The 111,397-nt window shown below is 50.6% G+C and overlaps 3 protein-coding genes and 1 pseudogene across 4 annotated transcripts; all 4 read left to right on the top strand.

The window, feature by feature from the left end:
- Positions 1–34,650: 34,650 nt before the first annotated feature.
- On the top strand, positions 34,651–80,802 carry LZTS3 (leucine zipper tumor suppressor family member 3). Its single transcript, XM_054293310.1, has 4 exons — positions 34,651–34,829; positions 75,180–75,671; positions 77,193–78,023; positions 79,214–80,802. Exons 2-4 carry the CDS (start codon positions 75,219–75,221, stop codon positions 79,925–79,927), a joined length of 1,998 nt encoding a protein of 665 aa, XP_054149285.1. The 5' UTR covers positions 34,651–34,829; positions 75,180–75,218; the 3' UTR covers positions 79,928–80,802.
- Positions 80,803–90,118: 9,316 nt separating this feature from the next.
- On the top strand, positions 90,119–109,035 carry UBOX5 (U-box domain containing 5). 2 transcript variants are annotated; one of them, XM_054293254.1, is made up of 5 exons: positions 90,119–90,200; positions 100,071–100,167; positions 101,340–102,510; positions 105,784–105,945; positions 108,824–109,035. In XM_054293254.1, exons 2-5 carry the CDS (start codon positions 100,114–100,116, stop codon positions 109,033–109,035), a joined length of 1,599 nt encoding a protein of 532 aa, XP_054149229.1. In that variant the 5' UTR covers positions 90,119–90,200; positions 100,071–100,113. The 2 variants fall into 2 exon arrangements, with proteins under 2 accessions (XP_054149229.1, XP_054149227.1); XM_054293252.1 differs by lacking the exons at positions 105,784–105,945; positions 108,824–109,035 and adding an exon at positions 102,558–102,815 and having other exon boundaries at positions 101,340–102,527.
- On the top strand, positions 90,158–98,204 carry FASTKD5 (FAST kinase domains 5). The gene is made up of 2 exons (XM_054293251.1): positions 90,158–90,200; positions 95,554–98,204. The coding sequence occupies exon 2, from the start codon at positions 95,593–95,595 to the stop codon at positions 97,957–97,959; it is 2,367 nt and encodes a 788-aa protein (XP_054149226.1). The 5' UTR covers positions 90,158–90,200; positions 95,554–95,592; the 3' UTR covers positions 97,960–98,204.
- LOC128948561 (5S ribosomal RNA) lies at positions 90,389–90,497 on the top strand (annotated as a pseudogene).
- Positions 109,036–111,397: the final 2,362 nt, after the last annotated feature.

The following is a 111,397-nucleotide window of genomic DNA, read 5'->3' as shown; positions in this document are numbered from 1 at the left end:
CTGCAGCTCCAGCTCGTCCCACGCTCCCTGTGGTGCCTCCACACAGGCAGAGGAGGCTCCCAGCCACCCTCTGCCATCTGCACCCTGTGCTGCCACGTTTTCTCTCTGCTGCTGCTTCCATCAGGGCACTGAGGGTGGCATTAACTCCTTGAGAGTGTCTCAGGGGTCTCTGTGGTCATGATGACCCCGAGATGTGTTAGAGAGTCCTTTTGCCCAGCCTGGATGCCAAAGAAGGAGTCAGGATTCTTCTGTTCTGGTTTTCAAGGTTGTTTATTTGCTGTTATCTGTAACATTATTTTTCTGACCTGCTGAGATCTGTCCAGCAGGTCGGGTTTGGCACACTGACACCCTCTGGGCCGTGTTATCTTTTATACTAAAAACTACATGCACTTTATTTACAGTAATTTCCCAATACCTGTCACCTATGTTAGACAGTCTGTCTCTACTCTAAACCAATCCAAAAGTGCCACCATCACAGCAGAAGATGGAGGACAAGAAAAAGAAGAAGAAAGACAGGACATACCCAGATTCCTCCATCTTGCCTCTTGAACCCCCATTCTAAAACCTCCAAAATTCTACATTTCACCCTGTGATAAACTATTATTCTACTTATTTGTGGCTTGTGAATCCTCATATAAGGTTGGTAATTGTTTCCATGGGCTAAGATCAAAGGCACAGGTGTTTGTGACTCTGTGCCAAGGTCTCTGAGCCCCTGCCAGGGTCTGGAGTGCTCCAGGACAGCCAGAGCAATGTCCTGGGTTCTGACAGGGGGGCTCTTGCTGGAACAGCCACCTCTGAGCCACTCTCCATCCTGGGGCTGACCTCAGCAGATCTTCAGGGTCCTCCCAGGGAGGCCAGTCCAGCACTGGATGCGCCCAAATTTCCCAAAATACAACATGAGCATGATCCTGGTGTGTCCCAGCATTGGGGTGGCAGCAGGACCAGGGCACTGAGCTGGCACTGCTGGGGCACCTCCAGTGCTGGGGGTGGTTTTGGGGGCTCCAGAGGGGCTGGGGAAGGGTCTGGAGCACCAGGAGAGGCTGAGGGAGCTGGGAAGGGGCTCAGCCTGGAGAAAAGGGGATCAGGGGGGACCTTGTGGCTCTGCACAGCTCCTGACAGGAGGGGACAGCCAGGAACAGGGACAGGAGGAGAGGGAACGGCCTCAGGCTGGGCCAGGGGAGCTTTAGATTGGATATTTCAGAAAAATTCTTCACGGAAAGGGTTGAAGGGACTCCACCCAGGGCAACAGTGGAGTCCCCATCCCTTGAAGGATTTTAAAATTGTGTGGATGTGGCATCTGGGGACGTGGTCAGTGGTGACCTTGGCAGTGCTGGGTTCATGATTACACTGGATGATCTCAGAGGGCTTTTCCAACTTTAATGACTTTATGATTTGGGATCATGGCCATTAATTTGAATTGTTAATGTTGTTTTGGGGGACCCCGCACATTCAGGGTGACATTCTGCCAGCCTCCCGTGGCCCCGCTGGGTCCCAATGTCCCTGCCCGGGTGTGCGCTGAGCTCTGCCCGGGACATCTCCGGGATTCACCCGCGCTCCTCCTGCCCCCCTCGCCATCGCGGCTGCTCCAGGAGGTGGCAGCAGCAGCTCTCGCATCCCCCTCCTGCTCACGTTTCCATGGCAACGGCAGCCGAGCATCCCCCGGAGCATCCCCAGAGCTTGGAGGGGCGACCACAAAGCTGGGGACGTCTCACTATCTCTGTAAGGGCCTGAATGAGGGATGAGGGACTCCAGGGGCTCTCCAAAATGCAGTTTATTGTATCCAGGGTCATGGGTGACAGAGCTGTGCCCACAGCTGTCAGCTCCAGCTGCAGGCAGGCCTGGAGACCCTGAGTTTAGGTTCCAATGCATTCTATACTTTTTTCTTTTGGTTACATATGTATTATATAATTTTCTTTTGGTCACAATATGTTATATATTTTTCTTTTGCTCACAATGCATTCTATACTTTTCTTTGCCGAGCATCTTCATACAGTAGAACCAATCTCTACCTTAACTTTTATCTCTAGCCTATCATAACTACTGTAATTACCATATTCATGTTACTGTTCTCCAATCACTAAAAGTCAGTACATTACAGTTCAAGCTAGAAGTTGGTTTTCAGTTTTCTTGCAGTGGAAATTTCTGAGACCTTTTTTCTACTTGCCACATTTGCTGACTTGTTTGCCTGTGCTCTCTTTCTGCTTGGTAAAAACATCTTGTTGTTTGAGGTGGGTTTATCCTTTGTTCTAAGTTGTAAAAACCCCTTCTAACTAACAGACCCTTTGCCTCCTTGGTTATCCAGTGAGACTGGCTCAGCAATTCTTTTCTTCTATATCAAAACTTGCTTCCATCTCTATTCCTTCTTCAGACTCTACACTCAAAAATCTTTCTGCTAACCACACACATCTGTGAGACTTTCTTGTCAAACTTTCATCCTTCCCACCACATCTCAGCCCCTGTTCCAGCTTCCCAGGGCTCAGCAGGGCCGGGGGCTCTGCTTCTCACCCAGCATTGAGACATTGAGGTGACAACTGGGATATTGGGGTCAAATTAACCAAAATTGCCAAGTTTTACCTCTTTTAGCAAGATGGAAAAGCCACGGGAGGAATGACACCCCTCCTGGATGCACTGAAAAGGGCAGGATTGCCACAAAAGCTGAGCATCATCATCAGAGCAGGCCGGGAGCAGGGAATTCTTTGAGGGTTTATATTGTGTTTGTGGGGTTCCCAGACAAAGAAAGGAATGATGAATCTGACTCCATGTTCTCAGAAGGCTAATTTATTATTTTATGATACTATAATATATAAAGAATGCAATATTGAACTATACTAAAGAATACAGAAAGGATACACGCAGAAGGCTAAAAACATAATAATGAAAACGTGTGATTCTTTCCAGAGCCTTAACACAGCTTGGCCCTGACTGGCCAAAAGATAAAAACAATTCACATGAAAGCAATCAATCACCTGTCGCTTAAACAATCTCCAACCACATTCCAAAGCAGTAAAACACAGGAGAAGCAAATGATATAATATTGTTTTCCTTTTTCTCTGAGGCTTCTCAGCTTCCCAGGAGAGAAATCCTGGGCAAAGAGAGTTTTCCAGAAAATGTGATGGTGACAGGTTTAGATGCTGCTGCTGCTGGGCAGAGGCTCCAGAGGTTTTGGGGAGGGCTGTTCCCAATCTCCCAGCCTGGGGAAGCTGCTTAGCACAGGGATGTGATGCTGAGAGCTCATTAGTGTTTGTTAATGAGCCTCGAGAGCAGAGAGCACCCAGCAGGTTTGCACAGAGAGCTTTTGGCAATCAGATGTGACATTACACTGAGCTGTCACCAGGGATGTGTCCCTCCACCTGTGGCCAATGCCACTCCCAGCAGGGCAGGTGATGAGCTCTGGGATCCTGGGAGGTGGGGAGCTCTGGGATGCAGCTCAGGGCTGTGCTGGAGAGCTCCAGGGAAGGGTTTCCCATAGAATCACAGAATTTGGGTGGGAAAGAACCTTAAACTTCATCTTATCCAACCCCCTGCCATGGGCAAGGACACCTTCCACTATCCCAGGTTGCTCCCAGCCCCATCCAGCCTGGCCTTGGGCACTGCCAGGGATCCAGGGGCAGCCTCAGCTGCTCTGGGCACCCTGTGCCAGGGCTCCTCACCCTCACAGGGAAGAATTCCTGCCCAATCTCCCATCCATCCCTGCCCTCTGGCAGTGGGAACCCATTCCCACTTTCAGCATCCTTCCCTGGAGTTAGGACACAGCTCCAAGCGCTGCTCAAGGAGGACAAGGGCTGTTTTTGGAAGTGGTTGTTTCAAGGTCTCAAGTGCTCAGTTGAGTCAATAAATTCCTTTTGCCTGCTCAATCTGATGCTTTCATTCCTGGAAGTGTCCAAGACCAGGTTGGAGCAATCTGGAATAGTGGAAGGTGTTCCTGGAATGAAATGGGATTTAAGATCCCCTCCAACCCCACCCAAGCCCTGGGGGGATCACCCAGCTCCCCTGATTTGTCCTCCTGTTGTCTCAAGCTCTGGAGCTGGTTCATCCCCCAGCAGAGAGCAGGAACAGCACAGGCCCTGTCCGGGGGCTGCTTTCCAGCTGTTCCATCTTTCCCTCTGGCATTCAGCTCCAGCCAGAGGTGCTGACAGTGCTGGGGTCACCCTGCTGGGCCTGACACAGCACAAACAGACACTGCCCTGCTGCTGTTCCAGCCCTGCTGACCACAGAGGGACTGACACAGCAGAAACACAGAAAAACACAACACACATCATCATCATCAGCATCATCATCATCATCATCAAGCCTTTGGGATCCTGAGCAATCTGCACTTGTGCAGTTTCAGGTTTCTTCTCTAGAAGGACTCCACCTGTTTTTCTTGGGAACTTCCTGTGACCGTGTTCACGGGGGTTCTTGGATGAGGGAAGAGATGAGGATCTGACTCCATGTTTCAGAAGGCTGATTTATTATTTTATGAGATATATTATATTAAAACTATACTAAAAGAATAGAAGAAAAGGTTTCATCAGAAGGCTGGCTAAGAATAGAATAAGAAAGAATGATAACAAAGGTTATGTCTCAGACAGAGAGTCTGAGCCAGCTGGGCTGTGATTGGCCATTAATTAGAAACAACCACATGAGACCAATCACAGATGCACCTGTTGCATTTCACAGCAGCAGATAATCATTGTTTACATTTTGTTCCTGAGGCCTTTCAGCTTCTCAGGAGAAAAAATCCTAAGGAAAGGATTTTTCATAAAAAGATGTCTGCCACAATTTCCCTGGACAGATCCTGACTTATTTCAGAATTTGAGCAGCTCTGAAGGGCTGCAGCTTTCAGCAGCTCAGCTCTGGGTGAGCTGCACTGTCCCAGGCCATGTCCCCAAGGTCTGGGGAGCCAGGAGAGGAAGAGGATGGCACAGGGGCAGGTCAGGGAGCTCAGCTGAGCTGCCCAGCTCCACAGAACCCGCTCAAGGAGAGTGGGAAAGGCACAGGTCAGCTCTCCTGGGCTGCTGGAGAGATGCTGCATGTCTCTGTCTTCTTTTTCCCCTTGCTGATTTTCCCTGCTGTCATTATTTGCCTGACTGGCAGGAAGGATTCACACTGACTTAGCAGAAGTACATTCACATGCACACTCATCCCAGAGAGCTGCCACTCACCAGCATGCCAAGATATTTTGGGTAAATTGAAATGGAGTAGAATGAAGCCAGAATGCAAAGCAAACTGCTTGTGCAGACAGCACAAAGCACCAGGGATGTTTGCAAAGGACCTTGGTGTTCTCTGCTGGAAGGTTGATTATGCCAGGAAAATCATCCAGCCTGCTGCCCAAAGCAGCCTGAGCTTCACTTCTGATCTCTGAGGAGCTTCACTGTGGCATTCACTCTCTCTGGAAAAATCCCTTCACATAGGATTGTTCTCCTGGGAAGCTGAGAAGCCTCCGAGAAAAAGGAAAACAATTCTTATCTCATTTGCTTCTCCTGTGTTGTGCTGCTTTGGAATGTGGTTGGAGATTGTTTAAACAACAGGTGATTGTTTCATTGATTTCATGTGAGTTATTTTTGCTTTTTGGCCAACTGGGGCCAAGCTGTGTTGGGACTCTGGAGAGAGTCAGGAGTTTTCATTATTATCTTTTTAGCCTTCTGCCTTTATTCTTTGGTGTAGTTTAGTATTCTTTATATAGTATAGAACATAAAATAATAAATTAGCCTTCTGAGAACGTGGAGGCAGATTCATCATTCTCCTGTGTTGTGCTCATGTGGAATGTGTTTGGAGATTGTTCACCCAGAGGTCATTGTTCCATTGGATTCTGCTGTGAGTTGTTTTCACTCTTTGGCCAATCAGGGCCAACCTCTGGGAAGAGTCAGGAGTTTTCATTATTATCTTTTTAGCATTTAGTAAGAATCCTTTCTGTATTCTTTAGTGTAGTATAGTATTCTTTAATATAATGTAGAACATAAAATAATAAATCAGCCTTCTAAGAACATGGAGTCAGATTCATCATTTCCTCCTTCATCCTGGGGACCCAGCAAATGCCACAGCCCTGGACATCTCAGCCTGTGAATGTCACTCATTTCGTGTCCTATCATGACACGAGGCCATCCCCAGCTCTGCTGGCGTTTCCCAGAGGAGATTCCCACCCCAGAGCTGCCATTCCCTGGGGAATGCAGATCCCTGGCACTGCAGCATCCCCCCCTGCATCCCTGCATCGGTGACACCTGGCCTGGTTGCCAGGGGAACTCGCAGTGTCCCCGTGTCCCCTCCAGCCCTGGGTATCTGTGCCCTGGGCAGAGCTTTCCCTGCTCTCCTGGCACTGGAGCAGCCCCTGGGGCTGGGAATGGGCTCCCAGCTGGGGCTGATGCTGGAATTGGTGGCAGTGAGGGCAGCCTGGGGTCACTCTGCACCCCAGGAGTATTTCCCAGCTCCAGCTGCTGTTGGCCAAGCTGGAGGCAGCAATTCCAGGCTCTCCCAAATCCATTTTGTTCACATCTGCACATTTTGGGTGCTGGTGGGGAGATGAGTGAGCAGAGCTGGCCAAATATTGCCAGGAAGCCTCTCACTTGGAAAAAAAACCTGAAAACCATCAGCATCCACCCCATGAATCCATCCCCACTATCAGAACATTCAGGGATGTTTTTAATCAAGCTGCAGAGGGTGTTGACTCTGATTAATTTCAGGGTGGGGTTGATGCTGTTGAACAAAATCCCACAGAACCATGGGATGGTTTTGGTTGGAAAGAACCTTAAAGCTCATCCAGTCCTACCCCTGCCATGGGCAGGGACACCTTCCACTATCCCAGGTGGCTCCAAACCCTGTCCAGCCTGGCCTTGGGCACTTCCAGGGATCCAGGGGCAGCCACAGCTTCTTTGGGCACCCTGTGCCAGGGCTCATCACCCTCACAGGGAACAATTCCTTCCCAATGTCCCATCTAACCCTGCCCTCTGTCAGTTTATGTCCATTCCCTCTTGTCCTTGCCCATGTAAAAAGTTGTTCTCCTTCTTTCTCACAACCCAGAGGTTGAATCTCTGGAGGAGCCTTTTGGGATTATCAGGTGCTAAACTTTTGGGATCCATGTAGGTATTTTATCTTTGCAGCATCCCACAGCAGTAATTCCTTGTTTAGGTGTGCAGGTGATGGGGAGCAGGTGTCTGTTCTGTCTGATCTGTCCTACCCAAGTGTCACTTGATGGCTCATTTGTCCCCAGTTCTGTGTCCTGACAGAACAGCCAGCAAGGAATTGTCCACATCCTTTTCCCAGCCACCCTTAATGTTTTTAATTCATTTCAATCCCATTCAAATCCTTCTTGGTCACCCCTCCAATAAGAGCTATCACATCTCTGCACCTTCCCTCACTCCTCCACTGTGGCATTCACATTTTCTAAAAAATCCCTTCACCCAGGATTTTTCTCCTGGGAAGCTGAGAAACCTCAGAGAAAAAGGAAAACAATTCTTATCTCATTTGCTTCTCCTGTGTTGTGCTCATGTGGAATGTGTTTGGAGATTGTTTACCCACAGGTGATTGTTCCATTGGATTCTGCTGTGAGTTGTTTTCACTCTTTGGCCAATCAGGGCCAAGCTGTGTCAGGACTCTGGAAAGAGCCATAAGTTTTCATTATTATCTTTTTAGCATTCAGTAAGTATCCTTTATGTATTCTTTAGTATAGTATAGTATTCTTTAATATAATATAGTATCAAAAAATAATACATTAGCCTTCTGAGAACATGGAGTCAGATCCATCATTCCTCCCTGCCACGAGGGTCCCCACAAATATGAAATTCCACAAACCCTCCCCAAAAATTCCTAATGAGGGCTGATCAGGAGGAACCCAAAACCATCAGAGCATTCCTGGGGGGGCTGGAGGACCCCAGGGATCTCGTTGGCAGCCTCTGATCCCTTACATAACCACTGGCTCTGTTTGTTTTTCTTTCCCCACATTTATTTCATGCGCGCTCCTCCCATGCTCGCGGCTCCCGAAGCCGCTTAGGACGGCGCTAAACCCCGGCTCAGCCAGGGTCTGCTCTGCTCCTGCTGACTCACTGAGCACTTTCCTTGCAAGAAAAAGCCTCCCCCTTCCTCCCAGCACCCCGAAGGATGACACTGGCTCCACCACCCCCTTCTCCATGTGCTCACCCGCTACCTCTGGCACTGAAGGGTTTTATCCCCTCTTGTTTTACCAGATGCAGGATTTTCGTGGTTTCTCCCCTGTGTGGTGACTCTGATTTGGGACCAGCTGCCCATGAGATGCTCAGGTGGCCTCTTCAAAGGGTTGGCAAGGTCTTGGTCATCCTCAGAAACACCAGCCTGCCAAATCTCCCCCCAAAAATAAATCCCAAACTTGCAGAGGCAGCCCAGGCTGGGTGTGGGGATGGGTGTGCAGGAGGCACTGAAGTCCTGTACAAGGTCCTGGATGTTTTTCTGACTTAGTTTCACCTTGCCAGGGGATTTTTCATAAAACACAACGTGTCCTGCTCTTGCTTTATGCAACATTGTCCTCCAGAACCTCTGTTGTGTTATTTGTGTGCAAACACACTCAGCAGATGGACACACACACACATTTTCTGTGAAATCCCACCTGCTAAACCCCCCTTGCTAAGACAGATCAGGAGTTTTGGGGCTTCACTGAAACCTCTTTGCTCTGCAGGGTGACTGTGTAGAAGCCCTGGTCTATCCAGGTCTTTCTTATCCATGCCTGTGTCTTTTTTGGAAAGTAAACGAGTTTTTGTGGGCCCTGGAACAAAAGCTTTGTATCTTCTCCAGAAGAGTCTGACCAGTTTGCTGCTGGGAGAATCATGGAATCTGCTGAGCTGGAAGGGACCCACAAAGATCATCAGTCCAGCTCCTGGCCCTGCACAGGACAATCCCAAAAATCAAACCCTGTGCCTGAGAGAATTGTCCAAATGTCTCTTGAGCACAGGCACAGCCAGGAGCTGGGACTGGGGCAGGACATTTTTACAGCCTTCCCAAATTCTGCAGCTCTTCCAGTCCAGTTTCAAACTCTTCCTCCCCGAGACCAGTCCCAGAGTGGTGGCTCCAAGGGCTCAGCCCGAGGCAGCTTTTCCCTTTGTGATGCTAAACATCCAGGAAGGGATAATCAAATTATATCCACACGATTACATGGAGAGCACCCCAGAGGGATTTGTCCTTTGTCCCTTCAGGAGGGACACTGGATCTCAGAGAGGCCCAACACCCTCGGGACATTGAACAGGGAGATGGGAGGGCTGATTTGGCCACCTTGGGGTGCCTTTTTTAACCACTCCTGGACCTGCTCATCTGTTTTACAAAGAGAGCACCCCAGAGAAATTTGTCCTTTCTCTCTTCAGGAAAGCCACTGGAGCCACTGGATCTTTCAGAGAGGCTAAGCACCCTCAAGACATTGAACACAGAGATGGGAGAGATGATTTGGCCACCTTGGGCCACCTTTTTTGAGCACTCCTGGACTGTGACGGTGTTCTCAGGGGTCTTAGGATGAGGGAAGAGACGAGGATCTGACTCCATGTTTCAGAAGGCTTGATTTATTATTTTATTATATATATTATATTAAAACTATACTAAAAGAATAGAAGAAAGGATTTCATCAGAAAGCTAGCTAAGAGGAGAAAAAGAATGGAATGATAACAAAAGCTTGTGTCTTGGACAGAGAATCCGAGCCAGCTGACTGTGACTGGCCATTAATTAGAAACAACCACATGAAACCAATCACAGATGCACCTGTTGCATTTCACAGCAGCAGATAACCATTGTTTACATTTTGTTCCTGAGGCCTTTCAGCTTCTCAGGAGGAAAAAATCCTAAGGAAAGGATTTTTCAGAAAATATCACGGCTACACTGGACCTGCTCACCTCCTTCCCACCACGACAGTGCTGCCTCTCCCAGCTCCTTCACCTCTCTGCGGAGTTTTTGGGGTGCTGCCCCCCACCCTGAGCACTCTGCGGTGTCCCTCCACATCCCCTTTCCGTGGCACAGCCTGGGGGGAGCAGCCGCTTCCCGGCTGGAGCAGCACTGCCGGGGTTACGCAATCCTGGGATGAATCAGCAGCACATCTGGGCTCCTGCCGAGTCGGCACCGTCACATTTTCCCCTCCATCCCGGCCCCACAGAGCTCTTAAGCCCCGGGAAGGCGGCGATCCAGGCCAGGCTGCCTGGCTGCGAACAGGGAGGGAGGCAGGGAGAGGAAGCCGGGCTGGCTTTGCCTTGCAGGGGAAATGTTAAACGCTGCCATCAAATAACTGGGTCATGTCCCTGAGTCTGCCTGAGCTGGGGTGAGAAATCAGGGCTGTGCTCTCACTCTGCTCTGAGCTTCCCTGGGCCCTGCACTTGGCTCCCCTCGTCCTGCTCCAGGCTTTGGGGCACAGGGATGCTCCTGAGGCCTGGGGTTTTAGGGTTGGGATTATTTTTTTTTATTATTATTATTGTTGTTATTATTATTATTATTATTATTATTATTATTATTATTATTATTATTATTATTATACTATTATCACTATTGTTATTATTTATTATTATCTATTATTATGTTTATTATATTTGTGATATTTATTATTACACTTATTATTATATTGTTATTATTGTTATAATTAAATTTATTTTATCTTATATTATATTATATTATATTATATTATATTATATTATATTATATTATAATGTTTATTATACTTGTTCTTATATTTATTCTTATATTGTTATTATTACTTCTTTTTTGGTTTTTTTATTATTGACCTGGTCAATCCCAGGGGCAAGCTCGGGGTGAGCAGAAGGAGCTGGGAGGATGAGGATGGATAAAGAGAGGCTTGGGATGGAGAAGGAGAGGGTTGGACTTAGCTCCCCTCATCCTGCTCCTGGCTTTGAAACAGAGGGATGCTCCTGAGGCTTGGGTTTTTAGGGCTGGGATTTATTGTTATTGTTGTTATTGTTATTATTAAATATTTGTTATTTTATTTTATTATTGTTGTTGTTGTTGTTGTTATTGACCTGGTCAATCCCAGGGCAGCCAGCGGCAAGTTCAGGGTGAGCAGAAGGAACTGGGAGGATGAGGATGGATGAGGAGAGGTTAGGGGTGGAGAAATAGAGGCTGGATATGGAGAAAAAGAGGATGGGAATGGAGAAAGAAAGGATGGGGATGGAGTAAAAGAGGATGGGAGTGTATAAAGGAAGATGGGAATGGGGAAAGGGAAGCTGGGGATGGAGAAATAGAGGCTGGATATGGAGAAAAAGAGGATGAAAAGGATGGGAATGGGGAAATGGAGAATTGGATGGAGAGGGGGAGGCTGGGGATGAATAAAGGAGACTGGAGGTGAAGAAAGGGAAGATGGGGATGGAGAAATAGAGACTGGGTATGGAGAAAAAGAGGATGGAAGTGGATAAAGGAAGATGGGAATGGGGAAAGGGAAAATGGGGATGGAAAAGTAGAGGCTGGGTATGGAGAAACAGAGGATGGGAGAGAATGGGAGTGGGGAAAGGGAGGATGGAGATGGAGAAATAGAGGCTGGGTATGGTGATTTCTCCCTCAGCAAGCCCCTGGAGCCTTTTCCCCAGCCCATTTACCCCTCCCTCAAGCTGGGGGGCTGGATGGGGGCACCGGGCGCTGCTGGGGCCTCTCCCGGGGGCTGTGGCTGCAGGAGGGGCAGCGGGGCTGCCGTGTCCCGGCTCACACAGCCGAGTGTCACTGTGCATCATTGTCACCCAGCACGGCTCGGATTGCCATGGGCGGGAGGGATGCGGGAGGAGCATCCCTGCCCCCAGCCCCAAATTCCCGCCTTTCCCGGGATGCGGGGAGGAAAGGAGGCAGGAATGGAGAGGGAAGGGTGTCACAGCTGGAGTGAAGCGCCAGGGAGTTGTTTGGTGAGTGGTTTTCCTCCTGGGGGTGTGATTTCTACTCCTGCCCACTCGTTTCCCTTCTGGAAGAAGTGGGAGATATCAGGTGCAAAATCACGAGGTGTTGGCGAGCAGGGAGAAGGAGGGTGTGCATCACACATTGCCGTGGTACAGACAGCCCCTTCCACAAAAAAGCCTAAAAAAAACCCCAAAAACAAACAAACAAAAAACAATAACAAAAACCACAAAAAACAAACAAACAAAAAAAAAACCACCAAAAATAAGAACAAAACCAAAAGAAACTACAAAAAGAAACCCCCCAAAAAATCCACAAAACAAATCAAAAAACAAAAAACCCCAAAAAAACCTAAAAAGACCCAAACAAGCAAAAAATAAAAACAAAAAAAACCCACCAAAAAAAACCAAATCCCCCTCCAAAAAGTCAAACAAAAAAACCCACCAAAAGAAAAAAAAAATTTAAAAAAAACACACAAACAAAAACCACACACAAAAAAAATCACCAAAAAAACCAACAACAACAAAAAAAAAAAAAAAAAAAACAAAAAAAACCCAAAAAAACAAAAAAAAAACACTTTTCAGAGGAAAACCAGGAATCTGGTGAGATGTGTCTGCAAATGGAGAACTGGTTCCTTCAGGCTGTGCATCCCAGAGGTGCCAGTCTGGTCCTTCCTTCTGCTGGGAGGCATCGAGGAGCCCAAACTGGGCCCTTGGACCTTTCCCAGCAGGATTTGGCCTCTGTGAATCATTGCCCCTGGGCTGCCTCATTCACCCAGGAACAGCAGTGGGTGATGGAGAGAAGGGGACACCAGGGACACCTCTGTGCTCCCATTTGATCTCATTATCAATCAATAATCAAAGGTTGATCCAGCTCAGCCACCAGCATCCTCCTCTCCCTCCAACCAGAGAAAGGAGGAGAATTTCTCCAGTGTCTCGGTTGGGGAAGACAGGAGTCTGCTAAGGAAGGCAGGAGCCTCCCCTGAAATGGAGAATGTAAACCCTCCCCACCCCTCTGAATTGCTATAAATTTTAAATTAAGGGGCTCTCAGGCAAAAATATGGGAGCAGGAAATAACAGTTCTTCAATAGGGAAAGGAAAAAAATAAAGGATAAAATAAACAATGCAGTACACTAAAACAACACTGACAGAGTCAGAACCCAACCTGACACCCTGTGGGTCAGGGTGTTGGTGGCAGTCCCATTGGAATTGTGGCTCAGCCCTCCTGCAGTGTCAGGGGTGGTTCTGCTGGAGCAGGGATCCAGTAGAAAGGTGTATTCTTCCTCTGAAGATCCAGTGGAAGAAGAGACAGCTGCTGTTCCTCTGGGGAATCCAGTGGAGAAAGCCGTGCTGGTGTCTCAAAACCTCTGGATTATATCTGGGTAGCAATGCTTGGCTCCTCCCTCTGGGCTCACATCTCCCAATGGGATGCTGTAGTTCTTATCAGCCATGCAGTGACATTCAATAGCTGTTATCAGCAATGTCCCCTCCCGAGGGAGGTGTGAATGTGGTCACTCAAAGAGAGAGATAAGGCAAACTGCCCACTTGACAAAGGTAATCTGCCATACAGATGGCAATTGAAAACATCTTGCATTGCAATCTTCAACATCCAGCTAACTCAGGTCACGGGCCTGCCCTGATTTTTCCCTGCCATTTCCAGATGATTGTCTTTGAAGTGTTACAATTTAGAGGGCAAAAAGGCAGCAGAGCCCTGATGCAGAGGGCAGGGAGTTTGAGCTTGGTCTCATTAACCAGCAAACCACAACGAGCCGCAATGCTTCTGTCACCGTTTGCTGGAACGAATCCAACACTCAGCTCCCCAATTATCCAATTACTGCTAATTCCCATCAATAATGCAATTATGGTGGGTGCACACAGGCCTCTGAGCATCTCCTGTGCTCAGGAGTCAGCACAGCAAATGACCAGCTGTGGTGGTACCAGTTGTGGTTTTTTCTGGGTCTGGATTGAAGGTACTTGAGAGAGTAGTTTGTGTTTGGACTCAGGTGTTTATTATTTCTTATCAGTAAAACGGTCAGCCCCTTCCACAAAAAAAATAAATAAACAAAAAAACTAACAAAAAATCCCATCATCTCACAACCATGAGTTGGGTGCTTTTCATTAGAAGGCACAAAATGGCCAACAATCTCTTGTTCCAAGGTATTTTAAGACTAAACTATACAAATAAGAACTGACACCTGGATTATTTCCCCTTTTAACCCAATAGCTGATCCCACAGAGCCCACAATGAGGACTTTTCTGTCCAATTACAAAATGCCACCCAAACCCATGAAGAAGGAGGAAGAAGCAGCATGAAGAAGAAACCCAGGATGACACCCTGTGCCCTCCATCTTGCTTCCATCCACAACACACTAAAAATCCCAAAACCTCAATTTCTCACCAAGTGATACACCTGCACTACTCTCCATAATCTATTTCACACTTTTGTGGATTCCAGTCTATCTTGATGTCTGGGAAACTTTCTCCATGACTGGGGGTCAGAGTCAGTGCTGCCCTGGGGGTCAGGGCACCCCAGAGCAGACAGAGAAATATTTGACTCCAAGTTCTCAGAAGGCTAATTTATTATTTTATGATACTATATTATATTAAATAATACTAAACTAAACTATACTAAAGAATACAGAAAGGATACAGACTGAATGCTAAAAAGGTAATAATGAAAACTCCTGACTCTCTCCAGAGTCCCAACACAGCTTGGCCCTGATTGGCCACAGAGTGAAAACAACTCACAGCAGAATCCAATGAAACAATCACCTGTGGGTAAACAATCTCCAAACATTCCACATGAGCACAACACAGGAGAAGTAAATTAGATGAGAATTGTTTTCCTTTTCTCTGAGGCCTCTCACTGCCTTTCAGCTTCCCAGAGGAAAACCCTGGGGGAAGAAATCCCGTTTAGGGAATGTGAATGCCACAGCAATGCTCATCTGACCACTGGGCAATGTGCTGTTTCAGCTAAAATCAGCTGAAAAGGGCTAAAAAAAGCTCCAGGACAAGCCTTCCAGGACCTTAGCCCTTGTCTTGCTTAGCTGGATAAGGAGCATGACCTAAAGGCAGTGGCCACCCCTTGTTTTTGGGCTCCCAGGGGCCAAAGGCAGTTCTGTGCTGTGTTATCCCTGAGTATTCTCTCGTGTCTGCCCTGAAAAGGGGAGATTTAGATGGGAATAAATGGGAATAAATTCTTCTCTGTGAGGGTGGGAAGGGCCTGGGTTGCTCAGAAGAAGATCCTGGATCCCTGGAAGTGCCCAAGACCAGGTTGGACAGGGCTGGGAGCAACCTGGGATAGTGGGAGGTGTCCCTGCACATGGCAGGTGGCGGGATGGGAGTTAAGATCCTTTCCAACAAAAACCACTCCTGCATCCTCCTGCAGCACCCCTGGGTCCACCCCAGCCTCCATGCTCTCCCTCCAGCTCTTGGAGGCCACTTGACCTCCACTTTCCTCTTGGCCCCAGAAGGATTCAGACAACAAAACATCAAAATTCACTGTGTTCCTACAGGATTTTCCTAAAACCCCAAACATTAAGGGGCATTTAGCATCCTTTAAATGCTAAACAACAATGTTCTGGTTTTCTTCCTTTTTCATCTTCCTTTGAATATTATTCCTTTCATTCCCTTCACCAGATTTTTTGCACAGTGGGGTAAATTCCCATTTCCAGGCATCACTTCTTATAAGAGCCTCAGGCTGCTGGTCCAGAGGATGGCCAGAGCAGGGAGGTTTGTCCCTGAGCTGGCTTGGAGGAGGATAAAACACTGCTGCAGTGTGAGGTAATGGCAAGGAGGGATGGTTTTTTTTGAGCTTGTCAGTAGGAAGCATATGGCTGCCACTGAGCTCCCAGGCTTATTTAGGATTTAGTGACTGTTTGATCTATTTTAATCCAGATGTTCAGCTCATCACATAATGAGATCCCACCACCAGAGGAGCTGTGATGCCTCCCAGACAACCCAGTGCCCAAAGTGCACTGGGGAGAAGGAGCAGCCCCACCAAGGCTGAGCATCCCAGGGGAGCTCAGGGTTCCCACTGGGGTGACACCAACACTCCAGTTTTGGGAGTCCAGACACTGCTCATGTCCTTTTGGCAGCCCACCTAAGCAGTTTCTAGAATCTGAAACTTTTATCTTCAAGCATTTGGACATTTTGAAGGGTTTCACCAAAGATGGGAGGTGTTTCCCTCCAGGCTCCTTCTCCCTGGGCCTTGAGCCTCCTACCCAGACATAGGCACCATTTCTTCTCACATTTTGGTCTCTCCTCACCTGAATTCTGGTGTTTGTGCTCATGGAATGTGTCAGATCCCACTGCAGCCTGTGGATATGATGGGAGTCCAGGCTGGAGTCAGCTGCCTGCTCAGAATCACAGAATTCACAGAATGACCAGGTTGGGAGAGAACTTCAAGACCATCCAGTCCAACCGAGCCCCAACAGCTCAACTCACCTCTGGCACCCAGTGCCACATCCAGGCTTTGTTAAACGCACCCAGGGATGGGGACTGCACCACTTCCCTGGGCAGCCATTCCAGAACTTTATCACCTTTCTGTGAAAAACTTTTCCCTTATATCCAACCTGTATTTCCCCTGGTGCAGCTCGAGGCTGTGTGCTCTGGGTGTGTCAGTGCTGCTGGAGAAAGGGCCCAGCTCCAGCTGAGCACAGGCACCTTTCAGGAGCTGTGCAGAGTGATGGGGGCACCCCTGAGTCTCATTTTCTCCAGGCTGAGCACCCCCAGCTCCCTCAGTGGCTTCTCACAGGGTTTGTGTTCCCAGCCCCTCTCCAGGGGTTCCTTACCTTCCTCCATCACCACCAGAGAAACCTCCCTGATTGCTTTCCAGCAGAAATTATGGCTGGTTTGGAGCACTAAATTTCTCTGATTTGAAGCTGGCTCCCACTGTGGGCTCCCCAGAAGGTGACAAAACCACATCTCATCCCAAATCCCCTCTGCTGTCAGCTCTGCAGGATTTACACTGAGATTTAAAATTTCATCAAGATTAAAAAAGGCTTTTCCCAGGTGCAACACTGACCCTGGCCAGGTCTGAGGCTGGGGCAGGGACCTGGAGCAGGGTGGGTCAGGATGTGGGTGGCCTGGGACAGGAGCTGTGTGGGTTTTTGGCCAAGGAGGATGGAGGTGATGAATGTGTCCTGCCTGCAGCTTCCTGCCCTGCTCCCTCCTCTCCTGATTCATGTCCAGCTCTCCTTGGGAGGACAAACTGTACAGAAACATCCTCTGGGAGTGCCAGCACTCGGCATGCAGCCCTCCATCAGCTGCAAAAAGAGCACCTGGCAGCTCTCCATGTCGGACACTGCGCCTTTCCCTGGGAGACCTGAACAGGGAAGCACACAGGGGACTCAGTGTGGAGACAAAAAAAAGGCTGGAAGCACCTCAGCTGTGCAATTCCCATCCCTGGAAGTGCTCAAGGTCAGGCTGGACAGAGCTTGGAGCAACCTGGGACTATGGAAGCTGTCCCTGCCCATGACAGGGGGTGGAATGAGATGAACTTCAGGGTCGTTTCCACCCCAAACCAGTCTGGGATTCTGAGATTTGGGGATTCTGGGAATCCATGATGTCCCCAGACCCCTGGAGGGCCATGCCAGGCTGCCCTTTGCTGCAGGGAAGCAGTTTTGGTCTTTCAGGATGTCCCACACTGGTGCAGGACAGCGCTGGCTTCCCCCAGGGAGATCTGAACAGGGAAGCACAACAGGGGAGGAGGAGACTCCAGGGGACTCAGTGTGGGGACAAAAAAAGCTGAAAATGCCTCAGCTGTGCAATTCCCATCCCTGGAAATGTCCAAGGCCTGGCTGGACAGGTTTGGAGCAACCTGGGATGATGGAGGGTGTCCCTGCTCATGGCAGGGGGTGGAATGGGATGAACTTCAAGATTGTTTCCAACCCAAACCAGTCTGGGATTCTGGGAATCCATGATGTCCCCAGACCCCTGGAGGGTCCCTTTGCTGCAGGGAAGCAGTTTGGGTCCTTCAGGATGTCCCACATTGGTGCAGGACAGCGCTGGCTTCCCCCAGGGGTGATGCCCCAGGACCAGACCTGGCTTTGGAGGTGGAGGAGCTGCATCTCCAGCTGTGTTTGGTACATCACAGAATCATGGAGCTGGAAGGATCATCCAGGCCAGCTCCTGGCCCTGCACAGACACTCCAACAACCCCACCCTGTCCCTGGGAGTGGTGTCCAAACCCTCCTGGAGCTCTGGCAGCCTCAGGCTGTGCCCACTCCCTGGGGGAAGAACCTTTCCCTGATATCCAGCCTTCCAAATAACCACCCCAAAGGATTTCAGGGATCCTGCCTGGCTGTGATCACAGTTTCCCCACAATTTTCCCACCCACACAGTAACTGAGCTCTCCATGAATCTTCCCGAGCAGAGGCCACTTAAAAGGTAAAAAAACCCTCTGAATAACTTGACATTTAATTAAAGAGATGTGAGTGGTTTCATGGGGGATGCAGAGTGCACAGCACCAAGCCAGGAGATGCCCTTAAAGGAGCCTGGGCTTGGGAGCAGGGGGAGGAGGATGGGAAACCCATTTCAATCAAGATGCTGAGGCATGAAAGCCCTCCTGGCCTCACTCCTCTGTGCACTAATGACCCTGCATTCCCCTCCTCCATCCCAGGTGGCTGCTGGGAGGTTATGGCACAGCACATCCTTGTGAGAGAGGCAGGAGGGGAGGGATGGTCCCTCCCTGAGGTACTGCATGGGCTGTAAGGTCCCTTCCAAGCCAGACAAGTCTGAGATTCTGGGGTTGAGTCCCTGCTGGAGGAGCAACTTTGCTCTTTGGTGGAGTGGATATAGGAATGACCATCCAGAATGTGGGGTTTGCAACAGGGCTTGTGTTTTCAGGGTAAACACCACAAATTTGGGGTTTTTTTTCCTTTTTGTCACCTCCTGCAGGTAAACTCAGAGTAGGAAAAGCACCTCTACCCTTATTGAGAAGGAAAGGTTATAGGAAGCTGTTCCTTTAATGTATTTCCAAGGATTTCTTGCTGGATTCAAAAGAGCCCCGTGGGGTGAGGCTGGCAGGTCCTTCAGCATCCTCCCTCCAGCTCCTGGGTGTCACATTCACATTTTCTGGAAAAATCCCTTTGCCCAGGATTTTTCTCCTGGGAAGCTGAGAAGCCTCAGAGAAAAGGAAAACAATTCTTATCTCATTTGCTTCTCCTGTGTTGTGCTCATGTGGAATGTGTTTGGAGCTTGTTTACCCACAGGTGATTGTTCCATTGGATTCTGCTGTGAGTTGTTTTCACTCTTTGGCTAGTCAGGGCCAAACTGTGTTGGGACTCTGGAGAGAGTCAGTAGTTTTCATTATTATCTTTTTAGCCTTCTGTCTGTATCCTTTCTGTATTCTTTAGTATGGTTTAGTTTAGTATTCTTTAATATAATATATTATCATAAAATAATAAATTAGCCTTCTGAGAACATGGAGTCAGATTCGTTATTCCTCCCTGCCATGGGGCACCCCACAATACAATACCTGAACTATGAGGACGAAGGAGGAGCAGGTCCCAGAGACACAAAAACACAGCCCTGGAGCTGCCTGATCCCTCTGACAGCAGTACTCCCTGCTTCTGCACACATCTGGGATGGGTTTTGCAGGTGCCAGGTGAGTGCCTGGGGCAAGAAATGGCCACTTTCTTCTGAGCTGTGTCAGGATTACCTTGTCCAGGGGAGGCTGATGTGCTCAGGTGGGCTTCTGCTCTGGTCCTGCTGCAGCCCATCTGGCCCTGCTGTTCATTCCTGGTGGTGTTAATTCCTTCCTCACATCTCATCTTGCTTCCCAAGGCCAGCTTGGACAGGGTTTGGAGCAAATATCTGGTATAAGGGTGATGCCTCAGGTTTTGGCTTTTCTATTTTTCACATTCTGAGCTGCTTTAGTGTGTGGGTTTGTGTTTCATATGAGGGGATGGTGAGCTCTGTGCACAGAGCAGGGAGACAAAACAATTCCTGCTCCAGCTGGGGACCAAGGACAGATGATCCAAATCTCAGCCCAAGAGCACAAACAATGTGGGCTGGAGAGAGAAAAACAAGCAGGATGGGACCACATGGGCTAAAGCTGGAAGTGGACAATTAACTCCAAGATGCAAATGGAGCAGAACTGATCAAAGTGTGAGACCGAATGACTGGGTGTCCATTTTTGTGACCATTTTGGCTCATCTTGGGTTTATTTTGTGATCATTTTAGGTTCATCTTGGGTTCATTTTGGGACCATTTTGGGTTCATTTTATGACCATTTTGGGTTCATCTTGGGTCCATTTTGTGATCATTTTGGTTCATCTTGGGTGCAGCCCTGGCTGGGCTCTTGTGCTGCCCAAGGTGCATCCATTGAGGCCTCCTAATAAATCCCTGCTTTATTCTTTAGCTCTGTCCAGCCTCTGCTCTAGGTCAGCCTTCTCAAGGCATCAGGGAATGTTCCCTTCCCATGGCAGAACCTGAAATCCTTTAGACTCACCAATCCATTATTCTGAGCTGATTCCCCCCTGTTCCAATGCAAACGGATGGGGTTCACCCCAAAACACAAACCCTGAGATCCCAAAAGCTCCGAGCACTGTGTCCCCATCTCTGTCCCCATCCATGGCACCCCCAGGTACACCCAGCATGATTTTCCCGTGCCCTCCCTCCCTCCTGCCGGGTGTTAATGAGCCGGGAATTGCCCTTGGCTGCAGGAGGAATTTCCACCTTAATGACTGCGGACAGAGCAGTCCTGGAGCAGGGCTTGGTTAATGGAGAGGGAAGGAGATGGATTATCCTGTGCTGGGAGGTGTCTGGAGGGATGAGGAGTGGAAAGGGAATGGCTTCAATGCCCGGATCACCATTAATGCCAAGGATCATTGGTGTTCCAGGCTGCACCTGGCTCAGGAGGGTGAGAATCTGCACAGCTCCGTCCTCTCCAGAGCCCTTCAGCACAGCCTTTCCCAGGAGAGGCTCGGGGCTTATGTGGATCTCTGGGCACCTTTTAAATCTTGGATAATCCTTTAAAGGACTCAGGAATTGCTGGTGTTCCCCACAAGTGCCAGGTGCACCCGGCTCAGGAGGGTGGGAATCTGCCCAGCTCCATCCTCTCCAGAGCATCCCTCCCTCCAGCACAGCCTTTCCCAGGAGAGGCTCGGGGCTTATGTGGATCTCTGGGCACATTCTAAACCTTTAAATCTTGCACTTTAATCCTTTAAAGAACTCAGGAATTGCTGGTGCTCCCCACCAGTGCCAGGTGCACCCCTGGAAGAAAAGAGGACGATCTTGGGTTTGTCTCTGCTCTGGCCCTAGGGTCAGATGAGGTGACTCTGGAGGTGGCATCCTGCTGGATCAGGCCCTCCCCGAGCTCCAGCAGGATTCAGCAGAGCTCCTGCCAGGCTTTTAATAGTGGACTCCTTCCCCCAGCCGCCCCCGAGCGTGGCACGTGCAGATCAGCAGCTCAAAGCCTGCTGTGGGCTGCCAGCCCACGGCTCTTTCTCTAAATAAACCTTCCCCTCCCTGCCTGGCTCTCCATCTCCCTGCAACGGGATGGGTTTTATTCCCTGGGCTCTGCATCAGGCCTCTGGAGCTTCCTCAGCCCCAGCCTGGCTCCCCTGCAAGGAACCTGCAGCTCCTGGCTGCCCCTGGAGCTCTCCTGCTCCAGCAGAGTCATCTCCAGCCTCCTCCTCCTCCTCCTCCTCACTGCCAGGGAAATGCAGGACACACCGTGCCCTGCAAAATGCTGCAAGCTGAGAAAACTCTTGGATCAGGCAGAAATGTTGCCATGGGCTCTGATAAAGTGGGAAATGCCCCCAAGGCTGGGAGTTACCAGCACGGGGCTGCTCCCAAAGTCTCTTTTGTAGTGGCTGGATCCCCCCACAGCCCCCCAAAATCCAGGGCATGGAGAGTGTGAGCAGCCAGAGGATGCTGGGGGGCCTCACTGGACTGGCACTGAGGGAATTTTCTGCCTGACCCCAGCTCCAGAATGAGCTCTGTCATGCTTGGCTTGACCTGCTGGCCGAACCATAATTACGTGGGGAATGCTTTATTTTGTTTTTCAGCAGTGTAAAAACAAGGGAAGGGGGGGAGGAGGGAGAGGGACGGTGCCAGGCCGTGTCCTCTCCCCTCCTCACGTGTCCCTCACCGTGCTCAGGCCACGCAGAGCACTTGGGACCTGGTGGAGCATCAGGGAGGGCTTTAAGGAGGGGTTGCTGCTGGCCTGGCCTGGATTTTGGGTGGGTCCCTGGTGCCCTGCAGGGACCAGGCTGTGCTCCTCCACCCCAGAACCATCTGGGGCTGTTTCCTTGAGGGGGCACAATCTGATCCCCCCACTCTGGTCCCCCTGCTGTGTGTTTCTTACAGTTCCTTGTGCCAAAATTGTGCATTCCATGGGTTCACAGGGCAGGCTGAGCACAAAAGAGCCCCTTGATCTGTGTTCCTTGCATCCTTTGGTCTTCTCCTAGTATTCTTCTTTATGCAAGAAGCTTCAGAAATTTGCATTTTCCTGTGTCCTTTGTACCATAGCAGAAGTTTCTTAGGTAAAAAAGTTAAAATTCACATAATTCTAGAAGCTGAGCTTGAAATGCTTAATTCCCATTGCTAACTGCAGTGAACTCCAAAAATCTCTATTTCACAATGGTTCATTTTGGGAAGGGACAGCAGAGCAGAGCCACCTTTGCCTCCCTGCCTTAACCCAAGGCTGGCAGCAGCAGTGCCCCATCCCAGCCTGGCTGCTGAGGCTCTGCCAGGCAGGGCTGGGTCAGGGACTGAGATAACCCAGCCTCTGTGTCCTGGATTGCCAAGAAAATTGTATTATATTTTATATTCTGTTTTTATTTGTATTCTGGCATCTGTATGGCAGCTGTCTTCTGTTCATGGGGCAGTTTTCCTTATCTCTTCCACACCCAATCCTCCCTCCAGGGAGATATCTGCTGATAACAGCTATTGAATGTCACTGCATGGCTGATAAGAACTACAGCATCCCACTGGGAGATGTGAGCCCAGGGGGAGGAGCCAAGCATTGCTACCTGGGTATAATCTAGAGATCCTGGGACACCAGCACAGTTTCTCCACTGGATTTCCCAGAGGAACAACAGCTGTCTCTTTCTTCCACTGGATCTTCAGTTTGTTATAGATGGATAATGAGATGATTGGCTCTGGCAGTTAAGGGATGAATGTTGTGTGAACATTAAGGAAAGCTTTAGTGATGTATGTTTATGTTATTGTGGTTTAGATGCCCTCTGTTCTCCCCACAGTTCCCTTTCCCCCTGTACTGTTGCCATCACACACACTGGGCTGTCCAGGACAGGTACAAAGAAGCTGCACAGGTGTCCCTGGCATGGGGCAGTGGGAATGGAAAAGCTTGGGGGTGCTCAGGGGGTGAGGCAGGGCCAACACCTGACCCCCAATCCAGTTACAGGAAAGCAGTTTGCACTGATAAATGGCACAGAAGAGCTGAATGACAAACTTTGGGAGGGGTCAGGGCTGGCTGATGCAACCCCAGGGGTATAAAAGACTGAGCATCCACCTTGAAGGTGAACTGGCTGTATGATATCTACAAGGGCAGTTCCCAGCACTGCGAATTTTTCCTTATGTAGTTCTTTATTGTATTTTTGTTAAGGTTTAATAAACCTTTTTCAATTTTCAAAATGAGCAGTTGTTTCTCACAAGAGGAAGGCTACACCCTTCTACAGGATCCCTGCTCCAGCAAACCCCACCTGACATTGCAGGAGGGCTGCAGCCACATTTCCAATGGCACTGCCACCAACACCCTGACCCACAGTGTGTCAGGTTGGGTTCTGACTCTGTCAGTGTTGTTTTAGTGTACTGCATTGTTTATTTTATCTTTTTATTTTCTTCCCTATTAAAGAACTGTTATTTCCTGTTCCCATAGTTTTTTGCCTGAGAGCCTCTTAATTTAAAATTTACAGTAATTTGCAGGGAAGCAGGTTTATATTTCCTATTTCAGGGGAGGCTCCTGCCTTCCTTAGCACACACCTGGCTTTCCAAACCAAGACACCTTGCTAAGAAAATTCCTGCACAAACATTGCTCTAAGCCCATTTTGGCTCAAGCCAAACTTGTCCCCAGCATTTCCCAGAGGAGAAAGACAGAGAAATACCAACAACAGCTCTCCCAGGAGCCCTTTGCTCAGGATTTCTGGCCCAGCTGGGGACGTCAGGAGTTATTTATGGGCTGTGTCTTTTTTAACCTGCTGTGATCAATAGGAGTGACCCATCACACAATCCAATACCAGAGCAGCACTGAGAGCAGGACAGAAAAGATTTTCCTCTCTGTGGTCACAATGTCACACACCCAGCTGTCCTTCAAGGAGGGGGAGAAGCAGCCATTCCCTCCAAGATGAGAAGGAAAGCTGGGATTATTCTCCTTTTATTCCCATGGGTTTCCAACAAGTCATCTTTAAGTGCTTCAATAGACTTCCAGATCCCATCCTTATCACCTGGTAAAAATAATCCTGTGGGAAGATAACAGTGGACCCAGCAAGCCTGTGTTGAAGTGGGAGAAGCTGGAGCACATCTGTGCTGCTGGAGCCCTGGATTTACCCTGCCATGGCTCTGGGCATCCCTGACCTCCAGCTCTTCCTTGCATCTGCAAATTCCTTCCGTCCAGTAGCAGCAGGAGTTGGTAATTTGGGGAGTTATCCTCATTTTTCCTGCTCAAGAGGTGTAGACAACCTGGATCTTGGGAAAGGGGAGTCCTGGGGGCAGGGTGTTGCTCTTGGTCTGTATTTGAGGCTAAAAGAGACCTCCCAAGAGTGGGATCATGGAGCAGGAGGAGCCAGCATTGGGCAGCTCTCAGAGGAGCTGCTCCCAAGAGAGGGTCCGGTTCTCCAAAAAAGGGTCAGGTTCCCCAAAAAGGGCCCTCACCAAGCACTCACAGCTCTGCTGGTCCCCAGCCTGGGTCTCACTGGGGTTCACCTGTGCTGGGACAGGACAGGACATTGCTCCTTCCCTGATGAGATGAGCCTCAGAGCAGAGCTGAGACACTCTCTGGCCACCATCCAGCCATGATGTCTGAACTTGACAGGCTGTATCCCTCCTGAAACACCGGGAGTTATCTCTGAGTGCTTGAAAGCCAAAACCTCCTCTCTCATTGCCTCAAGAGCTGCAGGAACGGCATCAGCAACACCTTCACGTGCCCAGCCACATTCCTTGGCTCAAGCTCTTCCATCCCAGTGCCTCATTCCCTCTGGTTTTACCAAGATTCTAGAGGTTTCTCCCCCATGGCTTTCTGCCCTTATTTCCTGACATCCACAGGTGTTTCTGTTGCCATCATGACCTGGGTTTCAGGAAACCTCCTGGTGGTTTTGTTCTGCACCAAGCTCCAGACTGTGAAGAATTTATCACCCAAATATGTGAGGGAGGCAAATGTCAGGCACAGGGAGCTGATGGATGGAACAGGGAAATGGAATGAAGCAGGATTTTGGCCAGAAAAGATCTTTAGCACATGGTTAGAGCTTGGAATAAAATCTTACCAGGACCCTTCTGATGGGGACACTGAGGTCCCCAAATGAGGGGACAATCACTGCAAACCACTCCCCAGACAGAAAATGCTCGCCATGGGTAAAAACTTTCTTCTCCCTGCTTGGGTACCTGATTGAAACCCCACAGGAGGAATCTGCATTCCAAAGCTCCATCACACCCCTGAATTTTCTCCAAAATCGGTAAAATCAGGAGCCAAGTTACAACCTCGTATTTCTCACCCCCCTTTCCATGGTATCATCCTTGCAAGGACAGAATCCCTTCCTCTTTCCTGCAGTGGGGATGCACAGGCTCCTGCTCCCATCCCAGATGGCATCCCCAGGAGCAATGGCTCCGGATGGACATGTCACAACAAAACCTCCTTTCTATTTATACACTGCTTGTGACCTTCAGCTGTTGCTGCCCAGCTCTGGACGCAGCACAAACAGATTTTCAAACATCCTGGGGTTTGTTTCTGAGAGGTGCAGAGGTTCCTTGTGTTTTCCAAGGGGTCATGGAGTGCAAGGGATCCAAACCTTTCCAGAAAGTGGCTAATAGGCTGGGTTTTTTCTGTCTGTATCATCATTTCTGGGGTTAAACTTAGTATTTAAAAACACAGATGGGCTCAGTTTAAAGACTGGGAGAGGATCCAATTGTAAGTTGTCCAGCTGGTAAAACACCCTCACTGCTAAAAAAACGGGTGAACTTGGAAATTGAGGCAGCTCCATCTCCCCATCCCTGCCTCTCTCCCTGTGCCTTTTCCCAGCTCCTCTGGCAGTGCCATGAACCCCCCAAAAGTTCTTCACAGCACAAGTGGGGTCAGTCCTTGAGCCACTCACCCTTTCCCCCCTGTTGCACAAACCCATCTGACCTCTCTGCATCTCTGGCCACGAGTCAGCTTTCTCTCTTTCATTAAAAATGTGGCATTTCCCTGAGCTTCTCCCAGTTTTACTTTGTTCCCTCAGAAGCACAGGCACAGGAGGGGATGCAGGAGTGACCTTTGGTGGGATGTAAGGCTCTTGTGATGGTGCATCAGCCTCTTGGTTGGCTTCATTCACAAGGTGTATCCTACACAATTCTGCATAAATTCATCCCATTAATGGGAGGGGAACATCTTCTCTGGGCTCCAAGCCCAGCTCCTCTCCTTGGGCAGGAGAATGTGTCAGCCCAAGCTCTGACTTTGTGGTGTCCCAGCATCAGGAGGTGCCTTTGCACCAAGGGATGTCCTCAGCTGCAGGTTTACGGTGGTTTTTTTGGGAGATGCAGGATGGGAATGAGGCAGGAGAACGAGACTTTCTAAGTCAGCAATTGAAGCCTTGTAGCTCCAGGTATATGGAGAAAGTGCTGCTCGGAGAGGAATTAAAATAAAATTTAAAAAAAAATTTAATAAAATAAAAATTAAAATGAATACAATAAAATTTATATAAATTATAAAATTAATATAAAATTAAATTAAATTAATATTGAAGTATAAAATTGATATAAAAATAAAATAAAGTAAATAAAATAAAATTGATATAAAGCAAGTTGTGGGTGTGGTTTGGGGAGGGGAAAACACAGATGTGGAAGGATCTGGGTGGTTATTGCATGTTCAATAAGGAGCAGTTGGAGTCAGGAAAGAAATCACAGTTTTATAGAGAGTAAGGGAGAATATCTGAATGTGAAATGAGTTTTGGGGGCTCACAGGGAAGGATTGGCTTTCCCTGCTTCAGGGGTGCTGTTTCCACTAAAAAATGAAGCATTTTTTTCCCTCAAAGCCTGCTTGGCTCCCCTTGCCTGGCTCCATTCTGGGGGGAGAATTGCCCAGAAGGATGGGACACAGTGGGCACTGAGCAAACCAACCCCTGGGGATGGGACAAGGGACCAGGGCTGCTCCAGCCCAGGGCTCTCACAAAGGAGGGACCCCTCCTTTGCCTTCAGCAGAGAGAAAAGCACTGGAGAGAGTGGTTTGGATCCCTCTAGAGCCCTGCTGACTTTCAAAAGAGCTCAGATATTGATTTCTGGGGCTGTGCTTCTCCCTGGAGGACTGGAAAAAGCCCAAGGCGGTTGCCTAGGATGCCTGTAAACGGTGACTCTGAGAACAGCCTTGTTCTACAAGGACCTTTCCTGGTGGAATTTGAGGCCAAGGTCATTCCCCTAGGCTGCTCTCCAGCAAGCAGGCTGTGCAGATTCCCAAAAAAAAAGGTAGAAATCAGGATAAAGATGTTGGAATTATTTGTTGCAGTGTATTTTAGAGTGCTTTCAAAGTTTGAATCATCTTTGCAACTTGAAATCAGTTTGGATTTATCAGAGTTTATCTAAAAATTGGCGGAAATTAAAACCCAGAACTTTATAAAATCTGAAAGTGTTTGAGCAATGTTAGTAGAAATGAGTGACAATTGGCACACAGATGTTGCAGAGAAACAGGGTAAAGATTAGGTTTTGGACCAAAATGTTGATGGACCAAAGGTCCAAATGGACCAAAATGTTTGGACCAGAGGCCCCGAAGCCTTTCTGTGGCAAAGAGGCAGAGATTTCCATCTTGCTGAAGTAGCTGATCTGGAGAGCCCAGAGCCTACACTAAGAAGAGCTGGAAGATGTTCTTCAGCCACTCAGATGTGTGGGGAGAGGTGCTAAAATGACCCCAGAAATCCTCTCTGCAGGGGGGTCCACATGGAAACTGTCTGTGGCTCTCTGGCACGAGTGTGGATATGGGCACAGGGTGCTGAGGTGGCCCAAACTCCACCTCAAATAGATGGAAACACTTGTCCTAGACTTGTCCTAGACCCACAGAATTATTCAGGTTGGAAAAGAGCTCCCAGATCAAGCCCTGACTGCCACCACTCCCACAGAGACACAGCCCCACATCTCATTTTTTGAACACTTCCAGGCATGGCAACTCCACCACTTCCTGAGGAGTCTGTTCCAATGATTAACCTCTCTTTCAGTGAGGAGATTTTTTCCTAATATCCAACAAAAACCTCAACTCAGTGAGGTTTTGAGCTCAGCCTCAAAACATGCAGTATTATCTCCAGCAAGGATCTCCACCATAGGTGATGCCAATGGAGACCCCATTCTATGTCTGCCTCCTCCTTGTAGGTGCCTCAGATATTCTGGGACACCTACAGAGCTCTTGGACACCCCTTGGAAAACTAAACCCAGCTCAGATCAACACAGACAAGGATCTGGGACTGCTGCTCACCTGGCACTGGTGTGGACACCAAGGTGTGGTCAAAACGTCCTTGAGGAGTGACAGCCCCAGGAGTAGCAGTCTGCACCCAGGAGTGTCCAGCACTGCAGCCTGAAAATCAGGGGGCTTGGTTTGGAAAGACACTAAGGAAGTGCTAAGGAAGGCAGGAGCCTTCCCTGAAATGGAAAATGCAAACACTCTCCTTCTGAATTGTTATAAATTTGAAATTAAGGGGGGATCAGTCAAAGAGATGGGAGCAGGAATAACAGTTCTTTATTAGGGAAGAAAATAAAAATAAAATTAACGATGTAATAAATCAAAACAACACTGCCAGAGTCAGACCATGCCCTGCCCCCTGTGTGTCAGGGTGGTGTCCCAGCCCCATCCCATGGGGGCTCAGCCCTCCTGCAGTGCCAGCTGTGGCTCTGCTGCAGCAGGGATCCTGCACAAGGGGGGAGTTTTCCTCTGCAGCTCCAGGGCTGCTGCAGATGGGCCTGGGCTCCCTCTGGCAATGCAGGGCAGCAGAAAGCTGCTCCTCTGGCAATGCAGTGGGCAAAGGCTGCTGGGGTGTCCCAAACCTCAGATTGGATCCAGGTAGGAATGCTTGGCTCCTCCCCTGGGCGGAGCATCTCCCCATGGGATGATGGAATTGGATCAGCCATGCAGGGACACTCACTGGCCATGGACAGAAGATAATTAATAATTAATGGCCCATGAACAGCAGAGATCTCCTGGAGGGAGGATTGGTTGTGGAAGAGATAAAGAAAACTGCCCCGTGAACAGAAGATAACTGCTCCACCTCTGACAGATGGGGATAGAACACACACATTGCCTTGCAATCTGGGACATCAGGGAATCAGAGTCACAGCTGGAAGGGACCTTAAAGACCATCTAGTTCCAACCTGGGGCTTTCCACCTTCCACCATCCCAGGTTGCTCCAAGCCCTGTCCAACCTGGCCTTGGGCATTTCCAGTGATCCAGGGGCAGCCACAGCTTCTCTGAGCACCCTGTGCCAGGGCCTCACCACCCTCACAGGGAAGGATTCCTTCCTGAAGGAGCAGCCCTCAGTGCCCAATCTTTGCTATCTTTAAAAACAATCAGCTCCCACTGACTCCAGCATGATCCCAAGGATGCCCTGCAGCCTCCAGGGCTGCACACCCCTTGGAACGCACTCCCAAAGAAAAGGTTCCTTGCTCTTTCCCCACTAAACATGAACCCACAGAGGTGTAAAAGCTGCCAAACCCGAGCTGTGCCTGCAGCCTGGCATGATGGATGGCAGGGCTCAGCTGGGAGCTGTTTAATTTGGGTGAAAGACACTGTGTGGGAAGCAGCCCTGCCTGAGCTCCAAGGTGTGTAGGAGCCAGCTCGGTTTCATCTCAGCTGATTCTAGCAGCAGAGCGTCGCTTTGGAGAAAAGCAAAATGCCAGGAGCTGTGGAGGGGGATGGAGGTCAGGACAAATCTCCCCATTCACTTTTGCAGGGATGAGAGAGCAGCAGTGAAGCTTTCAATGGGAGTTTTTCCATGAAAGGACTGTGAGAGATCTGGTGTGGTGCTGAAAGAGGAGATAACCTGCAGCCTGCCTGCCTTGGCCAGCTCACCAGGCTCATAGCCCTGCACCCTCACCTGGAGGAAGCCCTGAGGTTATTCCCAGCAAAGCCAGCAGTGTCCCCTGAGCATAAAATCACAGTTTGGTTTGAGTTGCAGAAGTCTTTTATAGGTTATTTAATCCCACTGCTGCCATGGGCTGGGACACCTTCCACCAGCCCAGGTGGCTGCAAGACCCATCCAGCCTGGCCTTGGGCACTTCCAGGGATCCAGGGGCAGCCAGAGCTACTCTGGGCACCAGAACAAGTTGTTGTTCAACACCAACCCACAAAAACCTGCCAGGGCCTTCCCACCCTCACAGGGAACAATTCCTTCCCAATATCCCATCCAACCCTGCCCTCTGGCAGTGGGAAGTCAGTCCCCTTGTTCTGTCACTCCCTTGCCCAAAGCCCATCTCCAACATCAGTTCTTCAAATTCCTTTGGAGAAGAAGAATTAAAGAGAACTTTACAGAACCCCATAACCCATAGATCTCTCCTTCTTTGCATGACTCCCCAAACATCTCAATTTCTGGTCCTTCTCCTCAAAATCCAGCAAAGCCATCAATATCCCCAAGAAAGACCTCCTGCTTCTCCCCAATACTTGGAGAGACCTCCTTGCTCCTGAGCATGTTCAGCCTGCCATGATGAGACAGCCCTTGGCACTGGTATTTCTGAGCACCCCCAAACCATCTGCTCTCCTTTCATCCCTCTTCTGGGTCCCTGTGAGGAGGAGGAGGCTCCAGCTGAGAGAAAGGGACAGGCCGCCCACTTGTGCTGAGTAACCATTGCCAAATTGGATGCCAGCACACACACACACACACACACACACACACATATTTCCACCAAGGCTGCTCTGAACAATGGTCCCTTGATGATTTGCTGTCTCAAACTCTTCTGCTTTTGGCCGTGCTCCATGGGGAACAGGCAGTTCAGCACTGCCCTTCACATCCATTGTGCCACGGGCAAGGAACAGGACACAGTGATCCCTGCCCTGGGAATTTGCAAGATGAAGGCTGGCACGTGGGCAAGGGCAGAGCTGGGTCCTCATCAGTGAAGGGGGAAAAATTCCTCCTCCTTCTCATCACCACTGGGCCTTCACTGCCCATTTGGAAAGCCTGGACACAACCCCAGCCCCACTTTGTAATCATCTTCCCAGATTTCCTTCAAACATTGCTGTAGTGTCTACAAACCCATGGGAAGAAGTTAGGGAATGCCCAGCCAAGGTTGGGCAGCCCATTTTTCCAAGGGTGTGACAGAGTAGTGACACCCTGAGTGGCACCAGAGTCACATCCTGATGATGTCCTACCTGGAAGGTGAGCACCAGTGATGGAGGAAGCACTGGGAGATGTGTGAACCCAGGAAATGGGGTGAACTGAGCAAAGTCCTGCTTGCACAAGGTGAGAACGAGTTCATGGTTCAGGGAGTGCAGAGATCAGAGCAGAGGGAAAAAGGACTTTTTGTTTCTGAGGTTCTCAGAAGCCAAATGTTTGATCTGATTATTATTTGTGATACTCAGAGGTCTTTGCCCAGCCCTGGATTCTCTGCCCTGCTGGTTCCTGCTTGCCTGGAGAGATCCTTCCAGAAGAGACCCCATCCATCCGCACGCAGCGATCCCGGCTTTTGCACCGTCTACAAATAGTTGGTGCATGCTGAAAAGAGCAGATCTGAAGCCACAGTTGGCAAATTGCACCAACAAGCATATTCCCAGCGAGGCATTGTTCCAGTTTGTATATGTCTGAAAAGAACTGTTCAGGCATATGTTAAAGTTGGCACCTTCTCCCGAGGACTCGCTGCAAGCTGACGGCTGGAGCATGATCACCACAGCAAGGCACACAAAACACTCAGCAAATAAGGGAAAACAGAGTCCACTCAGGGTTTGAGCAGGGCCAGGACGAGGATGAGGAGTGGGGGCAGAGTGCTGTCCCCTGGGGAGAGAGCTCATCCCACCCTGCCATAGGGAATCTGCAATGAATGGAGGGGGATTGGTGTTGAGGGGGAGAGTGAAAATCCTGCAGCAAATAAGGGAAAACAAAGTCCAAATTTGGAGTTTTAGAAGGGCCAGGGTGAAGATGAGGATGAGGATGCTGTCCTCTGGGGAGAGAACTCATCCCAGCCTGCCATAGGGAATCTGCTTTCTGCAATGAATGGAGGAGGATTGGTGTTGAGGGGGAGAGTGAAAATCCTGCACACAAAACACTCAGCAAATAAGGGAAAACGAAGTCCAAATTTGAGGTTTTAGAAGGGCCAGGATGAGGACGAGGAGTGGGGGCAGAGTGATGTCCCCTGGGGAGAGGGCTCATCCCAACCCACCACAGGGAATCTGCAAGCACTTGGAGGGATTGGAGTAAAGGAGGAGAGTGAAAATCCTGCACATAAAACACTCAGCAAATAAGGGAAAACAAAGTCCACTCAGGATCTGAGTAGGGCCAGGATGAAGATGAGGATGAGGATGTGGAGTGAGGGCAGAGTGCTGTCCCCTGGGGAGGGAGCTCATCCCACCCTGCCACAGGGAATCTGCAATGAATGGATGAATGGAGGGGGATTGCTGTAGAAGAGGAGAGTGAAAATCCTGCGCACAAAACACTCAGCAAATAAGGGAAAACAAAGTCCAGTTGGGATTTTAGCAGGGCCAGTAGGAGGATGAAGATGAGGAGAGGGGTCAGAGAGTTCATCCCAGCCTGCCATAGGGAATCTGCATCTGCAAGCACTTGGAGGAGTTGGAGTAAAGGAGGAGAGTGAAAATCCTGCACATAAAACACTCAGAAAATACGGGAAAACAGAGTCCACTTGGGATTTTAGCAAGGTTGGGATGAGGATGAGGATGAGGATGAGGATGAGGATGAGGATGAGGATGAGGAGAGGGGGCAGAGAGCTCATCCCAGCCTGCCACAGGGAATCTGCATCCATGGACAGCTGCAGCTGGGGACAGGGTTCTGGGCTGGCCTGGTGGAGCTGTAACACCATCAGAGCATCTCCTCTTTGCAGGGCTGGGTTAACTTTTGGACTCAGTGATCTTAGGGGCCTTTTCCAACCGAAATGATTCTGTGATTCTGATTCTCAGCTGCAAAACTGGACCTGCCCAACCTAGGAATGACCCATTTGGGTTGGGAGACTCATGCAGGCTCCCTCAGGGTGTCCAGGAGCACTGGAGTGCCCCTTTCAGAGGGCAGCTGGGGCTCATCTCCCATCAGGTTGGTGCTCAGTCCTGGAGGTGTGTGCTGGGGTGACAACTGGAGCAGGGCTCATCTGAAGCAGCACAAAAACCTCCATGAGCTTCCTGTAGGACACCTCCTACCCTTGCATGGTCCCCAAAAGAAGCAGCACTGCCAGGCTCAGAGCAGGTCAGACTGCCCAGGAAGGCCAGGACAGACCCCCCCCCAGGTTGTCCATGCAGGATTTGAATTGCTCCACAGCTTGGCAGTGCTGGTGGGAAGCAGCAGAGTCCCACCCACAGCAGAGGTGGCTTTGCCCAGCCTGTCTAATCCTGGTCCTCAGAGGCTGTAAGCAAATCAGGGAGCCTCAGCTGCCCTTTCCATCCCAGCAGGATCACACACAGCCCCTGGAGCTCTGTCAGCAACAACCTGTGCAGGGAGATTCTCACAGCCTGAGGTTCTGGGGGAGCAGCCGAGGGCCTGGCCAGCACCATTAGCAGCAATAATTAATTACCTGCTCTGCTGTTTCACTGGAAAGCTGCAGAATTCAGTAGCAGCAATTCCTGCCTCTTTCCTCCCTCCTGGAGGAGGGATGAGCAGATGAGCAGGAGGGGTGCCACCTCCAACTATCCATGGAAAGGCTGAGGGGAGAGCAGAGTGTGCTGCAGGACCTGAACTGGGAGCACTGTGCCACCAACCCCTACATGGGCAGCACCATGAGCTTTCCCTTTCCCTTTCCCTTTCCCTTTCCCTTTCCCTTTCCCTTTCCCTTTCATTTTTCCTTTTTCCTTTTTCCTTTCCCTTTCCCTTTCCTTTTCCCTTTCCCTTTCCCTTTTGGACCTCTCATTTCTCCTTGGAGAAGACAATCAGTGCAGTGTCACAGTCAGGAGCTGCCCTGCCTTCAGCCCTTGCCCATTTGGATGTCCCTTTCTCAGCTCATCCCTGTCAGAGGGAATTTGGGGAGTTTGTCCCCATCCCCTGCCAGCTCAGATCCTTGGATTCTCCGTAGGATGGGAGAAGTTGTTTCCTCCCCCACACTGACCTTACATCCCCATCAGGGGTTCAGGCTGTGCCCCCTCCACCCCAAAGGGAAATGGGGAGGAAACAGGGACCAGAATGGGATTTTCATGGTGGATCCAGGCAGGCAGAGTTGGCTCCCACCCCGGGGCTGCCCGAGCTCCTCCAAGCCCAGCCAGACCCCCCCCTGCCCCACTGCCGGGCTCTATTCGGGGGCTCTTTTTTGGGGGGCATAAAGCAGGGGACAGAACCAAGGCACCCGCACACCCCAAACATCCCGGAGCCCTGCTGGGGGGACAGCGACAATGCGAGGGAGGTGCGAGCATCACCCCAGGCGGGTCGGCGGGGACAGAGCCCTGTCCTGGGGGGTGGCGAGGCAAGAGTTAAAGGGAAGGCGAGCAGATCCTCCTCCATCCTGCCGGTGCTCGCTGTTAGGCTGCTGCTGTGACAGGGGGTGGGGTCGGGGCTGGCCGCCGTTTGCCGCAAGAAGGGGGGGGAAACGTGGCTGCGAGTGAATGTGAGTGTGTGTGTGTGTGTGTGTGAGTGCGAGTGTTGGTGACACAGGACAAAATGAGATAATGAGACCCCTCGGACGGGAGCGGCCGCCCGGCTGCCACCAGCCCTGATCGCGGCCCCATCGCTGCTGCCCGGCATCCCCGCCAAGAGTAAGGCTGGGAAGCGACTGGGAGCAACTGGGAGAGGGGGGAGGTGGGATGGGGATGGGGATGGGGATGATGATGAAGGGGGGGTCTCCCGGGGGTGGGGTGCACGGAGGGAGAGGTTTGATCTGATTATTATTTGGGGACCTGATGCTGGAGCTTGGCGCGCCCGAACCACCCACCCAGATGTGATTTGGGGAGGGGGGAGGGGAGGAGGATTTTGGGGAGGGGGTGGGGTGGAGGATGGGCTGGCAGCGCCGATTTCGGGTGTGACGGAGGGGAGGGAGCCGTGTTTGTGCCTAAAGTCGCAGCTGCCTGGATTTGGCCCCGCGGGGCCATCGGGATGTGACAGCACCCAAAAATAGAGTGCGAGGCGGGGAGGAGCGGCGAGGGGAGGGGGGGCAGACTCGTGTGCCAGTGCCAGGGCCGGGTTATTCCCCTTCGTCACCTCTCCCTCGCCTTCCCTCATTTATTTCTTTGGTGTCGGGGAGGGGAGCGCTGCCTAGGGCTGGGGGTTGGACCGGAGGCACGCAGGGCTCGCTGGCGGCCGGGTGATTAACGTGCAGTTGCTGGGAATTATGTCATTGCCTCGGTGCTGGGTGGCCCTCGCCCAGCAGCGGCGGTGGGGAGGGACGGAGGGAGGGAGCACGTCATGGCAGGGGGGTCCCCGCCTGAGGCTTCACCCCGGCTCGGCGGGCACGCAGCGTTCCTCCCCATTCCCGCTTGGGACATCCCCTCAGGAGGCTGGGCAGGGATGGAACAGCGGCCCCCAGGCCAGGGGTGCACGCCCACCCCGCTGCTCCTGGGGGTCCCGGGCTCCATCCCCGCGTTGTGGCCGCTTCCCATGGCTCATCCTGCCCGGAGCAGGCGGAGGTGAAGGTGGGCAGCCCCTCTGCCGCCTCCCACCCCGGGAGACCGCGGGGCTGGAGCTGCTGCAGTGCAGCACAGAGCCCCATCCGCGCCCCTGGGTGTGCCCGGGGCGAGCAGGGACCCTCTTTGCCACCCCGTCCCCTCCTCGGAGCAGAGGAGAGAGCCTGGGGACCTGTGGCTGCCAGCGGCCCCCCGGGCCAGATTGGTCCTCTGCTTCAGAGGAGGGTGTTGGGCTGCTGAGTGCTCCTCACGCTCCTGGGCATTCCCTGAGTACCCCCTGGGCATCCCCCTGGACATTCCCTGAGTACCCCCTGAGCATCTCCTGAGCATTCCCTGAGCACCCCCTGAACATCTCCCCTTGAACATCCCCTGAGCACCCCCTGAGCATCCCCTTAGTACCCTCTGAGCATCCCCTGGGCATTCCCCTGAGCATTCCCTGAGTACCCCCTTAGCATCCTCTGAGTACCCCTTGAGCATTCCCTAAGCATCCTCTGAGCATCCCCTGAGCATCCTCCTGGGCATCCCCTGAGCTTCCCCACACCCTGAGTACCCCCTGGGCACCCCCGGATCATCCATCCTCTCCTGAGCACCCCCTGAGCATCCCCTGGGCACCCCCTGGGCACCCCCTGAGCACCCCCTGAGCATTCCCTGAGTACCCTCTGGGCATTCCCCCCTAAGCATCACCTTGAACATCCCCTGAGCACCCCCTGAGTACCCCTTGAGTATCCCCTTGAACACCCCCTGAGCACCCTCTGAGTACCCCTTTAGTATCCCCAGAGCACTCCCATCCCCTTCCCCCCGTGTAGAGCTGGGGAGGGAGCACAAGGCCCTGCCAAGTACAGACCCTGCTGTCCATCCACAACCTCTTCCCTCTGCTCCACACCCCGTGGACCCCGGGCAGCTCCGTGGAGCCCAGGGCAGCTCCATGGATGCCCAGGGCAGCTCCGTGGATCCCAGGGCAGCTCCGTGCTCCACGGCAGAGGCTCGGACAGGGAGAGGATCAGGCCGGAAAGCTGCAGGGAGATGAGCAATGGAGGTGGGAAGGGCGGGCACGGCTCTAGCGGGGCATTTCTGGCATTTTCTGCCCCACAGGAGAAGGGGCGATGCCGACAGCTCCCTGAATTCCAGCTGGGAGCCAGAGGTGCAATGGCAGCCGGGAGATGCCGCTTGCCCCGCGGAATAACCTTTGGCATCTCCCTCCGCTCCCAACACCCTCCGGCACACCCTTCATCCTCAAAGTTGCTCAGGCAGAGGATTGTGCCAGCTCTGAGCCCTCCAGGGAGGTGCTGGCATGACGGGGGAACGCAGGGCACCCCAAATTTGGGGCAGGCAGGGAGCGGGAGGCCGCTCCATCCCCCGGCCGTGCCCTCTCCGGGCGGGCTGGGATTGTTTATGTGTGGCCCTGGTTGGAGCGGCGATCTGGCGTGGCTAAATATAGCAGCGATGCTGTCATCCGAGTTCAGCCTGGCTGGGGAATTTATTTTCTGCAAAGGCTGCGAGGCGAACGGGCTGGGAACAGGCGTGGAAATGCCGGAGCCGTGCGATGGTGCCCTGGCTGCAAGGGCAACGGGCACCTTGTCCCCAGTGTCGTCTTTGTGATGGCAACAGGGCACAGGAGGAGTGGTGGAGGGGCTCAAATTGGCCCTGCTGGTTCGCTGGGGCATTTAAACACAGCGTGGTGCCTGTGTGGCTTCAGTTCTCCATGCAGGGATCCCCTCCTCCTCTTCCTCCTCCTCCTCCTCCAACTCCTCCTTGCTGGCGTCCCTAGGGATCAACTCCCAGCCCTCTCAGATGTAAAAGGAGCATCTGAAAGTCCCGCATGTGGCTGTGGGTATCTGTGAGAGAGCAGCAGCTTGTCCTACAAGAAGTGGGATTGGAGAGCCCTCCATCCCTAGGGGCTGCAGCATCAGCCCCGGGCATCCCCTGCTGCTTCCATCACCATGAAAAGAGCACTTTTGATCACCCATCCCGGGAAAAAACGGGAAAAGAGAGAGAAAGACAGGTCCCCTGACTTGCAAAAACACACCAGGCAGATGGGGAGGGTGTTTTCCACACATGCACTGTGAAAACCACGTTGCATCAGCTGTCGGAGCTCCATGTGGATGGAGCAGGAATGTGGATAAACTGGCTGCAAAAAAAGTTTCTGAATGGAGTTCTATCCCGACAGGGAAGGTTAAGAGTTAAGAGGGTGTTGCTGGAGCTGGTGAAGGGTTTAAAATCTGCTTTCTCCCAGGGCTGTCAGAGAAATCCAGCAAACAAAGGGTGAAACAAGGAGATTTCTTGTTTCCCTTCTCAGAGGATCTTTCCCATTAGTCATTCCTGTCACAGGAACTGGCAAACACGGTTATTATTTGAGGGATCTGAAAGTGAAATGGAGGCACACGAGGCCAGGAGCCCAGACATCCCTGTCCCTGGGTTTGGGGAGCAGGCAGAGACCCCCCAACCCCTGTGGTTCCCCCACACCTCTGCTCCATGCTGGGTAAAGCCTCTGGATTCACCCTCTGGTTGTGGGAGCCCTTTCCAAGGTCTAGGGAGTGGCATCCCTGGTCCTTCCCATCCCAAACCATTCCAGGGTTCCAGCAGGACAAGGTGGCACCAGGAACCATAGGTTGGGATGCTCCATCCTGGAGGTGGTGGTGGACCAAAACCTTGAGATCCTGCAATAATCCTCAAAGCTGCTTCCCCAAAGCACCCAAAACTCAGCTCTTCCATCACCCCACAGCCCCAGGCACCTCCATGGGGGAAAGGACCAGGATGAGCCCCACCATGGGTGGGAGGAAGGTCCAAGGAGCTCCCTGAAGGACAAGGAAAGCAAAGGTAACTGTAAGGCAGCCATCAGGAAATTGGGATGGTTCGTGCCTTGTGATCTGGGCTGGAGCCAAGAGCTGTCCTGGCAGAGGGAGCTGAAGGTCCCCTTGGGCCATGCAGGAGCTGCAGGAGTTCCTGCAGGGCTGCAAGGCTGGGGATCAGGTTCTCAGGGATTGTGGCTGAGTTTCCAGCTCACAAAAATGGGGGTTTGCCATGAAGATGTAAGTCCTGTCGGCTTTTTCTGGTTCCTGAGGCAGAAGGATGAGTTTTGTCTGGGCCCATTATGAGCCTCTCTTTCCTTCAGGGCCAAATCCTGACCACAGGCCAGTGAGAAGCTCCAGAGCCAGCAGATTGGTTTAGACAGGTGTGATCCCAGAATCCCAGACTCACTCAGGCTGGAAAACACCTCTGGGATCACCGAGTACCAACCTTTGACCAAGCATCACCACCCACCAGCCCAAATAAACCAGAGCTTATCCACTCATTCCTTGGGTAATTCCAGGGACTGTGGAATTACCACCACCTCCACCTCCTTGGAAAGCCCTTTCCAATGCGTAGCAACCCTCCCCATGAAGAAATTCTCCCTGATGTCCAACCTGACCCTCCCCTGGCCCTGCCTGAGGCCGTTCCCTCTCCTCCTGTCCCAGTTCCCCCCCTGGCTGTTCCCTCCTGTCAGGAGCTGTGCAGAGCCACAAGGTCCCCCCTGATCTCCCTTTTCTCCAGGTTGAGCCCCTTCCCAGCTCCCTCAGCCTCTCCTGGAGCTCCAGACCTTTCCCCAGCTCTGTTCCCTTCCCTGGATTCTCTCCACTCCCTCCAGCTCTTTCTTGTTTTGGGAGGCCCAGAAGTTTCCCCAGCACTGGAGGTGCCCCAGCAATGCCAGCACAAGGGGCAGGCACTGCCCTGGCCCTGCTGCCACCCCAATTCTGAAAAATTCCAGGTGCCATTGGCCTCCTGCCCACCTGAGCACACCTGGGCTGGTGTCCAGCCCCAGCACCTCCAGCTCCTGTGGCACCAATGGGCAACAGAGCCCGTTCCCTTTGCAGGAAAAAGGCAATCAGATCATTAACACATGCTGCTCTTCACACAACCAACCTCACAAATATTTATCAGCTGGAGAAACACACGGGCTCACAAGTTGCCAAGTAACATAACAAGAGGAGCTTTTAAATAAATATCTGTGCTTCTGTGGGTGAGGAATTAACCAAATCCCTTGGTGTGTGGCCCAAAGAGCTGCTTTCCTCTGGAAGGAGGAAAATAATGATCAGGAATAAAAAGAATGATCCAAAGCAGGAATGAAAACCTGGGATAAGCGGTGACTGTCTGTCTGTCTGTCCAGCACTGGAGGGAATTCCTGCTGGGAAGGTCTGGGGAGTGATGCCAAAAGTTGGGAGCAGGATGGGATGGGGGGCTTTATTTAGGAGGGGAGGTGAGAACAAGCCCAGTGCACCAGGCTGGGTCTCATCCTGCACCCTGTGCCTCTCCTGAACACCCACAGGACTCATCTTCTCTGTAGGCTCAGGATTTCTTGTTGTACAAGGTTGTTTCTACAACCTCATTGTTGTTCTCCATGTTCCCTCCAGCCCTGAGAAGAGTCCATCCCTTCCTCTCCTAACCAGCTGGGAATGTCCCAGAAATCCAGCAGGAACATTGGGATGGGCAATTCCCCCTGTGTGTTTCCCAGCAGAGCCCAGACAAACTCATCTCCTGCAGCTCAGGAGGGCTTTGGGACCAGCCAAACCCAGCCTGCTGACATTCCCCAGCCTGCCCAGGTTTTGTTCTGCACTGCCCACACAGCCAGGCTTGGTTCCCCTGGTGCTAAATCCTATTAAATCCTTGCTATGAGGTCAGTTTGGAGGTTTTGGGGGTGGTTTGGGGGGGTCCGTGCTGTCAGAGGAGACCGGATAGGTTTGCAGATGGATGGAGGTCTCTCATCCAGTTCTTCCATAGGGAAACTCTGACTTGTGGGGTTGGGATTTCATAGTGTGGACCTTAAAACCATCTCATTGCACCCCCTGCCATGGGCAGGGACACCTCCCACCATCCCAGGTTGCTCCAAGCCCTGTCCAACCTGGTCTTGGACCCTTCCAGAGATCCAGGGTCTTTTCTGGGCACCCTGTGCCAGGGCCTCACCACCTCACAAGGAGGAATTTTCCCCTAATATCCCATCTGAGTCCCTCTCCAGCTCTGTTGGAGGCCCTTTATCTATTGGAAGGTGCTGGAAGATCCCCCCAGAGTCTTCTCCAAGCTGAACACCCCCAGCCCTCCCACTCTGTCACCTCATCTTCTGGAGATGTTCCCATACAAATCCGCCATCTCCAGGCCTTGGCCTGAGGGTTTTGCAAGTAGATTATAATTTTGGGCCCATTTGGGGGCCATTTTGGGCCCATTTGTGGTGTCACTTTGGGCCCATTTGGGGGCCATTTTGGGCCCATTTGGGGGAAATTTAGGGGTTCTTGCCTGAACCAAAACATGAGGAGACACAATTTGGACATGGAGCTGGTTGGCAAAGTCAACTTGGAGAGTGGTTTTGGGGGGCAGACACTGCCCAGTCCTGGTGGGCCCAGCTAGGCCCAGCCCTGGTGGGCCTGTCTGGGCCCAGTCCTGGTGGGCCCAGCTGAGGGGGTGAGATGACTCTGACTGGCTGAGGTGATGGTGGTGGGTTTCACCACCCAGAGCAGCTGTAGATGCCCCATCCCTGGAAAATCTGGGATGTGGGAGCTCCTCCCTGTGCCCCCAACCATGGCAGTGCCCCCAAGCACAGGGGGAGGAGGTCAGAGCTTTTCTTAGCTCAACTGCTGGAGCAGGGAAAATCAGCCCAGCTTTTTGGGCGCAGGAGCTCATCTCCTTGTCCCTGCTTTCTAATTATATCAGCTGATCTAGCACAGGCTCCTTCACTCCCCACGGGCTGCTGCCTTCATTCCATCCCTGGCTGTGCCTTTGGCAAGCTCTTGGAGGAGCAGCCAAGGCATCCCAGAGGAGACTGTGGCATGGCAGGAGTGGCTGCTTCACCTCAGATGTTCCCCTGCAGTGCAGTCCCTGCCTCCAGCACTGCCAGGAATGGCAAGGGGACAGGGGACAAGGGACAGGTGAAATATGGGTCTCTTTGAGCCAGGTCTCCATAAGCTCTTGGAGATCTATTTCACACCCAAGATAGCTCAGCTACCTTAGAAGGCATAAAATCAGCAGGATGGCTTCTGTGGCAGTGTTGGAAACAAAAAGGTTTTAATAAAAAGCAAAATAACAAAACTCTTTACAGGAAAAACCAAGCCAGGTGCAAGAGGTTCTTGCTCCTGGTAAAACACCTCACAAAAGTGATTATTTCCTTTTGTTCTCTTCTTTTTCTAGTAAATTACTCAGGTGGGACTTTTTACCTTCTGTCCAATTGGCCATCCTTAAGTTTGAGGTGAAGTCCCCAAAGTCCAATGAGATATCTTTTCACTTAATTCAGGAGAGAAACTTCTGGGTTTTTTTCCTTTTTATGGGGACAAAGGACAGTTTTGTCACTCCATCAACAGGGGGCACATTCCTATATCTCACCCTTTCTATATATCTAAAAGGAAAGAGGAGAAAAGAATATGATTTGAAAAAGTTTTATTTTTGTCTGTAGGAATGGAAACATTCCTGTGCACCAAAGTGTGGGATGGGAAGACAGGAAATGCTGTTCTCATTATGGAGATTGGCTGGGATTTCTTCTCAAGGTGGCTCAGAGACACCAGGGCAGAAAGGAGAGGATGGAAACATCCCCCAGAATCATCAGGGATGCTGGGATGAGATGGGCAGAGCTGCATCCCCACAGGCCCCTGCACCCCAAGGCTCTCCTGGCCAGGGGAGGGGGTCCCTGGTGGTCCAGGAAAAGACCAGGATCTGTTCTTGGCTCAAATCTCTCCCTCCTCCAACAAACACATTTCCCAAAAGGTCTCTGCTAGGAAAACCCACATCTCCACCCTGTGCAGCTCAGCAAGGACACAAACACCCGTCTGCAGGAGCAGGCTGAGCACAGTGCCAGGCTCAGGGAGGCCCTGATGCTCTCCCAGCTCCTCCAGCAATGTAAATAAATCACTGCTGCCCAGCTGGTGCCCAGCCAGCCCCTGCACAGCAGGACTTTGTTCCTCTCCTTCCTCCCGTCTGCTCTTCCTCCCACCTGCCCCACTCTTCCTCCCTCCCAGTGCTTTCCCAAACCCCAGGACTCGATCTCTTTGGGGATCAGGGTGTCCCCAACACGCAGGAGTGGTGTCAGTGCTGTTGAATTCCAAGTGGAAAGTTTTTAATCTGTTTTTTTTTTTCCCCTGCTGCTGGCACTCAGCGCCGTCCTTGGCGCATTCCTCAACCTCAGTTTCCCTCTGCAGCCTCCCAAGGGGTTGTACAGACTGGGGGCTAATCTGGGACTAGGATGAGGTATTTCCAAACCAGACTTTGTGGCTGAAGTGGTGAATGTGCCACCTGCAGGTGTTTGGGGTGGGCAATCCCCCTGTCTGTTTCCCAGCAGAGCCCAGACAAACTCATCTCCTGCAGCTCAGGAGGGCTTTGGGAAGAGCCAAACCCAGCCTGTTGACATTCCTCAGTGCCAGCCAAGAGCTTTGCCTTCCCCTCCACACTCTCAGGGGCCCAAATTAGCTTTTAATAATAACATTTCATTAGAAAAAAAATTATTAAATAAATAAATCCCCGTGCAAACAATCCGGCCTTGGCGCCCGCCGGGACAGCAAACACTCCCCGAGGGGCACCAGGTGTGGTGCATTCCTGATAGCTGGAAAAGAAAGGAGCCATTATTCCATTATTCCATTCTTTCCCTCTCTGTGCCATGTCAGGGTGAGCAGGAGCAGCCAGCCAGGCTCCAGGCAGGGCTGGGTTGTGCCCAGCACTGTGGGAGGTGGGTACCTGGCTTTGGGAAGAGCTCCCTGAGCCAAGCCCCGAGCTCCAGAGCTGATTAATGGTGGCGTTTCTTTGTTCCACACTTTCCTCCTGGCGGAGGTGAGGCGTTTCAGGTGATAAAAGGGATCTGTTTGTTTTAAAAAACGAGCCCTGCAAGTCACCCCAGCGATCCCTGAGTGCCCATGTTCCTGGCACAGCCATGCCAGCCTTTGTGTGGATGTATCCACCTCTCAGAGGTTATTCCTCACAGCTGGAAAACTTGATTTTTCCTTCTTTAATGAAGTTTCCCATCGATCCATTGTTGTCTTTCCCTCTCATACTCAGAAAAGAAGCTGAGGACAGACAGGACACGGTGTTACAGCCCCAACCCCAGCTTTGACCAGGATAAAAAGCAGGGAAAACCCTTTCCTCCAGCTCTCCATCCTTGCCTTTGGAGTGCAAAGCAACTTTGCACCCCTCCAGGGTTTAAAAGGCAGGCAGAGATTTGGGCTGCTGGATAATGTTTCTCTGGGCCAGCTGCTGGGATAAAACCGGGGCATCTGGCAGCTCCTGAGCTGGGCAGCTGAGCTCCTGCCTGAATTCCAGCATGGCCTCAGAATCACAGAATTCACAGATTCACAGAATTCACAAAATTCACAGAATCACAGAATTCACTGAATTGGCAGAATCACAGAATCCACAGAACTCACAGAATTCTCAGAATCACATAATCCACAGGATCATAGAATGCACAGAAGCACAAAATTCACAGAATCCAGAGAATTCAGAAAATCCACAGAATTCAGAGACTCACAGAATTTGCAGAATCATAGAATTACCAAATTCACATAGTCACAGAATAAGGGAATCACAGAATTCACAGAATCATAGAAATCACAGAATCACAGAATTCACAGAATTCGCCGAATCACAGAATTCACAGAATAATAGAATTCACAGTATTTACAGAATCACAGAATTCACAGAATCACAGAATTCACAGAATGAGAGAATCAGAATTCACAGAATCCATAGAATTCACAGAATCACAAAATCATAGAATTTACAGAATCACAGAATTCACAGTATCACAGAATGACCAGGTTGGAAGAAACCTTCAAGGTCATCGAGTCCAACCCAGCCCCAACACCTCAATCAAATCCTGGCACCCAGTGCCACATCCAGGCTTTGTTAAACACACCCAGGGATGGGGACTCCACCACCTCCCTGGGCAGAACATTCCAGAACTTTATCACCTTTCTGTAAAAAACTTTTCCCTGCTATCCAACCTGTATTTCCCTTGGTGCAGCATCCGAGGGGCAGCACGGGGGAGGTGACACCCGCCCCTCCTGGGGACATCCCAGCAGGAGCAGGGTCTCCCTTTCATGCCCCGCTGCGGGGACAAGAATCCCTTCATTTCCTTCGGATGCTTTATCCTCTAAGGATCTTGATCCCGGGGGCGAGCGACAAAAACACCCTTTAAATCCATCCCAGGGGCTTAGGGGAGGATTAGCAGATGTCTCTGCAGGCTTTACACCAGGGTGTCCCACCCTCATCCAGCTTCAGGCTTCCCGGAGGAGAAATGATGGATGGAGCCAGCCTGGCTGGAATTGCCCTCGGGACATTGCTGCATCCCAGGCAAGCCCAGGCTGGTCACTCGTTCCCAAAATTTGCCATCGATTTTCACAGAAGAGCTGGTTCTGGTGGGTGTCCTGTGGCACAGAGCTCTTCCCAGGGTGTTGTCACAGACATCTTTTATGAAAAATCCTTTCCTTAGGATTTTTCCTGCTGAGAAGCTGAGAGGCCTCAGGAACAAAATGTAAACAATGGTTATCTGCTGCTGTGGGATGCAACAATTAGATCTTTGATTAGCCCATGTTGGTTGTTTCTAATTAATGGCCAATCACAGTCAGCTGGCTTGGACAGAGAGTCCGAGCCACAAGCCTTTATCATTCTTTGCTATTCTATTCTTAGCCAGCCTTTTGGGTAAATCCTTTCTTCTATTCTTTTAGTATAGTTTTAATATAATATATATCATAAAATAATAAATCAGCCTTCTGAAACATGGAGTCAGATCCTCATCTCTTCCCTCATCCTAAGACCCCTGTGAACACCACCACAGGGTGTTTCACCCTGGAATTTTCCAGGAGGGAGAAGCCCCCCCGTTTCCCACCTTTGGGGGATCCCTAGAGAGGAGCCCGGGTAATTCCCCAGTGAAAATCTGACTTCTCATCCCAGCCTGCCTGGTGGGAATCACCCCTCTCCGTCACCCCTTTTGTGTTCACAAGTCATTAATTACTGCCTCACTTTCCATTCCCAACACTTTTCCTCCTTAATTTACCTCAGCGCTATTTTTTGGTTTGGTTTTTTTTCTCCCCCTTAATTTCCCTGCTCCCCCCCACATCCCTTTTAGGTCTCCTCAATTCCCATCCCCGAGGGCTTTTTTGACGGCCAGGACTCTCAGGATGCTTTTCCTGCGGCAAACACCAGCTTGCATAATAGCTGTTGACACCACAACTTCATTTGAATCGATCTTGTTTGCTAATTAGCTGATTGCAGTAATTGGCATGCATTACCTTGGGGGATTCTGCCTTGCTAGGAGCGGCCAGTGGCCAGCCCCAGAGAGGTGGGAATAGCAGCAGGGAGGTGATTCCTGCTCCAGAAACACCTTTTGCAGGTATCCGGGGATTCCTGGAGCTGCAGAGGAATTTCTAAAGGGGAACCACAGCCTGCTGCAGGGGTTTTTAACTCTTGGAGTGCCTCAGAGCCGCCAAAATGTCCAGAGTAGCTAAAATGGGTTAAAGTTCCTGTTCCTGGGGCGAAGGGAGGAGGATGTGACTCCACTCTGCCTCAAAATGCAACTGGAGATGACTCAAACGCTGGGTTAAAGACAAACCGAGTGAAGCAGCTTTTCTCAGAGGTCATAATTCCCTTCTGGAAATTCCCTGCCACAAATTCATGGAGGACGAAACAGCATTAGAGTGAGCGAGGGGGGAGCAGGCAGCATCAGGGACAGTGTGCTCGGATGGCAGCAAACCTTGGGGGGATCCAAAGACAATTTTGGCTAGGAGGCATCCCTGAAAAGCTCTGGGATGGGATCAGTGAGATTCTCATCTTCCCAGCCCCTTTTCCTCCAAGCAGCAGCTGCACAGGGAGGAGGGAGGATCATCCCAGTCCCTGGGATCCAGTCAGGATGCAACACTGCTTGTTGTGAAATTCAGTGACAAAAGGAGAGGGACAGCAAGGGCAGGTAGGGAGTGACAGGACAAGGGGAATGGCTTTAAACTGCCAGAGGGAAGATTTACCTAAATACTGGGAAGGAATCCTTCCCTGTGAGGGTGGGCAGACCCTGGCACAGGGTGCTCAGAGCAGCTGTGGCTGCCCCTGGATCCCTGGAAGTGCCCAAGGCCAGGTTGGACAGGGCTTGGAGCACCCTGGGATGGTGGAAGGTGTCCCTGCCCACGTCAGGTGGTTGGAAATGGGATGAGATTTAAGGTCCCTTCCCACCCAAACCATTCCATGCTTCTGGAATAACTCATTTTTTAAACAACACCCCAAACCAAAGCTCCTCACAGGGGCACATTTCCATCTGTGCTGCTGCTGGGGTCCCCTGATCCCGACCTGCCCCTGGTGAGGCTGAAGGAGTCTGTGAAATGCTGTTTTTTATGAGCCATCTATTTATATTGACAGCTTCCCACGCTCCATCCCTCTAATCCTGCATCCCTTTCTACCAGGCTAAGCTGCATCATCCCAATTCTTCAATCCCCACCCCTTTGGTTTTTTTTAATATTGCCCTGTAATTATCATCTTTCCACCCTTCTGGGATCTGAGAGAAATCCCAGAACTTCTTAGAGAGGATGAGCACAGCCCAGAGGTCTCCTTGTCCTGTTTCCAGGGGCTCTTGGGAGCAAATTAATCTGAACCTGCTGTTTAAAAATGTTTCTCCTCAGGCCATGCCATTTAGTGTCTTCCTGGGTTACTAATGGACTAGAAAGCACTTCCTTGTCCCTGTGCAATATGAGAACATCAGCCTGCTTTTTCCAAAGCCAGAACAGAAATTATTGAGCTTTTTATTCCCCCTTCGTTGTTATCAGTGATTTTCCGATCCCCTGCTTGAGGACAGGCGATGCTGCTGCTGTTATTTTGCTGCTCTTAATTTTGTAAAATCAAATTAAAAGTCACTTCCTCCCTGTGAATGTCCAGGAGAGACTTGATATGGCAAATTGCAAACCGAATTGTGGAGTAAATTCCAGAGCTTTATTGAGCCAGAATGCCACTAAGTTTAGTTTTGGTTACCAGTGTTGGTTCTTAAGTATTTTGGGTGGAAAAGAGAGACCCCAAATGAAAACTGAGCTCTGTGAGACCCTTTGGTGGGTCAAGAGGCCACATCAGGTTGGATGTTAGGAAAAAAATGTTTATGGAAAGAGTGATAAAGTTCTGGAATTTTCTGCCTGGGGAGGTGGTGCAGGGTTTAGTTGAGGTGTTGGGGCTGGATTGGACTGGATGATCTTGGAGGTCTCTTCCAACTTGGTCATTCTGGGAATTCTGTGATCAACCAGAGATTTGATTTGATTTGATTTGATTTGATTTGATTTTAATTTTTCTTTTTTTATTTACTTTATATTTTATTTTATTTATTTTAATTTCTTTTTTATTTAATTTATTTATTTTATGTATTTGTTTATTTTATTTTTTATTTTACTTTTAAAATTATTTTTTCTTTTTAAATTATTCTATTCTATTCTATTCTATTTTTTATTTTAAGACCTTGCAAACACACAAGCAGCAGCTGGCTCCATCTGTGGGGTCCATGGGGGGATTTTGTGGTGACTTTGATCAGAGGGGTGAAGGGGATGGGTCAGACCTGGCCAGGGCATGGATATCCCAGTTTCCCACTGCCAGGAGCTGTGCTGGTGGAGCTGTCACCCAGCGAGGGTGACAAGTGACACGAGTGGGGATGGCTGGGGACACAGCAGGAGAAGAATTCAGAATCCGCTGCTTTTCTCCCTCTCCCGGAGGTTTGCAGGGTTGGACACAATGAAATTCCCTCCTCCCTCCCCTGCCCAGGAGGAATTCAATGCTGCCTCCAGGCCCATTCAAAACACGCCAGGGTCAAACCTTTATGAGGTAACAAAGAAAATAAACCCAAAGACAAAAAGCTATTCTGGAGGAGGGCAGGGGAAGGAAACAGCTCCCAAAATACCAGTGAGAACCTTTCCTTTGAGCCCAGCTGTGGGATGGGAGTCTCTGCTCTGGTGGGACTGAGCAGGGCAGGTGTGAGGAGATCCTTCTGCACCTTCCTCTTGGTGGGAGGTGACCAAAGTGTAGAGTTTTGGGAATGCTGGGTGAGGATCATGAATGTTGGGTGAGGACCATGAGGATCTGGGTGCTGGAGAAAGGACAGCTCTTGGTGGGATGTGTCCTGCAGGGCAAAGGGGCTTGGCTGGCACCCAAGGACCATGGATCCCTCCTCTCCCCCATTTCCTGTGCTCACCATTCCCTGGTGGCTGTGAGGGCTCCTGGTGGCTTTCAGAGGTTCTGTTGCTCCAGAGGCAGCAGGACACACCCCCAGTCCCCACACCTCCAGAATAATTTGGGGTTTTTCCTTTAATTTCTGGGGTTTTTAGCTGGGAGCACTGAGTGAGGCTTTTTGAGAGATATTTTGAAATGTTCCCATGTGGGGTTCGAGCTCTGGCACCTGGGAAGGGATGGGAGAGAAATATCAGTGAGAACCTTTCCTTTGAGCCCAGCTGTGGGATGGGGGTCTCTGATCTGGTGGGACTGAGCAGGGCAGGTGTGAGCAGATCCTTCTGCACCTTCTGCTTGGTGGGAGGTGACCAAAGTGTAGAGTTTTGGGAATGCTGGGTAAGGATCATGAATGTTGGGTTAGGATCATGAATGTTGGGTGAGGATCATGAATACTGGGTGAGAATCATGAATGCTGGGTGAGAATCATGAATGTTGGGTGAGAATCATGAATGCTGGGTGAGGATCATGAATGTTGGGTGAGGATCATGAATGCTGGGTGAGGATCATGAATGTTGGGTGAGGATCATGAATGCTGGGTGAGGATCATGAATGCTGGGTTAGGATCATGAATGTTGGGTGAGGATCATGAATGCTGGGTGAGGATCATGAATGTTGGGTGAGGATCATGAATGCTGGGTGAGAATCAGGAATGTTGGGTCAGGATCATGAATGTTGGGTTAGGATCACGAGGATCTGGGTGCTGGAGAGGGGACAGCTCTTGGTCCCTGCAGCAGGGCAGGGCTGTCCCTGGGTCACTCTGGACACAGCCAAGCTCTGTTTGGAGCAGAGCAGGGAAGGATGATTCCCCCCAGAGCCCTGCTGTGACTCAGGGGTTTGTGGTCTGTGAGGGTGAGTCAGTGGGAGCAGGAAAAGCCTGGCTATTTTAGGACCACTGACATTTTGGGAGGGTTCAACCCCTCTCCCTCCTCCCCCAGAGGCCTCAGCAGTGCCTTGGTTGGAGAAGGAATAAAAGAACTTTTCCAAAGCAAACAGGTGCCAGCCTCACGGGGTGGAGCTCCCTGGGATGAGGAGATGGGGGAAGCAGGATCACGTGGCTGCCAAGAGCCATAGAGACAAAGCAAGAAGCCCTGCCCAGAGAGAATCCCAGAATTGTTGAGCTTGGAAAACAGGATAATCCAGTCCAACCATTCCCCCAGCACTGCCAAGGCCACCACTGACCATGTCCCCAAGTGTCACATCCTGTGGTGGTGTTCGCAGGTGTCCCAGGACGAGGGGAGGGATGAGAATCTTGACTCCATGTTTCAGAAGGCTGATTTATTTTTTTATGAGATATATTATATTAAAAGAATGATATATTAAAACTATACTAAAAGAAGAGAAGAAAGGATTTTATCAAAAGGCTTGAAAGGAATAGAAAGGAATGGTAATAAAATCTTGTGGCTGACCAGAGTTCGAGCCAGCTGACTGTGATTGGCCATTAATTAGAAACAACCACATGAGACCAATCACAGATGCACCTGTTGCATTCCACAGCAGCAGATAACCATTGTTTACATTTTGTTCCTGAGGCCTCCCAGCTTCTCAGGAGAAAAATCCTAGGAAAAGGATTTTTGAGAAAATATGTCTGTGACAACATCCACATTAAATCCCTCCAGGGATGGGGACTCCACCACTGCCTGGGCAACTGTTCCAATACTTGACCACTCTTCTGGAGTGGAAAATTTCCCAAATATCCAATTTATACCTCTCCTGGCAGAGCCTGAGGCTGTTCCCTCTCATCCTGTCCCTGTTCCCTGGCTGTCCCCTTGTGCAGAGCCACAAGGTCCCCCCTGATCCCCCTTTTCTCCAGGCTGAGCCCCTTTCCAGCTCCCTCAGCCCCACCAGGAGCTCCAGCCCTTTTCCAGCTCCATTCCCTTCCCTAGACTCTCCTCCAGCCCTTCCAGATGTTTTTCCCAAGCTCTGTTAGTTCCTTCTCTGAGCACCCCGAGGTCTCTCTGTCCCCAGGGTGATCCTCCTTCTCCAAATGCACATGGATCAAGTTTTAAAGCTCCTCACCACATCATGGAGAGCTTTTCCAGAGTTTTCTTTCCTCCTGGTTTCAAGGGCACAGCATGATGGTCATGTCCCCTCCACCTGCAAAAGTGACATCAGGGGACTTCTCCAGCTTCCAGCTGAGCCCTGGGACAACATTTCCTCTCCTTGTGTCCAGGGAAATCACATTTAGGTGGCCTGGGATCCACCAGGCTGTTGTTCCTGTCCTTCCCAGGGAACTGGGGCCTTCAGCATCTCCTCATGGGATGAGCAGCCTCTTCCTTCCCACGGCCTGCCCAAAAAATCAGCCCCCATCTCCCCTTCCCCACCATCCCACCTTCCTGCTGGAGAGGAATTTCTTGTCCTACCGTGCAGATTTTGCTGCTTTCATGACAGCTGATCCATGCTCAGCCTGGAAATCTCCATGGTTTTGTTTAGTTTAGCAAAATATGAAGATGTTGGGTGGTTTGTGTGGTTTGCATTGTTGGGGGACTTGGTTTTTTGGGTTTTTTTGGCTTTTGTTATTTGGGGTTTTTTGGGGGGGGTTGTTTTTTGGGTATTTTGGTGTTTTGTTTTGGTTTTTGGGGTTTGTTTTGGTTTGGTTTTTGTTTTGTTTTCGTTTTGTTTTAGTTTTTTGTTTGGTTATTTTTGGGGATTTGGGGGGTTTTTTGGGTTTTTTGTTTTGCTTTGGTTTTGTTTTTTGTTTTGTTTTAGTTTTTTTGTTTGGTTGCTTTTTTGGGGATTTGGGGGATTTTTTGGGTTTTTTGTTTTGCTTTGGTTTTGTTTTTTGTTTTGTTTTAGTTTTTTGTTTGGTTGCTTTTTTGGGGATTTGGAGGGTTTTGTTGGGTTTTAGGGGGATGGGGTTTTTTTTGGTTTTTTGGGGGATTTTTGGGTGTTTTATTTTGGGGGTTTTTGGGTTTGTTTTGGTTTGGTTTGGGGTTTTTTGTTTTTGTTTTGGTTTGGTTTTGTTTTATTTTTTTGTTTGATTGGTTGATTTGGGTGTTTCTGTTAGGTTTTGGTTTTGTTTTTTATGGAATCATGAACCCAAGCACCTCCACATTACAACAATTTGAATTTTCACAGCTCTTTCTGCACAGTCTGTTGCATTCCTGGGGCACAATGGGGGCACTTCATGATTTAGGGATGAGAATCAATAGGAATTTTTGGGCTTGATGATCTCAGAGATCTTTCCCAACCTCAACAATTCTATCAGCAATGGGCAGGGACAGGTGGAAAACAGTCACTCTGATAGCCTGCTTTATATTCCCTCAATACACTCCCAGATCGGCCTCCTGTGCAATTTACAGCAGATCCTGATGGATTTCTGTGCAATTTACAGCAGATCCTGATGGATTTCTGGTCCATGAACTTGCCAAGTTTCCCCTCAGACACTGAACATCAAATGGCAGGGAGCTCTCCAGGACACCAACCACTGCCTGAGGAAGGGGTTTCTTCCTTTTCTCCTTTATTTTTACCTTCATCTTCTTCCTGATTGGTTTATTTTTGCTAAAAAAAAATGAAAAAAGGATACAGCTCCACATCTGTGTCATGAAACGCTGCCCCAAAGCCACTGATGCTCCTGCAGAGCCCCCTGGCAATGTCTGAGCAATTTGTCAGCGCTGATTCATTTTAAAAAAACCCCAAAACTACCGAGGAAAAAGGCTGGGAATCCTCCTGGAGTGTGCACAGGCAGATCCCAGGGCAGCCCCTGTCAGCAGCACAGGTGAGATGAGCAGTGTGGGATTGCTCCCAGCTCGGAGAAATTAATGAGGATGCTGTGCCAGGGTGAGTTCTGTCCCAAACAGATGAAGTGCAAGCCTGGAACATGTGCCAAGCTCCTCTGGAGCTTGTTTCACAAGTGCTGCCCATTTTCTATGCATGCCTGAGGAATTCTGCTTCCCCCAGCTCAAGGTAGGGACGAGAGGAAAGCTGAGGAGTGCAGAGAGCAGGTGCTGCTGCAGCCTCCTCGTCTGGAAAATCTTTGCACAAAGAACCAGGAACCTTTGCCTGGGTTTGGAGCACAGGCTCTGGGCTGGCTCAGCATGGATGGGCTTGGAATTCCCAACTAGGATTTGCTTGAAGAAGGAATAAAAGACGTTCCTAACTAGGAATTGCTGCATTCCTTTGGAAATATCGAGTCACAGAATGGTGGAGCTCGGAAAGAACCTCCTTTGGATGTGGGGGAATGGGTCCAAACTGCCAGAGGACAGGGTTAGATGGGATATTGGGAATAAATTCTTCCCTGTGAGGCTGGGGAGGCTCTGGCACAGGTTATTCAGAGAAGCTGTGGCTGTCACAGCTCTGGAAGTGTCCAAGGCCAGGCTGGACAGGGCTTGGAGCAATCTGGGATAGTGGAAGGTGTCCCTGTCCATGGCAAGGGGTGGACTGGATGAGTTTTAAGGTCCCTTACAACCTAAACCAGTCTGTGACTCAGTTGTGATGATGATCCTCAGGCTGAGTGGGGCAGTGGAGAAAGGTTTGATATCAATCACAGAGAAAGGTTGATATCAATCACAGAGAAAGGTTTGATATCAATCACAGGTTGTTGGAGAAAAGCACAAGAGAAGCTGCAGATATTTCAGCAGAGACATCATGGATTTTTTTTTTCCATGCTTGCTTTCTGACTCTGTGTTTTCCTCTCCTGGGAAGATCATTTCTGATCCTTGACACATCCAGCAGCTGCTGGGACTGGTCATGAGCAGGAGCAAAAGGTGCTTTTGGGCAGGTCTCACCTCGTGTCCCCTGGGTCATTCATTCCTCACAGTTCTCATTAGGTCTGGCCTTAATGAAGGCTCTGCTGAGCTTTGGGCTCCTCCTCTCTCCCCATCCTCCACTTCTCTGCATCTCCTGAGTGGAATCCACACCAAACTGAGAAGCAGGGAGGAGCTGTCAGCACCCCACCCCACGAGGCCAGCACAGGGAGGATGTTTTCCCACTTGAGGATGGTTTATCCAAGCTGCACACACAATCTCTCACGCTCACACTCTCTCTCACATACAACACAAACGTTTTCTCACCAAGCCCTTGGGATTTTGGCACTCCCTCCCACTCTCCTGGTCGTGCACAGCCCCACTTCCCAGCTGAGGAGATGTGGAGAAATCTCCTGACTGTTTTGTTTGCAGCAGAACTGCTGGTGCTTTCCAGGCTGGTTATGAGCAAATGGGAAACAGAAGGAAACCAAATTCCTCCTCCCATCCATCCCTGCCCTTGCTGTGTCCCTGGTGCTGCCAGCTCGTCCTGTGGCCATCTCCAGCTCCACATGAAAAGCCCTCCATCAAACCAAGAGCTTTGCAGCCTCTGCTTCCAGTTCAAAGCCTCTTTTTTTCCTTTTGCTGAGGATCTGGAGGGAAGGGAGAAGTGTTCAAAGCCCAGAGTTGGTTCTGAAGTCCAAAGCTGGGGTTTGTTTTATATGACAGAGCAGAGAGCCCAGGAACCTGTGAGGGCAACACCTCCCTGCAAATCAGGTCATTTATTTAGCGAGGGAAAAAAAGGTTCAGAGCATCAGGGCAGAAATCAAAGAGTATTTGAAGGAGGAGGGAAAGCCAAGCTCGGGCTTTGCCATTCCTGCCCTCCTGCTGGATCCCCACGGCCTGGCAGGCACTGAGGGAGACCAGGAAAATATTTCACTCTTTACAAACCCTCAGAGCTGCCCTTTCCAGGGGGACTCAGGTCAGCTGCCACACTAAACTCCAAATATTTTCCTAGCTGGCAAATGAAAAAAAAACCCCTCCGTGTGTCTGTGCCTGGCTCTGAAGCCAACATACACGGAGTGATCAAGCCCCTGGCACACATCTTGCAGGAGCTAATTATAGAATTTGGAAGGCAATGTGATAATATTTTCTTTAGATGTGTGGTGCAGATGTAATTACTTCTCCGGAGATGCCAGCCGCAGATGACGCAGGATGCCCTTATGTAATCACCTTTATTATGCAGCTATGGAAATTTTCCCTCCCTGGCCCATCCTCTCAACTCCTTTTTCTTGTTCCTCACCCTAAATTCTCTGTGGTTCCTTCAGAAGGTGATGGGTGAGGGCCACAGGGCAGCTGTGGCTCCACCACCTCCAGAGAAATTCCATTCCTGGGTTTCCCCATCCATCATCCCTCCGTGAAGGAGCAGGAGTTGATGGCTGTGAATTGGCAGGGCTGGGAAAAGGAAACCTTGGAGCCAGGTTTGCCCCATCCCTGGCATCTCCTGTGCCTTGGACCAGGAGCCAACTGCTCCATTCTCCTGATGAGGAGGAGCACCCTCCCAAAAACGGGCTGGGGATGCTGAGGATGCAAGAAAATTGCAGAGGAAAGCTGGTTTGTCCCTGCAGGGTGAAGGCTTGGTAGAGCACAAACACTTGAGGTGCTCCAGAGGTTGCTCCAGAATGCAGGAGGATCTCCCAGGTGATCCACAAAGAAATTCCTGACAGGAATCACAGCATGATCACAGCCAAAAATGCTTCCAACACAGGAGGGCATTTTGCCTCTGGATCCTTTCTGAGGTTTTCTATTTTTACCTGTGGATCCTTTCTGTGGTTATACATTTTGGCTGCAGATCCTTTTTGAGCTTTTCCATTTTGCCTGTGGATCCCTACCAAGATTTTCCATTCTGCCTGTGGATCCTCTCTGTGGTTTTCCATCTTACCTGTGGATCTTTTCTGAGATTTTCCTTTTTGCCTGCAGATCCCTACCAAGATTTTCCATTCTGCCTGTGGATCCTTTCTGAGCTTTTCCATTTTGTCACTTCCAAGTCTCTCTGTCCCCACTGCCCACTGAGGTCCAAGCCATGGGGATCTCCAGGACAGAGGTGTCCCCCACCCCCAGTACTGCTCAGGGGGGACACAATCCCCTGGCATGACCAGTAAAACCCTGCCTTGGCCACAAATATTCAGAATATTCAGGAAAAAGGGTTGGTCAGCAGCCTGGAGGCATCACTCTGTAGAGGCAGCACATATTTTGGCTCTGTGCTCCCACCCTCTTCCATCCCTCTTCCTGGCCAAACCTGGATCCTTCCTTGCTGTTTTTAAGGATTAATATGTGATGCAGAGGGGTGATTCTGAGTTTGGGGCCATCCTGATGCCACCAAAGTTGCAAATCTGGGTTCTGAAGACTTTTATTTCTTTTTTTCTCTGCATGACATCTGAGGCAGGGCATGGATTGAGGAGGAACAGCCTGCAGATGAGCAAGGCTGAATCCTTCAGTGTCTGAAAAGTTCAGAGAGTGGGGAAATGGGGGAATTGGCCACACAGCCCAAAGGAAAGGAGGCCAGGGAGATGGTGGCTGGAGCAGAACTGGAGGCAAAATCCTGGTTCACCCACTGGGGAAACTGGTTTCCAGTCACGGGTCAGTGCCAGTGCCTGCCAAGGAACGTGTCCTCAGGGCTGGGAATGCCCACATTCCTCTGAGGACAAAGAGCCAGGGAGGCTGGAGCTGGGGGATGTGTTTGTGGCACCCAGGTCATTCATTAACTGCAAATTCCAAACTCCCAGGAGTCCAGGGCCATCAGGTGGTCGTGGATTCAGGTGCATTTCAGCCCAATCCCTCCGTGTGCTCCATGGGCTGTGACAGCTTGGTCCTTGTGACCTGGAAAGGGACTGTGACAATCTTGTGTCCTACCCAGAGAGGCCTGGGAGCCACCATAAGGGTGCTCCAGGCGTCCTGCTCCGTGTTCCACTGCCCCTCTCGGAGATCTTCCCCAAAACTTGAGGATTCTCATCCCTCTGCTTCTGCTGAGGCCACTCAGCCACCAGTTCCTCCCCAGAACAGGGGCTGGCCATGATGGAGATGAGATGGAGATGGAAATGGAGATTGGAAATGGAGATGGAGATGGATGGAGATGGAGATGGAGGTTGGAGATGGAGATGGTGATGGAGATAAATGGAGATGGAAATTAGAGATGGAGATGATGGAGATGGAGACAGATGGAGATGGAGATTGGAAATGGAGATTGGAAATTTGGAGATGGAGATGGATGGAGATGGAGATTGGAGATTATGGAGATGGAGATTGGAGATGATGGAGATGGAGATGGAGATGGAGACTGGAGATGGAGATTGGAGATTATGGAGATGGATGGAGATGGAGATTGGAGATGAAGATGGAGATGGTGATGGTGATAGATGGGACATGAACATGGACAGGGACATGGACATGGAGATAGATGGAGATGGATGGGACAACATGAGCACACACAACTTCGTCCCGAGCCTGATGTTCCTTCCTGGAAAACACCTCCCAGGCTGAGCCAAGGGGGCTGTGACAAATCCCTAATTCTTGACATGGACAGAAGGGCACTTCCCAGCAGGATCCTTGAGCACCTGGTGGTTTCAGTGTTAATCTGGCCCTCCTGGCTGCAAGCTGCTTTGCTCCAATTTATTTTTGCTAGGCCTGGCCTGATGCTTTGGGAGTGTGAATGGGAGATTTGTTTCCTTCACTCTGGATAATCACCAATGACGAATGAATGAATGAATGAATGAATGAATGACCGACCAGGTTGGAAGAGACCTTCAAGATCATCCAGTCAAGCCCATGCCCTAAACACCTCAACTAAACCCTGGCACCCAGTGCCACATCCAGGCTTTATTAAACACACCCAGGGATGGGGACTCCACCACCTCCCTGGGCAGAAAATTCCAGAACTTTATCACCCTTTCTGTGAAAAACTTCTTCCTAATATCCAACCTCATGCATAAGGAATGGTTTTAAACTAAAAGATGAGAGATTTAGACTAAGTATTAGGAAGGAATTTTTCCCTGTGAGGGTAGGGAGGTGCCCAGAGAAGCTGTGGCTGCCTCTGGATCCCTGGAAGTGTCCAAGGCCAGCCTGGATGGGGTTTGGAGTACCCTGGGATGGTGAAAGGTGTCCCTGCCCATGGCAGAGGGTTGGAACTGGATGATCTTTAAGGTCTCTTTCAATCCAAACCAATCCATGACTCCGTGATTCCACAATTCTCTGGCCTAGACATTATCTGGGAAACCTGAGAATTCACATCCTCCCTGCAGACACCTCAGACCTGACCCAAATCCTGTGGCCAGGACACCCAGCACCCACTCTGGGCTTTCAGCACCCACAGGGGGAGATGCTGGAGCCTCTCCTGATTTATGGCAAGAACTGGCCCATGCACCAGGCTGTGCCTTGCCGGTACTGTGAGGCTTTGTCTGCTCTGTGCTGGTACAGGAGGAGACAGCTTCTAGCAGCAGGGATGTTTATTCCAGAATAGGAAACCATCTCTCTGGATTACATGAACCAGAGGCTTTTGGCTTGCTCGTGCTGGCTCAAGCTGAGCAGGCAGATGTCATGGATTGGAGATGGAAAGTGTCCCCCAGTGCAGCAGCTGGCCTCAACCCAGCTTTTTGGGGTCAAGCCAGCCTCAGGACCCCCTGTGGCAGCTTGGAGAGTGTGCTCTCCCATCCCCAGCTCTGTGTGGGTGTGAGGAGGTCTCACACAGGCTCAAATTATTCCACTTCATGAGCAGGAAAAGCCTCTCCCAGCATTTTAACTTGCAGAGCAGTGGGGTGTCCCTGTGCTGGTGAACCCCCAGGTGCAGAGAACGTTTGTTTGATCTCATAACCAGTTTATTCTGGTTAACTGATAAACAAACACTGGGTGCCATGCTGCCCATTTCTTCTGGGAGCTCAGCCACAGAGCCTGCTCAGGCTGGGATTGTATCAGCATTCCCAGCAGAAAGGTTGGATTTCCTGGCATGGCACAGTCATGCTCCCCTACCAGCCCCATCCTGCACGTTTGGCTGTGGTCCCTGAGATCTCTCACAACAAATCAGGCCAGGCAGAATCTCTCCACAAACACAGGGAAGCCCTTGGAGGTTCCACACCCATTGACTATCACAGAAAAAAAGGGGATTTCCTCTGAAAACAGGGCTGGAAATCTCTGTTTCAGCAATAGAGAGGGGGGAAGAGCTTCAAGCAGAGCCTGGCAAGGAGGTACTGCAGGAATTCTGCTTTCAGTGCCCAGCCTGACGGTGTCAAGCACTTACAGGCACTGTCAGTTCACAGCTGAGGTCTGAGCTGGGTTTGGGTTGTTGTGGTGCTGGTTGGGAAGCTCTGGAGGCTTCCAGCACAAATTCAGAACCATCTCCATCACCAGACCTTGGTATTGCCCAGCCAAGGCACTGAGACACCCTGGGATGGAGATGCCACTTCATTCATGGCCTCAAAGTGTGTTCAACAGCCAGGATACCCTTATTTAGGGGTTTTTCTGCTCCTCAATTCAAAAATGATCTTCCCTCTAAATAAATAGTCTGGGTGAAGAGAGGAGGGAGGCTCTTGTTCACATTGGGATGTCTTGTACGGAAAAGGAGCTCCCCAGTGGTTTCCAGGAAGAAATCTCAGTGCAAGGAGCTCCCCAGTGGTTTCCATGAAGAAATCCCAGTGCAGGGAGCTTCTGTGTCTGCTCCCATTCCCATCTCCACCCCCACATCAAGGCTTTCCACCCCTGTTCCCTGGGGAATTTCCCATGGATGCTCCTTCAGAGCTCAGAGCTGATGTTTTCCTCCTTCTCTGATCAGTGCAAAGAACATTCAACCACCCCAAGGACCTCAGAGAGCTTGGGGATCTTGAAATGGAACAGCTCCAAGGGAATGGAAATCACCCAGCCAGGGGGCTGCCACAAAAAGGGAAAAGAAAACAGAACAAAGAGTTTGGGTTTTGGAAGAGTAAATGTTTCCTCTCTTCAAGAGGAAGAAGGCTTTGGGTGGATGTTTAAAGCCTCAGCCCAATACAGAGCAAGGCCATCACGGCTGGGTAGGGAACGTTTTTAGGTGGGTAAATCAACCCTGGAGGTCACCTTAGCTGGCTGGGTCTGGGTGACACAGTCTGACCATGGCCACGCAAAAAGGGCAGAGCAGAGAAGGACAAACCCCACAAAGGGCTGAGACCAAGTCCTGGTGGCTGTGTCCCATGGGGACAAGGAAGCACCATGGCCTGGGAGCAGCTGGCTGTGCAGGAGCCCTGGCACAAAGGGGTGCTGGGTGAGAACTGGGGGTCTCTGTTGGCTCCTAGAGGTGATGGAGGGGCTCTGCTGGAAGTGGGCAGATGTCTTTGTTTGGAAAGACACGAGTCCGCTAAGGAAGGCAGGAGCCTCCCCTGAAATGGAGAATGTAAACCCTCTCCACCCCTCTGAATTGCTATAAATTTTAAATTAAGGGGCTCTCAGGCAAAAATATGGGAGCAGGAATAATAGTTCTTTAATAGGGAAAAAAAAATGGATAAAATAAACAATGCAGTACACTAAAACAACACTGACAGAGTCAGACCCAACCTGACACCCTGTGGGTCAGGCTGTTGGTGGCAGTCCCATTGGAATTGTTGCTGCAGCCCTCCTGCAGTGTCAGGGGTGGTTCTGTTGGAGCAGGGATCCTGTAGAGGAGGATGTATTCTTCCTCTGAAGATCCAGTGGAAGAGGCAGCTGCTGTTCCTCTGGGGAATCCCGTGGAGAAAGCTGTGCTGGTGTCTCAGAACCTCTGGATTATATCTGGGTAGCAATGCTTGGCTCCTCCCAATGGGCAGAGCATCTCCCAATGGGATGCTGTAGTTCTTATCAGCCATGCAGAGACATTCAATAGCTGTTATCAGTAGATGTCCCCTCCTGAGGGAGGCGTGAATGTGGTCACTCACAGACAGAGATAAGGCAAACTGCCCACTTGACAAAAGAAAACCTGCCATACAGATGGTAACAGAAAACATTTTGCATTGCAATCTTCAACATCAGAGAGGCTCCTGGCTCAGCTACCCGAGCCCTGGGTCAGAAATGAGAGTTGGGGGTTCAATAGTTTACACCCCACCTCAGAGCATGGGCTATCCTGGATCTCCCAGCCTTCTCCAAAGTCTCTCCTCTCATGATTTATTCATCTGTGGGGAGTGCTAAGGCATAACTCAGCTCCCCAAGGCAGCATGAGCAGTGTCAGGAAAGTGCCTGTCTCCTGTGAGACCTGCAAGTACTGCAGCTCCCTCAGGGCAGCCACGGCCTCCTGTGCTGGGGCAGCCTCCCCAAATCCCTGTGGAAGGATCCCTGTCCCAGCAGAGCCCCTCAGCCACCTCTGGTCATTGCCAGAGCAGGGATGGAAAGGGCTCTCTGTCTGTGTGGCTGCTTCCAAGCTGCACACACACCCCCAAACCAACCCATTTGTCAGAATTCTCTGCTTCTGGAGCTTAAGGGCAAAATTGCAAGTTTGAATCTCCACAGGAATGCATTTTGGTATAATGTACACCTTCCTTGTGCACCCCAGCAGTGTGTTTTACCCTGGTTTAAATGCACATTAACTCAAATGTGATTATTTTAGCATTATTGCTGTATTACTGCTCTCACTGTTGTTTGCCCACCAGCACCAGCCCCGTGACCGGCGGCTCCTTTGATCCCCAGACATCCTGCCAACAGAAAATTCACCTCAGCAAATGTGTTTCAATAAGTGGTTAGCTTTGTGTGGCTTTTATTTCCCTCCCTCCACGACTGCAAATAATCCAGAGTAAGTGCTGAGGCTGGATGGCCCCCCATGGGAAGGCTGATTGCTCTCCTGCCACTGGGAAAGTGGGAAAAGGAGCTCTGGGCCATCCTCTGGATGCTGGAATGGGAAGAGGGCAGCATCCACACCCAGCTTTTGGCCAGGTGGATGGAGCTTGGAGCAGCCTGGGATAGTGGGAGGTGTCCCTGAGACCCCCATGAGATGGGGTTTAAGGTCCTTTCCAAACCAAACCATTCTGTGGATGCATCATCCCATTCATCCCATCTGTCCAATTCTCTGCCCTTCTTTCAGAGCTCTTCACAGCCTTTCACTTCAGCCACACAGCTGGGAAGCATCCCCAGAAGGAAGGGAAAGTTGAGAAGGGTCCCGTGATAGAAAGATCCCAAAATTAGTATTTCAGTGAAAATGAGCCGTTTTGAGCAATCCTCACCTGAAAAAAAGACCAGTTTGTCAGGCCCCAAAATTCCATTTGAAAAAAGCCCAGCTGTTAGAGCCTCAAATCTCTATTTGTACCCAAACCCTTCTGAAAAACAAACAAACAAACAAAAAATAAAACAGGCAGTTAGACCCCAAATCCCTAATTGAGGAAAACCCAGCTGCCACATCCTAAAATCCCCCTTTAGCCAAAATAAGTTACCCGATCCCAAAATCTTAAATTGGTCAAAACCAAGCCATCAGACCCTAAAATTCCCTATTTGTGAAATACCCCAAACCCCAGCTGTCTGATCCTAAAGTCCCTGTTTGAGCAAATGATCTCAAATTCCTCATTTGAGAAAAACCAAGTTCTGGGAGCCTGAAATTCCCAATTTGAGAAAAAAAAGTATTAAAACAAGAGAACCCAACAGTCAGATCCCAAAATTCCAGTTAAGCAAAACAAGCTGTCAGACCCTCAAAACTTTCTCTGTGCAATACCAAGCTGTCAGACCCCAAAATTCCCATTTGAAGAAGAACACAGTCTCACCCCAAATTCCCTGAGATAAAACAAGCCTCTGAACCCCAAATCCCTATTTGAGCAAACCCCAAAACCTCCCAAATCCACATAACTCTATTTGAGCAAACCCCAAATCCACAAACCCCTATTTCAGCAAACCCCAAAACCTTCCAAATCCACAAACCCTTATTTGAGCAAATACCAAAACCTTCCCAAAAATCTGCAAATCCCTATTTGAGCAAACCCCAAAACCTCCCAAATCCACAAATCCTTATTTGAGCAAACCCCAAAACATCCCAAATCCACAAACCCCTATTTATGCAGAAACACCCCAAATCCCCATCTGAAAACAGAAAAAGGTAAACTCCAAATCCTTCTTTTGGAAAACCCAGCATCTGACTCCAGAGTTCCCATTTCTGCTAAATTCTGCCCCAAATTCCCCTTGGAGGAGGACGGAGCCATCCCTTCCCCAAACCCCAGCCAGAGGTGGGCAGGGGTTGTGGGAAACCCAAAACCTCCCAAATCCACAAATCTCTATTTGAGCAAACCCCAGATCATTCCAAATCCACAAATCCCTATTTGAGCAAACCCCAAAACCTTCAAAATCCACAATCTGTATTTGAGCAAGCCCCAAAACCTTCCAAACCCACAAATCCTTATTGGAGCAAAACCCAAAACCTCCCAAATCAACAAACCCCTATTTGAGCAAACCCCATAACCTCCCAAACCAATATGTCTCAATGTGAGCAAACCCCAAAAACTTCCCAATCCACAAACCCTTATTTGAGCAAACCCCAAATCCACATATCTCTGATCAAACTCCAAAACCTCCCAAATTCACAAATCCCTATTTGTGTAGAAACAAGCCATCAGACCCCCAAATCCCCATCTGAAAACAGAAAAAGGCAAACGCCAAATCCCTATTTGAGGAAAACCCAGCTGCCAGACCCCAAGTCCCCCTTAAGCCAAAATAAGTTACCTGATCCCAAAATCTTGAATTGATCAAAACCAAGCCATCAGACCCCCAAATCCCCATCTGAAAACAGAAAAATGCAAACTCCAAATCCTTCTTTTGGAAAACCCAGCGTCTGACTCCAAATTCCCATTTCTGTTAAATTCAGCCCCAAATTCCCCTTGGAGGAGGACGGAGCCATCCCTTCCCCAAGCCCCAGCCGGAGCAGGACACAAAGAGTTAATTAAAGCGGGCGCCCTGGCCAATCCCACCGAGCCAAGGGCAGCCCTTGGCCCCAGCCCAGCAGCAGGTTGCTCTCCTCAGGTATTATTTTGGAATTTTCCCGGGATACCACGCAGGGAAACAATGAATTTGGCGCTCGGAGGAGGATGGGGAGCAGCAGGATGCACCCCTGGGCTGCCCAGGTAAATCCCGGATTTTTGTGGGATTTTTCTTTTCCTCTCCTTCTCCCTCTGGCTGCGTGTCTTTGTTTGGGGAAGGGTTTGCGGTGGATTAGGGCAGGGCTGAGCTGGCGGGACGCTTTGCAGGTGATTTTTTGGGGGGCACACCTTGTGATATAGGTAGGAACCTCTTTGAGCCAGGTCTCATAAGCTCTTGGAGATCTATCTCACACTTAAGGTAGCTCAGCCACCTTTGGAGGCATAAAATCAGCAGGACGGCTTCTGTTGGAAACAAAAAGGTTTCATAAAAGACAACATAAACAGAGAAAAAGCGAGCCAGGTGCAAGAAGTTCTTGCTCCTGGTAAAACACCTCACAAAAGCGATTTGTTTCTTTGTTCACTTATTTTTCCAGTAAGTTGCCCAGCTCCTGTCCAATTAGCTATCCTTAAGTTTGAGGTGAAGTTTCTCGGGCCTTTTTCACCTAATCGAGGAGAGAAACTTCCCCAAACAAAAACCAGCTTTGTCACTCCGTCAACAAAACCCACATTCCTATAACCGGGCTGCGCTCCTGCGCGGGTCAGGGATGGGGTGGGTGGGGAAAACTGCGATTTTCCCCTCTATAAACCCTCCTGGATCCAGCAGGGACCCCCCCAGCACCGAGACCTTGCACCGCGGTGGATTTTAGGGCATCACTCCGGTTTAGCAGCGCTAATTCAGCGGTGGGGACAAGGCACCCATCGAGGGCGTTCGCTCCAAGCGCGGTGTCCGGGGAGGAGCGAGCGATTCCAGGGCTGGCTCCGCGCCCAAGAAATTCCTCGGGCCGAGTTAATGATAAATCACGGGCTGGTGAGGGGTCCCCACTTTGTCCTTCCTGCAGGGACAGAGGTTTGGGTGAAGTTTGGGGGTGGCAGAGCCAGGCAAGGCTCTGTGGAACCGATCTGGGGGTGATGGCTCATCCCAAAGAGCAGGATTGGGTCCCCCCCGTGCAACATCCCATCTGCAGGTGACAAAAAGGGGGGTCCCCCTGGTGTTTGGGCCCTTGGAGCTGGGGATCACATTGGGATCCCTGAGATTTGGGGTGTGGGAGTGTGTGAGGGTGCTCAGGAAGGTGCTGGGAGCCAGGCCGGGATGTAGCTCTGTGCTGGGACACTCTCAGTGGTTGCCCCATATCCCCTGTGCTGGGGAGTCCCACGGGCTCTGCTGGCATCACCCCATCTCCAGCCACATTTCCAAAGGGTCTTCAGTGGATTAGTGCAGGGCTGAGCTGGTGGGAGACTTTCCAGGTGATTTTTAGGGATGGGATGTACCTGCTGGGCTATGTTTGCACCAGGGGATTTTTCCAAAGGATCTTCAGTGGATTAGTGCAGGGCTGAGCTGGTGGGGCCCTTTCCAGGTGATTTTTAGGGATGGGATGTACCTGCTGGGCTATGTTTGCACCAGGGGATTTTTCCAAAGGATCTTCAGTGGATTAGTGCAGGGCTGAGCTGGTGGGACCCTTTCCAGGTGATTTTTAGGGATGGGATGTGCCTGCTGGGCTCTGTTTGCACCAGGGGGTCAGAGCAGAGATGGGGTGCACACAGCTGGATTGTTCAGGGTGGGGAAATCTCACCCTGGATCCCACTGGCAGCCCCTTAACAAGGGGAAACTGAGGCACACAGGGCTGGGATGACCCCAAGCAGTCCAGCCCATGGAATGGGGCATCCCAGACCCTCAGGGCTGCAGCCAGCACTGAGGCTGCTCCATCAAACTGCCCTTGTCTTGTTCTGAGGGAATCCAGGGAGTATTCCCTGTGCCACCAAAGCTGGTGCTTTTCTGGGCAGAGGTGGCCATCAGGACCTCACCGGGGACAATGACACAGCTGGCCCTGAGTATCTTTTGGGGGCAGTCACAAGGGTCACAGATGAGGCCATGGATGAGCCCTTGCTGATGGACACACGGGATTTGGGAAGGCAGTTTGGGCTGAGCTTGAAACCATCCTGTCCTGCTGCCCCTTGGGATGATTAAGGGAGGAAAATCCTTCCTGTCTGCCCTCAGGTGCATCCTGGAGGATGCCAGCCTGGATCCAAACCCAGGGCTCTGAGAGCAGATGGGAAAACGGGGAAAAATCCCCCTGAGGATGAGGACTTTGGCCAGGGAATGCTGGTGGATATCCAGTGTGGCTTGTGAAAAACTCCATGGCAGGATAATTCCTGGTGGGAAGGACCCCAGGAGCTCTCCAGGCCATCCTGCTGCTGGTGGACCCTGCCTGGTCCATTCAGGGCTTGAAAACTTCCAAGGATGAGACAAAAAACTTCCCTGGGACTGTACAAATGTGCCTTGTCTCACCTCCCCATCACCTGCCGAGGTTTCTCTGGGGCTTTGCTGCAGCCTCCAGAATAATTTTGATTTCTTCCCTTACTGGAACAGCTCAAGACTGGCATGACCTGCCAGGTGCTTGGCTTTTCATTCCACTCTGCCTGCTTTTTCAGATCCAGGAAATCCTGTGGGTTAAAACTGGGATAAAACCCCCCGAGATGAGGAGGTGGAACTGGGACAGGGGGAGCAGCTTGGTCAGAGTGAGCAATAGCCACGCCCAGATTGATTTACTGATTGTTTTACTGTCAGAAAGAGGTTTCCAGGAAGCTGTGGCAGGGTGTCCATTCCAGGAACAGCCTCAGGGAGCTGAGAGGGAAGGAGGGACAGGCAGGAGGGCACAGAGCCAAGGCCACGGTGCAGATTGTGGCTGTGCTTTGCCACCATTCCCCCTCCTGCCACGTCCTGGGGGATGGGGACAGGGTGCCACTGGACTGTGTCCCTTAAACACAGCCAGCAATTGGGGGAGGAAAACTGATAGCAGAGTGGGAGGGAGGCCAGGGAAGGTGGAGCAGGCTGCTCTGTTCTGGCTGTGCCAGGAACAATGGGGCCTTTGTTGGGGAAGAGAGGTGGTGAGGCTGGCAGGGACAGTTTGGTGCTCATAGAGTTCCTTGGCCAGCTGGGGCACAGGGCACTGGCATGTGGGATGGGACAGTTTGGTGGCCAGTGTCCCCCTGGGCAGCTGTGGGAGACAGGGAACTGGGACATGGGGTGGGACAGGTTGGTATAGCTGGGGGGCTGGGGAAGGGGAAATAATGGGGAATGGGAAATGGAAATGGGAAATGGGATGGGACAGGTTTGCATCCAATGCATCCCTTGGCCAGCTGGGGGGACAGGGAAATGGGCTGGGACAGTCTGGTACCCACCATGTCCTTTGGTCAGAAAGTGGAGCAAGGAACAGTGATATGGGAAATGAAATATGGAATGAGACAGTCTTGTACCCATAATGTCCTTTGGTCACGAAGCGCAACAAGGAAAAGGAATATGGGATATGGGATATGGGACAGTCAAATACCCATCATGTCCTTTGGCCAGAAAGTGAAACAGGGGAAGAGGGACACAGGATATGGGATGTAGGATATGGGATGGGACAGTCTGGTACCCATCATGTATTTTGGTTAGAAAGTGAAACAAGGAACAGGGATATGGGATATGGAATGGGACAGGTTGGTATCCATCATGTCCATTGGTCAGCAAGTGAAACAAGGACCAGGGATATGGGAATTGGGATATGGGATATAGGATATGGGATATGGGACAGGTTGGTACCCAGAATGTCCCTTGACCACAACTGGAGGAACCTGGGACGTGGCAGATGGGACAAGGGACAGGCCAGTTTGGCACCAAACATCCTCTGGTGGTGGGACTCAACACCAGTTGCTTCTGTGAGCCCCACAAATGCTGCCAGGACTCTCCTTGATGTGAGTCTAGGTTCATGGCCACCCTCCCAAACCCTTTGGCATCAGGAATTGCAGTGAGTGGTTTAAGAATGAGCTGGTTCTGAGACCCTGGGGACCCTCACAGCTCAGAGTGAGGAGCCTCCCATGCTGGGGACATCCTGAATCAAGTGCTGCCACCCACTCCGGACCAGAGGAGCTCTGGGGATGCAGGAATCTGTCACCCAGGCTGTCCCTTGGCAGCTCAGCAGAGCTCCCTGAAGGAGCTGCCTGGGTCCTTTCATCTCATCTCTTTTGTTTCAGCCTTATTATGTAAATAGCTGATGCGGCCCCCATAATGAGAAAGTCGTTTCCCAGAATACAAAAGGCTGTAATTATCTCATTAGCAGGAGGAAAGGAAAAGGAAATGCTTCTGAGCTGGCTCACTTGTATTTCCCACAGCAGCCCGAGGAAGCACAACCCCCAAAACCCCCCAAAATCCCCCAAAACTGGGACCTGCCTGCCCCTAATGCTGCCACCCCCTCTCTTCAGGAGAGAAAAGCAAAGTGTGATCCTCCTGTCTCAGAAATGGGATATGGGATAAGGAATATGGATATGGGATATGGGATGGGACAGTCTGGTACCCACCATGTCCTTTGGATAGAAAGTGGATCAAGGAACTGGGACATGGGATATGGGATGTGGGACATGGGATAGGGGTTTGTACTGGGGGGCTGAGGGCTTTGAACTTGGAACTTTCCAGTTATCCAGAGGATTCTGCAGGTCCCTGTGCAGACCCCCCAGTGCTCTCAGGTGCTGGAACAGGGAGAACTGGAAGGTGCAGGGGGGTCACAGAAGGACAGGGTGGTCCCCACATTCCCAAATTGGATGTTCCTCAATAGGACTGCCATGCTGGGCAGTCTAAGTCCAACCTCCCTGCTCCAGCAGGGTGCCCTAGGGCACTTTACTCAGGATTTGGTCCAAAAGTAAATCCAATCATAAATCCTTTGCACAGAAAGATGGAAATGTGCAGATACACAGCAGCCCCACAGCCCAAGAGGTGTCTGAGGGTGGCTGCAACAATCTGTCACTACTTGACCCTCCAGCTGCCTTCCTGAGTTTGATTTTTAGCTCTAAATGGGGAGAAAAAGATCTGCAGTGCAGGGATAAATGGGAAAAGAGGGGTTTGTAACCTGGAGAAGGAGCAGGACTCATTCTTCTGAGTTCATTTGGCTTTTGGTAGTGGAAAAAGCTTGTGGTTGAAAAGCTGGAGGTCTGCATGTTTTTGCAGACAGGTTCAAGAGTGTTCCTACTGTATTCCAGTGGCAGAGGAAAACCTGGCAGCCACCAAGCCAGGATGGGGGGAAAGGAGCAGGAGGAGGTGCAGAAAAGAGCCACAAGAGTTACTTGAGGGCTGGAAAAAAACGCCTGTGAGAGACAAGAAAAGCTCATTCTGTTCCCCTCTTCAGACTGAGCAACTTGAGAAGGGTGTAGGAGAACAGGAGGTGCTGGGCTCTGGAGCCGGCTGGGAGGGGAGCTGTGATGTCCCTGCTCCTGAATAAATCCCAGTGGAGCAGCTCTCAGCCAGGTTTGGGACAGCACAGCCATAAGGAGGTGGCAAGTGGTGGCCTGTGACACACAGGAGGCAGAGCAGTGGCTGAGTGGCCTTTTTGGAGGATGTGATGTACAAGAAAAGTGAGGGAGAGGAAGAGGGATGTGACTGAAACTAAGAGGACAAGAGGGAGCAGCCTCTAAACATGGGAGGTTTAGATTGAATATTAGGAAAATTTCTTCATGGAAAGGGTGTCCAGGGCAGTGTTGGAGTCCCATCCCTGGAGGGATTTAGAAGCCATGGGGATGTGGCATTTGGGGACATGGTCAGTGGTGGCCTTGGCAGTGCTGTGGGAACAGTTAGACCCCACAGCCTTAGAGGGTTTTTCTAACCTGAGTAATTCAGTGATTCTACAAGTGCAAATCTTGGGTTTCAGTGGTGGTTTTGTTAACACCTCACTGACACAGGTGGCTTTGCTCCCTGCAGGGTCTGTGTTCACTGCTAACCCATTCCTGTCCCTCCCTTCCCACTCCACATCTCTTCCTGGATCAAGCTGAAGTTATCACAGCCATTCTTTTTCCAACCTGCTCCACCACCCCAGGACATGTTGACTTTTTCTCCTCCAACCAACCCAACCCAACCCCTTGGCATTGCTGCCAACAAACTGGCAGAGCCAACCTGAGCTGTAAACATAGGGCAGGTGCAGCCCTACCCCTAGAAAAACAACAGAGCAGGGTTCATGGTGTCACTAATTGCTCCCTCGTTAAGCAAACAAACCTGACTAATCAAGGTCAGGGGCACACCTGTCACCACAGTTGGCAAGAGAGGGAATTTTTGACCTTCAGGTGCCTTTGTTGCCCGTGCTGGCAGCACCTCATGCCTGGGGTGGGCATGAGTGCCAAGCCCTGCTTGCTCTGGGGCTCTTTGCCAGTGCCCAAGGGCCATGACTGATTCCCTTCCCTCATTCCCTTTTCCTGATTCCCTTCTCTGACTCCCTTCTCCCTTCCTTTCTCCCCTGGCACCGTGCCGAGCTGTGTCTGTGTGTCTGCCTCCCCAAAGCCTTTGTTAGGAGAGTGTTAACAATTAACCTCCTCAGGCAGCAACAGAGCCAGGCCTCCATCATTTAGTCTTGGTTAACCATTCAGCTGCTTATCTCAGAGCAATCTTTCTTCTTTCTTAACTGGAAGGCATTCACTGAATGGCTTGGGTAGAGCAAGTTGGAAGATGAAGTTGTTATTTTACAAATTTCTTATTTACAATAACATCTAGGAGTTATTGCCTGGAGCTGCAGGCAGGGCTGGAAACCTTGGTAAGAGGTGGGCATGCAAAGTTTGCCTGGCATAGCTGGGGAAAAGGACATTTCACTCCAGATTTTCTGCATCAGGCATCAGAATATTGCTGCCTCTGAGGCAAGGCTACTGCAGGAAAGGCCAAGAGGAAGTGGATGGATGGGATGGGGAGGTGGTGCAATGTGGAGTGTGTGGATTCCCAGTGTCCCTGCTCAGAGAAGGTCTGAGCCATGCTCGAGGGTGACTCTGCTTTCCTCCTAAAGGATGGACTTGGGAATGAATTGTTGGTAAATGTCACAGACATCTTTTATGAAAAATCTTTTTTTTAGGATTTTTCTTTTTGAGAAGCTGAGAAGCTTCACAAATAAAATGTAAACAATGATTATCTGCTGCTGTGGAATACAACAGGTGTATCTGTGGTTGGTCTCATGTGGTTGTTTTTAATTAATGGCCAATCACAGTGAGCTAGCTTAGACAGAGAATCTGAGTCACAAGCCTTTGTTATCATTCCTTCTTTTTCTATTCTTAGCTAGCCTTCTGATGAAATCCTTTCTTTTATTCTTTTAGTATAATTTTAATATAATATATATCATAAAATAATAAATCAGCCTTCTGAAACACGGAGTCAGATCCTCGTTTCTTCCCTCATCCTAAGACCCCTGTGAACACCGTCACAGGTAAAGGCAAACACTTTGCTTCCCTCAGGCTCCCTGTGCTCATGGACAGGCTCAGCATCCTTGGGAATCACAAACAAAGCTTGTGAAAAGTTCAAACATGAACTTTCAGATCATGCTCCCATGGGAGGGAGGCAGTTCTCATGGAATCATGGAATAGTTTGGGTTGGAAGGGACCTTAAAAATTATCCAGTTCCAATCTCTTCCCATGAGCAGGGGCATCTTCCACTATCCCAGGTTGCTCCAGGCCCCATCCAACCTGGCATCAAACACTTCCAGGGATCCAGGGACAGCCACAGCTGCTCTGGGCACCCTGTGCCAGGGCCTGCCCACCCTCAGTCAAGAATTTCTTCCCAATATCCCACATAACCCTCCCCTGTCAATCTGAAGCCATTCCCTCTTGTCCTCTTGCCCCAGAGATTATGAGATTTAAGGAGAAGAAATGTCCTGGGAAAGTTTTTAGTCACACATTCCCCCAAACCTGGAAGGAGAAAAAATATTACTCTCCTGCTCTGTGCTGGAGCGTGGCAACGTTATTCCTGTGCTCAAAATTTGATTTCACAATTCAGCTGAGGAACAACCAATGTAAAACCAGACTGGGAACTGGAGCTGGCCAGAAGATACAAACCCAGGGGTTGTTGTTCTCAGGAAAAAATGGCCCTTTTTGGCAAACAAAGCTGTACTGTCAGGGAGCTCTTGGCACTTCTGGAATCTCCTTAATAACATATTTGTAACACTTGTCTGTATGCTCTGTTTACCAGATCCCGGGTTTGCAGTAAACACAAGCTGAGAACAAGGGGGTTTTTTTCAGAATATTTTCTTGGATGATTCCCAGTTAAAAGAAAATGCTTCTTGTTGTGTTGGCCTTTTTTTTTTTTTTTTTTTTTTTTTTTTCCTTTTGGAAGGATCAAACTTTCCAGTGACCTCATCCCTGCCCTCAGAGAGTCAATGTAAATGTGCAAATGTCACCGTGAAATTTACCCAGTGAGGGAAAAGTAACCTGGATTTCTCCCTGGCTGGCTGGGGAGCACTGCAAGGAGACAATGCCACATCCTTGTCTGGAGCTGAGACCTCCCAGCACATCCCTCCCGTGGTGCCTGGTGTCCCATAAAAAGAAATCACAGCCTATAAAGATTCCCAAAGTCACCAAAAAGCAGGTTGTTCCTAAATTAGGAGGACAAAAAGTCTTCCTTTGACTCATAAAATCCAAAGGCACCGTTGGCTGAGCGTGGCTGCAGGTGGGTGTTCTCCATCCTTCCTCATCACCCCACAGCCCAGCCAAGTCTCCAGGTGCTCATTTTTCTCTCCTGTGTTTTGGTGCTTTGGAATGTGGTTGGAGATTGTTTGTCCAACATATGAATTGTTTTTACTTAATGACCAATCACAGCCGGCTGTGTTGGGAATCTGGAAGCAGTTCACGAGTTTTTAATTAGTATCTTGTTAAGCCTTCTGTAAGATCATTTCTATATTCTTTAGTATAGTTTTAGTGTAATATCATATCCTATAATAATAAATTATGCTGATGTTCTTTGGGCAGTGTCTTTAGGGTGCGACAGGCTCAGGAGCCTTTGAGTGCTGCTCAGAGCACGTGTCCAAATATCACATGCCTCATACGTGACCAGACCCTGCCACTCCTTGCTGCTGGCAGGGGTTTTGTCACTTATGACCAATAAACACTCGTGTTTTGGCTGTGGGGGATCCCCCCACATGCTCATGTGATCCTCCTTCACTGCCAGGTCAAAGTAGGAGGACAAAAAGTCTTCCCTTGACTCATAAAATCCAAAGGCACGGCTGGTTGAGTGTGGCTTCAGGTGAGTGTTCTCCATCCTTCCTCATCACTCCACAGCCCAGCCAAGTCTCCAGGTGCTCAGCAAGCACCTGGATTGACCCCTGGGCATGGTGCACTCATGAACCATCAGTGATGATGTTCTAAGTTTTTAGAGTGTGACAGGGTCATGAACCTTTGAGTGCTGCTCAGAGCACGTGTCCAAACGCCACATGCCCCATACGTGACCTGACCCTGCCACTCCTTGCTGCTGGCAGGGGTTTTGTCACTTATGACCAATAAACACTCGTGTTTTGGCTGTGGGGGATCCCTCCATGTGCTCATATGATCCTCTTTTACTGCCTGGTCTTTAGACTTTAATCGGGAAATGACATGAGATCATCAGCTGGGGACAGAGGTGCAAAATGCAAGGTGTCCTCAGCAAGGAACACAAAGTGCTCACTTAATGCTTTTTGATCATAAAATCCCAGAAATGGGATTACAAATGATCATAAAATCCCAGAATGGGCTGGGTTGGGGTGGAAGGGACCTTAAATCCCATCTCAACAGCTCTGTGTCCTCTCCCTCTGGCACAGCAGTTGCCACATCTGCCATTCAGGCTGTACTTTGGACAGGGCAGGGTGCTGGGAAAGGGGGAGGAGAAGCTTCCAGAAATGCAGTTTAATAAAAGCAAAGTTGAGCAGCACAGCCCCTGTGCTTTAACCTTTTTAATTCTTTTTCCATTCCATTATTAGTGCAAATAGCAAGGCCCTGTGAGACGCCACGTGGGAGCTGAGCTCCAGACCTCAGCTTGCTCTCCAGGGAAATAAACCCAGCTCTGCTTTACTCAGGGAGGGCTGAATGAGCATCACTACCCCAAGGAGAGGGAGAACCCCGCTGAAATGGGGATTTTCTCCATCTCCCCTTCCTGCTGGTCTCCTGCCTGACTGCTGCCACCCCTGAGCCTTTCTCCAAAGGGCATCACTATTTTTATCCCTTCCACAGGGAAACCTGCAGCTTCTGCTGCCCTTAAGTCCTGCTTTAGTCTCCAGGCTGTCAGAATGGATTATCCTTGAAATCCTGGAACTGAGGGTGCCTGAGACAAAAGAAAAGCATCAATTCTGGCCCATGGGGACTGAGTCAATGAACTCAGTAGGGCAGGTGGGCAATGGTCAGCTGAGTGGCCACAGCTGTCCACAAGCCACTGGCCTTGCTCCTCCAGGTTTGGTTCAATCACTCAAAATTTGCAATGCACCTTCTCCCTTCCCTCAGGGAATGAGATCCTTGGCTGGTACAGGTTCAAATTCTCCATTATTCAATGAGGCAACAACAAAAAAAAAAGGTTGTTGTGGGTCTTTTATTTCCTTAAATAAGATTTTACACCTTTGTGTAAAAGATGATAAAGAGCATCTAGACAGCTGAGAATTGGTCCCAAGGATAACTTGGGACAGTTATCAGGACAACCCTAATGAAAGATAACTTTTGAAACCATTATTTGCATGTTATCCCTGTCCCATGGCCTAGTTTTGGCCAAGCCAAGGCACAGCCTAAGTAGGAATCAAATGGAGAAGGGGAAATAAAGATTTAAAAGAAAATTTAAGATGACACCTGCACAAAAGCATCTTTTTAAAAACTCAGGTTCAGGTGAGCAACAATCCCAAGAAAGAAATAGAAATTGTGCTGCTTAAACCCTGTGGTGTCATCGCTAAGGGATGTACTGGAGGGAGCACGTGTATGAACCGGGACCAGGGATGGAGACCTTCCATTCCCACAGGACAAAATGTGGAAAAGTGACAAAAAGGAAAAGTGACAAAAATAATTCCAGCTTGGGCACAGCAAATGGTTGTGTCTCACCAGTGCCATAGAGCTGTGCCTACTAAAATCCACGCAACTCCCTCCCCTGGGAACCACAACCCTTGGATTGAGAAGATTTGGGTAAAATAACAGTGGGTGGGGTTTGGGGAATGCTGCTCCTCCAAGGGATCTGGGACTCCCACAGAAGAGGAGAACCCCATCAACTGTAGTATTTGCTGGATCCCCAGGATGAATTGAGACTCTGACTCCATGTTCTTGGAAGGCTAATTTATATTATATTATATTATATTATATTATATTATATTATATTATATTATATTAATGAATAGAGAAAGGAACTTACAGAAGGCTTAACAAGATACTAATTAAAAACTCGTGACAGCTTCCAGAGTCCCGACACAGCCGGCTGTGATCAGTCATTAAGTAAAAACAATTCACATGTTGGATAAACAATCTCCAACCACATTCCAAAGGAGAAAAACACAGGAGAGAAAAATGAGATAATATTGTTTCTCCTTTTCCTCTGAGGCTTCTCAGCTTCCCAGGAGAAAATCCTGGGCAAAGAGATTTTTCAGAAAATATGACAGTGACAATCAACAGGATTTAGTTTGAAAGGGCACAGCGTTTTTTTTCAGAAAACAGTGACAATCACCAGGATGTAATTTCGATCTGCAAAAGGGCACGTCAGACAAAAATCACCTCTCTAACAACCCTTTTTTCCCCCCTCTTTGTCCCAGTGCCACTGAGCTGCGCCTCCACCTCACCCCGACGCTGCCATGGCCACGCTAGAGACGCTGCCCGTCCTCAGTGACCCGGCCTACCCCAGCGCGCAGAGCTTCCACGGCTTCGCCCCGCGCTACTCCCAGACCATCCCCCGGAGCGCCATGGGGAGCGTGGGCAGCGGCGTGGCCAACGACCAGGAGTTCGCCATGAAGAGCGTGGGCACGCGCACGCAGAGCGGCGGCCGGCCCGCCGAGGGGCCGCGCAACGGCTACTCCGGCCGGGACATCCCCCACCGCTACTCGGGCGAGGAGAAGACCTACAAGTCGGAGAAAGTCTCCAACTCACTCTACATCAACGGCGAGGCGCGCAAGAGCGAGAAGCTGAAGGTGGACATCTGCGGGAACGTGACCGCCAACAACGAGAAGAACCTGCCGCCGCCGCCGCCCCAGTACCGAGAGCCCGGTAACCCACCAAAGATTTTGCCGATTTCCGGCAAACTGGACCAGGTGAGGACCTCCTGGAGCAGCTGGGTGGCCATGGCACTTCTCTGGAAGCACAGGCCAGGAGGCCTTGCACGACAGCGCAGTCTTGATGGTCTCATTTTTGTTTTGTAGATTTTAATGTAGAGATTATATAATTCTTACAACTTTCAGGGGTGTTGTTAGTACTTGAGGAACCCAAGAACACGACCACAAATCTTCCACACACAGCTCATTTAAGTCACTGGCTGTTCCATCTTCCCTGAGATATGTTCACCTCCCTGAAGGATGAGGAGGGAGCTGGAGTTGGCCCCTGTTTGTAGGTCCAGCATCTGAGTCCTACTCAGGTTTTGTGTGTTTTGTGCCTTTTATAGGCAGTTTCCAACCATGCACTGACACCTAAAGCTGTTGTTTGAAAGCAGCCACGAGCATCTGTTCCCAATCCCAGTGCCCCTTGTGAAAAAAAAGCTTAGGAACTACCCCCATAAATGTTATCTCCCAGCCCAGCCCATCCTCATGGCTCATATTGGCTTCAGGGAGAAAAATCTCCCAGGCCTGGAGGAACAGAGCCCCAGCAGTGCTTTATGTAGCCTGCTGCTCTGCTCCAGCGACTTCCATAATTTGTGTCCAGTATTATTTCTGCAGCATTTGGTGGCCTTTTCTCCTGGGTTGTTAATCCAACAGCCCCTGCAGTCCATCTCAGTCTCACACTTGGTCTCCAACCTCCAATCTGTTCAGTGGGGCTTTTTCTGTTTCTCCTAAAAGGCATTTTCAAAATACCTTTGCTTCCTCCAGTTTAATTTTCACCTAAAATCCAATCTGCAGTAGGGGAGACTCAATTCCATTTTGAGGAAAATTTTGTTTCTAATGGTGCATTGATGGGGTGAGGAATGTGCAAGGTTTAAAATCCTTTCTAAATCCCTTACAGCTGTGGTCTATTGTCCCCCAGCATTGCTTATGCCACAGAAAACACAAATTTCAAATGAAGAGCAGTTCCAGCATGTTCCTTGCCTGGTGTCACTGCTGTCAGAGCTCCTACCTGCTCCTGTCTGAGGACAAGCAGGACATGAGGTCCCCAGAGGCACAGGTCACTGCTGGCAGGAGGGAGATGTGATTCTCCTGAGGGCTGCTAATCCAAGGGTTCAATTCAGCTTTCAGCAAAAGGGCAATGCAACCTCAAGGCTAGAAATATAAACAGCAGAAATTAGAGTTATTTTTGGTCAGGTCTGGTAAGCAAGGGGCAGCCCTCCTTGTGAGCAAGCACTAAGAGAACCTAAGAAGTATTCTAGAGTAAAATCATGCAGGTTTGGGGTGAGTCACGCAGGTTTGGGGTGAAAAGATTGTTTCCTTTCAGCTAGAGGAAGGGAAGGCAGCGTTGCCCTTTGAGTGACCACAGGTCCCTCATGTGCAACCCCAAATGTGCAACAAGGTGGGATAAGGAGCCAGCCCAAGCTGCATAACCCCCACCCTTCACCAATGTGTCTCTTTTATGTGTTGCTACCGAGTCTCCTGCTGTGTTTGATGCCTGCTCCTTTTTCCTTTTTGCAGAGCAATGAGCCCTTAGTTAGACCCTCAGCCTTTAAACCAGTAGTTCCTAAAAACTTCCATTCCATGCAGAACCTCTGCCCGCCGCAGAGCAACGGGATGGCAGAGAACAGAAAGAGCTTGAACCACGGCAACAGCAATAGCCCGTCCGCGCCCAAGGGCGGGCTCGACAAGAGCAGCCTTAACAGGACTACAAACCAGGGCGGGGGGCTCTCGGATTCGGGCCGTAACTCCCTGACCAGCCTGCCCACCTACGGCACGGGCTACAGCCAGCACGTGGGCCCCATGAGCGCCTCCACCAGCCACATCAACCGCATCGGGACCACCTACGTGGAGAAGAACATCGTGGGCTACAACGGGATATCTACCTCAGACAGCGGGCGGTCCTCGAGCAAGAGCACCTCGTCCTTCAGTAGGCTGAACCATCTCAACGAGACCATGCCCTTCCACTCGCCCTCGACCGACGACATCATCCAGGACCTGGAGGACAGGCTGTGGGAGAAGGAGCAGGAGGTGCTGCAGATGAGGAGGAACCTGGACAAGAGCGAGGCGGCCATCTTCCAGGTGTTCGAGGAGAAGCAGAAGATCTGGGAGAGGGAAATGGAGGATCTGAGGCAGAACTATGCCAACAAGTTGCAGCAGGTCTCCAAAAAGGCGCAGCGGGCTCAGCAGGCTCTGCAGCTCCAAATCTTCAAGCTCCAGCAGGAGAAAAAAAAACTCCAGGATGACATGGGACAACTCCTCCAGCAGCGAGAGGAGCTGGAGAAGAAATTTGTGGCTTTCAAGAAGGAGCAGGCTGAGTTTCTCCCGAAGATTGAAGAGACCAAGTGGGAGGTAAGAGCGTTGTTGTAACAGGCCGTGAATGAGGTTTCCGTTGTGGGATCTGGTGACCCAAAGTTCCTCCCACATGCCCACAGAAAACAGCCATGGGTTGGTGACCTTCAGGTAACAGGTGACACTTGTCACCTCACTTGTCTGAGCCCCAGGCCTGCTGATTTCAATTAAGCTTAAATAAGCACAACTTTTTTGTGCACACCCTCCTGTGCTGGTTAATAATTTGACTTCACAGTCTGGTCACCCCAAGTCATGACATTCAAATCCAGTTTCACAGAATACAGGTCTTTCCACACAGGTACTTGTGCCTGCCAAAAATGGGCTTAAGTCTATTTTAATTAAATTCTTTTACCATTTGCATTTGGGCAAATCTTGAAACTGGTTTTCAGATATTTGCTTTCTTTTAAATTGAAGATATAAAAGGAACTGAGCTAAGAATTACATCGATAGAGCCATGTTTACCTCATGTTTTCCATTGTAACACACTTTTTTTGGTTGTTAATAAGTTGATCTCTCTCAAAAGGCTGAAAGACACATTCCTCTTTCTAGTTCTCCTGTTGAGTCCTACATAACTTTTTCCTACTGTTCCTATTTTTAGAACATTTTATCAAGGTCTGTTTGTATAGCCAGTGCTAACATACCGTTTTTTCAGCTTGATCATGTGAAGAATTTTAATCCTTCCATGCAGAGGCTAGAAACTTTAAATTTATTAAGAGTGCAGAGGCAAAACATAGCTCTAGAATCCAGACGACCTTATTCTGCTAATCCTGATGGAAAGTCAACGAAGCTGGGATTAATTAGGCTCTGAAATGTGCCATTCGCAGATGTTCAGCAGAAGGTTTGGGATCGAGCCCTGTGGGTTTGTGGGTAGGAGAGGAAGATGAAGGCAGGAGCGAAGCATCGCTGGTGGGGACCACATCACAGGGCTTGGCTGTTTGGGCAGCTCCAGCTGGGAACAGCATCAGATCCCTGAGGGAAAAAACACAGAGGTGGGGACAACATCTAGGTCTGTGGCATGGTGAGGGCTGGGTCTTTGGGCAGGGTCTGTGGCATGGTGAGGGCTGGGTCCTTGAGCAGGGTCTGTGGCATGGTGAGGGCTGGGTCCTTGGGCAGGGTCATTTAATGGGCAGTTCAGGGGACAAGCAGCTCCTCACTGCCACCCACCAGCCTCACAAGTGCTCTCCCCACAGGTGTGCCAGAAGGCAGGTGAGATCTCCCTGCTCAAGCAGCAGCTGAAGGACTCCCAAGCCGATGTCTCCCAGAAGCTCAACGAGATTGTGGGCCTGCGGTCGCAGCTCAAGGAAGGCAAGAACTTCCTGCGGGAGAAAGAGGAGCAGATCCTCACCCTGAAGGACTCCTACAGCTCCAAGAGCGTCAACCTGGAGATCTGCGAGGGCGAGCTGCAGAGGAAGATGAGCGAGGTCCAGGTGCTGAGGGAAAAACTGAACCACTGTGAGCTGGAGGTCTCGGGCCTGAAGCGGACACTTGCCAGCATAGGGCCCACGGGGTCTTTTGGTGGGGACCTCGGGGACAAGCTGCGGGGGGACCCGCTGGCCTGCGAGAGCGACGAGGCCAAGATGCAGCGGCAGAGCGAGGACAGCGTGAACAGCCTGAGGAGGGAGGTGGAGAGGCTGCAGACGGAGCTGAAGCTGGAGCGGCAGCAGAGGGAGCAGCAGGTGATGGACTTCGAGGAGGAGCGGCGCACGTGGCAGGAGGAGAAGGAGAAGGTCATCAAGTACCAGAAGCAGCTGCAGCTCAACTATGTGGAGATGTACCAGAAGAACCAGCTCCTGGAGCACAAGGTCAACGAGATGAACACCAAGGCCACCAGCCCCCCGCACACCGAGGAGAAGAAGACATGGACTCCCTCCAGGCTCGAGAGGATAGAGTCCACCGAGATCTGAGGGGGGGCCGAGGTGACGCGACAGAATTTTTTATTGCTGTGCATGTACTACCTACTCAAGCCAGAGATCTTCCGAAGGATAATGCGCTCCCATGGGAGCGGTGTGAGCGTGCTCCCACCAGGCTCCATCACCCTCACTCTCCACTTCTGTGCTCCGTAGGTACAATAACTGTGGATGTGCGTTGGTTTTCTATCGACAATGCCACATCTCGGCTGGGGTTTTTTCCTAGTACAGCTGGTGAGGGTCAATTGGCTCTTTTGTAATCTGCCCTGACTGTTATTTCACTAGAGGCTGCCACCCCCTCTCCTACAATTCACCCTTCTTTGGTTGGTTGTTTTGGAGGGTTGTATTCGGTTTCTTTGGTTTTCCAAGCATTTATGTGCAGCAAAACAGTTCAAAGCGGCAGGTTTGTTGTTTTTTGGGTTTTGGTTTTTTTTTTCCAGGACGTTTTTAGCCACATTGGCTAATGGAGCAAAGCTCTTGGGATCATGAGCAAACTCAAGTGTTCTGCATCAAGTATCCTGTCTAGACGGTGGTCTTAGTGAAGTCAGTGCAAGCTTGGCCACTGATTTCAGTGAAACCAGACATATCTCTACCAGACGACTCCCTCTTGCCCTGGCTGCAAGAGGTTAGGACATCCTTGAGGAGCAGGATGAGCCTGTCCTGCTAACAGAAGCCAACAAGGAATGATGTCCCAGCAGGAGCCTCTCTGGAGGCTCAGCAGAGCTTAACACATGCTGCGTTTTCACTTCCTTGTGGTTTCCTCCTGCAGTTCCACTCCTCTCCCAGGTTGTGACCAACCCTGGGAGCAGAAACACCCTCCCACCTCTGCCTTGACCCCCTTACTCTATACCCAAGCTGGCTACAGCAAGAGAAAAGCTAACTTCCCTTCCCAACAGCCCCCTTACTTCCCAAAGTCAATAGAATCGAGGTTTGGAGAAGCCTCCAAACCCATGGGATGTTTATGCAAACTGAAGCTTTAGCAATCTGCCCCAGAAGCGGGCAATTGTGCCACCCTGTCCCCAAACGAGTGACACCTTGGTGCACTCTCTTGGGCCAGGGTCTGCTTAAAAACAGCACTCGAGCCTCACTCAGGAGTTGCAGGGGGGGCACAGCAGCATCACAGCTGGATTGCAGCAGTCAGCCTTCAGTTCTGCCGTTCCAAACAGCACCCACAGCCATCCCACACCCCAGGGATGGAGAGAACAACTCGCAGGCCTAGCTCAAGAAAATACTCAGCTACTAACTCTGAGCATGAAAGAAGTCATAAGAGGGGGAAAATGCTTAAGATCACGCAAGTGCTTATGCCCTGGCAGAATGATAAACCAAATCCTACGTGCACAGTCACTGAGGCAGCAAAACCTGGCATTCTGCTTGAAAAGGTGGGCAGGGTGAGCTCAGTTCTTCTGTCATGGACAATTTTTTACCACAAGTCACAATAAAGAGAAGAAAAATGTTGCAAAGTGGAGTTTGCACTGGCCAAAGGATCAATAGGAGTGGGGATTTTGGCTCTTTGCCCTGGGGAGCAGCTAGAAGAGAAAAGTTGGGATTAGCACTGGGATGTCTGGAAATGTTTCTGTGGTGACACCAGGGTGAATTTGGCCAGATTAAATTTCATGTGCACACCAAGGAAGAACCTGGAGGCATTGAGGGGCTGAAGACCTTCCAAACAAATGCCCTGGAGCTGCACATTTTCTATGTTCTATCTCCCCAGAGCTCTCCTGTTCACAACCAGGTGTCACCTTCGGTTTGAGAAAAAACATTGCTGTGACGAGCTCCAGCCTGAGCAGAGTGGAGAATGCAGCTAGTCCCACCAGCCCAAGTCATGGGACACTGCCACTGGCCAGGAGCTGGTGGTGGCTGCCAGAGACCCCTGGAGCCATTGAAAATAGAAAAGTGCCAAGACCAGGGCATTTCAAGACCCCAGTTGACAGCTCCTCTCTTTTCTCACCACTTCTGCCCATGTCTTTGCAGCTGGAGGAAAACAACTCATGGAAAACACCAGGGCAGCTCAGGCTAAGCCCCTTTCCCTGGACCAGCCATAAAAGGGAGGTTAGGTCAGGTCTGACCACTGATGGCTGTGGGGAAGAGTCCTGCAAATCCTGAAGATCTCCAGCACTCTTGGACATCAGCCCAGCAAGGAAGGAGCGCAGCTGCCTGCCAGTGCCACACAGCTGCAGATTTGGCCATGGTAGGGCAAAATCCACAGGCACCTGGCCAGGCACATCCTAGAGCTTCCTCCATTTCATACTCCAGGCCTTCCAGGCACAATCAAACATCCCACAGTGGCAGGGTTGGAGATCTGGTGGCTCACCTCCCAAAGCAGGTGTTTGGTAGCTGCTCTTGTGAAGATTGTTCACCTTGGAGGAGGAAAGGCCCCCTCCCTCCACCTTCCTCATGGCATCACATCGATCCAGAGCTTCAATCCAGATCTGAGACCTCGACTGTGGACATTCCCTGGACAACAAAGCCTTGCAGATACCCACTAAGACACTCTGCTGATGGTTTTCCCTCTCTTGGGATTCTCCCAGGATCCCACAGCTGTCCTGCAGAAACCACCCCACCCCTGCTATGGTGACAGAAAACACAGATGGTTTTGGGAGCCAAACTGCCACAAAGGATTCCTGTGCTTCAGGATTCCTCCCCACAACTAGATGTGCTGCTCCCCTCAAGTCCTCTCCCCTGTGCCAGCCCTCTGCTCAGCAGAGATGGAGCAAAACGATGGTGAGACACCTGGATTCCTCTTGTTTGTGCCCAGGTGGAGCTCACCTGGCTCCTTCCAGATCTTTTACACTTTCACAAGTTGATGAAATCTCCCATCTAAAGCTTCATTGAGGCTCTGGGGTCTTAGCCCTGGGTTAGGACAGCCAAGGGGTGCCAGGCTGCTGTTAGGGTGACATATCCTGGGAATGGCCAAGGAGGCTGGCAGTGTGTCTCTTGGAGGCTCAGGCAGGGCTGATGAATTGTTTCTGTCCCATGGAATTCCACCCAGAGCTTGGGCTTGACCATCCCCCAGCTGTGTCCTGCACCTTGGAGCTGGTGGAATTCAGTGTGACATCCTGGCTCTCATGTCATTCTCCAAGTGCTGCTCCCAAAATCCTCTCTAACCTGCACTAGCCACCACCACAAGCTGTGGCCGTGAGGGTCTCAGCTCAGTTGCCCACACATGAGGTCCACAAGGGTATCTGGGATATCTGGGATACCCAACAAATGCATGATCCAAGATTTTTGGGAGAGTGGTGGCAGTCCTGGAGCAGCTCTGTCATGGTCCCCCCATGTACAGAGCCCAGTCATGCTCCAGGCACATCCACACGGCCAACAGAGGACAATGATCAGCTCCAGAGGCTTCCACCCATGAGGACGTGGGCTGAGCAGGCTGTCCTGGTGCCAGGGAAGGTCTCACTCTGCAGTGGGCAGGGCTGCTTTGCTCCACCACCATTCCAAGGCTGGCTGCTACCACTGTCCCAGCAACCCAGCTGGGCTGATTCCAGCACTCCCCTCTCACCCCCAGGGTGATCAGCACAACCAGGGCACGTTGTTGTGCCCCACACAGCCCCACTGAGCTCCTGCCACTGTCTGCTGGCAGCTGGTGGCCCAGTCCTGCTGTCACTGGTGGTGGTCACTCACCTCCAGGTTTCCACGCTCCAGGGAGGAATGGAATTGTTGCTCTAACACTGTTGTACAGAGAGAAGTGTATTTGGATGTAAATAAGAGCCCAGCTCTGTGTGTTGATGATTAAAAGGAGACAAGAAGGCTCTGTGGCTTCTCTGTTGGCGAACGGGGCTGAGCGCTGCACACAGGGTGCTCAGCACCCCGACCTGGGCCTGGCTGCATTGGGAATGGGCTCCAGCACCTCCCAGGAGAGCAATCCACTTGGGATTAGCTCAGCCTGGTGTCCCTCTGTCCTGCTTTGATGCTTGCTGTCACCCTCAGCCAGGTTTGCAGCGACCCCCTGGTTAAGGGTGCCTGTCAGGTGTCACAGGCAGACTCCAGGCAGACAGTGGTTCCCAGAGTGTCCCCCTGAGCTCTGCCCACCATGGCAAGGACCATCCTGCTCCCCTCCTGCCCCTTGCAGTGGCACTTTACAGCGAGCTCAAGGCAGCGAGCTCACGACAACGTGACCAAAGATCTCTGGAGAGCGCTGGGCTCCATGCCTGGAGCTGTGTCCCGGTTTTCCTGCAGAGACCGGAGGCTGGTGGGGGCTGGAAAAGGGGAATGAGAGCTGCCAGGGGACATGATTTCCCCGTGTCCCACCTGGGAATGTCTGCAGGTCCATGAAGGCCTTTCCTGTGCAAGATAGGACAGGATAGAAGGGAGTTCCTGGGTGAGGTGATTGTCCCTAGTTGGTGACACCAGTATCCTCCACAGCCATCCCAGTTAGCTCCACACCTTTCCCATGGAGAATATGGACCAGGGGCTGTCCCTAGGAGTTGGGATGGATGCCATTCCCTTTCTTCTTGAGGAGAAGAGAGGATGCACACCAAGTCATGCATCTTCTTGTCTTCAGGCAACTTCATGCCTCTCATCCTCAGAGCAATAGGTCAGCAGCAGACACCACTACAGGGTCCAGGCAAATGTTCTGGCTCAGTGGGAATGTCCAGGAAAATGAGCATCCTGAGAGCTGGTGGTCCTGCTGGCTGCCCCCTTGGTGTCCTTTCCACAGCTCACCCCAGGGCATCCTCATCACCCTCCTTACCAAGGAACCAAACTCCCAGGTGAAGGCAGCGTCTTCTTCACTTCTCCTGCTTGGGGTGTTGAAGGCATCTCCACCCACCTTTGCTCCAGGAAGGCTCCTGGACCTGGCAGGAGGATTTATGGGAGATCTGTGCTCCTGCAGGTGGGTGTTCAGGTGGGTCTGGGCCTTGGGCAGATGCCTCTCAACTGTGCCTCTGCTCCCCAGCCATTCTCAGCCTTCTCCACTCCATCCCTGGGATGGAAGAGGACCCAATTAATTTAACCCAAACATTCAGTTTAAGCCTTGAAACCCCTTTATATTTACTCTTCACCAAGACCCCTTGCTAAAGATCTGTCCATGTGTTGCCTGCTGCTCCTTTGCCCCAGCTCTCCAGGCTCTCCTGCCTCTTTTCAGATCATCCCCATCCCACTGGAGCAGTCAGGGCCTCTCCCAGTGCTCTCCCAGGTACATCTGGACAAGCTGGAGTTACAGCCCCCACTGGGAATGGGTGATCCCAACCCTACTCTCAGGAGCTTTCCAGAACACTGATCCTCTCCTCTCTGACATCCCCAGGGATTTTGGGGATGGATCCATCAGCCCTGCTTTGCCTCCAAGGACAATCTGGCTTCCTGCTGAAGGACATTCCCATGGCCTGCAATCCTGTGGGATCATTGCACGGGGATTCACAACTTCGCCACCAGCTCTGGAGCTCCCTGGTCCTTCCACCTTCTGGAAAAAACAGGGGTCTGAGGGGTCTCTGAGGTCCTTAGGGGCACACAGGACCCTGCAGTGTACTAAGGGGGTGGGATCTCATCCAGCTGTTTGCAGATGTTGGCTTCCCAAGAGGATGTTCCTGTATTTTCAGGGTAATCCTCCTCCCTGGTTCTCCCAGTGATGGGAATTGTGTCAGCTCTGGGGCCTGGACCAGGCTGTGTCCCCACAGCTCTTTCACAAATCTGTTTTTTCTGGCAGGAAGTCTCTGCTCTCTGTCCCAAAGCAATAGGATTTTCCAGGGAGATTTCAAAGGGACTCTTCCCAACTCTGACACCTGCAGACAAGCCAACATTCCTTCAGAGCTCCAGCCCTGGCCTCAGCTCCTCTGGAAAGGGATGCAAGGTCCAGTCTGGCTCTGAACAACCACTTGGTGGCCCGGGTTGCCCAAAGCTTCCCACATCCAGCAGGTGTGACCCATCCTGTCACTGGGCAGGAGGTCTTCTCCACGTGGGAGCCACTGGGGTGTCTGAGCTCACGGAGCCACCTTCAGTGACAACCAGTGGGACACTGTGGCCATTCCTGAGAGCCTGGGAGGACAAGATCCCTTCACCCCATGGCTGAAAGGAGCAGAACAGGGGCTGGCAGGAGCATCCCAGCACCACCCAATGCTGCACCCCCGGCTGATGTGTCTATGCAGTCCCTTCCCAGGCAGAGCCCAGCCCAGGGCTCCTCCAAGGTGTCTTCGTTTGCACTCTCCAGGACCTGGAAATCGCTGTGAGCCCAGAGGAGCTGCTCCGGGCACCACCCCAGGGAGGTTTTCCCTCTCCCCAAACCCCATTTTAGACGTGGCTGAGCGCAGTTCCCCAGCAGATGCAGAGCTGTCCCCCCAAAGCTGCCCCGGGGGTGTCCGACCTCACCAGCAATAACAGGAGCTCTGCTGGCCATGTCCCACCACAGCAGCTCCTGCGGGACACATCCCGCACCACCCGAGTGTCACTCCAGCCCCAGCCTTGTGCTTCTCTTCCCTCTCGTTTTTGACGCCTCGGTGGCTCCCTCTGTCTCTTTTTCCCTCTCTTTTTCTCTCTCTCTGACTGTGAATTCAAACCAGAAGTGTTCTGAACTCGACTCTGTTACTGTTCTGTCTCTGCGTCGACTGTTGCTGGTTCTCCGAACTGCGTTTCAACGAGACTTTGCAAAAAAAAAAATCTAAAACATCTAAAAAAAAAACTTTAAAAAAAAAAAAAACCTGAAAAAAATCTCAAAAAATATGTAAAAAATCTAAAAAAAAAAAAAAAATCTGAAAAAGGTAAAAAAAATTATTTAAAAAAAACTTTAAAAACCCTGAAAAAATCTTTTAAAAATCTAAAAAAAAAAAAACATGAAAAAAAATCTTCAATAAGTTCTTAAAAAAATAAAAAAAGTCTGAAAAAATCTAAAAAAAGTATTTAAAAGTAAAAAAAAAAATCTAAAAAAGTATATTAAAAAATTCTAAAAAAATTAAAATTTATATATATATAAATATATATATATATGTACTTGGAAAAAATAATAAAAATATTTTAAAAAAAGAACTCCATAAAGTCAGGTGTCTCTCCTGTTCACTTGGTCACTTCCAAACACTGTTGTCTTGACTTTGCCTCTGGTTAAGTGTGTTTAAAGACAAAAGGTTCAACAAAAAAAAAAAAAAAAAAAAGAAAAAAAATTTAAATAAAAAGAAAAAAGAGGTAACACTCACCATTCTGGGATTTTTGTACAGCAAAGGTGTATCTGTTTCAGAGGTTCTTGTTAAAACTCCACCACAATTCCCAACTCCCTGCTGGCTTGTTGTCTGTTCCCATTGGGTTATCCAGATGTGAAGAGCTCCTGCCTTTGCCATTTTCTACAGTGAATAAATATATAAATATATCTGTACAGAGGTATGTATATATATAAATAGACATGCAGATCTATATGTATACGTATCTCCAGCTCTCCTCTCTCCAGCTGACTGTGAAGGATTTTTATTGGGCAAAATAAAATGGAGAAAGGCCCCGTTTTAAAAACAGGACTGTGTGGTTTGTTTGTGTCACAGCTGGGAGAATTTGGGAGAATCAGGGGAAATTTGGGGGTCGATCCACTGCTGGGAGAAAGGAACAGAACCAGGAGGATTTGGGGATGGATCCACAGCTGGGAGAATTGGGGAGAACCAGGGGGATTTTGGGATGGATCCACTGCTGGGAGAATTGGGGAGAACCAGGGGGATTTTGGGGATGGATCCACAGCTGGGAGAACCAGGAGGATTTGAGAATGGATCCACAGCTGGGAGGAGGAGAGAGAAGCAGGGGGATTTTGGGATGGATCCACAGCTGGAAGAACCAGATGGATTTGGGATGGATCCACCAAAGGGAGAAGGAGGGAGAACCAGGGGGATTTTGAGATGAATCCACAGTTGGGAGAATTGGGGAGAACCAGGGGGATTTTGAGATGAATCCACAGTTGGGAGAATTGGGGAGATACAGGGGGATTTGAGGGGATGGATCCACAGCTGGGACAAGGAGGGAGAACCAGGGGGATTTTGGGATGGATCCGCAGCTGGGATGGGGAGTTGTGGGGGGAAACCTTCACCCTGGGTGAATCAGCACATTCCAATCCAGCTGCAGAGGTGGGGAGGCAATTCCCCTTCCCTCTCCTGGAAAAGCCACATCTCCCAGTGGAGCATCTCTGGGGGTTCCTTGATTTCCCCAGCACGTGGCTGAAGGAGTGGAACAAACTAAAAATGCACCAAATTCGTGTTGAATCTCAGATTTTGGGAGTGAGAATTTGGATGCAGCCCCCAGGCCAAGGTCCATCCACCTTCCCTTATAACCAGGGAGGAAACACCAAGTCCAAAACTCCTACTCAAATCAATCCCACCCAACTCTGTCAGCATCACTAAAATCAACAGATAATCGTTGTTTTTCTTTAAAACCCCAGCAATTCCAGCACTTTTCCCCATGGCAGCAGCTTTATCAGAGAGGTTTCCTGCCCTCTGGTGACAGAGGTGAGCCAGGGATTCCATGAGGTTCCTCAGGTTTAGAGCCTGAGGTGCCATCAGCCAGCGTGGCTCTTCTCCAGAGCCCTGGGGCCTCCTGAAAACAGCATTTCCTCCTGAAAACGGCAATTCTTCCTGGAAATGCCATTTCTTCCTGGAAATGGCAATTCCTCCTGAAAAGGGCATTTCTTCCAGAAAACGGCATTTCCTCCCTTGCCAGGGCACAAAACCTCATCTGAAGGAAGAGGTGGAGAGGAAGCAAAGCTGGTGGAAATATCAAGTGCTAAGCAAGGCTCAAGGCAATATTTAAATAATTTGCCAGTGCTGAAAGCCTGCAGTGGGCAGGAGGAAGATTTCTGGCAGCAGTGGAGCCGTGACTGTTGGAAATACTCAAAATCTGTGAGGACACAACCCTGGCCAAGGGACTGTGGGTGCTCTGCTTGGGCAGGAGCTCAGGGCAGGGCTCCACAGCTCCAGAATCCTCCTGTTCCCTCAGGACAACAGCAGTGATGGGTGTCAGCTCACACAGAGCCCCCCACACAGCCCCAGCGCACACCAGCACAGGGCTGGTGCCTCCCTGGTGTGAAAAACGCCAACCACTTGTTTTTAAAATTTTAAAAGTTTAATAGTAATAAAATGGTTATTATAATAGCAATATAATTGGAGTCATAATAATTCGGACAATTAGGGTTAGGACAATATGAGACAATAAAAACAAAGAGTTATGGACAGTCCAGGTACCTCTTTCTGGACAAAATAAGCCAAAAAAGGACCCACATTAACAGAGGATTAACCCTTAAAAGCAACAGCCTGTTGCATATTCATGCATCTCATACATGATGCATAAATTCCATTCAAACACAGGATTCTGGCTGGTCTTTCTAACACATCACATATAATACTCATTTTCATATTTGCGAAAAGCCAATCATAAAATATGCATTTTTCACACTGGGGACACAGAAAGGACATCCCTGGGTGTGCAGGTACCCAGCAAGTTTCTGTGTTCTGTAACCACAGCCTCACAGAGCCACTGTTGTATTTGGGTTGCCCCCAGACAAAGGAAGGAATGATGAATCTGACTCCATGTTCTCAGAACGCTAATTTATTGCTTTATGATACTATTTTATATTAAAGAATGCTATACTAAACTATACTAAAGAATACAGAAAGGATACTTACAGAAGGCTAAAAAGATAATAATGAAAACTCCTGACTCTTTCCCGAGTCTTGATACAGCTTGGCCCCGATTGGCCAATGAGTGAAAACAATTCACATGAAACCAATGAAACAATCACCTGTGGGTAAATAATCTCCAAACACATTCCAAAGGAGCACAACACAGGAGAAGCAAATGAGATAATATTGTTTTCATTTTTCTCTGAGGCTTCTCAGCTTCCCAGGTGAAAAACCCTGGGTGAAGGGATTTTCCAGAAAAGGTCAATGCCACAAGCCACGCAACGCTGTGGGTGAGAAGGGCCCTCAAAGACCCTCAATCCACCCCCTGCCATGGCAGGGACACCTTCCACTATTGCAGGCTGCTCCAAGCCCATCCAGCCTGGTCTTGGACACTACCAGGGCTCCAGGGGCAGCCACAGCTTCTCTGGGTGGTCCGAGGGTCCGGGGGCTCAGAGCTGCCCCAGGCCTGTCATGGCGGCGCCCACTGTGCTCCACGTGACTCTGTGCTGTCACATGATCTTTTGGCATCATGTGACCATTAGGGGACGGGGGCACGCGCCACTGGCGCCACCCGCCGGCCGCGCGCGCGCCCGCGCCGGGAACCGGAAGTGGCGTCACCGCTGCGCGACCGGAAGCGGCGGGAGGAGGCGAAGGGGGCAGGAGGAGGAGGCGGCGGTGGCGCCGGAGCGGCCCCGGTGAGTCCCGGCCCCTTCCGTGCCCGTTCCCTTCCCCTGCTCATCCCCCTTCCCTTTCCTCGAGCCACCCCCTCAGCCGCGTCCTGCCCTGGGCTGCATGGCCCCACATACCTATAGGTGTATATTTATATAGGTGTACATTTATATAGGTGTATATTTATATAGGTGTATATTTATATAGGTGTATTGCCCATGGCCATAGCACCCTGAGAGCGCCCGATCTCGGAAGCTAAGCAGGGTCGGGCCCGGGCAGTACGTGGATGGGAGACCGCCTGGGAATCCCGGGGGCTGTAGGCATTTGTTTTAGAGGAGCGTGTGAAGGAGCTGGGGTTGTTCAGCCTGGAGAAATGGAGGCTCAGAGGTGCCCTCATTGCTCTCTACACCTTCCTGAAGGGAGGTTTGGGCAGCTGGGATCGGTCTCTGACAAAACCAGAGGACACAACCTCCAGCTACCTCAGGGAAGAGACAGGTTGGATATTAGGAACAAATTTTTCACCAAAAGAATAATAAAGTACTGGGATGCTCTTCTCAGAGAGGTGGTAGAATCACCATCTCTGGATGTGTTTAAAAAAGCCTGGCCATGGCACTTGGTGCTGTAGTCTGGGTGAGGTGTGAGGGCATGGGTTGGACTGGATGATCTGAGAGGTCTCTTCCAACCTCATCATTCTGTGATGTGTGTATGTGTACATCTGTGTGTGTGTGTTTGTGTTTGTGTGTGTGTTTGTGTGTTATGTGTCTGTAGCTGCAGCCATAGGGGTGAATAATGGGGCTGGGGCTTCCAGCCTTGCCCTGGGAGAAGGGAATTGCACAAAAATGCTCCAGGGCTGGAGCCCCTCTGCTCTGGGGCCAGGCTGGGAGAGCTGGGGGTGCTCACCTGGAGAGGGGAAAGCTCCAGGGGGGATTTCAGAGCCCCTTGCAGGGCCTAAAGGGGCTCCAGGAGAGCTGGAGAGGGACTGGGGACAAGGGATGGAGGGACAGGACACAGGGAATGGCTTCAGATTGAAAAGGGGGAGATTTGTTTAGGATATTGAGAATTAGGAATTGTTCTCTGTGAGGGTGGGCAGGCCCTGGCACAGGTGCCCAGAGCAGCTGTGGCTGCCCCTGGATCCCTGGCAGTGCCCAAGGCCTGGTTGGATGGGACAGTGGGAGGTGTCCCTGGCCATGGCAGGGGATGGAATGAGATGATCTTTAAATCCTTTAAATGTTCCCTTTAAATCCCTTCCCACCCAAACCATTCAGAAGAGAAGGAAAAAGCACAAACAACCCAAAAAGTGACAATTTTGTGCCCTGACATCACAACCTTTTGGGGAAATAAAATCCCTTTTGTGTTCTTCCCCTGTCCAGCCCAGCCCAGGGGTTCACTCAGGCTCTTGGCCAAAAGGAGCTGCTTTATCCCCAACATTCATCCCCTGTTCACTCCTCACACATCCTGAGGAGCTTCCCTCTGGAAGCACAGGCTTCCAAAAACCCCTCAGAGTGTTCCAGAAGCTCTGACAGCATTTTTGGGATGCACCAACCCCCCCCTTGCACAGGGCTGAGCCCCTGGCTGGGTGCCATTCCCCTGGGAATGTTCTTTTCCAGCTGTGACACCTAAACATGGTGTTCCCATGCCTGAGCAGCTCCTCCAGGGGCATTCCCAGCCTGCTGGGCCCAGCTCCAGAATTCCCTGGGCTCCTTGGGGCTGCTGGAAGGGAAAATTCTGCACAGACCTGCCCAGAGCTGGGGAGGAGTTGGGATGTGAGGTGGGAGGAGGAAGGAAAGGAAAGGAATACACATTCCTAAATACAACCAAATTGTAAACTTAATTACCCATAAAAAACCACTTTCCACTCAAACCCTAAACAACAACAAACCTTTACCCAAATCAAACAAAAAAATCATTCATACAATAACCCTTAACCCAATCAAAACAAAATCAAATATAAAAAATCTACTCTACAACCAACAACCATAGTTTATCCTAAAGCCTTTAACAAAAAATACCTGGGGAGGGAGACTTGAAGCCAACAAAATTTGAAATTTTAAAATTTAGCTTGGACTTTAAAATTTTAAAGTCAAAGCTACAAAAAATCCAAAAACAACTATGCTCCCACAAAAAAAATTAACAACCTATAAAAATAAAGGGAAGGGGAAGGGGAAGGGAAGGGAAGGGAAGGGAATTTCAAGGAAAGGAAAAGAAATTTCAAGGAAATTTCAAGGAAAGGAAAGGGGAAAGGAAATTTCAAGGAAAGGAAAGGAAATTTCAAGGAAAGGAAATATCAAGGAAAGGAACTTTCAAGGAAAGGAAAGGAAATTTCAAGGAAATTTCAAGGAAAGGAAATTTAAAGGAAACGAAAGGAAAGGAAAAGCAAAAATGGAAAAATTGCTCAAGGTGAAAAGAGGTAAATCCATGGAAGGTGTGGGTGGAGCTGAAAGAGAAATGGGCTGGAAACTGGAAAGATCACAAAGATTTGCCCATGGAAAAACCACTTGGAGCAGCCCCATTGCCTTTGAGGGTGCTTGGAACTGTCTTGTCCCATCCCAGCCTGGCTCAGCTGTGTCTGGTCTTCTCTTTTTGGCTGGATTTGGAGCAAAGGAGGAGAGGAGCAGCCTCTGCACTGCCTGGATTCCCAAGTGTGTCACAGCTCCACAGTCAGTCCCTGCAGGATATTCTTAGCAGCACATTCAGAGCCTTCCCCAGGCCTTTGATTGATTCCCTGCCTTTGAACTGGGGCTGTTGCTGCTGGGAGGGGCTCTGGGAGCAGCAGGGCTGGATCTCCTGGGAAAATCACCTTTCCCAGCAGGGAGGAGTTGGTTTATATCAATAACCTGGGGTTTGTTAGGAGAAAAATGGATAAAAATACTCAGAAGTCGAGTCAGATAAGGAAATCTCTGGGAAAGGCTCACCTGGATCAACCTCCTCTTGTTCAAGATGATTTTTGGAGCTTGATCCAGCCTCTCTAATGGTCCAGGCTGTGTGAGGTGCTGCAGGAGGAGATGTTGGAGGGATTTCTCCTTCCTCCAGGCAGATGCTGTCTGAGCTTTGTCCCCTGTCTGCAGCATCTGTCACATGAGGCCCCTTTGGGCTGGACACCACAGCCAGGAGAGCCAGGAATGATCATTTCATCAGACATTCCTTGAGCTGAGCAGGAGAACTTTGAAATTCTTGGTTTGTGTTCCCTGTCCAGCTTCTGAGGAGGCTTTTCCATTCCCTGCCCCTCAGACAGGCAGGAAGGGGCAGAGCCAGGCAGGATTTGACTCCTCGTGCTGGGATGGGACAGTCACAGCCTTGGAGCAGCCTGGGGGCTGTGGGACAGAGCCTGATCTGCTCCTGCGGCTGCCTCAGGGGGTTTGGAGATACAGATCAGGTGCCCAGTGTGTTGTTGAGCAGCTCACAGTATTTACAGATCACCCTAAAACCACATTGGCCTCTCTTGTAGCCTCCTCCTTGCATGGCTCTCCCCACAAATCCACATTTCAGTTTGCCTTTCCTTCCCCCCAGCCCACCTGGGCTTTTCACCTCTCTGCTGGGGTGGTTTCTGCTCCAGCAGCTTCTCCTCCCTCTTGGCTGCTGTTTGCTGCCTCCAAGCTCTGCCCAAGGAGCAGAGGATGCAAAATGTCCTCATTTCTTCAGTGGCACAGAGAAGCAGTGGACGTCCCATCCCTGGATGTGTCCAAGGCCAGGTTGAGCAGGGCTTGGAGCAACCTGGGGTAGTGGAAGCTGTCCCTGGATCATGGGGGATGTGGGGATCCTTACACATCAAAAAAAGCCCAGTTTATGCTGCTCACACACCCCAAACCCTCCTGTTGTGCCCCAAAGTGCCCTTTTTGCTGCTGCAAAACTGAATTTGCCTGCACTGATGCCAAATCTTGCTCCATCCCTGCTCAGGAAGCTGTGGATACCAGCAGAGCTCCCTGGGCTGTCCCTGAGGATTCATCTCCAGTTGTGTGGGGAGCACAAAATGTTTTGCAGTGGGAGCATCTCTGCCAGGCTTTGCCTTTCCTGATTGCCCAGCTCCATGTGGGACTGATGGTTTTTGGGTGTTTTTTTTGGCTGGGATAAGGATTTGGGGGAAAAATCTGACACCTGATGCTTTATTTTATTTTTTTAATCAGCATCTGAAGGGTGGTAAACAGGGCTCAGTGCAGGCTGGCAGCACCCAGCTGGACTCCCACGGATTTCTCATCCTCACCCTCCGAGCTGTAGCTGTTTCAGGCAGGAGTTAGGAAGGCACCAGCCATTTTTAAAACCTCCTGTACCCTAAAACTCTTGGAAATGCTCTCAAATCTGAAGCTTAAATCTCTGCTCCTGGGATGTAGCATCACGTAATGATTTTGTGTTACTTCTCCCCTGCTCTTCTCCCACATTTCTTCATTCCTCCAACCTCCATCTGCAAGTTCTGGGCCAGAGTTCACTCTCTGCTCTGCTTCTGTGGAGATTTTGCTCCACATTCTGTCTCCAGGTGTATAGGGCAGTGTGGCACCCTGGATATTTGGACAACTTCTGAGGTGGTGGTCAGTGATTCAGACCATGATGACCAAAGCAGCAGAATGCTCTGTCTGAACACACAAAACCTCTTGAAGCTGCAGCTCTTCTGCAAAAACACATTTTCATTGTTCAGAATGAAAGAAAAGCAGCTTGGCTCTCTTAAACATGAAATTTTTTATTTTTTTTTCTTAACTTTCCTAGTCTGTGCCAGGTTTCTTGTGTCTGCTGAGTAGCACATCATGCCTGGCTGCCTTCTGCTCCAAGCCCAGCTCTCCTGGGTGCTCATCCTGAGCTGCCTTTGCATGAGGTGACATTCCATGGTGGCTTTGAGGGACCCAGCTGTCCTGACCAGTGCCACCTCCCTAAAGGATTGATTAAAAGGTGCTGCCTGTGAGGTGCAGTGTAGGACTGTGCCCTTTGTGGATGGAGTGACAAAACTGTCTTTTGTCTCCTTAAAAAGCAAATAAGCTTAGAAGTTTCTCTCTTCCATTAGGTGAAAAAGGCATCTTATAGGACTTTGGGGACTTCACCTCAAACTTAAGGATAGCCAATTGGACAGGAGCCAAAAAGTCCTGCCTGAGCAATTTATTAGAAAAAGAAGAGAACAAAAGGAAATAATCACTTTTGTGAGGTGTTTGACCAGGGACAGGAGGGCCTCTTGCACCTGGATCGGTTTTTCTCTGTAAAGAGTTTTGTTATTTTGCCTTTTATTAAAACTTCTTTATTTCCAACAATGCCACAGAAGCCATCCTGCTGATTTTATGCCTTCTGAGGTAGCTGAGTTCTCTTGGGTGTGAAATAGATCTCCAAGAGCTTATGAGAGCTGGCTCAAGGAGACTCCTATTTCAGTGGAGGCCACTGACTCTCCGTCTGCCCTTTTTTCAGTACCTGGAAGCAGCTCTGAGCCCCACTAAGTTGAGACCCATGGCTACGGTGCTAATGTGCCGAAGATTGCCCAGGCTGAGCAGGGTGACAGCGATTTCCACCACAGCCAAGCGTGGGAGCAGCAAAAGCAAGAAGGAAAAGAGAGATAAACCAGGAGCAGCCAAGACTGGGACTCACTCAGGGGCCACAATCCAGCTGCTGAAGCCCCAGGACTACAGAGTGCTGTACAATCCAGCTGCCTATGCCAAAGGCAGGGCTGGCTCCCAGCAGCACGGGGATAGGGACAGCAGCCAGGCCCTGGGTGACACGTTCACCAGCCCTGGCACTGCACAGGCTCCACTGACATTCCCCACTGCCTCTTCCCAAGCTTTGTCACCTGGCAGGAGTGCCCTGCCCAAGGCCAGCACGCTCCTGGAGCAGAGCAGGCTGTACAAGGAGGAAGCAGAGAGGGAGAAGCGGGAAGCGCACGACTCCAAGGAGGACCCGCGCACGTTCCAGAAGGGCAGGCCTGAGTACAGAGCTCTCACCTGTGACGGCGCTGAGCCAGCACAGCCCCTCCCTGCAGAGGAAGGGGACAGGATTTTACAGAGTGTGGCAGGCTGTGAGGGCAGCCCTGTGGCTCTCAGGGATTATTTCCTCCAGCTGAGCCGTTTGCCGGCGGAGCGCCGCGCGGCGCTGGGGTCCGATGCCAGGTTCAGTGCCCTGTGTCACCGAGCTGTCACGGCCATCAGGCTGTTCAGCACCCCAGATCTCATCCTCATTTTAAAGGCTTGTGTCCCCTTGGCCGTGCCAGCCTCCCACCCCCTGCTCAACGCGTGCGAGGCCGAGTTCTGCCGCCGGGCGTGGGACACGGGCCTGGAGCAGCTGCTGCTGGTGGCGGATTGCTGGCGCTGCCTGGACCGCAGCGTGCCCTCCTACCTGGGCATCCTGTTCAGCTATGCCAACCTGCACTGGAAGGACCTCACCCTGCCCCAGTTTGTGCAGCTCCTCTACATCATCGGCGAAGGCCGGAGGTCGCCCGCGGACTTGGCGCAGAAGGTGGAGAGCACCATCCTGAAGCACTTGGACACCTTCACCTTGGAGGAGCTGGGTGCCATCTGCTTGGGGCTCTTCAAATCCCTCAGTGGGATTTCTGAGCACGTCATGAGGAGGATTGCAGACAGGGTGGCCCTGCAGATGGAGGACATGAGCACCTACGCCTTGGTGAACGTGCTCAAGATGCTGCGCTACACGCGCATGGACCACCTGCCCCTGATGAGGGAGCTGGGCAGGGTCATTCCTGCTCGGATCCCTGCCACAAACATCCAGGGCATCATGCACATCACTCTCACCTACTCATCCCTGCACTTCTTTGATGAGGATGTTTTGGCTGCTGTTGCCACCTCGTTGCCTTCCAAGGTGTCCTACTGCCGGAGCAAGGACGCTGCCAAATTCCTGTGGTCGTTTGGGTGCCTGGACTATGAACCTCCCAACGAGGAGGAGTTTTACTCCAGCCTGATAAAGCAATTGCATGCAAAACTCCATGAGTTTAGCAAGTTTCCAGAGCATCTCCTTACTGCTCTGCTTGGCTTAGCTTTTGTCAAACGCTTCCCAGAGGAGCTGATAGACTTTGCTTTGAGGGAGGAGTTTGTCCAGAAAACCAGAGGTAGCAAATATGAGCTCAACAAGGACCTGTTCACCCTTGGTAAGAGCGTTGAAATCGAGTGCCCCACCTACCAAGGCAGCCACCTCACACCTCAGCTTTGTCAGGAGTTCACTGAGATGGTCTCAAGTTTTGCGGAGAGGGAAATCTACGTCAGGCCTGAAATTGTGGAAGCCACATCCCTCCTGGAGAGCATGTTGGGAGGCCCTGAGTATGTGAAGAACCACATGATCCTGCCCCACACCAGGTCCAGCGACCTGGAGGTGCGTTTGTCCACGGATGGACGTCCCATCCCTTTCAACTTCAAGGATCCTGTGGCAACCAAGAAGCTGAGAGACATGGGAGTTAATCTGACAGATGATTTAATGTCTCAGCTCATACAGGGGAGAGTTCATAACCAGAGTCCCACAGAGGTGGGGAATGAATCCAGGATTCCCAGCCAGGAGAGAGGGGACACAACGTATATGGGTGGAGCCCTTCCTGCAGGTGCCACATCCCAGGCTGAGCCTAAAGCAGGGCTCTGGCAGCCTGGGGAGGTGAGGCTGGCCCTGCAGGTGTCCAACAGGAACCACTTCTGCTACGGCTCCAGGCGGCTGCTGGGGCTGCACTGCCTGAAGCGGCGGCAGCTGCGGCTGCTGGGCTACGCCGTGGTGGAGCTTCCCTTCTGGGAGTGGTTCCCTCTGCTCAGGCGCACGCGCTCCGAGAAGCTCAGCTACCTCCACTACAAAGTCTTCAGCCCAGCCCTGCTCACCAGGGCTGCCTAGTGGGGGAAAGAGCCTCCCCAGTGCATCTCTGTGCCTGGGTGCTGGATAAAATGGTCTCTGAGTGTTGGCTCAGTTGTGTTCTGTGTGGCCATTTCTGCTCTGTACTTCCCATGCTGTTCTTTTGTACCTGGATCATCAAATGCTTCCACCGCAAATAAAAGTTCCTAATGATTCATTTTGCTTTGTGATTGCTTCTTTCACCGCCCTAAACGAGAGTGGTTGGATTTGGGGCTGGGATATTTAGTCATGAGGCTGAGCTGGGTGCCAGGAGCACACACAGAGCTGTTTCCATCCCCATGGGGCTGGGGCTGGGTTTCTCCTTTAGGATGGAATGTGAACACCAAGTGGGACTGAGGCTTGGGGTGCTCTGACCTCAGGACATTCATTTCATGCTCCAAGGACTTTATTTGATGTCCACAATGCAGCAGCTCCATAATCCCACGCAGGACACCAGGAAGAGTTGTGGTGACAAACCCCAGACAGTCTGGTTTAAAATTCCTTGTCCAAAACCACTGAGGATTTTTTTCAGGTCTGTATTTCAAAGCTTCAGTCCAAAGATCTTTGTTCACCTTAGGGAAGGCACACACTGAAGAGAGAGAGGAAAAAAACCCAGCCATGGGTTAAAGCAACTCAGTGACTCAGCTTTAGCCATGAGATTTATAGCAAAGTCTTTCACCAGAAGGGAGTGCAGTGAAAAAATAGAAGAAAATATGAAGAAAATAAATCATTTTCTTACTGAGGTATTGAGACTGGAAAAGTTAACCTGAGTTAAGTCTCTCAAGGTCACGAACAGGAAAAATCCTATAAAATACCCATACAGAGCTCCTCATGTTGCAGTTTCAGCCCAGGAAACAGAGAGATAGAAGAGGGGAAGAATCTTGAGTTTTCCCAAGGAAGGGAGCAAGCAGAGTTGGTTTGCCACTTTTCATAACACCAGTGCTGAGGGCCAAGTGAATTTTCCAATTTTGGTTCAAAATGAGGAAAAAAGAGCAGCTTTGAGGCACAGCCTGTAGTTGAACTCAGTCTCCTACAAGGTGTGAGTTCCAAAAGTCAGACCAGGTTAAGCAATTCCCCACTGGCAACCCAGTTCTGGAAACCTCTCAGGCTCAGAAAACCAGGAAGGAAATGTTGGAGGAGAGTTGGTGTGTGCTTGTCCTGCCCCTTGAGGAGCAGGAATTGCCCCTGATGGCTGCCAGACCAAATTTTGGGATAGAAGTGCCTGTTCCTCTTGTAAAGTTCCCACCTGCTTCATTTTCAAGGCACTGTAACCAAGCCCTGCTCTCTGCAGGTGTCAATTCCATGTTGGGTTGGGTATTTTTTTTGGATTTGTGCTTTGAATTCCACCTTTCTCCTTGCAGATGCAGCACAGGGAGCTCATTAACTCTGCCCCCAGAAGGCCAATTTGATTTGGGCTGAACCAAGAGATCAGTGGGAAATCATTAAAGAGCTGCTTGTTCTTGAAGGAGGCAGCGAGTCCCTGATTTGCAAGGTTGCCCAGGGCAGTGGCATTTTAAAGCTGGGGTTAACATGAGGTTAAAGCTCTCACCTCACAGATAATTTCATTCTTAAAAGAGATCTGAGACAGCCAATTCCAGTCACTTTTTTTTTTTTTCAATGGGAAAGGAGGTGTGTTCAGTTTCTTTAATGAATGCTGGCAGAAGGATTTGGTGTTGACATCTCCCTCAGAGCTATTCCATGCCCTCTGCTCCCTTGGAGTTATTTAACACTAATTATTAATATTTGTGATTAATCTTGACTCACTGTGACAGCCTCCTGTGCTCTGCTGGTGTTTTCTACACCTACAGAACTCCTGCATCTTTGATAAACCTTCAGGTGTAATTGCTGGTCTGTTCATAGGTGGTTTTAATTAAAATAGCCATTTGCTTTTTGCTTTTTCTCCCCAGGTTCACTAATTAATATTAATGTGATTTTTTTCCCCTCAATCTCATCTCTCTACCACATTCATTTGGGTTTATATTGGCTTCACCTCCTGGACTCAGATCTGAGCTGCATTTTAGGAAATCCCAAGCCTGTAACTCACCCAAAACACAAGATCCTTTCACTGCTCATGGATATTCACTTCCTTTATTTTTAATTTCTTTTCTTCCAAGCTGACTCTGATGCTCAGCAAGTGACCTCTCTCCAGCTGCCAAGATGGTAATAAACGTCTGTCTCCCACAGTTCAAGCCAAGAATTCACTGCAACAAGGTAAAACAGTGAGGAGGGGGTTTGGGGGAGTGGGAGGGATGCAGGGATTAAATGGAATTATCCTGGGGGGGAGCTGGTTCACTGCTCCTCTGGGATAATCAGCATCACTGCTCTGATGTGGCACACACTAAATACTGGAGGGAAAAGCCCCAATTTTGCAGGATCTCCTAACCAGACAGCATGATGTGCTTCCAGGTATAAGTTATTTGACTTGGGATCCCTTTCTCCTGCAATATTCCAGCTTTCTCTCTGCCCATTGGAACTCACAGCTTTTGATAATGTGAAATTGTCAATTAATGTGAAATTGTGAAATGATAACTCGGTGAAGTTACTTTCCAAGTAGTTCTGGTTTCACTCAGCACATCAGAATCTCTTTAAGAAACTCAGTTTTCATTCAAATCTGGTTTTTAGTTGTAAGTTTCCACACCAAAATCCAGGACAGCCTTGGCTTTGTAAATACTGTGCTGCTGGAATTTGTTGTGGAGAGACCCAGCCATGTCACAGAGGTTTGGTGTGATTGTCATGATCAAGACCATATTAAACAGGTAGAATAAATAGATTTTCCTCATTTTTATTTGTCCATTCAGCAAGTGCAGCAGATTTCTCAGGGCCTGGTGCATCCAGGAGAGGGAATGGATTGAACCAGGCTGCCCAGGAGCAGAGCAGAGGGTGGGATGGGATGTTCCAAACCAGACCCAGCCTGGATTGATGGATCTCCCTCAGGGATGGCTGGGTGGCTCCCAGAGGCTGATTAACATCCAGAGTTCCTCTGGGACCCTGTAACTGTGATTCCAAGTGCATTTCCACGTGGATAAGTAGGCACAAAGGAAATCAGGAGACTCCCACATGAAAAGGGAGACTGGAAGAGGAGAGACACTCATCCTCTGCTCCCAGCCACCCTCTCCTCCTTGGTTTATCTCACTGACCCAGCCAAAACCACAAATTATCCCTAATTTTCCACTCTTCCAGCAGTTAAGTCAGGTCTGCCCATGGACACAGAGGGGATGGAGGAGGGGGGGAGTGGAAGGAGTGGTGGGTCTGCTCTGCCTTACAGCAGGGTAAACCTCAGCCTTGGCTCCTGGTCGATGTCATCCTGAGAATCTCTGGAAGTGAAATTGCCTTCCTTGTGTTTCCTTGCTCCACCCTGACCCCAGTTTTGGTCTGGCACACAGATCTCTGCCGATGGCTACGAGGTGGAGAACCTGATCTCCGAGGACCTGGCCAGGAGGAACCGCGGCTTCCGCAGCGAGTACTTCATCAAACCCCCGGTGCACGTCACCATCTCCTTCCCCTTCAACGTGGAGATCTGCAGGATCAACATTGACATCTCCTCTGGGGGCTACCAGACCTTCTCTGGCCTGGAAATTTACACCTCTACCTCATGCAACAAAACCTCTTGGCAGAGCCCTGAGGGGCAGTGCTCAGGTCTGCAGCCTGTGTCGGACAAGGACACCTTCACCCTGGTGGGCAAAGCTGTCTTAAAAAATCAGAGCAAAGTGACTTTTGGCCACAGAGGCTTCAAGCCAAGGCCTCCCTTCCATCAGATGGAAAATGTCTTCTCCTACCCCGGCTCGGTGTCCCAGGATCTCTGGAACAAAGGGCCGGCCTCGCTCAGCAACGTGTCCCACCTCAAAATCTGCATCACCCACGTGGCCGGGGGGGGCCTGCCCAGCATCAAGAGGCTGGAGGTGTGGGGACAACCTGCCAAGTCCTGCCCACAGGAGGTCATCGAGGGGGTTTTCCAGGTGGCCTCCCAGTTCCTGGCCCAGGACGTGGGCAGCCTCAAGCCAGAGCTCTGGACGCCGATGGAGAGCGACTGCGTCCCCTTCAGCGCCAACGAGCAGCAGACCCTGCACAAGCTGGTGGACGTTGTCCAAGACATCCCTGAAGAATTCCTGGACCCCATCACCCTGGAGATCATGACTTTACCCATGCTCCTGCCCTCTGGGAAGGTGATTGACCAGAGCACCCTGGAGAAGTGCAACCGCAGCGAGGCGTCCTGGGGCCGCGTCCCCAGCGATCCCTTCACGGGCGTGGCCTTCAGCCAGCACTCCCAGCCCCTACCTCACCCCACCCTCAAGGCCAGGATAGACCACTTCCTGCTGCAGCACAGCATCCCTGGCACCAACCTGCTGGGCAGGGCTCACTCCTCGGAGAGCCTGGTGCCCTCCTCCATCACCATGTCTTCTCTGAAAAGGAAAATGGACTGCATGGACCAGGGCTCCCTGCAGCCACCCTATTTTTCTGCTACAAACTTACTTGTCACTTCTACCTCAGAGAACAGTGCTAAAAAAATGAAAACTGACAGTGATTCCCACTTGATCCAGATGGACTGTTCCACAGGTATCGTGGCTCCCCAGGTCACCTCTGTTCCCTGAGTGTTGGGACAGCCCCAGGCTGGGGTTTCAAACCAGGACAAATCCAGTGCCAAGTTCCCATCTAGAAAGTTCTAGTTCTCTAGAAAGCTTCCAGACTGGGTTTGGCTGGTGGAGCTGGGTCATTTCATCCCCCTCCCATGTTCCTTGTTCAGTGTTTCACAGCCCTTGTTTGCTCAGGTCACCCTGTTCCTCTTTTAGTTTGGATTCCCTTTCTCTTCCTTCCATGTGGAGACAATATTTTCCTCACCATCCTGGTTTGAGGTTTCTTTATCCAGGTTTGAAGTTTCTTTATCTTTACTTGTCACTTCTACCTCAGAGAACAGTGCTAAAAAAATGAAAACTGACAGTGATTCCCACTTGATCCAGATGGACTGTTCCACAGGTATCGTGGCTCCCCAGGTCACCTCTGTTCCCTGAGTGCTGGGACAGCCCCAGGCTGGGGTTTCAAACTAGGACAAACCCAGTGCAAGTTCCCATCACACCTCTAGAAAGCTTCCAGGCTGGGTTTGGCTGGTGGAGCTGGGTCATTTCATCCACCTCCCATGTTCCTTGTTCAGTGTTTCACAGCCCTTGTTTGCTCAGGTCACCCTGTTCCCCTTGTAGTTTGGATTCCCTTTCTCTTCCTTCCACGCGGAGACAATATTTTCCTCACCATCATGGTTTGAAGTTTCTTTATCCTGGGGGATTTATTGTGTCCTGCAAAAATAGGAAAAGAAATGTCTGGTGGTGCAGTGGTGATGGCACAGGGAGTCCTGGCTTATCATTAGGGATGGGAAAAACAGGGATGGGACACAGAACAAACCACAGCAAGGGAATGGAGGGACAGCTCAGCCTGGGAGAGACTTGCACAGAATTTGTGGGTGGTTAAAGCAGAAAACCTGGTAGAGGCTAAATGAGACAAGAAGTGTGACTTGTGGCTGCAGGGGAAGGGAAAGGTGCTGCTTTCCCTTCATCCATCCTTTCCTCAGTGATGCTGGGAATGCAAAATGTCCTGCAAATCTGGAGACAAGGAGGCTCAGGAGGGACCTTGTTGTTGTCAACAACTCCCTGGGGCCAGGTGGGGGTCGGGCTCTGCTCCCAGGGATCAGGGACAGGAGGGAACAGGGGTTGCACCAGGGGAGGGTTAGGTTGGATATTGGGGACAATTCCTTCACAGAAAGGGTTGTCCAGCCCTGGCACAGCTGCCCAGGGCAGGGGTGGAGTTCCCATCCCTGGAGGGATTTAAAAGCCATGAGGATGTGGCACCTGAGGACACAGGGTGTAAATCCAGGTGTGGTTATTTCATGATTGGATCTGTGGGCAGGTAAGCTCAGTCTCCTGCTCTCCTCTAACCCAGTGTGGTCTGTGGCATGTCAAAAGGTGACCCAGAGCTGCTGGCACCTCTCACTGCCTTCACCTTTCTCCAAATCTGCCCAAAACCATTTTGAGGCCAAAGCTTAGGTGGCTGTTTGATTTTAAACAAGTTCTTCAGTTGAAAATAATTGATGTTGGCTGGTACCAGGAAGAGTAGGGAGAAGTCAAACTGCACCTCTCTGCTCTGATCCCTCAGCCTAGAGCTCATTCCCTGCTTTAGGAGGAATCTTTGGTTGTTTTGGCTGTGACAGCTCCCACCAGGATGTGCCCCAGCCCCAAGGAGGCAGGAGCTGCCCTGCGGGTCCTGGAGCTCCCGGGGCAGCCGTGTCCATACATAAATAAAAGCAGAGTGCTCAGCCCATGGAGCTCATGCTTCTCTGGATCATCAGCCTTGATTGGTGGAGGAAATGTGCAGCACCAATTGTGAGCTCTTCCTCTGGGAGCTGCATTTAACAGAATTAACGAGGCAGACAACATTCTCTTAATGCTTCATCTTAATTAACGCCGTCGGTGCTGCACAGGGCAGCCCTGCAGGGAGGGTCCAGCCCTGGCCCTGTGGCTCACAACTGGGACAGAGAGGGAAAAACAAGTCCCACAGATTTATTAATGGTTTAAATGTTCTCTGTGAGCTGCATGGAGCAAGGCTGGGAGCTCTGGGATGGATCCTCAGGAGCCAGCTGAGGGATTTCAGGGAAAAACATCTTCCTGGGGTATTTGGAGTTTGGCCCTTTTTCAGTCCTGCAGTTTCTACAGCTCCATGGGAGGAGGGTGCAGCCAGGTGGGGGTCAGGCTCTGTTCCCAGGGAACGAGAGGAAATGGCCTCAGGGTGTGCCAGGAGAGGTTTAGGGTGGTATTAGGGAAAATTCTTCATGCAAAGGGTTCTCCAGCCCTGGCACAGGCTGCCTATCCTGAAGGTATTTAAAAGCCATGGATGTGGCACTTGGGGACATGATTTAGTGGTGGACTCCATGATCTTGGAAGACTTTTCCAACCTAAATGATTCTGGTCCTGTATCAGTTGGCTCTGGGACACCACATGAATGGTGATAATCCATAGGGCATTCCACTTCCAGGACCCAGAGGAGATGAGGCACTCCCCCCCAAATCCCAGCCCCTTGGTGGGGAAAAGACACCTCTCAACAAAACAAGTGGCAGGGCTCCTCCAAGCTTCAGAGCCAAGGCAGTGTTTGTATCACAGACTCTTTTTCCCAGCATCTGCTTCTCCATCTTTTTCTTGCAGACCTGGTCCATGTTTCCCTTTGCAGACCTGGTTTCTCTGTGTTCCTTTTGTGGACCTGGTCTCCATTTCCCCTTGCAGATTTGGTCTCCATTTCCCTTTGCACACCTGGTCCTTGTGTTTCCCTTTGCACACCTGATCTCTATTTCCCTTTGCAGACCTGGTGTTTGTGTTCCCTTTCCAGACCTGGTTTCTCTGTTTTCCTTTGCAGACCTGCTCTCTGTTTCCTTTTGCAGATTTTGTCTGTGTTTTCCTTTGCAGATTTTGTCTCTATTTCCCTTTGCACACCTGGTTTCCCTGTTCCCTTTGCACACCTGGTTTCTCTATTCCCCTTTTCACACCTGGTTTCTCTGTTTCCCTTGCACACCTGGTTTCTGTGTTTCTCTTTGCACTCCTGTTTTCTCCATTTCCCTTTGCACACCTGGTTTCCCTGTTCCCTTTGCACACCTGGTTTCTCTGTTCCCTTTGCACACCTGGTTTCCCTGTTCCCTTTGCACACCTGGTTTCTCTATTCTCTTTGCACACCTGGTTTTTCTATTCTCTTTGCACACCTGGTTTCCCTGTTCCCTTTACACACCTGGTTTCTCTGTTCCCTTTGCACACCTGGTTTCTCTATTCCCTTGCACACCTGATCTCTGTTTCCTTGCAGAGCTGGTGTCCCACGAGCAGAAGCTGTCAGAGAGCCTGGACTCTGCCCTGACCTCTGCCCTCAGCTCCATGCCCTCCTTCACGGCCAAGCTGATGAAGAGCCAGCAGCAGGCTCCAGGAGAGGGGGGCTGCAGCACGTCCTGGAGCCTGGGCACAGCCCTTGGTGAGCAGCAGGCACCTCTGGAGCACCTTTGGGAGCTGGGGCTGGGGTAACAGGGAGTGTTGTTCACACCCCAGACTATGATATATTCAATTTTAAAATATTTCATTGTCTCCCAGCAAGCTTCACTTCCCAATCCTTGCCTCTATCTCAGCAGTTTTGCTGCTTTATTCTCCCCCTGAGGCAGCTCAGGCCTTGCTGACCCCACAAGGGGTGGGATGTTGTCCATGCCCAGGGTCAGAGCAGGCTGTGGCAGCAGAGCTGTGATGTTCCTGTGTTCTTGGCTGCCCCAGGATGATCTGGGATGGACACAGTGCTCAGTTCAGACTTTCTCAGAGCTCTGCAGTTTGGGCTGAGAGCTTCAGTGGTGCCTGTGAGCTGTGTGGAGCAGGCTGGGGAGCTGCCACGTGGGTGGAGAATGAGTCTGGTGTGGGGATGCTGCAGGAGAGCTGTAAATCCAGCAAAGGCTGCAGCCTTGCAGGGCTTCAGAGGGAGGGAGAGTCACTTTTTATACACACTGGACAAGGGGGAATGTTTGTGAACTAAAAGATCAGGGTGAGATGGGATATTGGGAAGGAATTCCTCCCTGTGAGGGTGGGCAAGTCCTGGCACAGGTGCCCAGAGCAGCTGTGGCTGCCCCTGGATCCCTGGCAGTGCCCAAGGCCAGGTTGGACAGGGCTTGGAGCACCCTGGGATGGTGGGAACTGTCCCTGCCCATGGAATGGGATGGGCTTTATGATCCTTTCCAACCCAAACCATTCCCTGACTCTTTGAAGCACCGTGTGACATCCACCCTTAGCAGGAGCAGGTCACTGCAGCAGCAGCAGCACCCCAGGCCAGCCAGCTGTGTGTGTGTGTGCCCAGAATGCCACCAGGACTGAGTGTCCACCATCCAGGCTGCCACAGCCACCCAGCTGCTGCCCAGCCACCCTTCCAGCTGTGCCTGCATTCCCAGAATTATTCCTTTGGGGTGCAGGGGAGCTCTGAGCCTTCAGCTGTCCTGGTTTCCCTTCCCCTGGGTGAGGCTCTGCTGCCCATGGCTGAGGAGGGGCTTCAGAGGGACCCTGGGAAGGGCTCTGTCTGTCTGTCCATCCATCTCCTTGTGCCTGTTTTTCCCTCTGTCCCCCTCCCCAGGCAGCTTGTGCTGTTTCACAGTGACATTCAGCTCTTTGCTGCTGTTTGAGAGCTGAGCTGGGTGCTGTGTGACAGGAATGCAAAGTGACCCCTCAGCTGTTCCCCCTGGGAATGGCTGTGCAGGAGCTGCAGGGAGGGTGATTTAATCTCAGTAAAAGTGAAAAGCCCTTTTTTACAGTCATCTGTCCTCAATTAAAAGCCTGATGGTGCCAGGGCTGATGTGACCCTTCCCTTTCTGAGCACACCCTGCCCTGCAGGCTGGACCTTTCCCTTTCCTCGTGGTGATGACAGGAGAGTGGCACAGTCCTGAGTCACAGCTGTGCCCTGAGCCTGCAGGGCCTGGGCACAGCCTGGGCTTCTCACTGTCCCTGCCTCTGCCACTGCTCCTGTCCCTTTGTTCCCAGCTGTGCCAGGGGAGGTTCAGGAGCAGACATTGCAAGGGGCTGCCCAGGGAGGTGCTGGAACCACCAGGAAAGCCTGGACACGGTGCTGTTGGTTCACTCAGTAATCTGAAGTTTTTTCCAGCCTGCTGTGATTCTGATTCTGATTCTGTGATTTTCCAACCTATTCCAATTCTGTGATTTTCCAGCCTGCTCTGATTCTGATTCTAATTCTGTGATTTTCCAACCTGTTCTAATTCGGATTCTGTGATTTTCCAACCTACTCTGATTCTGTTTCTGTGATTTTTCCAATCTGATTCTGATTCTATGATTTTCCAACCTATTCTAATTCGGATTCTGTGATTTTCCAACCTACTCTGATTCTGTTTCTGTGATTTTCCAATCTGATTCTGATTCTATGATTTTCCAACCTATTCTGATTCTTATTCATTGATTTTCCAGCCTGATCTGATTCTGATTCTAATTCTGATTCTCTGATTTTCCAACCTGCTGCGATTTTGATTCTGAGATTTTCCAACCTGTTCTGATTCTGTGATTTTCCACCCTGCTGTGATTCTGATTCTGATTCTATGATTTTCCAAACTGCTGAGATTCTGATTCTATGATGTTCCAACCTGATCTGATTCTGATTCTGATTTTTCCAACCTGCTCTGATTCTGATTCTGAGATTTTCCAACCTGCTCTGATTCTAATTCAGATTCTGATTCTGTGATTTTCCAGTCTGATTCTGATTCTGATTCTGTGATTTTCCAACCTGCTGAGATTCTGATTCTGAGATTTTCCAAATGATTCTGATTCTGTGATTCTGAGATTGTTCCAACCTGTTCTGATTCTGATTCTGTGATTTTCCAACCTGCTCTGATTCTGATTCTAATTCTGATTCTATGATTTTCCAACTTGCTCTGATTCTGTGATTTTCCAACCTGCTGAGATTCTGATTCTCTGATTTTCCAACCTGCTGCGATTTTGATTCTGAGATTTTCCAACCTGTTCTGATTCTGTGATTTTCCACCCTGCTGTGATTCTGATTCTGAGATTTTCCAAATGATTCTGATTCTGTGATTCTGAGATTGTTCCAACCTGTTCTGATTCTGATTCTGAGATTTTCCAAATGATTCTGATTCTGTGATTCTTTGATTGTTCCAGCCTGCTCTGATTCTGATTCTGAGATTTTCCAACCCGTTCTGATTCTGATTCTGTGATTTTCCAACCTGCTCTGATTCTGATTTTTCCAACCTGCTGAGATTCTGATTCTGTGTTTCTGTGATTTTCCAACCTGCTGTGATTCTGATTCTGATTATTTTCCAGCCTCTTCTGATTGTGATTCTGTGTTTGTGGCCTTGCAGAGCACGGCAGGAGCAGCCAGAGCCAGGGATGTTCCTCCTGCGGCAAATCCTTCTCGTGTTACTCCAGGGCGGAGCCCGTGTACCAGCTCCCCTGCGGGCACCTCCTGTGCCGGCCCTGCCTGGCCGAGCCGCGGGCCCCGGCGTCCCCCATCCTCTGCGGGAGCTGCAGGAGGGCAGCGGCCTCTCAGGACGTCAGGAGGGTTCATTTCTGAGCCCGGCAGCACGGGAAGGAGCTGCTGCTGTGCCCCGTGTCCACAGGGAGCCGCCAGGAGCCGCAGAGTGGAGACAGCAGACAGGACTCGCTCCAGTGGGGGTTTGTGGGGGGGGTTTGGAGCCCGAGGATGACAAAAGCCATAGCTTCTTTATCAAGGAATCTGTATTTGTGCAGGACTGGTCTGCAGCACTGCCCCGGGGCTCAGAGGTTTAGCACAGGTGCCTTTTGGAGCAGCTCAGCTTCCCCCCCTCACACCGCGAGTTCACGTTTGACCAGCAGCCAGCCCGGCTGTGGAGCAGGTAAAAGCCCTTGTGAGTGACAGCACACACAAATTCCCTCCTCTGACCTCCTCCCCTTGCCCACCTGGCTCTCCCATCTGGAATGGGCCTGGCTGGGGTGGGAGGAGCTGGCAGTGATCCCCCCCTGCTCATCAGACTCTTGTAGAAAAGCCATCCCATCCCACCCTCGGTTTATGTGTGTGAGCAGCCCAGCTCCTGGCTGGCTGATAGACATTTAAGCCTTAATAAAATGTTTAAAGTCAGGTTCTGTCTCTCTCTCTCTCTCTCTGGCTGCTAATTGGTTTCATCCTGAGGCTTAATGGTGTCATGGAGTGAATCTGTTGGCAGAGGAGGAAATAGGCTGGAAAAAGCCAAACCAGCACAGAGGAGCTGCAGGCAGGGGGTTACAGAGGGGTTGTGACAGCAAGTTCATCACAGGGATGAGACTCAGACACCTGAACCCATGAGGGCTTCAGAGAGAAAAGAGCCAGACAAAAAACCAATTTGGATATGTTCTGTTCTGGCTATGCTGGGGTAAGGTGACATCAAAGGGTTTGTCACCTCCACAACCCCCTGGTGGTGCCACTTCATTGATGTTCTGGGCCATAACAGCCTCCAGCTGGCTCAGCTCACCTTGCTCACACCTTTATTTGCTCTCAAGAGGCACCTGAGCAGAGTTGTGGTGTTGGGAAGGAGCTGCTCATGCCCTGGAGCCCAACTTTGTGCTGGCCCTGACCCTGTCTGCATCAGCAGGACTTCACAGCCCTGCAAAAATAGAAAATCACACTTCTTAAAATAATGAACACTTAGGAAATAGGCACAAAATTCCTAAAAACCCCACGATTCAGAGTCAGTGACTGCACTCCATGGCAGTGCTGGTGTCGTGTTTGCAGTGAGCAATCCCGGGGTGATTCAGCTCTCACACCTCCCCCAGGCAAGGGGGAGGATCCCCAGAGCCATCAACCACAGCCAGCAAAGCCTGGATGCTTCCAAAGCCACCGGTTCTGACAAGTTTCTGCAGTGCCCAAAAGTTCCTTGTGGTGTCCTGAGGTGGGCAGGGATCCAGGTGGAGGCATCCCAAATTTCCTCCATCCCAAATTTCCTCCATCCCAAATTTCCTCCGTCCCAAATTTCCTCCATCCCAAATTTCCTCTATCCCAGATTTCCTCCGTCCCAAATTTCCTCTATCCCAGATTTCCTCTATCCCAGATTTCCTCCATCCCAAATTTCCTCTATCCCAGATTTCCTCCATCCCAAATTTCCTCCATCGCAAATTTCCTCCATTCCAAATTTCCTCTATCCCAGATTTTCTCCGTCCCAAATTTCCTCTATCCCAGATTTCCTCCATCCCAAATTTCCTTCCCTTTGTTCTGCAGGGAGGGGCAGGAGCCACACAGAGCAGGGGTTGGAAGGGCAGGGTTGGTGTTGGGACACCAGAGCAGGGCTCTTCTCCCCCTCACTGCAGGTTCTCAGAGCCTTCATCCCCCAATTCCTCCTCCTCAACCCTCTGGGACCCTTGGCAGCTCATTTCACCCTCTGTGTCCCCCCCTTGCAGGGGATCCAGGGATGAATTTCCCACATTTTGGAGCTCAGGGAAGGATCCCCTGCCCCAGCTGGGTGTGAATCCCGCTGGTCCCAGGGCACTGAGACCCCTGTGGGCAGCAGGGACCCTCCCTGCAGCCCAGGGTGGTGCTGACACAGAGCCAGGACCCACAGCCATCCTGTTTCTGACCGCCCATGGTGACAGGAGTGTGCTGCTGCCGGCCCCAGAGCTGCTTTGCTCTTGCTGTCCCCTCTCCCAGTGCTTTCCCTGCCTCCTGTTCCTTGGAGAGGAGGGGGAAGAGGCAGGAGAGCCGTGGATGGCCCTGATGGGTCACTCTGGGGACAGAGTCCTGCCCTGCACCCCAATGCTGCAGCCCAGCCCCAGGTCTGGGGTGTTTGTGCACCCAGGGCTCTCTCCCAGCCCCAACCCCATCACTCCCCTCCAGTGTCCCCTCCCAGAGCAGCATCAGTCAAAGCAGCATCCACAAACCAGCATCCCACAGAGCAGCATCCCTCCCTGAAGCAGCATCCCCAAACCAG

Source organism: Melozone crissalis, unplaced genomic scaffold (genome assembly GCF_028551555.1).
Source record: "Melozone crissalis strain CALT ecotype California unplaced genomic scaffold, PUWL_Pcris_2 ptg000132l_1, whole genome shotgun sequence".
In the NCBI taxonomy this organism is placed as follows: Eukaryota; Metazoa; Chordata; class Aves; order Passeriformes; family Passerellidae; genus Melozone; species Melozone crissalis.
Note: the sequence above shows the minus strand (reverse complement) of the source record. Positions and strands in the feature narration are given on the sequence as shown.

Coding starts and splice junctions, on each gene's coding strand:
- LZTS3 (XM_054293310.1), top strand. CDS start 75,219: ATGGCCACGCTAGAGACGCTGCCCGTCCTCAGTGACCCGGCCTACCCC. Junction 75,672..77,192: donor TTTCCGGCAAACTGGACCAG/GTGAGGACCTCC, acceptor TCCTTTTTGCAG/AGCAATGAGCCCTTAGTTAG. Junction 78,024..79,213: donor TTGAAGAGACCAAGTGGGAG/GTAAGAGCGTTG, acceptor CTCTCCCCACAG/GTGTGCCAGAAGGCAGGTGA.
- FASTKD5 (XM_054293251.1), top strand. CDS start 95,593: ATGGCTACGGTGCTAATGTGCCGAAGATTGCCCAGGCTGAGCAGGGTG.
- UBOX5 (XM_054293254.1), top strand. CDS start 100,114: ATGGTAATAAACGTCTGTCTCCCACAGTTCAAGCCAAGAATTCACTGC. Junction 100,168..101,339: donor CAAGAATTCACTGCAACAAG/GTAAAACAGTGA, acceptor TCTGGCACACAG/ATCTCTGCCGATGGCTACGA. Junction 102,511..105,783: donor CCAGATGGACTGTTCCACAG/GTATCGTGGCTC, acceptor GTTTCCTTGCAG/AGCTGGTGTCCCACGAGCAG.